Here is a 144,179-nt window from a genome sequence, read left to right as displayed (position 1 = left end):
TCGTTGAACCTAACTTACCACAATTTAACGTACACTCTGATGATGATGTGGATAATTTTCCCATAAATACAACACCAATCAAACTTCCTGCACATATGTATGGGGTTGACTATGATGCAATGTACGGGCCTAAATTTTTGGATCTCCCTAATGTTTGTAACTATGGATTTCAGTCAACAGTCAATGATGGTGACTTATATATTGGCTATGACAATTAAGAGTTACAATATTCGTAACTCAGTTAACTCCAGAGTTGATCGATCTACCACGGAGAAATATGTTTGCTAATGTGTCCAACGTGATAACAGATGTAAGTGGATGGTTCATGTATCAAAGAGAAAGAGGAATAATAACTTAGGGGAATTAACAATATACAATGGTCCTCATATGTGTTGTGCAAGAGGTATAAACCAGGACCATCCCAACTTGGACTCGAATATTTTTTGCCAATTATCATGCCCATTGTGAAGAAAAGCTCTCATATAGTTGTTACAGTGTTGATTTCTGCTATACAATCACAATATGGGTACAATGTCTCCTATAAAAAAACCTTGGATGACAAAAAAAATGCCATTGTCAAACTTCATGGCGAATGGGATTCCTCTTACAATGAGCTGCCCAGTTGGTTTTAAGTTATGCAAAGACTAAATCCCAGGACAATTATTGAGTTCGAAACTCAACATCATTACGTGAATGATCGAGTGGTTCACGATCGTTGCCAATTCTACAGTGTTTTTTAGACTTACCCTCAATGTATTAATGCAGTGAAGTACTGTAAACCAGTTTTCCAAATTGATGGTTGTAACATCCCGAAAGCCGGGTCAGTGACTAAAATGTAAATTTTGGGAAATTTAGTGCTCAATTTTGAAATAAGTTAAAAGTGTTGGGATTTAAGTAAAGAATTTTGATGATGGATTGAATAGCATAGATGGATAATTAAAGGGGTAATTTAGTCTTTTCAGATTAAAGGATATTTTGTATTTTTCCTTTAAATACAGGTGATATACGTGGGTTTTGGGAGAGTTCTGGAAGCCTTCTTCTTGCTCTTTTCTTCTTCTTCTCGTAGCCCAGCTTAAAGGTAAGTTTGATTTTTAACTGTTAATTTCTGGAATTTATAAGTTGGTTTTGAATCTTTGGGGGTTATATAAGCTTAAGGAAAGCTTGTATAAAATTAAAACATCAAGAATGGAGAATTAGAAAGGGATTTCTATTAAGAGAGTAGAAATGAAGTTTTGATATAGAAAGGTTTTTGAAATTCTAAGGATGAATTTGACTTGTCATCAATCTAATTAAGAAGTATAAGGTGTTAGAATTGGAATTAGAACATATTTAAAATTTGGTATGATTTTTGAATCTCGTATGGAAGATAGAATTTTGAGGTTTAAGATGAAATAAATGAATATAGATTGGTTTAAGTATGTGTACTAGAGTTAAGGATGAAAAGGGGATGATATATGAAGTGTTTGAGAGGAAATGAAGAAATTTTCGGGTTGAAAATATGATTTCTGGGCAAGGGGAATCGGTACCCATTCAAGGGGAACCGATACCCCTTCAAACGAACAAGAATTTCCAGTATGTCATGGGGGAACCGATACCCCCATAGGGGGGGAACCGATTCCCCCTAAAGGAAAATTGGGAATATGGGTTTAATAAGTTCGTTTAAGTTGCTAGTATCCAATTAGAAGGTGTAGGTATCTAATGATGGTCTCGAAATGTACATTTATGTAGATTCTACGCATAAAGCAATTCCGGAACGTTTAGCAAGTAAGATCGATCAAGGGAAAGATAAGAGATTGGATTTGGCTAGTGAGGCCAGGTGAGTGCATATTAGTTAGTTTATGGTGCTAAATGGAAACAAGACTTGCGACAAGTCTATTTCCTATGTTAGAATGCATGAATATATGATTATACGTATATGAATGACATGAATTGTATGTATGCATGAATATATGTTTTGACATGCTTTTGAATGTAATGTTATGAGAAGTATGTGCTACATAAGGTATATATATATATACATATGTGAAACTGAACTATGTGACTGCATGAGAAAGATATGAGCCATATGACATGATATAGGTGAACATGAGAAAGCAAAGTATGAGATATAAACTATGTGATCATAGTAAAATATAATTATATTTTTTTCATGATAAGTGAAATAAACTGGATAATATTGATCTATAGGATGAAGTGAAAATAGTACACCAACTAGGGGATTTGAACATAAATGATAAGATGAACGTATAAGATAAGCTAGATGGGAAAGAGTCATAGGTTTAAATAAAACTATAACACATGGGTTGAATGATAGAAATTTGTGAAGTTATATGAGAAGATTATAAGAGCTATAAGAAATTGAATTAAGTAACAGATTAGATTATATATAGAAATAATAGAAGTGAGATATGTTTATAAGTCTGCCCTAGATGAATACGAAATATAAGAGTGCTATATGATTTATATTAGGATAATCTTGAGGATATATATATATATAGATAGATATGAAATGAAATGAAATGAGTTATATGAATACCCAATTATGTGATGAAATGGTGAATTACCTGAACATGTGAATATATATGTTTAAGAGAAGGCATACGATTAAGATATAAGCAATGTGACTATAAGTATATGTGCTTTAAGTGATATGACTTATAAGTATTTCTATTATAATGTTACATGATATGTTATGTATGTTAAAGGAATTATGTGATGGTATAAGAATTGATAGGAAATATATATGTGAAAACAAGTATATGATACGAGACAAAACTTATGACTATAAGCTACGTGAAAGTGTTCTAGGTGTTTCGATATATTATATGAAATATATGATCTTATGTGAACAATATATGATAAGTATGTTTATAGGAATAAAGGTGATTGGGTGAGAAATGATAGAAATTATATGAAAACATGACATATGTGACATGTGAATTATATGGAAATGATCTACGGGTAAGTGAACTACGTGACTATGTGATCATATGAAAAGAAGCTATGTGATACGTGATATGTGAAAGTGAATTACAAGTTTATGTGTATATTTGAAATGAAAGAAATGATAACGCCCATGTTATGTGTCATGAGAGCTAGGGGTATAGTTGGCATGCCAAGAGTCGAGGGTTTATTCGGTTCTTTAGGACATATGTATATCCTTTGGAACCTGTGTGAAGTCTTGAAAGACACATACTTGATCCATAGTATATGTATATGATTCTTAAGGAATTCTACGTGGTCCTTATGGACATCATTCTACGGGCACTACGGTGCAATTCTACGGGCACTTCGGTGCAATTCTACGGGGCACTTCGGTGCATTTATACGAGCTGTGGTGACAGCATAGTGCACAACCTCTATAGACTCACATATCGATAGTTCTCACATATATACATGGGCTAATCCAGAGATATGAACAAATATAAGTTAGTGGTATGATAAATGCTATAGAAATTATATGATGTTGTGTGTATAGTGTTTGATTGAAAAAGTATGTGATTATATGATAACATGTGAATGATGAATTATGTGTATGTATGAATTTACTGCGATTAATCTGATATGATTCTATACGATATGAAAAATGCCTGGAATTGCTATAACATGATAGAACAGAACATGCATGTATCAATATATATGTTTTAAAGTGCATTATAAGTGGTTATGCCTCACTAAGTCTTCGACTTAGCGTGTGATTGTTTCACACGTAGGTTTCGAGAAGAGTAAGGAGTGATGCGGAGCAAGACAGGTCAGTTTTCCTTACCAAAAGATCAGATCAGAAATATTTGACAAAGTATGTTTTTGGTTATGTATAAAGTGTTGGCATGTAATAAGTCATTAAGTACGAGCACTCTGATAAAGTCTGTATTTTGTTTTAAATAAAGTTTTAAATTTCCCGGGATTTTTCTTAAGAGTCAAGGTTTGAAAAGTCAATGTGACACTTCGGACTCGTATCCGGGTCGGATACGGGTTGGGGGTGTTACAATGGTAATTTCTTGTATGGGAAATACAAGAAAGTTTTATTATTGGCTGTGGTCCAAGATGGTAACCACAATATTCTTCCTGTTGCGTTTGCCCTCGTTGAATGAGAAGACACTGAGTCTTGGACTTTTTTTTCTCAAAAATTTACATCTACATGTTGTCATAAGGGAACACATATGCATCATTTCAGACCGAGGAGCCGAGATCAAAGCAGCAATGGACTCTTTGGGTCCAATGTGGAAACCCCCACATGTTCAACATCATTATTGTGTCTGTCATATTGATGTAAACTATTATTGAAAATACAAGAAGAATGATGAACGTCAGTTAGTCGTATGCATAGGTATGTTACTTTTTTTCCATTTTTTCAATCATTTTCATATTACTTATTTATACTTTATATTAACTATTACATATACATTATGGCTTAGGTTACGAACTCTTACCTCAAAGGTTTGAGTTTTTGCTACAAGAATTGTTTGGAAAAAATAAGAAGGGGTACGAGTACTTTATGGACATCAACAAAGAAATGTGGACAAATGCTTATGACGGGGGGTATCACTATGGTCATATGATAACCAACTTGGTTGAAGCAATCAATTCAACCTTAAAGGGGCACATCATTTACCAGTCACGGCGTTGGTCAAAACAACTTTTTTTTTTGGGTCAACTATTTGTAAAGCTCAGGGGACAAGCTCTTACTTGGCATCAAATCAGAGTTAATCTGCGAGAGAGGTGGTGTGATTGTGGTTTCTTTCAAGAACTCAAATATCTATGTTTTCATGTCATAGCAGCTTGCTCACATTCTCATTTGGACTACAAAAGTTATGTTGATCCCGTATACCAACTTTCACAAGTATTCAATGTATATGAATTTGAGTTTCCCCCATAGGTAACGAAAAAGACCCAGATGAGATTTAAACTTGGCTTACAATTGTACCAGATCTGTTTCTATTGAGGGACTCAGGTCGTCCAAAATCCACTCGAATTCATTGTGATATGGATATTCGGGAGAGGTCGACAGAACAAAAAAGATGTGGGCGTTGTAAAAACATCGGCCATAATAGGAAAAAATGTCTAGATCTTTTATTATCACTTAACCGTTAACCCTTACTTATGTAATTGCATTTTTTATTTCGATGTATGTCTTTATTTCTAATATTTCAATGTAATTGCATTTTCTATAATTTCTCAATGTATGTTTATTTTCTATCTAAATTTCCCACTTACCTCTTACTTCAAATTATTAACATTTTCATTTTAATCGAACCTTACCCTAAACCACTTTAACTTACACAACCTTAACAAACCCTTGACCTACAAAATCCTTCACCACTTTTACCTTAACGAATCATATACCACTTTAACCTAAAATCACTCCTCCCTAAATACAAAATTAAAAAAATACCTTTGACCATTCTTAAATCATAACCGAAATCCTTTACATAATAAATTACCAACTTGTAATAACCCTAAACCTAAACCCTGATTCAAAATCAGGTGAAAGGTGCACCCCTGAAACACTCTTTCCACCGTGGCACCACATCAATTGGATGGAGCTTCCCCTAAAATGTGCCTTACGTCCACATCAGCAAATCCCGTTAAAGCGCACTTCCGGGAATGCACCTTATTTCTACATCAATCTAATGGATGTTACTTTAGGAAATATTAAAAAATGATATTATATCAGGAATATTAAAAAAATAAGGTGATATTTAGATCGAATAGCCTAATAGGCGTGAGGGTGTGGGATCAGAATATGATGATTGAATTGTAAGAGAAGACTTGAAGTGCCAGAAGTTAATCAGAAAAATCATTATAGTATTACACATGTCCCACTTGTAGATAACCGAGTGGGAACATGAGCTTATTTGGTGAATTCAACAAGAAAGATAGAAGCATGACACGTGATAGGCGTGAGGGTATGGGATCAGAATATGATGATTGAATGGTAAGAGAAGAAGACGTGAAGTGCCAGAAGTTGATCAGAAAAATCATTATAGGATTAAAAACATTAAGGAACCCTAGGAAAATGGATCGAAGAAGAAGAAATAGATGCCAAAAAAGACCGATGGGGACAACAATGCAGCGAGTCACGGAGACAATCCCCACAGTCATCAATTATTTCTAGGGTAAATTATGTATTTAGTCATCTAATTATTACTTTGATTCTGTTTTGATCATTCAATTATTATTCTTTCTAAAATTATGCATGACGTTAAATTTTGTTCCCTCACCTTTAAAACATTAACGTTATGTTCATAGTTTGTCGAATGCTCGGACCTGTGTTTATAGTATGATTTTGGTCTTACGTTCAATAAAGAGATGGTTTTTGTTTTGGTGTTGAATGATGATCGGACATTGAAAAGGATGATTTTAATGGCGTTGCTTTGCCGATTGATTCATCATGGATCGTTCTGTATCTGATTGATTCCATTACTTCCGATGAGGGTATGCTGGGATTATTGTTACGTGGGTGATAAAGGCAACATGTCTTTCTTTCAAGAGATTTTGGTAGTGGAGATTTAGTTTCTCTTATATAGTTTTGTCGTATTTTTCAACGAGTGTTATTCAGTTTCTTTTTGGGTCCTTCATTATGTACTCTGGGTTTGACCAACTTATTGGTTGTATTAGCCTTTTAATCTTCATATAAATATTTGTTGAGCGAAGAAATTAACAGTAATATTAACGTGTCAATACCATTTTATTTTTAGATAGAGGAGCGATTTTATTATAATAATATTTTAATTGAATGATTTGATTATAACTTTTTAAAATCAAATTATTATTTATAATCTAATTAATAATTGAGTGATATGATATTAAAGTAGTGAAAATAATTATTATTCTTTTAATTTATAATTGAGTGATTTGATAATAAAACGAAAAGAGGTTTTAGGATCTAGATGGAAGAAAAAGGATTTTTGTGCATTGTCAATAAATAATAAATCACCTCGTACTATTAAAAAATGGGTAAAATACATAAATGTTCAATCGATTATAGAGTACTATTTTGTTAAGTTCTTCAACTATTAAAAGTTATAAAATGGTCTTCTGACTATAGAATATTACTTTGTTAAATCCATTAACTATTAAAGTAACAAAATAATCGTCCGACTATTTGTTATGTTACAAAATAATTGTTTGAGATTCTGGGACCAGATTTTATCATATCATGGTCAGCAAGTTAACGTTCAACTCAGAATACCGTCAATTTTTTTAATAGAAAAAGACGAGTTTGGAACATGAGAATAGTCGGGTGATCATTTTGTAACTTTTAATAATTGAAGGACTCAATAAAACAACACTCTCTAATCAGATGATAATTTTGTAACTTTTAATAATAATAAAAAGTTATATTCAAAATTTTGAATGCATAGTTGGACGGTTAAAAGTATTAAATACTTAACATTAATGATTGTTATTTTTCATAAATAAATCATCAATATTTATAAAAATAATAAGAAGAATCAAAGTGATATTATTACAAGAAAAAAATAATGATGACCTATGCTCAAAATAATAATGTGGTGAAGCTTACAGTTGAGGTGTTTATTTATGTAACATTACAACCCTACCTAAGTTAGATTTTGAAACATTGTAAGCCCCACTAACACATAACTATGTTCACTTCTTTTATGATAAAATCAAATGATGAAAAGGCAATTTATATATATACATATCATTCTCTTATATAAAATTAAAATCTTTGAGAGACTTTGATCTCATAAAGTTAATTGGTACTAAGTTAATAGAAAGATATTAAAACAAAACAAAAATATGTTTAAATTTACATGGTTTTTGTATAGAGATGATTATTTTTTTTTAGAATTAGACAGGTTTTCATCTAATCAGTCTTGACTCGGTCAAATTGATTTTTAATTTTAAAAATTTTAGGTTTAAATCGGATCAAATTAAATTTTTTTAGGTAAAAAGATCTTACTCAACCTAATATAATATTATAATTATCTTTTATATATTTAAAGATAATTGTAATAATATCATTTTTAGGGTAAAGAATGCAAATGACCCCCCGACTATAGGGTATTGTTTTATTAAGTCCATTGACTATTAAAAGTTATAAATGGTCCTTCGACTATAGAGTATTGCTTTGTTGAGTCATTCGACTGTTAAAAGTTACAAAATGGTTAGCTGATTATTCTTTACATTCCAAACTCATCATTTTTCATTAAAAATGAATGATATTCTGAGTTGGACGTTAACTTGCTGACCGTGATATGATAAAATTTGATCCCAAAATCTCAAACGACTATCATATCTCAATAATCATGTTAACGTCCAACTTAAACAATGACCAATTTTTAACGGAAAAGAACGAGTCTAGAACATAATGAATAGTCGAGTGATCATTTTGTAACTTTTAATAGTCGAGAGACTCAACAAAGCAACACTCCATAGTTAAAGGATCATTTTATAATTTTTAATAGTTGAGTGACTTAATAAAATAATATCCTATAATTAGGGGACCATTTGCATTCTTTACCCCTTTTTATTTTATTTTTTCAATTAGATCTTTATTTTTTCTAATAAAAATCAATTATATATATTAGTCGGGTCAAATGCGAGTTTTAAACTAAAATATCGGGTCAAATTTCGAGTTGGATGAAATCCTCTTAAACTCAAGTCCAATTAGATGCGCGGGAAAAACTTCTATTTTTAAGTCGAGTTTAAATAATCAAAAATCTAATATGATCCTACCCGTCTCCAGTTTTGCAAGCATGATTGCAGATGATGAGAGCTAAAAGAAAAGAGCCTGGGACACATGCATGCAAATTGCAAGCCCCAGTAAGGAAGTCTGCACGTTCCTTCCTAAACATAATGATTGAGCATTCTACCCATAATTTCTTATCTCATTATCATAATCATAAACCTCCATTATCATCATCATCATTATCATTTCTTATGTCCCATTTATCTTCCTGGGATGTTGTTTGATGCTGAAAAAGTTTGGGACAACATTATACCCTAAAAATCCTGCATTTGTAGTGAGAGAATGATTATCATCATGCATTGACTCGCAATAATCGCAATGATTTATCCTTTTATTGCTTAATCAAATCCTTGTTTGATTTCTTTTCTTCCATTTTTTCCCAAAGTTTGACAACTAAAATCTCATAGATAGTTCATTATTGTTCCCTCATGCTTTCCTAATAAAGTGATTTATAATGTAAAAACAAATCTCTTAACTTTTTATTATGGGTAAACTACACGTTCAATATCTAAATTATCAGTTTTGGTCTGTTTTAATACCTAAACTTTCAAATTTTAAAAACCATACCTAAAGTTTAGTTTTTGTTTCATTTTAGTACCCCATTCAAAATTTAATGTTAAGTTCTGATTTTTTTTAAAGTTTAGGTACTAAAATTAGGGATGGCAAACGGGTGGGTCGGGTGCGGATACCCCCTCCCCCATCCCCATACCCACTTAATATTTTTCAATCTACCACCCGCCCACCACCCATGATGGGTAAAAAAAATTAAATCCACACCCGCCCATGCGGGTACATTCTCAAATCCATCCCCACACCCGCCGAGTCGAGCTCGAGTATTGCTGAGCTCGACTCAAACTCGAAAACTTTAAAAGTAGGCTCGACTCTAAAAAACTCGCGAGCTAAAAATTATCAAGCTCAACTCGAACTTGAAATATAGTATTGAATCTCAAACTCGAAAAAACTCGAACTCAAAAAAAATTATGGAGCTCAATTGAAGTTCGAGACTCGAGCTCGATTGAAGCTCGATTTTGAGCTTGATTCAAGATTAAACTCACCCACTACCACAAATTATGACGTAGGCTCTCCTACAGAGGAAGACCTTAGGTGAGCGCCCCTCCCAAGTGCAATAGAGGTCGCTTACCTAGGCCATGAACCTTGATGATTGTCAATTGACCCCGTCCAAGTAAGTATGTTGAAAGGAGGTAGCTGTCTTTTATTTATAATGCCAAATAAGTGGTCACTCATGTATTTCCCCAATGTGGGATATTGCTCCAGGAAAAGAACTATAAGTCTAGCATTTGGTGGAAAGCTGAATCTCTAAAGATCACATTATAAAGATCAACTTACCATTGTAAGTTGCAAGAAAAAATAGTCACATTATAAGTCTATGACAAAGAAGCAGAAACAAAAAACTCCAAATCCGTTAACAAAACCATCATAGACTAACCTAATGGTGGAATGTTGAGAAACTTGGTGGGTAATATATTCCCATATGTTGTTGTAATGCAGAGTTCAAGCTACAAATCTCTTAAATCGGACAAGAAGGTCTCCTATATAAAGTAGAAAAAATACTTCTCATAAGCAGGTTAGGAAAGTTATTGACTTTTATATAGTACTATATCTCATAAAGTAGAAATACTTCTAGCCTAAGTTCAAGATTATTAGAACAATATGGCAGTAAAATCAAGTTAATTTTGAAGATGGAGTAATAGAGTGCCGTTCGAATTGAAACTTGTACTATTTGTAAAGATGAAAACTGAAGTGGGTACTGTCTTTTAGGTTTGGCAGAGAATCTTAACAACCTCGTAAACTAAATGAAATTCGGTAAGCTGGTAATGTGAACTACATACACAATCAAACCCATCAAGATGACTGCTAAATTGCCCTCTTTGTAGACGACAAATGCAAGCTCTATCATCAAACCGATAAAACGAATATTAAATTCATATAACTTAAATTAACACAAATGCATAAACGTATCTCTAATATTTAGTTAAATTACAAGTTATATCTTATAAAATATTAAGATTTATAAATTAGTCTCTAAAATTACACCTAAATTCATAATGGTCCAAAATTTAATGAATATTTAGCTGGGCGGGCGGATGCGGGTCTCAAACCCATTACCCGCCCACTACCCGTGACGGGTACCACTTTCTAAATCCACACCCGCCCACTACCCACTAAAATTATACCCATCCCTACCCCAATTGGAGCGGGTGCAGTGCGAAATCCATGAAATTGTACCCGTTTGCCATCCCTAACTAAAATGGACCAAAATTAATAATTTAGGTACTAAATGCGTTAAATTTTTAACGGCGGGATACTAAAATGGAACAAAAACTAAGCGTTAGGTATGATTTTTTTAAATGAAAATTTAGGTACTAAAACGAACCAAAACTGATAGTTTTGGCACTAAATAAGTATTTTACCCTTTAATTAAATAGTTATTTTGATTCTTATTCTTTTTAGAGTATTTCATCTCTTAAATTTGATTGTATGGCAAAAAATCTCTACTTTAGAGTGTTAAGCGTTTATTGACTAAAGATTTTCATCTATTGAAGGGTCTTTTCACCCAAAATGAAATGGTAGAAGCTAAAAATGTTTAAAGAAAATAGAGACCAAAGTGATTATTTAATTAAACATTAATAATATTTTAGGAAAAAATGATAAGAGGTCCTTGTACTTTATAAAAAACAATATGAACCTTGTATCATTTTTCTCTTAATGTGACCCTCCAACTCAAAAAATAAACTCAATATGGTCATTTGACCAATGTTTTTCGTCACTGACCATTACAGTACTAACTTGGTAGTTCATTGTACTATCATGACGATTCATGGTGCTGACTTGGTAGTCCACTGTAGTTGATAACGTGACGGATGACATGATAGATGAGCTAAATTGGTAACTCAAACATGACATATGAACTATCATGTCAGTATCATAGACCACCACTTCAACACCTAAATTGCTACGCCAACACCATAACGGTTAATGACGAAAAAACGTTGGTCAAAGGGCAACATTGGGTTTGTTTTTTTGAGTTGGAGGGCCATATTGAGAGAGAAAAATACGAGGGCTATATTGTTTTTTTTCAAAAGTACATAGACCTCTAATATGTTTTTACCTATTTTTTAATTTTATGCCTAAAAAAGATCAATATTTTCCTAAATCTCGTACACTATTTTTGTTTTTGTTTTTCTTTTGATGATATGATAAGAGGTATTCTAGATTTTTCTGAGATCCAATCCTTCCTTATTGCAATTTTTAAACATTTACTTTTTCATCGTTAGATCATGGATGCTTTATTTATTATGTTCATCTTCATTAGCGTCGATATGTTCTTTAATTATCATCATCAATGGCTGAAATAATCTTTCTTGATCTTTCGTGACCAAAAAAGCAAAATTATCCTCTGTTTAAATTCCCAGCAATATATATGAATACATATATTCAATTTTAAGATCTTGTACTAGAAATGAAATTAAAAATTTTGTTTGGGATTACATCACATTTGATACATATACTTAAAACGTTAAATTACGCGTTTAGTATCTAAATTATCAATTTTGGTTTATTTTAGTACCTAAACTTTCAAATTTTTTTAAAATCATACCTAAAGTTTAGTTTTTATTTCATTTTAGTATTAGTTGTTAAAAACTTTAGTTTTTGTTTCATTTTAGTACCCTGTACAAAATTTGACGTTAAGGTTTAAAAAATAGGTACTAAAACGGACCAAAACTAATAGTTTAGGTACTAGTCACGTTAAGTTTTTAACGACAGGTACTAAAATGAAATGAAAACTAAATGTTAGGAATAGTTTTGAAAATTTTGAAAGTTTAGATACTAAAACGGACCAAAATGATAATTTAAATACTAAATGTGTAGTTTACCTTACTTAAGAAAATCTCCGATGTGATACTTATATTTTGATAGAACATATAATATGATATATTGTACTTTTAAAATATCCAATATGATACTTATATATATATATATATATATATATTGAATAGTTTGAAGTGATTATAAGGTAACATTTGCACACACTCTGAAGACACAACTGTTCGAACCTATAATTTTAAGGAAGAACAATACTCCCTTTAACCATTGAGGTCACTCAATGAGTTCACCTATATATTTTTTAAAATGTCTAATATAATACCTAAAATATCATTTCATGTACATGAACTATTATTTCGTGCATTATTATAGCGCATGGGTTAACATAATTAGTAAGTGTCTAATCCATCAATAAAAATGAATGATACAATAATCATATACACAATGATAAACAATGATAGTTCAAGCACCATATATTTTTTAAGTATACGTATTATATTAGACATTTTAGAAGTGTTGTACCCCGTTAAATATTTTGCTAATGTAATATACCATATTAGTCATTTTAGAAGTATATGAATCATATTAGACATTTTATCAAAGTATATGTATCAAATATGGAATTATCCTTTTTTTTTATTTTAGACATAAGATAACATTAATCATTTAAACATCCAACATGAAATCAAATCAAAAGAAGCACCTCTTTGATTTGGAAAACATTATTATCTTTAACGTTTGAAGAAATTATTATGCCAATATATATATATATATGGGATGACTTCAATTTTAATTTTTTTTCCCTAAACAATTATACTTTTCAATGCTTAAATAATTGCTAAACTAATAATTTATAGGTATTTTCATTTTTAAGTTTTTCTCTAATTATTTTTACTCAAAAATATCAATACCATATATATATGGATAGGTTTCACATTTATACTACGTAAAACTAATAAGTTTTATGCTAATTTATAACTATTAGATTAAAATAAATAAATGATTTAGATTTAATTAAAATTTATAATTCATAAATATTTTTTTAATTCACAATAAAATAATTTTTTTATCTCACTTCCAAACCCCAAAACCTAAAATCCCAAACATCAAAAACCCAAATCCCAAATCCCCTAATCATAAACTCTAAAACTCAAACCCCAAGAACTTAAAATCCTAAACCTTATAACTTAAACTCCAACCTTAAAAAGAAAAAATATTATTTTATCATGAGTTAAAAAATATTTATGAGTTATAAATTTTAATTAAATCTAAACTATTTATTTATTTAAATCGAATTACTATTAATTAATGTAAAATTTATCAGTTTTACATAGTATAAGTAGATCCTAACCATGTACGTATATATATAGATATATAGGTATACATTCGAGAGAAAAAGTTCATAATGAGAAGAACTTGTTCGACCTGTTGCTCGATTCACAACACTTCCAATCAGTAACGTCTCGCTTGAGGGATTAACATTTCCAATGGAGAATCCATAATGAGAAGAGCTCATCCGACAGGGAGAGAAAGTTCTAATGAGAAGAACTTGTTCGACCTAATTCTAGATTCACAACACTTCGAATCAGCAATGCCACACTTGAGGGATTAACATTTCCAATGGAGAGTTACTAATGAGAAGAACTCATCCAGCAGAGGGAGAATAAGTTCATAATGAGATGAACTTGTTCGACCTATCGCTAGATTCACAACACTTCGAATTAGTGACGCCTCACTTGAGGGATCAACATTTTTAATAAAAAGATCACGATAAGAACTCGCGACTTGAAGAGAAAAGATTGAGTAAAAAATGGCGCTATATTATCTTTGCTTCATTCCCGTTTCACAGTAATGAGCAAAGAAGGGCAACAGTGAGCACCATTTTATTTTACAATCAGACCCAAAACCTAACCGGGCCTAAAACCTAGCCAAGCCCAAACCATTTAAAACCCAAACCCCTTTTACCAATATAACCTAAACCCAAAATAAAACCTCAAAACCCAATCGGGCCTAACCAGACCTATAACCCGACTTGGGGCCCAACTAAGACCCTACCCGAGTCTAACTAGCTGCCCAACCCCCAATCAATACGCACCTTCCTTCCCCCTACCAGGGGCCACCCATCTCTTTCCCAATGACCAAAAAGCTCCCCATGCAAGTCGGCAGCACCAAGCCCCATGCCCCTGAAGAAACAAGAAAAAATAAACAAAAATAACAATGATTATAATTTCTGTAAAAATGAGTATAAGACCCATGAATTAAACATTGTAAATATCCCTCCAAAAAAGACTGCAACCGGTTCTTTCAAAGCAATAAACTGCATTCAAGGTTTTTTCTTTTTCTTTAATTTCGAAATAGTTGTTTTTTTTGTTCTTGCTTTGTTAGTTTCGAAAGACAATAGTAAGAAAAAGATTCTTTTTTTCAGTTTTCGAATAAAACCATCACCTTCTGTTTCGTAATATATATATATATATATACAATGATATTCTAAAAAAACATTTGCATGTTTCGAATAAAAAATAAAATAGAGTCTTTTAATCGAATATAACCTAACCACAATGAACCCATTTTGCAGTAAAAATACGAAAAATAAAAGAAAAGGATAAAAGTAGACATACCTGGGACGAAGAGGAGCCGCCGGAGTTTGAGGAGTTGAAGAATTTCGACCGATTTCGGGTAGATTATGGACGTTTTCGATGGTTTTAAGCCTTAAAATAGGCCTTAGGAGGTTAGATCTAGGTTCAATGAGATTTTCGATTTATTTTAGGTTTTCTGACCGCCGTGGACGATGGTCGGCGATAGCTGGAGAAGGCTCAAGGTGGTTGGCTTACTGTCGGCCAGGGGAATGGGAGAGCGTTTTGGATTTTTTTTTTTTGTTTTTTAGAGTTTCGGCTGAAATAAATAAAAATAACAAAAAGTTGGTATATATAGGTTAAACTAAGGGTATAATCACGTTTAGGCCCATGAACTTTGCACTTGTTTTTGTAGTTTGGTCCCTGTAGGGACCAAAACTATTATTTTGCCTTTTCTGTGCATGCTTTGTTTTTTGGGTTATTTTTGTTTTGGTCCCTATTATTTTAGCGTGCTTTTGCATTCTGATCCTGTAGGGTTTAAAACTATAATTTTCCCTTTTTCTTGCCTATTTTTATATATTTTGGTAAAATTGTTGTTTGGTCCCTTTAAGTTAACTGTGTTTTTGCATTTTATTCATGTGTAGTGACCTTTTAATTTTTTTAAAATTTGTGTGGAATGATTCTGTAATTTTTCCTTTATAATTTAACATATTAATATTAGGCTTAAATAAATTGTATAATTATATTTAGGTCCTTTAATTTCCACATGTTTTGTATTTTATCCCCTAATCTGTTTATTTTTATTTTATTTCGATTTAGTCTTGAAATTTCAACATGTTTTAATTTAGCCCCATTATATGTTTAATTTATTCCCCTTTAGTTTAGTAATTTAATATTCCTGCAATTAGGTCATTATATGTATGTTTATTTTATGTTGTGTTTTTTTTCTGTTTTTATTATTTATTATTTTAAGTAGGTTTATTAATTGTTTTGATATATCATAGTTTAAATCATTAGATTTAGTTTTTAGATTTAGTTAACTTTCAAAATCTAACTTAGAAATTAGGATGACACTCTAGTTTAATTAGGGAGCAATTCGAGTCGAGTTTTCGCATAACATACCCGATTACTCGAATCGCTTGCTCGACTTTTAAATTTTATTAATAATTAATATTTTCTAAAAGAAACCTTAGTTTAATTCCCTTTTAATAGGTTAATTTGGATAATATTTAGAATTTTGGTTATTAATTAGTCCTCAGCTTTAGAAATTATCGATTTAGGTCTTTAAGCTTTTAAATCTTTTAAAAATCGATATTTTTAGATCTTGACCTTTTTAGTTCACAAACTTCAATTAGAGGTTTAATATTAACATAATTAAGTAGGTTAAATAGAGCCTTCACTTTTAGATAGATTTCAATATAGTTCCCTTAATTTATTGAATAATCTGAGTTGACCCTCGCGTAAATGCTCAAGGGACCACCTCGGTTATTCGATAGGGTTAATAATAGAACCTAGACTTTTAGGTTTGTGCCTTTAGGTCCTTTAATTTTCATAATTTGACACCTTAAGCTAGAAAAATCCTTAATTTACTCTTAGTTTAATTAGGATAAATAGAATTTGTTTGATTGCATTTTATTTTTAACTCTAAGGCAATGTTCACTTATTAGGGAATTAATAGTCTATCTCCCGCAAGTATGCTCAGGGGGTGACTACTGGTGATTCCTAAAATAAGTCGACATCATATTCAAAACAACATCATGATTTTCTAAAAACGATGCATTATTCGGTTATCGAGCACAATAGCTGATCTCCTGCGTTTATGCTAAGGGGTGAATGCTATCGGCTTTAATAAATAAATACCCTTTTCAACTTTGCATCCGTAATGATTTTTAAATTAACGTTCGAACTCAAAATTTTTTATTTTAAATATAGGGTAATCAACTAAATACCAATTTTTGGGCGCTTGAGGGAATGCTAATCCTTCCCTACACGTAACTGACTCTCGAACCCGATTTTTGGATTTTCGTAGACCTTAAAACTCAGTATTTTGATAAAAGTAAAATGCATTTGTGCCTTTAGGTCCTTTAATTTTCATAATTTGACACCTTAAGCTAGAAAAATCCTTAATTTACTCTTAGTTTAATTAGGATAAATAGAATTTGTTTGATTGCATTTTATTTTTAACCCTAAGGCAATGTTCACTTATTAGGGAATTAATAGTACATCTCCCGCAAGTATGCTCAGGGGATGACTACTGGTGATTCCTGAAATAAGTCGACATCCTTTTCAAAACAACATCATGATTTTTTAAAAACGATGCATTATTCGGTTATCGAGCACAATAACTGATCTCCTGCGTTTATGCTAAGGGATGAATGCTATCGGCTTTAATAAACGAATACCCTTTTCAACTTTGTATCCGTAATGATTTTTAAATTAACGTTCGAACTCAAAATTTTCGATTTTAAATATAGGGTAATCAACTAAGTACCAATTTTTGGGCGCTTGTGGGGATGTTAATCCTTCCCTACGCGTAACTAACTCTCGAACCCGATTTTTGGATTTTCGCAGACCTTAAAACTCAGTATTTTGATAAAAGTAAAATGTTTTATTAAAATCACCTAATTTTTATAGTGTCTTAATCGCACCTTAAATTATTTATGGCGACTCCTCACATTTCAAAACTCTTTTCAAAAGAGAAACCTTCAAATTGATATCGATCTTTCTCCGTCCGAGTGAAAAATAGTGTTCACAGTAATGTTGCCAGAAGTCGTTGGGTACAAAATAGGAATAGGACGATAACGATCCCACGTCAAAGTCCTCTTTCTGGTCTAAACATTCCTGAAACTTGTCCTTTATTCCGTACACAATACGTGACAGTTGAAATAAATTTCATGATTAGATTAATAAAAGCAGAATCAAAACCCTTCTGACACATAACATCGTACATAAAACTCCGCTCCACTCTACTATAGGCATTTTTTAATGTCAAATTTAATGGCAACCCCTTTATTAAGACTTTTTGTTGAGCCTTTTAAGTAATTGAAGAGTTCATGTGCAACAAAAAAATTATCGGAAATTAAACGACCGAACACAAAAGCACATTGGTTCTCGGAAACACATAATGGAATAACAAGTTTAAGATGGTTCACAATTGTTTTGGACATCACTTTGTAGATAACCGTACATAAATTGATCGGTCGGAAAATTTTTATTAAAACTAAATTATCAATTTTGGGGATTAACACGATAATAGTCCTATTGACTTCCTCAAAACGAATTGAACCGTTAAGTAAGTTCAAAGATAAAGAAAGCACATCATCACACAAAAATTCCAAAAGAAACGACAGAAACTACTAGGAAACCCATCAATATCGGGGGCTTTTTTAGGGTTGACTTGAAGAAAGGTTGCGTGGACCTCCTATGTTGAATATTTTTTGCAAAGATCCACATTGATAGTCGAGGTGATACACTTCTCAATGGCATTTAGGATCACGAGTCATCATTAAGGGATTGGGCTCAGTTTTTTTTTCTTCATTTATTTGGAGGGTAAATTACATCGTTCTTCGTTGAATTTTACTTTTTCTAATTTGATCACTGAACTTTATAGATTGAATCATTTTATTTAGACATTTGTTATATCTCTAACGTTGTGATAACATGCCAATTTTTTATTATTATTTAATATAAAGTAATTGAGCATGAATCAAGTGGCCTCCGTGGTAAAGGAATTGTTGTTATTGATGAGGACCCGATTTCGAGCACTATAGATGCCAAGAGTGTGAGCGTTTAATGTCGAAAGGTTGAGAGTTATCTTTGAACAAATATTGTATTGTACTTACCTCATATTAATCAAAAATATAAAATAATCGAAAATATAAATGGTAAATTACATCGTTCCCCACTAAACTTTACTCTCTCTCATATTTTACTCACTCAACTATAAAATAAAAATAGAAGGTGATCAGATGCCACCGTCGACCGGTGGTCGTTTGGTCTTAAATTTCATAGGTCGTGTCACACCCCTATATTTGTTTAAAATTTAATTGATTAATTTTGGGGACTTTTAAGTTTTCAAAGTTAATAGGATAGTTTTTGAAGTCCCTAGAAGTTCAAGGACTCACCTTTGAATTTGACAATTGTTGGTCTGCAGAGAAGAAAAAGGGAATATGTGAAATTTGCAACCATGAGGCTTATAGCTGCCCATTCTGCTACCATCTAAGCTAAAGCACTATTGGATTTAAAATATTAAAATCAACTTTTTATTTTGGTTTTGGATCAGATCTTTATCCCAAAAACTCCTCAATCAGATTCGAAACAAAACCCTAAAATTTCGTTTAAATTGTTGTTGTTCCATTTGGTCCTCCACCACCATCCGACGGTTATGATGTGCACAGTCCTTATCAATATGATCATCGTCATCGTCCGACCAAAACCTCAATCCCCCCTCATCAAGAATCATTGCTAAATATCGTTAATTGACATTCGAACTTTCGTCGGAGAAAAATCGTCATAGCTACGTTTTGAATTTTTCGATCGATCACGGTGACCTTAGGCATCACCTCCACCACATTCGTGCTCCCCTAAAACCTGAGATCAATACCCTGCCCTCGAATTTTCATCATCATCCATCGTTCGCAAGGAGCAGTGAGGTGGTCATTCAAAATCTTTTCCTTCACGGTCGCATCCTATCATTTTTCATCGTGAAATAACCTCAATTTTAGATTCGTCGACCTTCGATCTACAAATCTGGAAAGTTTGATAGTTGTCCGACCACCGTGGCAGTAGCACGCGCCCCACGTGCCGCCACCTGCGAATGGGCTTTGTCTGCTGCTTGGTGGAGTTTCAGAACTGGTCCAGACCGTGTGAGCCGCGTGAGCCGAACCACTTGAGTAATTTAAGCTAAATCGTGAATAGAGCCGAGCCGAGCCGCGAGCTGTTGATTGGTCATTAACCATTGACCAACGTGGATCGATCGTTGATTTTTTTGTAACACTTATCATAATGTTTTTCAACATCTTGAGTCTATTTTTGGGGGTCGTTTCACTAAATTTCAGACATGATAAGCTATTTTCAGTGTTTTATCTCCCCCATTCAATTCGTTTTTCTGATTAAATTATGTTTTTGGCGTATTTTCTTTTCCATATGTATCTGAGATATTTTGGGACGTCAAATTTAAGTTCAAAGACGATTGAATGAAGTTTAAATAATCAATTGACAAAGCTCAAAAATTGAGGTAATACAATGCTACTTTTTGCATGCTTTACAGAACATGTTGGTAATGATTAATGCATGAATGAACATGATTGGTGCATTAGGTATAGTTAATTGTTCTTAAATTTGTACTAAATATGGTAAAGGAATATTAAATTGGTTAAGACTCGATTGAATTGTAAAATAAAAATGGAAGACCGATAAGAAATAAATCCAATGTTAATGAATAATCAACAAAGGAATTAGCCTTAGGATCTTCAAATTATGAATATTACCATTAAAAAGTTTATGTCGGAAATACTCAAATAGAAAAATTATGAAATTACCCTTGTGAGATAAAAATGATCAGAATTGACCCTAAAAGTAGAAATAATCCTAGAAAAAAAGCCATCATTGATATGTTAAACTATTGATTCACCTGTTAAATACTCGATCTATTCAGAAAAATCCTAATGACCAATTTTTAATCTCTGAGATGACAAAGGACTTAGAGTTTCCGATTCCAGAATAAACACTCAATGACTAAATTACTGGAAATGATACATACGACTCAATCAAAAAATGGCTGAAATACCCTTGAGCTTTGAAATGACCAAAATGCCCTTAAACCCTAAGAAGGTAGAAATACCTTGAATTCCAATTTGATCAAAGTAACCTAGAGTATTGAAATGACTTGAATATCCTCATAAATCGAAACAAGTGAATGCCTCTGATAGACTCTGAGAATACCGATGAACCTGAACGTGGTATCATTCCTAAATGTTAGGAAACACTAATTGAAATTGTTGGACTTTTTTTTTGACACTGTTGCAATACTAGAATAAAATAAATATCACATGAATACATGTATGTCTCTTCGAGACTTGTTCAGTGATGATTTGTGAGGGTGATCAGTTCTGCTATAATAAGCAATTGATACTATGGAATGAGCATCAGTAAGACATCTTTGTCCAAATATTTGGTAAATATTGCATTGTTGAGATTTGTTAGTTTGACTAAATTGAAGGACTGGTTAGTCGTTAGAAGTATGGAATATTGTAAACCAACATTTTACCTTTATTGGAATAATTTACCAAATTTTCTTCGGAAATCAGAATAACTAAAATGCCCATACTAACCTAAATGATGGAGTCACTCTTGATATATTTGAATCTTAAATGACCATGATGTATCAAACTATAAATGTTTGATTACATCTGTTAGCAATTGGACCCTTTTAATAGGGACCTCATTCCTAAAATACGATCAATTTATGTAATTTTCATGTTTTTCATTCTTGATAATTACCAAGAAACTCTGAAAAATATATGAATCTTATAGTGTGTTCCGTATGTTCTATATGATTATTTTATGTGATTTGAAATATGATTTGTTATTTGGTTGATTTACGAATATTTTAATTGATCGATACTCTGATTTATTGATTATATGTTTTATTAAAGAATATAAATATGCATGAGTTATGGATCATGAAACTATTGTTTACTATATGAACTATTTTACTGGGATACTATATGGGTATGATTTTTGAGTATGGAGGTTCAGCTCTGACCAAGCTGGTAATTTCTTGCAGACCTAAGGTAAGGTATCCCCTAAGGTTGGCTCTTATGCTCAATGGGCCTAAGGTAAGTCCTTATGGATACTATTTTGGGGAACTACATATCGGTGTTTGAGTGGAGGGTATCACAGTGATTTTAAAAATATGTTTTATTGAAATAAACTACTACTATTTTTAAACTATGATTATATTTATTCTGGTTTCGTGGGAACACACTAGACATCCTATGTCGATCTCCTGAATCTGTCTCTCTGAATGTTTCATCTGGATTGTAGGTTTCTCATCTATTACATGAAGAATTATTTAAATAAATCTCAGCTCATCACGTAAACCTGTAGATGCCTGAATCAATGAGGAAATTTATTGTTTTGCCATATCTACTTGTCCTTTGGCATCATCCTGTAGTTTTGTATTACTGAGTTTTCCTAAAGCTCACTTTGTTACTCACCATTTCAGGTTAAAGAATCGATCTTGTGTAGTTGTCGACATCAGTAATAGGGGTTCTTTTGGCATCACTTATAGAATACGATACATGTGTAATTACGGGGCATGTAAGACAAATTTATTTTTATAGTAAGTCTAAACTTGTGTTTATTTATAAATTGTATTATGGTTTTTAAATGGCTTAAACAAAATTTTGTTTTCCCAATTTTTTACTGTAGGTCCCTCTGTTGGTCCTAATGTGACACATTGGTGTAGGTTTGAAAGGATGTCGCTTTAGTATAGGTTTAGTTTTTCAAAATGACGTTGTTTTGATGCTCGTGTCATGTCATAACACTGTTAAAAAGTAAATGGTAGAGTGAGGAAAATGATTAAATTTGTAAAGTTCAGTGAGTAAATTAGAAAATTAAAAGTATGGTAAGTAAAATAGGAGAGAGAGTAAAGTTTAATGAGGAACAATATAATTTACCTTTTATTTTGAAGGTGATTTTTAAAAATAAAACCCTTTTTATATTATTCTTTTCCTTCCATTAATTGTCTTTATTATTAAATTTTTAAAAGTAATTTTTTTTTAAATTTTGACCATTTTATTTTAAATATTTGAGTTGATTATATTATATTCTTTAAACTATGATACTCTTTCTAAATTAGTTTTTAAATTTTTAAATATTTCATTTTTATCCATAAACTATGAATACATTCTACATTTTCCCTCAAACTTTTGAATATTTTAGTTTCATCCCAAAACTATATTCTTCATTTTAATTTGGTCCCCAAACTTTTTCAACGTTTCAATTTCATCCCAAATTTTATGTATATGCTAATCACATTCCATGTTAAGAAATCATTAGGTCAACCTATATTATTATATGTTTGGGGGGAAAATAAAGTTTAGGTTAAACTATGGTTAGAACTAATCATATATTTGGATGAATTTGGGGATAAAATTGAAAGATTTAAAAGTTTGGGGACCAACATAAAATGTGAATCATAGTTTGAGGATGAAATTAGAATTCTCAAAAGTTTAAAGGTTAATTTAAAATGAGTATTAGAGTTTAAGGATGAAATTAGAATCTTTAAAAAGTTTAGGGACCAATATAGATAAGGACCATTGTTTGGGGATATGATGTAATTAACTCTAAATATTTTAAATAATTAAATTTTATAAAATATATATTTATTTTTTTCATATTTTTATCTATAATAATTTTTAAATAATAATGAGTTGAAGTTTAAAAAGTGTGACAAAAAATCAATTGTAGACAAATTTAATAGAACAAAAGTAGTATTTAGAATATTCATTTTAAAAACTAAAGAAAGAAATGAATTTAAGTTGCTTCAATGGTAAAAAGAAAAATTATTTTCTCTTGAGGTTGAGTTTTGATCAATTACATCTAGGTAGGAATAGGTGTAAAATTTTATGTTAGGGGTTTAAATTATAAAATTTTAAGATAGACAAACTTATAAATTTTAGGGAACGAAAATATATTTTTAATAAAAATACAAAAAAAAAATATAAAATTGTATAAAAATTTAAACTTTTTAAAGATGACTACCCCACTCGCCTCACCTAAATCTATCCCTACCTACCTAGGAATGACAACGGGTCAGGTTCGGGGCGGGTTTTGCTCGCCCCGTCCCCGAACCCAAAATGAATCCCCGCCCTCGACCTGATCCCCGACGGGTTTTTTATCGGAGCGCCTCGTCGGGGATTTTTTTTGCCCCGTCCCCGAATCCGACCCGAAATATTATACCCAAACCCGAACCCAAAAATATTTTATATATAATTAATATAAAAATATAAAATATTATATATATATATATATAATCGGGGCGGGGATACCTTGCCCCTAACCCGACCCAAAAAAATCCCCGAACCCAAATCCGACCCGATATCATTCAACCCGACCCGACCCGAACTTGACCGGATTTCGGGTTTCCCCGTCGGGTTCGGGTCATACTGTTATCCCTACACCTACCGAATGTGTGTCCATTGTAAATAAGTTAAATTTATGTAGATGCTACCTAATCACCTTAAATTATTAAAAGAAACCAAATAAACAAGTAAGGAATCATTATAGGAAAAACGTGGGTTTGACTTTAATATGTTATTAAACTCTTAAAAATCAAAGATATCTATCATGTAGTTTGTTATAATAATACTTTTATTCTAAAAAAAATATATATTTACCAATTTTGTTCTATTTTAAAATTAATCAACATAACATTTAATCATTTTGTCTTGATCTAGAGTTTTTGCCTTATTTTCTCTCTGCTGTTTATGGTCAGTATCTTAGGTTTTTGCCTTGTGTGGTGAACTGAGACACAGTGAAGGATTTTGCCCAATCCGAATTCAAAAAAATAATCAGGAGTTAAAACCTCGATGGGATGCATCTCTAAAGGCAGTGCCAAGACGAAGATCGACGCCATCAAATCCATGGCTAAGAGAAGATAGTCAAAATTATGGCTGGAACACAAACAAAAATAACAAATCAGGGGAAACACAAACTATAACGAGACAGAACTATAGCATCGGGGGTGCAGGTGTGACAGTCAACAATCAGGAAACAACAACAACGCAAGAGTGGATCAACCCAATGGAAAAACAGATTGCTTTCAATACAAGGAGGACTGCTACATATGAATACGATGTAAATATGGCTGGCATTGAAGAAGAAGTACAAATGAAACAGATGGAAAACTCTATACGACAAAGACACTCTCATTCAACAAACCAAACAGCAGAGGGTGAAGATTCAACAAACAAAATAGAACAGATATCGGTAGGCCTGAGGAACCAGGCCAGCCGGACGCAGTGAAAATGTTAAGTTGGAACGTCCGAGGACAAGGTAATCCTCGGGCGGTCAGACGTCTCTGGAATATGTTGAAAGACATCAACCCAACTGTAGTTTTCTTTATCAAAACAAAACTACAGAGTTCACGAATGAGTTCTATTCGACGTTCTTGGGGTTTTGCCAATGGTAATGAAGTTGATGCGTAGGGAAGCAGCGGAGGCCTATGTCTTGCATGGCGTAGTCAATGTGATGTTACACATCAATCTTTCTCAAGATCACACATAGATGTGACAATTACTGATACAGAAGAAGGATGTTCTTGGAGGTGCACAGGCTTTTATGGTGCACCTGAAGTAAACGGCAGAGCTGAATCAGGGAACCTATTGCGACAACTAAATTACGAGCCGAATGTGCAAAGACAAGTAATTGGGGATTTCAGTGAAATACTATTTTCTTTTGAAAAACAAGGGGGCTGGATAGATGTGAAAGACAAATGGAAGATTTTCGCAATGCACTGTTTGATTGTGAACTAACAGATGTAGGCCATGAAGGAGTGTGGTATACATGGGAACGGGGCAGAAGGGCAGAGAATAATATCCGTGAACGCTTAGATAGAGGAATTGCCGACACAAAATGGGGAGATCTATATCCCCGCTACAAGCTAACGCACCTACTACATTCATTATCTGATCATTGTCCGCTGCTAATGGATACAGAAGGTGTGAATAACGACAAACGATATTGGCACTTCAATTTCGAAGCAGCCTGGTTACTAGAAGAATCATGTGCACAAGAAGTTGAAAGACTTTGGAAAATTCCAGGAGAGTCGGTGCTGATGAAATTAGACAATGTAAGAAAGGGATTGAAAAAATGGTTCAAAGATCTGTGTCGCCAGAAAAAGATATCCATAGAAGATCTAAAGAAAAAACTTGAAGAATTGGTCAAACTTAAAACCATCAGACGAGAATTTGGGGGAAATTGTTGATGTCAAACTACAAATAAACTTGGAGGCTGATAAATTGAAACTCTACTGGGAGCAGGCATAATAACGGGGATAACAACACATCCTTTTTCCAATGATTTACCTCTAAAAGAAGACGACAAAACTTTGAACACTCAGACGATGATATTCTCGAAGGAATTGTGCTGAGCATATTGTAGACATCTGTTTTTGTCTGGATTTACAAAAACATTTTATCATATAATTATTTATTTATTTATTATTATTATTATTATCATTAATAATATTTTTTTCTTTTTTTTTCTTTTCATGCCCCATGAACAACAACCCCACTATTCCACTAAACCACTACCCACAATATGAACCCACCTAAAACTTCCACTACAAAATTTGGAATATCCAAAGCAGAAGTATGACAAATTAAAAGTAAACCCCAGGTCACATTTGTTCAAGGGGGAAAAAGCCACTGATTCATCTCTCTCCTCTATTCCTCAGAAATCTCTGAACTTTTGAACAACATTTCCCATTATCTTTTCTTTTGACTTCCAAACAGGATTTCTGGGTTTTCTTCTCTCTCCATACATTTGCAAGCTCTCAATCAGGTCTCCATTGCGTGACCCGCAATACATGAAGCATAGAAGACCAAAATACGGTTTAGGCGATTCGCATATATGATGGGGTGTTTTACAGTGTTGAGAAGTAGGAAGAAAAAGACTGAGCATTCGGTTTTTGTAAATCCCGTTGCTCACAGGGAGCATACGCCTACTGCACCGCCCGAGCCTCGAGTTCGTACCCTTTCACTGCAGTCGGCACCCCTAGGATGAACTAGAGATCTTCGAACCTACTCGATGAAGCCTTGGGGCTAGACCAGGCCATCGATCAATGGCCTCTAAGGGGTCGAGTAGTGGCTATAGAAGACTGAGTCGAGACCAGTGGCTCATTCGTTTTTCATCATCTACATAAACGCTCTCTTTCTCCAAATTCCTTAAATGTTTCCATCCTCATCGCTTTTGCTTAGCCTTTCTCTCATTACGATCGTGTTCGTCGAAAGCTAGGATGCAACTTGGTATCACAAAGGGATAATGGTAGATTCTTTTTCTTTGACATGTTTAAGTTGCAGTGTACAGGTTTTTGTTGTCAAGTTTCAAGAGTTCATGACAGCATCAGTATTGTTATTAATTTCACTTTTTTCCACCAACATCCAATTTGGAGATGAAGGAATAACTCCGGGAGGAAACAAAAGAGAGCAAGGAAGGAGAAGGATAGTGTTTGAACCACTTCATTTACTATTCATTCGTTCTTCACTTCTTTCCCCTTTGATCTCATCAATTTTTGGCATTTGGCGATCGAGTTTGTGGTCACTTTGGCAGAAGCAAGGGAGCGAGCTCCTGGAATGATGAGAAAGTTGTCGTAATTTATTAGTAGACTATTTGCAATACTAATGAGAATGTTGTTGGATATTGAGGATGATGTGGCATGGTACACTGCAGAAATTGAAGACGAGAATGCTGGAGAAATAAGCAATTACAGTGTTGGGCAGGAGTGTTTGGATCGTTCGGTAATTTCTTTGGGTGGTAACACAATTGTTCCTGTTGCATCAGAGCAGTTGCCTGCTTATTTGGCTGCACCTGAGTAGCAAAAACACCATGCTCCAAAATACCATTCGTTGGCGAAAACAGTTCGACATCGATGAACTGGTGGAACAAGTTTCGGGTGATGACTTAAAGTGGTAATCGTGCATGGTTTCGACAAACAAGGACACACATTGTGCTGCTGCTTCACATGATCCCAAGACATTCAAATCCAAGTATGTGCTTTACTTTAGCCCTACTTTTTCTATTATTGTTACATTATATATTGTGGTATAAAACTAAAATTTACGTTATCATCGCCCTTGAATTTTGTAACTCTGGGTCGTATTAATGGGATGAGAGGTGGTGTTTTGTTATTCTCGATTCCATTTCAAGTTTCAACTTAATAATTGTCTCTTTTAAATATGAATTAAAATTTATAAAGGTTGATTCTGTGTAAACGAGGGATGCTTGTTGTATTCGCATATTTAAAGTCTTCAATAAATGTTTTAGTTGCATTAATCTTGTGGGCAACTGTTCTTACTGATGTTTTGCCCAGAAATGTTACATTTCCTTGAAAATGAATTGTTTATTATCCTTTAGCTACCTAATATTTAGATTTAATCAAGGGTAAATAATTTGAATCGATTTTTTAATTTAAATTTAATTTTTCGCAATTAAAGACAACCGACAAATTAATTGGTACCGAAAGGGCGGTTCAATGGTGCTAATCATTCCTTGATCGTAATCGACTCCCGAACCGACACATTTCTGGTAAAACGCATATCAGGTAAAATGGTGTCCGATCCACCTACATGTTTTAAAATGATCGGTGACGACTCTAACCCAATCATTTAATTCAAGTCGAAGCCCAATTCCAGGCCCCAACCCGAAAGACGGTCGCGACAACTTGGCGACTTCGCTGGCAGGTAAGTGAGTCAGGCCGAAATTAATTTTTGGTTATCTTTTTTAGTGAAAATTACAAGTTTAAATTTTAATTTATTTATTTGATTCCAATTATTTATCTTTGATTATTTTTTTTCAAATAAATAGTTGTACTGACGTTTTCTTTCAATGGTTTTAGCCTACTAAGATTTTTTCATCTAAGGCTTTATACCCGAGCTCCGAACCCTTTTAAGTGAGGGTGAAAGCGACGTCTTCATGAGAATTTATTCTCCGTACAAGCCTATCAAGTAACTTTCGGGATTCATATACCTTATGTCTTCGTGTGAATTTATTCACCGTACGGGCATAAGGGAATATATCCCCTAGAGTTTAACTTAGTCCACATGAGCTTGTAATGAGCTTAGGACTAAGGGTCTGGCAAGCCCAAGGAGGCACTAGCAAGGAGAACTCGACCTTTTCTTTAGAACCTAAACTGGAAGACTACAGGGAATTAGAGCCCACCCCAAAACCTCATTGCAAATGCTAGGCTGCTTTGTTTTTATTTCTTGCTTTATTTTCTGTTCAAAGCATGTGAACTTGAAATGTATGCAGTTAGGGCTAGTTCAAAATTAACATGTGGGATAGAGATCATGCCCGGGTAGGAATCATAAGCATGTGGGGTATAACTTTTCATTTTCATCATTTTTTTATTATCTTTATCTCACTAACTTTTTCCTTTAATTTTTGTTCTTTTACATTTTTTATCATTTTCATCATTCAAAAGAGGTGTTGATACACCAAAAACGTGTTCGTTAAATGTAAATAATTTGCATTAATGGACAAAGGGGTTATAATACAAGAGGTGAAAAACACAAAAGTTCGGTTCAGAAGAGTTCAGGATTTACACTGTGCACACCAAAAGTCGACTTTTTGAGCTGGCAAAGGTTGCAGGGGCAAGACGATAAAAGGTTATTGACCAGGAGAGCTCCTTCAAAGACAACCAGCCACTATTGATAAATTCAAGAAGCAAACTTCGGATAGTTCCTATCGATAGAGGACTCCAATGGCACTTTCGTTAGGAACAGACTCAATAAAGAGTGAAAGCCAGAGATGTAGTCCTTCGAGACCTTTTTTGGGGCAAGCAGCTCGTCACTTGCCCAATTTAACCAAAGGAGCCGGATCGGTTCGACAGGATATTCAACCGGTGGTAGAAAAAGACAAAAGACGAATCAACTTGTCAGGGGCTGTTCGGGATCTATACCATCAAAATGTTTTTTGTCTCTTAAGACGTAACACTTTTGTCCCCAATAAGGATTATTTATAATAACAAACACATTTTTGGATCAATGCCTCAAACATTGCATGCATTATGCATTTAAACATATTTTGCATTTTGTTATTTTCATTTCTTTACATTTACATTAACTAACAAGAGTTGGTCACACCTCATCCACATAACACTCGTTCAAACATAAAAGAGCGGGAATTTTACGATGAAAGCAAGGACACTCCCAAAGCAGAAATTTGTTCATTTGAGAGTACATCAAAAGGAGCCCCGACAAGTGAAACGGTTGAAAAATGGCGAACAAGTGCAGATGAAGGCTCTAATCCTCGACATTCTGGAAATAGTGGGGCATCTTAATGAGGCTTTATTCCATTTTGCAGCGTCTTGTTTAAACTTGTTTTTTTAACCTTCTCATATTTCTTTTTGTCACTTGTTTTTGAACTTTGCCATATTTCTTTTTATGAGGACATTTCAATGAATTTGTGCTGAGCGTTGAATTAAATTTACAACTTGCAATTATTTGAATATCAGCTGAATTAAAAAACTCTGTAAATTAATCAGAGTTACAGATCTTTGACAAAGTAACACGATTAAAAGCTGATAAAACCAAGGACTTGGACCTTACCCAGAATATACACTCAAACACCGTACCTTGCTCTTGCAATTAACCAATATAACCTTTTCCTTTCATAAGGTGCAGACAACATGAGGCATCCTTTTGCATATGGCATTACTATGCTTTTTATTTAAGACGTTCAGTGACGATAATGATCTTCACAGATGGAATAGTCAAGTAATCAAATCTAGTTTAGGTCAGTTGTTTGGAAGTTGAACTCTAAAGATGAGATTCCTTGACTTTCAAAAATAGCTAGACTATAACAGGTTCTTCTTGACAATCTTAAGAAACTAAAACCGTAAAGCTGAGCTATTCCACTGAGGCAATTGGTTATAGAGGAAACTTGAAAGCCCTGGCCTTATGAATAGATTATATTCAAACCATGACATTGTTCGAACACTTGGCAATTCAGTGTTTGCTCCACTGCTATTGTTCGGCCGAAGACTTTGTGATGAGATGAACCCTTCAGTTAACGTGATAAAAGTGATTATAATGTTAAGTTGTCCCTCTAAAGCAATTGGTTAAACACTCCAGCTTTATAGATTCAGTTAGCCAGATAACGGCAAATTAAATCAAATTTATCTAAGCGAGAAATTTTCGGTAATGATGGACTAAGGGAGTTAAGAAACACCTGTTATAGTCAATTTCACACGAGCACTCAAGAGTTTCATTTTTAGACCGATATTTCTACACTACCTTTGTTAGATGAGCTTACAAAACTTGAACAAATGGAAGATTTTATAGAACTGAAATAGAAGGTCTAGTAATTGATTATGCTAATTGTGTCATTTTGTTCGCATCCGATTAAAATGTCAAACCAAGAAATAGGGGCATGTTGCAATATTCAAAAGGAACGAGAAAGAAACAACATTTTGGTGGCCAAAACCTTGGAAAATAGGAAGCCAACTAGAAACCAACTCAACAATTTTGGACATTTGTCAAAGAGCTATAACTCTGAAAGCGATAAAGAGCTATTGATTCTTTTGATATTCTTTGAACTCATGTTTATGATTTGATTTGATTACGAGCCTGGATTAAGGGGAAACGTTTTAAAAAATTCTTATATTTTTATATATATTTTCTTCCCTTCTAAAATAAGAGAAATGAGAAAAAAAAATCAAACAGGACTGTCTCAAATGTGAAAAGTCTTCGAAGCTATTGAGACTCATTTTGCCTCCATTAAAGAAAGAACAAACAATGCTCTTAAAAACAATCAGTTATAGAGACCAGATAAAACTTGTGACATCGCCAACATCCTGAAAGGAAAATGGGGCATGATCGATTCCAATTATCAAGATCGACAGGCAAAGCACAAGACACCGTCCAAGATTAATTCATGTTGCATGCATCTTAGACACACTTAAGAGCATCATATTGATCATTTTAGCATGCATAATTTTTTGCAACTTTTTGAGTCAAGTTTCAACTTCAAAACGAAAGATACTCGATTCAAAATCACATTCAAAAGTTGATGGTGGTTGCTCGACCTCATAGCAAAGGGGCGACTGTCTGACGACAAAACAACTTTTCCAGTCTTGTTCAGAGTCAATTTTAACTTCACATCGAAGGATATTGAACTTATAGCGACACAATTTGTTTGAAACTTGATTTCAGCTCCATGACGGAGGATATCCAACTTAAAACCAACTTTCTCGAGATTGGATTTCAACTTCACGACAAAGGATATCTAACTCAAAGCAATATACAATACTTGGATTTCAACTTCACGACAAAGGATATCCAATTCAAAGCTCAACTTCACGACGAAGGGGCTTTCCAATTTCATTTAGAGCCAATTTCAACTTCACGGCGAAGGATATTAGACTTGAAACAATACAAGCTTGGATTTTAACTTCATGACGAATGATATTCAAGTCAAGGCTCAACTTCACAATGAAGGGGCCATCCACAGTTTCAACTTCATGATGAAGGGAATCGTGCACACCAGTAACATTCATTGGATTTCAACTTCACGACGAAGGATATCCAATTCAAGGCTCAACTTCACAACGAAGGGGCCATCAACAGTTTTAACTTCATGGCGAAGGGAATCGTGCCCACAAACAGCAATGCCATCCACGGTTTCAACACGACAAAGGGAAACGTGCTCACCAGCAATATTCATTGGATTTCAACTTCACGATGAAGGATATCCAATTCAAGGCTCAACTTCACAACGAATGGGCCATCCACGGTTTCAACTTCACGACGAAGGGAATCGTGCTCACCAGCAATATTCATTGGATTTCAACTTCATGACGAAGGATATCCAATTCATGGCTCAACTTCACAAGGAATGGGTCATCCACGGTTTCAATTTCACGATGAAGGGAATCGTGCTCACCAGCAACATTCATTGGATTTAGCAATGCCATCTACGATTTCAACTTCACGAAGAAGGATATCGTGTTCATTTGCAGCATAACTCAAGGCTAGAATGGTTATCTGCCCACCAAAGACATTCGAGTTCGACTACGCTCAGCTCCAAGGAACATCATTTGCAACATAGCTCAAGGCAAGAAGGGCTATTCGCCAACAAAAGACCTTCGAGTTTGACTATGCTCAGCTCCAATGCACAATATTTGCAGCATAACTCAAGGCTAGAAGGGTTATCTGCACACAAAAGACCTTCGAGTTCGACTACGCTCAGCTCCAAGGCACATCATTTGCAACATAGCTCAAGGCAAGAAGGGTTATTTTCTAATAAAAGACCTTCGAGTTCAACTACGCTCAGCTTCAAGGCACATCATTTACAGCATAACTCAAGGCTATAAGGGTTATCTATCAACAAAGACCTTCAAGTCGACTCCGCTCAGCTCAAAGGCACCATCATTTGCAACATAGCTCAAGGAAAGAAGGGCTATCTGCCAAAGACCTTCGAGTTCGAATCCACTCAACTCAAAGGCATCATCATTTGCAGCATAGCTCAAGGCAAGAAGGGCTATCTGCCAAAGACCTTCGAGTTTGATTCCATTCAGCTCGAGGGCGTATCAACTGTGTTGCATCAGCAAGGAACTACTTTCCGGTCAAATTTTCACACCCAGGTCTTTAAATCGAGAAGAAGACCAAGGTCGACCAAGATTGGCAACAAAGACTCACTTTCCAATTCACCTACGATTTTGACTTCATGGAGAAGGATATCGTACCCAATGGATTGACTTAGTGTCACAACAAACACTATCAAGTCTCAAATCAAAGAGAACCAGACAAAAATTTGTTGTCTTTTTCATCTTTTCCCTATTCTTGTTAACACAAAAATGTGCAAAGAGGGGTAGTTGTAGACACCCGTTTTTGTCCGGGTCTACAAAAACATTTTATCATATAATTATTTATTTATTTATTATTATTATTATTGTTAATAAAATTTTTTCCTTTTTTTCTTTAAAGGCCCCGTGAACAACAAACCTCACTATTCCACTAAACCACTACCCCACAATATACGCCCACCTAAAACTTCCAATACATAACTTGGAATATCCAAAGCAGAAGTAGGACAAATTATAAGTAAACCCCAGGTCACATTTGTTCAAAAGGAAAAAGCCATTGATTCATCTCTCTCCTCTATTCCTCAGAAATCTCTGAACTTTTGAACATTATTTTCCTTTATCTTTTCTTTTGACTTCCAAACAGGATTTCTGGGTTTTCTTTTCTCTTCATACATTTGCAAGCTCTTAATCAGGTCTCCATTGCGCGACCCGCATTACATGAAGCATAGAAGACCAAAATACGGTTTAGGCGATTCGCATATATGATGGGGTTTTTACAGTGTTCAGAAGTATGAAGGAAAAGACTAAGCATTCGGTTTTTGTAAAGCCTGTTGCTCACAGGGAGCATGCGCCTATTGCACCGCCCGAGCCTCGAGTTCATACCCTTTTACTGCAGTCAGCACCCCTAGGATGAACCAGAGATCTTCAAACCTACTCGATGAAGCCTTGGGGCTAGACCAGGCCATCGATCAATGATCTCTAAGGGATCGAGTACTAGCTATAGAAGACCAAGTCGAGACCAGTGGCTCATTCGTTTTTCACTATCTCTTTCTCCAAATTCCTTAAATGTTTCCATCCTCATCGCTTTCGCTCAACCTTTCTCTCATTACGATCGTGTTCGTCGAAAGCTAGGATGCAACTTGGTATCACAAAGGGATAATGGTAGATTATTTTTCTTCGACATTTTTAAGTTGCAGTGTACAGGTTTTTGTTGTCAAGTTTCAAGAGTTCATGACAACATCAATATTGTTATTAATTTCACTTCTTTGCACCAACATCCAATTTGGAGATGAAGGAATAACTCTGGGAGAAAACAAAAGAAAGCAAGGAAGGAGAAAGATAGTGTTTGATCCACTTCACTTACTATTCATTCGTTCTTCACTTCTTTCCCCTTTGATGTCATCAATTTTATGCTTCTATTTTGTTTTTTGTTTTGTTTTTTGCCATTTTTGGATGATTGGGTTTGGTTGAGGAAGGCACTTAGCATTTGGCGATCGAGTTCATGGTCACTTTGGCAGAAGCAAGGGAGCGAGCTCCAAGAATGATGAGAAAGTTACCGCAATTTATTAGTAGACTATTTGCAATACTAATGAGAATGCTATTGGATATTGAGGATGATGCGGCATGGTACACTGCAGAAACTGAAGACGAGAATGCTGGAGAAACAAGTAATTACAGTGTTGGGCAGGAGTGTTTGGATCGTTGGGTATTTTCTTTGGGTGGTAACACGATTGTTCCTGTTGCATCAGAGCAGTTGCCTGCTTATTTGGCTGCACCTGAGTAGCAAAAACACCATGCTCCAAAATACCATTCGTTGGCGAAAACAGTTTGACATCGATGAACTGGTGGAACAAGTTTCGGGTGATGACTTAAAGTGGTAATCGTGCATGGTTTCGACAAACAAGGACACACATTGTGCTGCTGCTTCACATGATCCCAAGACATTCAAATCCAAGTATGTGCTTTACTTTAGCCCTACTTTTTCTATTATTGTTACATTATATATTGTGGTATAAAACTAAAATTTACGTTATCATCGCCCTTGAATTTTGTAACTCTGGGTCGTATTAATGGGATGAGAAGTGGTGTTTTGTTATTCTCGATTCCATTTCAAGTTTCAACTTAATAATTGTCTCTTTTAAATATGAATTAAAATTTATAAAGGTTGATTCTGTGTAAACGAGGGATGCTTGTTGTATTCGCATATTTAAAGTCTTCAATTAATGTTTTAGTTGCATTAATCTTGTGGGCAACTGTTCTTACTGATGTTTTGCCCAGAAATGTTACATTTCATTGAAAATGAATTGTTTATTATCCTTTAGCTACCTAATATTTAGATTTAATCAAGGGTAAATAATTTGAATCGATTTTTTAATTTAAATTTAATTTTTCGCAATTAAAGACAACCGACAAATTAATTGGTACCGAAAGGGCGGTTCAATGGTGCTAATCATTCCTTGATCGTAATCGACTCCCGAACCGACACATTTCTGGTAAAACGCAGATCAGGTAAAATGGTGTCCGATCCACCTACATGTTTTAAAATGATCGGTGACGACTCTAACCCAATCATTTAATCCAAGTCGAAGCCCAATTCCAGGCCCCAACCCGAAAGTCTTTCAAGATCAATTTCAAACCTTATTAAATGTGTAAAATTGTGTTTTATACTTAAAATATTCTTGAAACAATTTTCACAGAGTATTTTGAACCAAAATCAAGCCTAAAATCAATTTTCAAAGTGATGCACCGATGCACCAATCCATGCATCGATGCACCAATTAATTTTTCAAACATCGAATGCATTTTATGCATCGATGCACATACTATGCATCGGTGCACTCTTAGTGCACCGATGCACTGATAGTCCAACCGTCAAAATATTTAAATTTTACACTGATGCACCAATGCACCTAAGGTATGCATCGATGCACTGACGCTCCCAACTGCTTTAATTAATTGTTTTCACACTTAAACGGCTCTATTGACTCCACTAATCATCCCCAACGTTCACAATCATTTGAAGGTGTATTTAAACAAGCTTAGAAGCAATTGATTAAAAACAAGAAACAACAATCAATAAGAATCAAGAGAGAATCAAAGAGAAAGTATCAAACCTCAAGTTTAAGCATTTCAAGCCTATTTTTTATTCAATATTCACTTTGCTTTCAAGAACACTACTTGTACTCAATTGTATTCATTTTTTAGTGTTCTTTTCTTTATTCTAGAATTGTGCAAACAATCTACCTTCTGAGGATTTCCTTATAAGTTTGAAAATTTGTAATATTCTCTTTGAGAAAGAGTGTTCTTAAGAATTGGTGTATATTCTTGAGGGAGTTGTAAGGTTATCTCTTTGGCCTCAAAAGAAAGAACAAATTAGTGAATTTGTTGAAAAATCCTTAGTGTGGATAACTAAGGTAGTGGACGTAGACTTTGGTTGAAAAAGCCGAACCACTCTAAATCGCCGTGCAAATCTTTTCAAATTTCTTCAAAAGCTTCCACCAAAATTTTAATTGTCAATTCAACCCCTCTTGGCCGATTCCATCGATCGATTAACTCAATAATTGGTATCAGAGCCTCACTCATTTGAAGGTTTAATCGCATCTTGAGTCGATTCGGGAAGAGTTACATCGATTGTCAAGTTATCAATGGCCTCTACTTCAAATGTCGACTCCGGTCTCGATTCGATGCCCGTCAACAAGCCTCATTTCTTCAATGGAGCTAACTATGCTTATTGTAAGAATAGGATGATGTATTTCATTCAAGCAAGTGACATGGGAGCATGGAATGTTGTAGAAGACGGATATATCAAGCCTCTCACTCATCCAAGATTGTGGAGTGAAAGAGAGACAAGAATGTTCCAGCTCAACTCCAAAGCAATCCATATCATATTTTGTGCTCTTGGACCAGATGAATATGGAAGAGTTTCATCTTGTACAACCGCCAAAGAAATATGGGATAAACTACAAGTCACTCATGAAGGCACCGACGAGGTAAAAGAATCTAAAATTAGTCTTCTAACACATAGCTATGAAAATTTCAAGATGAAACCAAATGAAGATATCAAAGCTATGACGGATAGATTCTCAACGATTGTCAATGGTCTCAAATCATATGGAGAGATCATTCCAAACGAAAAGCTTGTGAGGAAGTTAGTTTATCCACTTCTAAAATCATGGCAATCCAAGAATACTGCAATCATCGAGGCTAAGAACCTAAAGTCCTTAACTCTTGAAGAGTTAATCAGTTCCCACCTCACTCATGAAATGATGCTTGAAGATGAGGTGGACCTCGATAAGATTGACGAGACACCAAAGGAGAAGAGTAGAAGAAGAAAAACATTGGAGTTGCTCTCAAATCCACAAAAGATGAGAGAGTGATTCGGATGAAGATGACGATAACGAGGAAATGGCATTGTTTTCCAAACGGTTCAGAAAAATGATGGGACCTTACCGAGGAAGAAAATTCAAACGAAATGAAGGCCTCAAAAATGAACCAAAAGATATCATTTGCTATGAATGCAAAAAGTCGAGGCATGTCAAATATGATTGCCCACAATTGAAAAGAAAGGGTCAATCAAAAAATAAGCACAAGGCTCATGTGGCTACATGGAGAGATGAAAAGGAACATGAAGTAGCAAACTTGTGCTTGATGGCATTCGGGGAAGATTCTAAGGTAACCTCTAACTCATCTGAATTTGATGATTTATCTTATGATGAGCTATTAGAGGAATATAATGGGTTGGCTTCGGATTATGAGAAATTGTTTTTAAAATATAAAAATGATGTTTCAAAATTGAAAAATGAAAATAAACTCATATCCAAAACCAACAACGATCTTGAAAGTAAAATCAAAGATTTGCAAATCAAACTAGAATAGTTTGAAAAGAAAATTTTAGATTTGCAAAATCTACTTTCAAAGGTCAATGATGATCATCAAAAGAAAATTGATGATCTTAAAACTTCTTTTGATAAAGTTGGAACAAAACGTTTTGAAAATGGAGAAAATTCAAAATCCAACTTTGTTAGAAAAAGTTTTAAAAACTACAATCATAGAGGTCCCTGAAGAATCTCTAATGGAAAAATCGTTAGAAGTATATGGGTTCCTAAAGGACATATTACTACTAAAGATAAAGATATCCTACATAAATGGATACCTAAGGGGACTAGGATTTTGAAAACTAATGAATATGGACCCAAAAGAATTTGGGTACCAAAAATTAGAAATTAATCTATGTTTGTAGGAAAAGGAGCATTGCTACAAGGCACGGGAATCAAATTCAAACTCATGGTACCTTGATAGTGGATGCTCAAGACACATGACCGGGAACAAAAGCCGGTTCATAGAACTTAACGCCAAAAATGGAGGAGAAGCGACTTTTGGTGATAATTCAAAAAGTCACATCGAAGGTATATGTACTATAGGTAATACCTCTTCCATACAAATTAAAAATGTTTTATATGTGAATGGATTAAAGTATAATCTCTTAAGTATTAGTCAATTATGTGATAAAGGATTCAATGTCATGTTTGAAACTAATGGTTGTAAAGTTATTGACATTGCATCTAATCGAATTATGCTTGTTGGTCATAGAATAGGAAACATATACATGGTGCATTTAGACTCTATTGATATGACTAATTTATGCCTAGTTGCTAAGGATGAGCATGATAGTTGGTTATGGCATAGGAGACTAGGACATGCTAGTATGAGTGTTTTGCAACGGCTAATTCAAGGAAATTTAGTTCGAGGGTTGCCTAAGCTTAAATTTGATAATGATAAAATCCGTGATGCTTGTGCTAAAGGAAAACAAAAGCGAATTTCTTTTAAATCCATTAATGATGTATCAACTATTGGAGTATTACAATTGATCCATATAGATCTTTTTGGGCCAACTAAGACTACTAGTTTGGGTGGAAAACAATATGCATTTGTCTTGGTAGATGCCTATTCTAGATATACTTGGGTTCTATTCTTAATTACTAAAGATGAAGCATTAGAAAAATTCATCACATTTTCAAAAGTAATCCAAAACGAAAAAGGTTACTCTATAACTAGTGTTAGGAGTGATCATGGAACTGAATTTGAAAATCTTGGATTTACTGATTTTTGTAATTCTAATGATATTAGTCATAATTTTTCAGCACCTAGAACCCCTCAACAAAATGGAGTTGTTGAGAGGAAAAATCGAACTTTAGAAGAAATGGCTAGAAGCATGCTCTATGAAAATAATTTGCCAAAATATTTTTGGGTGGAAGCCACAAATACCGCTTGTTATGTTGTAAATCGAGTAATGATTAGGCCAATCTTAAAGAAAACTCCATATGAAAGTTTCAAAAATAAAAAGCCTAACATTAGCTATTTTCATCCTTTTGGATGTAAATGTTTTGTTTTAAACAACAGAAAAGACAATCTTGGCAAATTTGATGCTAAAAGTGATGAAGGAATTTTTATGGGTTATTCCTTAAATTCTAAAGCTTATCGAGTATTTAATAAAAGAACTTTAGTTATAGAAGAGTCTATACATGTTTTTTTCGATGATAATCCCCTTCCGAGGAATGATTCTTGTTTGAATGATGATATAGGTATTATAAATATAAATGATGGTGAACATGACGTTGGAGAACCGTCATCAAAGGAAGAAACGAAATATGAGGAAACTCAAGATCCTCTTGAGAATCCAACCATTGAAGAAAGGGAAGTATCTTACCCAAGAGAGTATAACTATATCAAGGATGGTGAGATTATAGGTGATCCATCAAAAGGGGTAACAACTCGATATTCCATTAGAAATATTTGTAATTATGTTGTATTTATCTTATGCATAGAGCCTAAGAATATTAAAGAATCATTAAAAGATGAACATTGGATTATGGCTATGCAAGAAGAGTTAAATCAATTTGAGAGAAGTAAAGTATGGACATTAGTTGAAAGGCCTAGTAATAAATCTACTATAGGTACTAGATGGGTGTTTAGGAATAAGCTTCATGAAAGTGGTAATATAGTGAGAAATAAGGCTAGACTTGTTGCTCAAGGCTACACTCAAGAAGAGGGCATAGATTATGATGAAACATACGCTCCCGTAGCTAGGATGGAAGCAATTAGAATGTTATTAGCATTTGCATGTTTTCATGAATTTAAATTATATCAAATGGATGTTAAAAGTGCATTTTAAATGGTTTTATAAAGGAAGAAGTGTATGTGGAACAACCTCCAGGTTTTAAAGATTTAAAATTTCCAAATCATGTTCTTAAATTGACAAAAGCACTTTATGGTTTAAAACAAGCTCCTAGAGCTTGGTATGAAAGATTGTCAAATTTTTAATTGAAAAAGGTTTTTCAAAGGGGAAGGTTGACATTACATTGTTTTTAAAGCATAAAGGTAAAGATTTATTAGTAGTTCAAATTTATGTTGATGATATAATATTTGGTTCTACTAATGATGTTCTTTGCCAAGAATTTTCTAAGCTAATGCAAAGTGAATTCAAGATGAGCATGATGGGGGAGCTCTCATTTTTCTTGGGACTCCAAATCAAGCAAAGAAAAGATGACATCTTCATCAATCAAGCTAAGTACGTTAAAGATATGCTCAAGAAGTTTGGACTGGAAAATGGGAAGCCACATAACACTCCAATGTGCTCATCGACAAAGCTTGACATAGATGAAGGAGGTAAATGTGTGGATGTTAAATTATATAGGTCAATGATTGGTTCTTTGCTTTATCTAACTGCAAGTAGACCGGACATTATGTTTAGTGTTTGCTTATGCGCTAGATTTCAATCATGCCCTAAGGAATCACATTTACTAGTTGTTAAGAGGATCTTTAGATACCTTAAGGACACAACTAGTTTAGGACTTTGGTATCCTAGAGACTCTAGCTTTAGCTTGCATGCCTTCTCTGATGTGGATTATGGAGGATACAAATTAGATAGGAAAAGCACCTCTGGTACTTGCTTATTCCTTGGAAATATGATGATTTATTGGTTTTCAAAGAAACAAAATTGTGTCGCATTATCTACCACTGATGCGGAATATATTTCAGCTGGTAGTTGTTGTGCACAAGTTTTATGGATGAAACAACAACTTTTTGATTATGGAATTAAAGTAGGTACCATTCCTATCAAGTGTGACAATACTAGTGCTATTTGTCTCACTAAAAATCACATCCAACACTCTAGAACTAAGCATATTGAAATTAGACATCACTTTTGTAACACCCCCAACCCGTACCCGACCCGAATACGAGTCCGAGGTGTCACATTGACTTTTCAAACTTTGACTCATGACAAAACTCGAGAAAATTTAAAACTTTCATTAAAGTCACAGCGGTTTGTTTAACTCAATCAATCAGTACATGCCAACTATATTCAATATACATAATACATCTAATTCAAAACATCTTTTCTGATCTGATCTTCAGTAAGAAGTAACTGACTGGTCTTGCACCTCTTCACTTTTCTTCTAGATTTCCGGAACCTACGTGTGAAACACTCACACGCTAAGTCGATGACTTAGTAAGGCATAAAAACATATAACCACTACTAATGCATTCATAATCTATACTTATTATATCATACAAAATCATACATTCTGTCATACAACCACTATCCACTTGTATACACACATCATTCACATATTCTTATAACAGGTTTCATAGCACAAAACATGTAAATCATATGTAAGGTATTTATTATTATCTCTTTATTAGTCTTATTTTCGTTCTTTATCTTTTTGTCATATGTTCTTGCATCAATTCCTCTTAACCAAGCTATATACACATTATCATATCACATATATCACTTCACACCATAAAGATTACAAACCAATCACATACTATCATGCAAGGTTCTTTTATATTATTTCCTTTATTAGCCCATGTACACATGTGAGAACCATAGATATGTGAGTCTATAGAGGTTGTGAACTAATCCTGTCACCATAGCTCGTATAATTGCACCAAAGTGACACGTAGAATTGCACCGGAGTGCCGCGTAGAATTGCACCGTAGTGCCATATAATAATGTCCATAAGGACCATATATCATTTCTTAAGAATTATATACATATACTAGGGATCAAGTGTGTGTCTCACAAGACTTCACACATGTTCCAAAGAATATATATATATCCCAAAGCTCTCAAGACACATAACATGGGCATTAATATTTATGTTAACATACATTCACATTCACATGTACACATAGTCTCATAGTTCTTTCACATAGCTCATTGTCATATAAATCACACATATACATATAGAGACATGATTCACTTACGCGTAGAACATTTTCATATGATTCACATATCACAAAGCCTATCACATATAATTGTATTCCTTTCCATATAATCACATAATAATATAATATTTCATATGACATATACTTTCTCTTTCATATATCTCATGTCAGGTATCATATCTTGTAATCATGTAATCATGTTACTTATCATCACATAACTTCTACTCATACGGTTCAACATCATTAAACTTAGTTCACTTTTTCAAATTATCATACATTTATATAACCTTATATGTCCTATCAATAACCTATAAACTTACTCATATACTTATATATACTCTTTAATATAATTTGCATAACAATGCTCTATAATTGTATCATATAATGAGTTTACCTAAATCTTCCTTTATAAAGTTTATACTACAAGTTCAAATAGTCTCATTCTATCCTATACATAGTTTCTACTTATCATATCTCACTTCTCCTTTCACTCACATAAATCATCTATATACTAGTTTTATCTATTTATTTAATTCAATTTCCCATGACTTCTATAATACTCTTAACCTTTCTCATGTAATAACTTTATACCATAATATGACTTATACTTGGTTATCTTATATCCATATATATGTCAATGATTCATTAACTTGTAGCTTATTTCACATATTCATTTCAGTCCTTATGTCTTTATCATACAACTTATTTCATGTTATTCTATTATTACTTAATAGGTTTACACAAAATATAATATATATAAAGCATATCAATATCTTTAGTCATGCATACATACAATAATGTATACATATAATCACATATAATCATAACAAACACATAATCATGTTCATGACTTCATGCATTTACTCTAGGAAATGGACTCATCGCAAGTCTTATTTCCATTAAACACTACATGTTACTAGTATGCACTCTGGCCTCACTAGTCAATACAAATCTCTTATCTTTCCCTTTATCGATCTTACTTGACAATGATTCCGGAACTCGTTCAGGATCGAATCTACATAATTATACATTTTCAAGACAATTATTAGATACCTACATCTTGTAATTCGATACTAACAACTTAAACGAACTTAATAAACCAATATTATTTCTCCTTTAGGGGGAATCGGTTCCCTCCTGGGGGTATCGGTTCCCCCATGACATTCTGTAAATTCTGGTTCGTTTGAGGGGGTATCGGTTCCCCTTGAATGGGTACGATTACCCTAGCCCAGAAATCACATGTCTTTCATATGCATACTTAAACTAATTAATTTCATTCATTACCTCTTTAACTTAAAAAATTCACTCCTCCACATATCATTCAAGAATCATACCAAATTTTCTATATGTTCTAAATCCAATTCTATCACTCCAAATCTCTTAATTTAACCATGACAAGTCAAATTCAACTTCACAATATAATAACTCCCTCTATTTCAAAAATTCACTTAAAAACTCTTCATATTTAATCCTCATAACTCATCTTTTGGAGTTTCAACATGCTTAATCTCTAATAATGTTTCTTATCACCCAAGAATCAAAACTAAGTTTAAAACTCAAGAATTAACCAGTTGAAATTAAACTTACCTTTGCCATGGAGCTTACGGGAAGAGAAGAAGAAGAAGAAGGTTGAACCAAAGTCTCCAGACTTTTCTATTTTTCATCCCTTTCCACGTGCCATCTCCTATATAAAGGAGAAATAAAAATATTCTTATAGAATTACCATTATACCTTCAAACTTTCCAAAAATTACCATTTAATCTAACACTAAATTTTTCTAAACTTTCCAAAAATTACCATTTAATCTAACACTAAAATTTTTCTATTTAAATCCTTGAACTTTTAACTTGTTTCGAAATCGAGCATATAGTTTCAAAATTTGCAATTTAGTCACTGACCCTGATTTGGGATGTTACAAATCTCCCCTCTTTTTACGAAAATTCGTCCTCGAATTTTCACTGGATACCTTTATAATCATGCCTTCTAATATTTTCATGTTGCTTCCCTTTCTTAATCTTTCCTTTATTAGTCACTGACCCTGATTGGGATGTTACAAATCTCCCCTCTTTTACGAAAATTCGTCCTCGAATTTTCACTGGATACCTTTATAATATCATGCCTTCTAATTTTCATGTTGCTTCCCTTTCTTAATCTTTCCTTTACCGCTAGCAAACTTCCAATTTCCCCAAACTCAAATCTTCATATACATCCACATCTTATAAGTCTATATAATATTATTCATTATATAGACAGTAACCCCAAATCCTTAATACTCACTATTATGGATCAATTGATCTTTTTCATCATTCTCTATGTGCTTTGCACATAAATCAAGCTTTTGCTCATTTCTTAATCCTTGTATGTATTACTATACACACATCTTTTCATATAACCCTTACGTATTTGTCAAAGAATAAATCACCCATTCTCGTTCTTTTAATAATTGAAAATTGTATCATTCAATATCAAACTTATAACTTATATCTCAAAATACCTCTTGTCACTGGATCTTTTAAACTCCATCTTTGTCTTTTCCATCCCTTTTATTCTTTCATTCCATCAAAATCAAAATCTCCTTATAACATAGATCACATATTTTCTTCAGGCTCTCATACTCTTTTCATATCGTTTATATTTATCCCTGATTACTGATCTTCATCGCATCTTCATAACTTTGATAATCCGCTTTACTTATACAGAACCTCATTCTTTACCATCTCTTGTACTTGTATTTTCTTCCTCAAAGCTCCTTTTTAAACATAAAAATACTTATTTCCTTGCCTACATTATATCTATATGATCAAATCCATATCCAAATCCACATCATACTTGATTAACTTAACTTTATCTTTTCTTCAAATCTTATAACTATATTATCCATACTATTACAATTAATCAATAACAATGCTTCAATTTAGGGCATATGCCCTAATCAAACTACTCATATTCATCTTCTCAGTTGAAATCCAACCAGTGCAATTTACTTACTTATCAAATCCACATTTATTCTCATACACCATACAATTTTTGTTGTTTCAACACAACATTCTAATTCATTTATCTTATAAATTGATCACTGATGTTCTCATTCTTAAACTTTCCTTATCAATCCTTATCTTTACTCAAACATATGAATCCTCACATTCTTCACTATATTTGTAACAACCCCCAACCCGTATCCAACCCGGATACGAGTCCGAAGTGTCACAATAACTTTTCAAACATTTATTTGTATAAAATAGTGAGTAATTTAAAAACTTTTATAACATTTAACTTATTCAAAACATGTACAAAACTATTCAGAGCTTATACAATATTTCTTTGATTACATGCCAACTAGAACTTTATACAAAAATACATACATATCCCTCTCTTCTGATCTGACATTCGGTAAGGAGAACTGACCTGTCTTGTTCCTCTTTACTTCTCTTTTCGCTTTCCAAACCTACGTGTGAAACAATCACACGCTAAGTCGATGACTTAGTGAGGCATATAAAACATATAACATAAAGCATACATAAACATATACCATCATTATCGTAATCTCTATCATTATCATTAAGAAACACACATAACATCATATGGTTCATGTAACACATTTCAAACCACTTACCTTTGATAATCATTTATAAACTCATCGTATACATATCACATTCAGTATGTTTGTTTAATCTCTTTATTAGCCCATGTACACTAGTGAGAACTTAAGGTATGTGAGTACATTGAGGTTGTGCACACATATGCTATCACCACAGCTCGATCAATGTCCCGAAGGACCTATCCAGAGGTCACAAGGAACCTCGATAACTATCCAGAGGTCATAAAGATCCTCGGCAACTGTCCATAGGTCCCGAAGAACCTAGGTATACTGTCCATATATTCCTAAGAACATAGGTATACTATCCATATGTCCCGAAAGACATAGGTAATTCTGTCCATATGTTCCGTAGAACATAGGTAAACCCTCGACTCTTGGCATGCCAACTATACCACTAGCTCTCATATTACATAACATGGGCATTATCATTATGAATACATTTCTCATCACTTGTTCTTTCTCCTCTGTCACATACCACATGTATGTGTAACCATGTATTTCATATCATATATCTTATAATAGATTCTTATATCATCATTTGTTTCCTTCCTACTTATTCACAATCACACTAACATGTAATGCAAGCAAGATGTATTAATACATACATGTAATCACATAACTTATATCATATCATTTCTCTTATAAACACATATCTCTTCTTTTCTGTCACGTATCACATACACGTGTAATCATTGATCTTATAATCCCATGTTCCTTCTCTTTTTTCACATACCCTATGTATGTGTAAACATATATCTCATAAACATATATTTATGAATCTCATATCGTATCACATTCACATAAACATGTAATCCACTTTCACATATCACTTAACATATTTTCTAATATGATCACATAACTCATATTATCTATCTCATGTCATATTCTTATGTATCTACTTAATTCAGTTTCACATAGCTTGTCACATAGGCATGTATTCTCATATATTATAATTTCATATAGTTCAATATCATATATCACATATACATGTAATCAAGTACTCATACACACATAAGCATCATATCATTCACAAATCAAATAACATTTTAGGAGTCACTTCTTACCATAGTAACTCCATCACTGGCTCATCACAAGCCAATGTTTATTCGATAACATAAGTACAATTAAATTGCACTCACCTTAGCTTTGCTTTGATTCGATTTTAATCCTTCAATTGTTTCTGAATGGGATCACGTTCTATATCTACATAACATTCATAGATCTATATCAGTATTATAACTAATATACTCTATGGTTCACTCTTAGACTAAGAAAAATGCCAATTTCATCTTTCATTGAAAGTATGCATCGATGCACTACTGATGCATCGGTGCATAAAATGCATTCGATGTTGTATTATTATTAGGATGCATCGATGCATGCCTTATGCATCGATGCCCTAATTGCATTCGATGTTTCTATTTTAAAAGAGTGCATCGATGCACTACCTGTGCATCGATACACCTTCAAACAAATTTATGGGTTTTAACCTTGATGCATCGATGCACTATGAATGTGCATCGATGCACTCTGCCCAGAACCTCTTTTTGAACCCGAAAATCATCAACTCTTCACTCAAATGCTTCATATTTCATCCCCTTTCATAATCCTAACTTTCATATACATGTTTAAACTCATTTATAATCATTTATCCCATCTTTAACCTTAATATCCTCTCCTCTTTAGGAACTTCAAGAATCATACCCTATTTTCCACATATTTCAAATCCAATTCTAACACTTAATACTTCTCAATTTAGCTGATGACAAGTCAAATTTAGTTCCCAATTCAACTTATCATCTCTTTTCCAAAGATTCACTTAAAAACTCATTTTCTTTAATCTTTCATAACTCCTTTATATTTTTGATTTTAAGATAACTTAAGCTTTCCTTAAGCTTAGTTATCCTCTAATGATCAAAACCCAACCTTTAATTCAACAAATAATCAAGAAATCAGAAACTCACCTTTGCTTAGCTTCCATGGGGAGGAGAAAGAAGAAATGAAGAAGAAGATGAAAATGTTTTCATCTTCCACGTTTTCATCTCTTATAAAAGGGATAAAATATCTTTAATGTCAAATGACCATTTTACCCTTTAATTCCTTTAATAATTACTGACAACTTTTAGGAAATATTTTCAAACAAATCACTAAACTAATCCATTCTTTTACTTTAGTCACCAAATTATGAAACTTTACAATTTGGTCACTAACCCATAGTTTGGGATGTTACAAATCTCCCCTCCTTTTAAGAAAATTCGTCCTCAAATTTTCATTGTACATATCAACAAAAACATATATTTTCATTCATGTTCATATACTTTTTTCCTATCTTACTTATACTTATCCCTAATTATCAATCTTCATCACATCTTAATAACTTTGATAAGCAACTTCACTTATACAGAACCTCATTCTTTACCATCTTTTGTACTTGGTATTATTATTATTATTATTATTTTCTTCCTCAAAACTCCCTTTTGAACCTGTAAATACTTTTCTCATTGACTTCATCATATCTATATGCTCCAAATACCTAACCATATTTCAAATCCATGTCATACTTGATTAATTCACTTTATCTTTTCTTCCAATCTTATTACTCTATCACCTTTACTCTTACAGCTAGTCAATAACAACTGTTCAATCTAGGGCACACGCCCTACTCAATTAATTATATATATTAATTTTTTTACCATATTTTAATTCCACCGCATAGTAACTAAATTACTTTATCTAACTTTTCCACTTTGAAATAGTAGAGATCCTCTAACATTATCCGATTGCACATTAAATTTTTGAACACAATCCTCAACTTTTAATCTAGGTTACGACCCTTATCAACTTGATCCTATACATTCTTTTTCCATTGAAATTTCCCTTAACTATATCTTATGCGCACATAGTATTATTCAACTGTTCCAAAATCAAACATTGTAACTTTCTTTGTCTTATAAATTGTTCACCGACATACTCATTCTCACACTTTTCTATTACTCTTTATATTCTCTTGAACATTCAAATCATTATCTCCTTCACTACATCACATTACATAATTAAAATATACATTGTATTCGAATCCATTTCATATTTGGCTATCAACCTGACAATATCTTAATTCCAATACATTTCCATCACATAATTTTGTAAGCCATTTCTAACTCTTTCCATTTATAATGCAAATCACTTATCATATTCACACTCTTGCTTATATACAATACTATTTACACATCTACTATTCCTTTTTACGTATCACCTCTTCAATAAATCTTTCGTATTATCATAAACTTCACTTAATTACTTTAATTCTTTCATCACCTTTTTCCTTATGCTTCTACATTCCTTTCATATCATTTATACTTTTCCTTCTTTATCTTTTTAACTTCTCAATCAATCCTTAGTTTCCGTCAATCATACAAATCCTTTAACTTAATACATTTACTATCACACTACTTTATTATTTAACTTATTTCTTTCAATCAAAACATAAACCTTCATCAAACTATCCTTATATTTATTCTTCCCCGTCAAAAATTCATTCACTATTTTCATCACTTATCAAACCTTCATTCTCATTTGTCCATAATAAAATTCCTTTGGTTCAAATTCAACCATTCTATTTACCTTTGTCTTATACATAACTAAACCATATCATGTCTTCATACTCCCCATGCTCTTTTTAATCACATATATTTATCATTAACTCTCACTTCTTATCACATTTTCATGACTTTGGTAGTCAACTTACTTGCACAAAACCTTATTCTTTATCATTCTTATATTATGTTTTCTCCACTTGTTTCCAATCACCTGATTTCAATACTCATCTATTCCTTTAAATAATTTTCCTGCTTCAATTTTTTATAACTTCTAACAGAGCTTTTAACCCAATTCACAAAGGTTGTCTTTAATCCTGACTTATTATCAATTAACTCCTTGTTTAATCTTTCAGGATCAAACCCTACTTCTTGAGTCTGTTGGACTCTCATCTGATTTAATTCCCTGGCGGATAATATAACTAATTCATATCTGGTTTAAAGTTGAAAACCAGAATCTCTAGCTTTCTGTGACGGTGCTTAACTCTATGAAGCACTAATTTTCTTAATCATTGGAGATTTATGTTCTTCAATCCTTCCATAACAATGGAACATTTCTCAAATTCACCCTTGAACTCGGGTGTTCTCAACTCTTTCCGATACATTCATTCTATGAATTATAGAAGTATAAAATTAAAACACATCATAATATCATTTAACATCATAAAACATTTTCTAATCTTGTACATGCACGCCCTGAGGTTTTTCGCTCTTCTCCCTGCCTGGCCAGGGCAGGTGAATGCTATTACCTTCAGTCTATTGCCTTGTGTTTCACTTTGGAAACTCTCATATTTTCACGTGCTCATATCATTTCTTCTATCACATATCACGTGTGCATATGCTCATCCAATTCATATTATATAACATATGTCAATTGCATATGTTCACATATCATCCATCATATCATATAAACATATATATAAATTTCATAAATCATTCTCTAGTATTCACATATCTTATTTAACATAACAATTTAACTCTATTAACAAGACAGCACACTCCTTACCCTATCAGATCAGAAATTTTCACTCTATATTGGCATGTACACATTTTAAAAACTCATTTGACTTCGGTTTAAGCCTAGAATCGGCTAAAACATAGCTCTGATACCATTAAATATAACAACCCCTAACCCGTATCCGACCCGGATACGAGTCCGAAGTGTCACAATAACTTTTCAAACATTTATTCGTATAAAATAGTGAGTAATTTAAAAACTTTTATAACATTTAACTTATTCAAAACATGTACAAAACTATTCAGAGCTTATACAATATATTCTTTTGATTACATGCCAACTAGAACTTTATATACAAAAATACATATTATTCACCTCTCTTCTGATCTGACATTCGGTAAGGAGAACTGACCTATCTTGTTCCTCTTTACTTCTCTTTTCGCTTTCCAAACCTACGTGTGAAACAATCACACGCTAAGTCGATGACTTAGTGAGGCATATAAAACATATAACATAAAGCATACATAAACATATACCATCATTATCGTAATCTCTATCATTATCATAGGTCATAAAGATCCTCGGCAACTGTCCATAGGTCCCGAAAAACCTAGGTATACTGTCATATATTCCTTAGAACATAGGTATACTATCCATATGTCCCGAAAGACATAGGTAATTCTGTCCATATGTTCCGTAAAACATAGGTAAACCCTCGACTCTTGGCATGCCAACTATACCGCTAGCTCTCATATTACATAACATTGGCATTATCATTATGAATACATTTCTCATCACTTGTTCTTTCTCTTCTGTCACATACTACATGTATGTGTAACCATGTATTTCATATCATATATCTTATAATAGATTCTTATATCATCATTTGTTTCATTCCTACTTATTCACAATCACACTAACATGCAATGCAAGCAAGATGTATTAATACATACATGTAATCACATAACTATATCATATCATTTCTTTATAAACACATATCTCTTTTCTGTCACGTATCACATATACGTGTAATCATTGATCTTATAATCCATGTTCCTTCTCTTTTGTCACATACCCTATGTATGTGTAAACTATCTCATAAACATATATTTATGAATCTCATATCGTATCACATTCACAAAAACATGTAATCCACTTTCACATATCACTTAACATATTTCTAATACACAAAAACATGTAATCCACTTTCACATATCACTTAACATATTTCTAATATGATCACATAACTCATATTATCATCTCATGTCATATCTCATGTATCTACTTAATTCAGTTTCACATAGCTTGTCACATAGGCATGTATTCATATATTATAATTTCATATAGTTCATATCAATATCACATATACATGTAATCAAGTACTCATACACACATAAGCATCATATCATTCACAAATCAAATAACATTTAGGAGTCACTTCTTACCATAGTAACTCTATCACTGGCTCATCACAAGCCAAGTTTATTCGATAACATAAGTACAATTAAATTGCACTCACCTTAGCTTGCTTTGATTCGATTTTAATCCTTCAATTGTTTCTGAATGGATCATGTCTATATCTACATAATCATTCATAGATCTATATCAGTATTATAACTAATATACTCTAATGGTTCACTCCTTAGACTAAGAAAAATGCCAATTTCATCTTTCATTGAAAGTATGCATCGATGCACTACTGATGCATCGGTGCATAAAATGCATTCGATGTTGTATTATTATTGGGATGCATCGATGCATGCCTTATGCATCGATGCCCTAATTGCATTCGATGTTTCTATTTTAAAAGAGTGCATCGATGCACTACCTGTGCATCGATACACCTTCAAACAAATTTATGGGTTTTAACCTTGATGCATCGATGCACTATGAATGTGCATCGATGCACTCTGCCCAGAACCTCTTTTTGAACCCGAAAATCATCAACTCTTCACTCAAATGCTTCATATTTCATCCCCTTTCATAATCCTAACTTTCATATACATGTTTAAACTCATTTATAATCATTTATCCCATCTTTAACCTTAATATCCTCTCCTCTTTAGGAACTTCAAGAATCATACCCTATTTTCCACATATTTCAAATCCAATTCTAACACTTAATACTTCTTAATTTAGCTGATGACAAGTCAAATTTAGTTCCCAATTCAACTTATCATCGTTTTTCCAAAGATTCACTTAAAAACCCATTTTCTTTAATCTTTCATAACTCCTTTATCTTTTGATTTTAAGATAACTTAAGCTTTCCTTAAGCTTAGTTATCATCTAATGATCAAAACCCAACCTTTAATTCAACAAATAATCAAGAAATCAGAAACTTACCTTTGCTTAGCTTCCACGGGAGAGGAAGAAGAAATGAAGAAGAAGATGAAATGTTTTCATCTTCCACGTTTTCATCTCTTATAAAAGGGATAAAATATCTTTAATGTCAAATGACCATTTTACCCTTTAATTCCTTTAATAATTACTAACAACTTTTAGGAAATATTTTCAAACAAATCACTGAACTAATCCATTCTTTTACTTTAGTCACCAAATTCTGAACCTTTACAATTTGGTCACTAACCCATAGTTTGGGATGTTACAATATCACATTATTATGATCAAAATATACAACTGTATCCAGATCCACTTCATATTTGGTTATCTTATCCTGACAATATCTCAAAATCTTATAATTACAATACATTTTCCATCACCTCATCTAGTTAGCCAACGCTAACTCTTTCCATCTAGAATGCAAGCCCTTATAATAGCCACACTCTTGCTTATACACGGTACTATCTCTTTGTTTCAACCTTATAAGCTCTGACTCTATATGTCTTATACGCTTGTCACTGATGCACTTATTCTTGAATTCTCCTAACTAATAACCACATCCATGAATCTTCTATCATTCTTATGTTAACATCTGTTCACTATACTTCAACTTCTCCACACAGTAACTAAACTACTTCATCTAACTTCTTCACTTCAAAACAGTGGAAACTCTTTAGCATTCTTATGGTGACACTTGTTCACCATATTCTAATTCTATCTTATCCACGAAATAACAAAACTACTTCATATCGTGTTTCTGATTCAAAACAATGAAAACTTTCTATCATTATTCAGATATGATTTCAGCTTTCTGAAATCAACTTTTGATCTTACTAGGCATTTCCTAAGGTGTCCGCTCTTCATCCTGTCTGGCCAGGGCAGATGAATAGCTATAACAAACAGGAATATCAGCTTTCCCTTTATTTTGGAATTATCACGATCAGATTTCTACTATATTAAATTAATCTTATTCTATTAGCAAGACAACACACTCCTTAGACTATCAGATAAGAAATTTTCACTCTATGTTGGCATGTACACATCTTTAAAACTCATTTGACTTCGGTTTAAGCCTAGAATCGGCTAAACCTTAGCTCTGATACCATTAAATATAACACCTCCAACCCGTACCCGACCTGGATACGAGTCCGAGGTGTCACATTGACTTTTCAAACTTTGACTCATGACAAAACTCGAGAAAATTTAAAACTTTCATTAAAGTCACAGCGGTTTGTTTAACTCAATCAATTTTTCTATTTTTCACCCCCTTTCTACGTGCCATCTCCTATATAAAGGAGAAATAAAAATATTTCTTATGGAATTACCATTATACCCTTCAAACTTTCCAAAAATTACCATTTAATCTAACACTGAAATTTTTCTATTTAAATCCTTGAACTTTTAACTTGTTTTGAAACCGAGCGTATAGTTTTCAAAATTTGCAATTTAGTCACTGACCTTGATTTAGGATGTTACAACATTATAGACCATGTCGCTAAGGAAGATGTAGTTATAGAATTTGTTAATACTTTGCACCAATTAGCAGATATCTTTACAAAACCTTTAGACAAAGAAAGAATTTGGACACTTAGGAGAGAATTAGGTTTAAGTGACCTGTCTTCACTTAGTGTTTAAAATAAATTTAGCACTTTTAAGTATAAATGAAAAATGTTTATAATAATAATTTTTGGTTGCATTCTTTGCTATTAGTTAGAGGGAGTTTATGTTGCTTGATGAAAATTAATTTTATGTTCAAATGAAATTTAAAGATTAATTTGATTGATTGAACATGATTAATTTTCATTATATGAGTTTCCAATACCACTAGAGCTAATTAATTTTGCATTTTAAGTGTTTGAAACAGATTTTTGACATTTTTGTGCTTCATGCATTGATGCACTTAACAGACCATCGATGCATCCCTTTGAATGTGCATCGATTCATCATGTTGATGCACCAATGCACGCCTTGAATGTGCATCGATGCACGGGGTCATGCATCGATGCATCAGTTGGGTTTTGGGTTTAAAAGACTTATTTTCTCATTTGTTTCAAACCTTAAAATTATATCCTCATCAGCCGTACGCCCCTCTCACTCTCTAAATCCTCCTTTTGCTCAAAATCAACATAATTTTGTCAGAATCTTCGAGCTTTTCAACTCATAATTCTGCTTTAATCATCAAATCGTGTAAAACAACATCACATTCCTCTCAAATCCGAAATTTTCAAGGTAATATTTCAAAAACTTCTATTTTATTGATTTTTGATCTTAGGACTAGTTTTAATTAGTTCTAGGATGAACATTATATCGGGCATTGAATGTTTGATGATTACAAACTAGTTTTTCCAACTAATTTCATCAAAAACTAACAAATTTTCAAATATTTTTCTGAATTTTTCGAAATAAAAAAAATTATTATATCGAAAATCTGAATTTAATTTTTAAATTTGATATTTTTGATTTAATTATGTTATTTTCATGAAAACTATACATATTATGATTATTTTCAAATAGTTTTCAAAGCCTTGCCCATTAGGATTTGATTTAGCGAACCTTGAATTATTGATGACTCAATTGAGTTTTGGGATTGATTAAATTGCATACATGTGTTTCAAATTGTAGGTTGTATTCCTTTTTCTGATTCCTAAACCATGTCTAATCCCAAATGCCCTAGGACTTCGTCGAGTCGTTCTCATTCAAACCAATCTCCTAATCCCATTCCTCCTCCACCTTCATCTCTATTAGGATCTTGTTTTAACATGCATGAGCGTCGTAGAGACGAATTGTACTCTAGGTACAGAAATTCTTTTCAAACTTATATAATTCGGGAAGAGCGTATTCCTTCTCTTCAAGCTATGATAGATATTAACTTTGAATACATTCCGATTCTTAAAGCTTGGAAGTTTGATAAAATGTTTCAGCTCAAACCTATCGTTTATCAACAGTTAGTCCGCATTTTCTATTCCAATGCAGTATGTATTCAAAACGAAACTCAATGTGGGACTATAGCCATTAGATCATATATTTTAGGCCAATATATTATTATTGACCCCACGATTATAGCTTCACATTTTGGATTAGATGATGATGGGTTATATAATGAGAATGAAACTGTAGATTATCCCTATGTTCCAAATGCTAGTGTTAGTACTCTACGATCTCATCACGATCATTTTCTGTATCTGATGATCTCTTGGTGGTTTAGACCATCTGGAGGTATGTACTCCACTCTTCGTATTAGAGATTTGTGGTGGATGCACTGTCTCAAGAATAAGATCAAAATCAATCTACCCCATATTATCTTCAGTCAACTAGTTGATGTCATAAACATTGTTACTTCAAAACATGTCAAAACATTAGTTTATGGATGTCTTCTTAGTAACCTCTTTATCAAACTTGGTCTAGACGTCTCTCTCGACAATCCTATCCTACTTCAAAACCAAATCAATCTTACTTCCTTGAAGAAAGCGGATTGGAAACAAGACGAGGAAACCGATCTTTGGGTATTTTGACCCGATAAGCAAACCCCGGTAGCTAACTCTTCACGAGCTGCTCCTAGCTCTTCTCGCGCTCCTCCTCCTCCTTTGACACTGACTGCTGACGATGATCATGAGTTTCAACAACTTATGCAAGATATCGACGATCACGTTCCAATCGATGAGCCTACACCGGAACCAGCTCCACAAGAGGATCAAATGCCTCCATATTTTCGTTTATTTTTGGAGACATTTGATCTACGGTATGCTTCTATCGAATCTCACTTGGCTGCTACTCACGAAGCAATAAATCAACGCTTAGACTCTTTGGAAGCTCGACAGATGGAATTTCAAAGGGATATGCTTGCACGCATGGATGCCCTCTCTTTTGAGATGCAAACTCGATTTCCTCCTCCGTCTCCCGATCCCTCTATGGACAAGTAGACCTTGTTTTGTTTTGGATCATCTTTGAACTTTTATTGTTAAAACATTTTGAATACTTTGGGGATTATTATTTTTATTTGGATTGTTTGAATTTTTTTGAAGATATAATTTGGATGCTTTGTGGTTTTTAAACTTGATATATATATTTGGTTTGATCTTTATTATTTTGAGCTTAATGATTATTAATTTTTGCATCATATTAGTTCATTTTGACCAATTATGCCATTTCACATTTAATTATGAATATTGATTATGAAACTAATGACTAACGTTTCTCTTGATTGTGATCTTAGCAGCTTAAGCTATATTACTAATCAATTGGCTAAATGTTTTTCACAACCTTGTTTAAATTTTCGAGTCTTTTTGATTTAACAAAAAGGGGGATAAATGTTAAGTGTTACAATGTTTTAAAAGGGGAGAAGTGTTATAGTAAGGGGGAGTAGTAATTTCAAAATTGATTTCAAAAATTATCTTCAAAACGAATTAGAAAGAATTATGGTGAGATTTTGGTGGCAGAAAACAAAGAAGAAAAGGGGAATCCATTGGTGTACTTGGGGACAATTGAACAAATTGAAAGAAGATGGGGCATGATGTTGAAAACATTTTGATGTTTCGATATAACAAATTAAATTAAATGAATTTTAAGATTTCACAAATGATTTTCTAAGTATATTCGATTTAATTACTCGAATATCAAATTATTACTCCAAGTCTTTCAAGATCAATTTCAAACCTTACTAAGTGTGTAAAATTGTGTTTTATACTTAAAATATTCTTGAAATAATTTTCACAAAGTATTTTGAACCAAAACCAAGCCTAAAATCAATTTTTCAAAGTGATGCACCGATGCACCAATCCATGTATCGATGCACCAATTAATTTTTCAAACATCGAATGCATTTTATGCATCGATGCACTCAGTGCATTTTATGCATCGATGCACTCAGTGCATTTGATGCATTGATGCACTCAGGCTTTTTCAAAACATCGAATGCATTTTATGCATTGATGCACTCTTAGTGCACCGATGCACTGAGAGTCCAACGGTCAAAATATTTGAATTTTACACTGATGCACCGATGCACCTAGGGTATGCATCGATGCACTGACGCTCCCAACTGCTTTAATTAATTGTTTTCACACTTAAACGACTCTATTGACTCCACTAATCATCCCCAATGTTCAGAATCATTTGAAGGTGTATTTAAATAAGCTTAGAAGCAATTGATTAAAACCAAGAAACAACAATCAATCAGAATCAAGAGAGAATCAAAGAGAAAGCATCAAACCTCAAGTTTGAGCATTTCAAGCCTATTTTTCATTCAATATTCACTTTGCTTTCAATAACACTACTTGTACTCAATTGTATTCATTTTTTAGTGTTCTTTTCTTTGTTCTAGAATTGTGCAAACAATCTACCTTATGAGGATTTCCTTGTAAGTTTGCAAATTTGTAATATTCTCGTTGAGAAAGAGTATTCTCAAGAATTGAGGTATATTCTCGAGGGAGTTGTAAGGTTATCTCTTTGGCCTCAAAAGAAAGAACAAATTAGTGAATTTGTTGGAAAATCCTTAGTGTGGATAACTAAGGTAGTGGACGTAGACTTTGGTTGAGAAAGTCGAACCACTCTAAATCGCCGTGCAAATCATTTCAAATTTCTTCAAAAGCTTCCACCAAAATTTTAATTGCCAATTCACTCCCCTCTTGACCGATTCTATCGATCGATTAACTCAACACATGAGCTTTAGAGATTAGCAGGGTCCTACGAGCAAAATATTACCTGACAACAGATTTTTTGGGCAAAAAATTAGGAATGTCACTGTCTTATATATGGAGAAGCATATGGAGTGCATGAGGATTGTTAAAAACGGGCTTACGGTGGAAAGTGGGTAATGGTAAATCCATATCGGCTACCGGGGCCATCGCCAAAACAGATAAATTCACCAAAAATTGATGGGATAGACAGAGTATTAGATTTAATAAATCAGGAGACATGCGAATGGAAAGCTGAGTTAATTGCGGAAACTTTCTTGGAAGAAGAAGCAAAAGCTATAAGGATGGTTCCAATCTCAAAGATCGACCGAAGGGACGAAGTAGTCTGGAGTGGAGAACACAATGGCATATAATACAATACGAAAAGCGGATATAGATTATTACAGGAAAATAATACGAGGTCTGAGGAAGATATAGCTTTTTACAGAAGACTATAGACAAGCAACAGTCGATGAAAAATCAAAATTCAGGCTAGGAAATTGTGCAATAATTTTACCCCCACAAAACAGAATCTATACCAAAGGCGTATAATTAACGAACCACACTGTTCTTTGTGTCCAAATGAGATTGAATCGGGAACCCATATTATTAGAGATTGCTCCCGAGACCTCAAATAATTTCAACAATTCCTTTAGCACTAAGGTTGTTTGGTTTGCACCTATTAGATCCATTTATTCGTAACGTTAAGTTAGAGATATCGAGTCGTGTCTGACCGTATTTAGTCACGACTGGATTTGGTGATATAACAAAATATGAAGGGAATTGTAACATTGAACTCAACCTTATTTCTGCTAAACCCTAAACTTGGTGTCCTTAACTTATAACATTCCTTAGAATTTTCCATTTCATCCATAAGCTTCTTCTTAGCTTTAATAATATTTGATCTTAATTTCAAGCATCCAATCTCTAAATGAACATCATTACCAATCATATACAAATTCAAACTAAATGTTAGAATCTTACTAATACAGGGTTTAAGGTTTTCCTCTAATTCAAAGGGTATCAAAGAGAAGTACAATTAGAGCTACTAGAGTATTGCTACCCAATAATTAACATGAGCTAGATATTGGGCTAGCAAACAATGTAATTAAAGAATAACAAACACAATAATCGATGAAAAATCATGAAACACGTAGAGGTCTCCTTAATTTTTTTACTATTTTATTTTTTCTATTTGGGAATTAACATATAACTCAAAGTATTTACCATATATTAAAAAAATGTTAACTTAATTATTCCACTGTGATTCATAGTATATAACCTTTCTTTTAATCTTTATTCATACATGTTATTCCTCCTTGCAAATAATTTTGCGGCAATTGAAGTCTCTGGAACAATATGAGTCCTTTTAATGAATTTTTATGTCGACCACAAAATTCAAATCCTATACATCACAACCAATCATTCTCTTTTGATAAGATTCTTGGTATGACTACTGACAATCTCGCTTAATCTATGTAAATTAAATTTATTATCAAACAATCATATCCATATAACTTGCTAACCTAAGTGGTTATCATGATCCTAGGTCTAATATTAACACCAATGTTAACTATAAACCCCTTAACCAAAACTAAGGGGATTCAAAACCTGAATCCCATTCATTATCTTTATCTTCATCATCTTTACTTCTCCCTTTTAAACTAGAGAACTAAAATTGTTAGTAATAACACTATAAACGATCGAAAGTGACTCTTTATCTAAATCAGAAGAGGTAAAATGTTACCGACATAACACATTATTTCATCAATATAATACACGTGAAATGTCAATTTAGATGATATCTTTTTCTATACAAACTCTTACGATTGTTGGATTGGATGTTAGGTTAAAGGGCATGTGTCTTTTATTTTCTCGATTTTCACTTGTTGACAATGTGTAATATCTAGACTATCAATTTTGGCCCTTTTTAATACTTAAACTTTTAATTTTTTCAAAATCATATATAATATTTATTTTTTATTTCATTTTAGTTTAATGAGTGATTTGCACATGGCATATTTTTTATGGGTAAATTGCATCATTTATCACTAAACTATCTTTTCTTTCCTATTTTGGTCACTAAAGTTTATTTTTTTTCAATTTAATTACTTAAATTTCAAAATACTCTTGATTCAATCACTCTAATTTTCAAATTTAATTTTTATTATATATTAATAAAATAGTAATTAAAAAAAATGTCATGTCACAAAAATTATTAAGAAAATAAATTAGAGTGATTAAAATAACAATTTTATGATTAAAAAAGGAACAATTTGAAGGTTGAGTAGTTAAATTGAAAACTCTTAAACTTTAGTATTAAAATATGAGTGAGAAAATATTTGAGTGATAAATGATATAATTTACCCACAGTTTTAACTACAAGTACATTAGATATAGTTTTGAAAGAGTTGAAAGTTTTGATATTAAAACGAATCAAAAATAATAATTTAGTTACTAAATATGTAATTTACTCTATACAAATTAATTTTAAAAGTGTAAGGCGAAGGGGCCAAAGGAAAGCCCCTTCTTAAACCTTTACCTTCAACTTTCTCTCAGTCGGACTTCTCCTAAACGCCGCTCCCTTTATAACATATCGCCGCCGCCTCCGTCTCATAGCTGACCGGCAACATGGCTCAAATCATGGAGGTCTCTTTATCTTCCTGTTCTGAAATTTTCATTCTTCGAAACACTTTTTGGTTCATAAATTTTTCTTAACTGTTTTAATGTTAGTTTCTTTTCCAATATAAGAGATTAGCAAGTTTTTTTTATATGAAGTTTTCTAAGTTGATCTTTTTGTAATGAATTTTTATAGGGAGCTACGGATTCAGTGGATGCGATAAGGTCCAAATTCATGTTAACGGAAGAGGTTCGGAAACACAGCGTTTTGAAAGTCACCAACGCCAATTTGCTCGACTTCATGGACCGCCCTATGCCCGCTGGATTATACGATCCCGTTTTAGGCCCCCTTGAGGACCGAACTCCGTATGTTCTTTTAACTTTTCCTCAAGAGAGAATTTCTCTGTGTAATTCGGTGAACATGTTGATTGCATTCTATATAGACCGTTTTGCTTCCAGAAACAACAGAATGCAACTTCATCAACGGTAGATTGAAGGATTTGTTTTGTTTTGTTTTGATGTTTATTTTTTATTTTATTGCAGTTGTAAAAGCTGTGGTCTCTTGAAATTAAATTGCCCGGGACACTGTGGTCACATTGATTTGGTGTCTCCAATTTATAATCCTTTACTTTTCAATTTTCTTCATACAATCATCCAAAGGACTTGTTTCTTCTGCTATCATTTTAGGGCAGACAGGACTGAGGTAAATTATTTATTAATGTTCTTGTCTTCTTGGATTCTTTTGTTTACTTCTCTAATATATATTTTGTTTTGGGTTTAAATTAATTTAAGGTTGAGAGATGTGTTTCTCAATTGAAACTCATTGGAAATGATGATATTGTTGGTGCCAAAAGGTTGGATTCAGACTCAAAAGATGCATCATCGTATCCAGAGAATAGTGAACGGAGCCAAGATTTAGGTTCTAGACTGCATGATTCCAAGGTTGTAAAGGCAAAAGATTGGACGTCTCTTCAGCTTACAGAGGCAATGTTGGTTTTAAATAATTTTCTGAAAGTGAGGTTCAAAAAATGCAAGAACTGTGATGCGAAGAATCCTGCTATTTCGAAGCCCACTTTTGGTTGGTTTCACACGGTATATCTCTTATTTTCCTTTTCCTTTTCCTTTTATCTCTTCTCTGGAAAAAATAAAGTTAAATTTCCCACTATACAAATTAGTAAATATTGAACCGATTGCCGAAATAATTTTGCTTCAGTATTAGTACATATGTACCACTTTGGGTTTACTTTCTTTTATACAATATAGTTGGTCATATATGTATATTTATGTAGCATATTTCCAAGTTTCCTAGTAAAATATATATTATATTTATAGAAAGATACCTCTACGTATATACATGCATGTTCATATATCAATTTTAAAATTACAAATATTTAACATGACAAAATTTAAAATCAAATAAATAAAAATAGAATATGAGAATTTTGTAAACAGTTTTAGTTATTTTCAACAATCTAATTTAATGAACATATTTGATTTTTAAACGAAATTGTGAAAAAAATAATTAAAAATGATCATGACAAAGAAAAGTTAAAACAGTAAAACGTGTGAAAAATAAAATAAAATCTTGTACTGATGGTTACTAGCCAATATAGGCTGGTATGATCAGAACTAACCATTTTGACAACCCAACAGTGTGATAATAGTATTATTTTGGTTTATCTCAATAGTACTACTAGTTTTATAAACATATTGATCGTAGCTCAAGGGTATATGTGTGTGCAGAAGATGTATGTGGTTAATTATGTTTTTCTCTTCTGTTCTAGTTTCCTTGATTTGTCAAAGCATAACTTTAAATATTCCATTCGGGCTTTGGGGTTTTCGGTTATTTTCTTTCATTTGGACGAAAATGCAAAGCGATCCCATGATGGTTTCGTTTCATTTGTGTAATTGAGATAGTTGCTGTAGTCTTCTTTTCCAACTTAGAGAACTTCTGGGCATTATTGGTTCAATTCTTAAATGTCCTTGTTTCTAACTTCAGAGTGGTATGTCGGGTAGTCTAATGAGGGAAAACGTTATCAGAGGGTGCAAAATGGCAGATGCTTTTTCTGCTGAAGCTGGATCTGAGATAGAAGATGGAAATGATGCATCTGGCTCTGAAGATGGTGTTGAGATAACAAAAATGAAGACTTCTGAAACTGGAAAAGCTAGTAAAAATCAGGATAAAGTACCTCTTGAGTTCATGAAGCAGAAGAATTTGTTTTCGGGACCGCTTTTGCCATCAGAGGTATGATTCTTATTTATGGAAAATTTTCTTGCAGTGTTTTTGTACTTGATTTCATGAGTAAATTATTCATTTTAGAATTCTTAATCTGCCGCAGGTTATAAAAGTTATAAAACTTTTATGGGAAAATGAGATTGAACTTTGCTCGTTGATCAATGATATCCAGCAGCAAGGGTTTGGAGATAAAGTGGGTTATTCTATGTTCTTTTTGGAGACCGTTCTTGTACCTCCTATTAAGTTTCGTGCTCCAACTAAGGGAGGTGATTCTGTAAGTATCTATATTTGATGGAATTTCCTTATTTCTTTTCAAGGGGGAGGGAGGTTTGATAAAGCTTGGTTAGCTCATTCATCCCTATTACATGTTGATAGGGGGATAGGGTGACTGATGGCTGGCTTTTGTTAAATTATACTAGTGCACATAGAAGAACAAGGTATGGAGAATTGGGATGGGTTGTTGGACATGCTCAAGATTTGAAATGGGATTTTTTTATAATCTTTCATTTCCTTTCTTTTATTTCTTTTAGCTATCCAAACAACCTTTCTATTCCTTTAATAACTTTAATCAAAACATAGCCTAGTATTCTGAGAGGCTCTTATAGATGCCATTTTTTAACTTTCAGTTAGCTTTGATTGTTGAATATTTGAAATTTATTTTTTGGAATTTGGATTACCTAGCTTTCTTTACAATTTTCTGTTTCTTTGCTATTGCTGTTGCATCACATGGAGTAGGTTTATCCTTTCAGGAATGAAAATCTGCTAACATCGTTTTCAATTCCCCCCTGCAGGTGATGGAGTATCCTCAAACTGTTTTACTAAGTAAGGTGTTGCAGGCTAATATATCACTAGGAAATGCATATAACAACAATTTGCAGAGTTCAAAAGTTATAATTAGACTATGGATGGATCTGCAGCAATCAGTAAATTTGTTGTTTGATAGCAAAACTGCAATGAGTAAGTACAGTTTCTTCCTATGTCTCACGGTGCACTTTTTTTTAGGTGAGAAGATCTATATAAACTGCTAGTTGCTTGAACTTTATTTGCAAAGTGTATTGAACCTATAGTAGTTGATGCTGTACTGGTACCAGTCATAGTGGCTGGTATGTATCTTTTTTTTTAAGAAAAGGAAACTGTGTTAACATTGTAACATTTCGGATATTGTATCTGGCTGTATCAGTTTTACCGGTCCATACCATACTTGCTTGTACCAGTTTGTATTGGCCTATGCTGGTACATACTGATTTGTATTGTCGGTATAAGATTTTTATTTATTTGTTTTTCAATATTTTTACTTATTTGATTCTTTTAACCAATTTCGTGTACGTTTCGAGTTGTTATAATTTTTATTTTCATTCAAAAAGATATATTTAATAATTTAGACATTGAATCTAATTAATAATAAATATTATAGTTTTCTAATATTTATATACTTATTTTATTTATTTATCATTTAACTATTTCGATATCAAAGATTTTTATATTTGAAAATTTGTATTTGTATATAAAAATATATATATATATATATTTTGATAAAATAAGGCCTCATTAAAAACCCCCTTCTTATCCTACATGTTACAAACATAACATGAAGGACAATGGAAGGAGGAAAAGAGTGCCTCTAACTTTTATTAATTAGAACAATAATACACCTCCACTACTCAACAACTAACAACTTCTTACAAAACAGAAAACCATAAATCTAAAAACAAAACACACCCTGAAACTCCTAAAAAGGAACTACCAAGGCATAACACCTTAACCATTACACAAAACGTAAGTTCAGCCTATACCAACTTTAGCTAATACATCCGCTTCCCAATTTGCTGCTCTCGAGATGAGCCTTGTGATGATACCCTTCCTCTCCACAGTAGAAGCTATATCCCTTACCAAGGAATGAAACAAAGTAGTACTAAGGTTCAGATTATTAATCCATTTCAGAGCATTAGAAGAATCCTATTCCAAAATGATCCTCTGATTTGAATAGAGATCAGCTTCAACTTCCTCAATAAGAATCAACCCTCTCTTGATCGCCAAAAGCTCAGCGAGTAAGGGAGGACCTCCCCCTACCTTCTCTGAAAAAGATCCAAGCACCATCCCTCTGCCATCTCTAGTCAAGCCACCTATTCCACCCTTATCCAACCTTTGACCATTGCACCATCAACATTAACTTTTAAGAACCCTATCGGAGGACTCCACCTAGAAGAAGGAAGATACCTCTTATTCAGATTGACATGTTGATCAGCTAGTTTTAAATCCCCAATCAAAGAATCAAAATGAAAATGAACATGCTTAACTGATGTTTCAAACCAAGAAACAGTTCTGAAACGTGAAATGAAGAACAACAGCGCTGGATCAACCTTCCCATTCTGGAAAATCACCTCATTCCTACATTTCCAAATAGACCACAACACTGCTCTTGAAATAAACTTCCATATATTGGATCGCGGCACTAAGTCATCCCAGGCAATTAGGAAGTCCATCACCGAACCAGGAACCACAAAGAAAACATTCCAAAACTTTAAAAACTTAGCCCACAAAACCCATACCACTTCACAGTGAAGTAACAAATGAGAGACCGACTCATTGTACTTCCTGCACAAAGGGCAGACAGAGTCTTCAACCCCAGAAACTCCTCTCTTCAGCAATTCCTCTTTCACCGCAACTCTATGATGAGCAAGTTGCCAAACAAAGGATTCCACACGTGGTGGAGCTACTCCCTTCCAAACATACCGTTCCCAATTACTTTCTAATTGATCAATACCCTCTCTATCAAAATAGGTTTTCATGCATGATTTTGTTGTAAAACAGCCCTCTCCATTTCCCAACCAAATCCAACAATCTTCCTCTACTAGAGACAAAGAAGAGCTATTCAACAGAGAGATAATTAGCAGCCACTGCTCAACCTCCCAATCCACCAAATTCCTTCTCATTTGAATATCCCAAACCCAACCCGAATCATTGTGCAATCTGAATTCTGCTACCTTACCCTCTTTGTTATTCGAAAGAGCAAATAACCTTGGAAACCTATCTTTTAGAGGAGCCGAACCCAACCAAACATCATGCCAAAACTGAACAGTTTCTCCATTTCCAGCCCTAACACACAAATTTCTCCTAAAACAGTCCCCAAATGCATCACTTGAAAAGAAGTTCTTAACAATTCCTCTCCAAATCCAAGAACTACGAGCTGTCCAAGTATTCCGGATCATCAAAGAATTAGGATCCATATTGTAAACACAACACACAACTGATTTCCACCAAGAATTTTTCTCTCTAGCAAATTTCCACACCCATTTCCCCATAAGAGCCCTGTTTAAAAGCAGCAGATTCGGAATCTCTAAACCCCCCAACTTCTTTGGCTTACACACCAAATCCCACTTGATCCAATGAATGTTCTTTTTATCTGATGATCCCCCCATAGAAACGATGCCATGATAGAGTTTAGTTTGTTGAGAACACTAATAGGGATCCGAAAAATAGAAAGATAGTGGATTGGAATAGAGCACAACACCGATTTGACCAAGACAGTTATATTTTTATGTAGTTTAAATGTATGTTTGTGCATAAAAAATGTTGGAAAATTTGGAAATGAGCTATTTATATATATGAAAAGTATTTTAGAAATTCAGAAAACCCATACAGTGTGCCAAAATGCATTCGCTGCTAATACCAAAAGAAAAAGGTTATGCCCACCGTTATGGTGCTGCCTAATTTGATTGACCATAGTGTTGGCTGGTGAGACTTTTGAGGTTGCTTTGAGCTGAAGTTTACTCTACAGGGGCATAAAGTGTACATTTAACATGTTAGGAAGTGAAATTCTGGTTTTATTTTTGCACTAGGTGAGCTATAGAGAGCATGGCATTCTTGTTGGACATAGTGTAGACCTGGCAATTTGTGCATGAGTCGTGTGTGTATTTTGCTGTATCATAATCATTTTTAAGGTACTCTATATTTTTGTAAGTTTTGATATGTTATCAATATTGAGAAATTGGTGTATCAGTTTCTTTTTGGCTATGGTGTAATCATATGTTGTCTGATATCGCGCGGGGTCTAAATGTAGGCTGGTGTATCAGTTTTGTTCATATGGGAAAAGGGTTTGTTGAAAGCTAATTTAGATTGTGAATTGGTATATATCCCTAGCTGTATGCTGCAAGTGAAGACACATGACTGCACTGTCCTTTTGCTTCCGTTTCTTTCATGTTGTACATCCATGGAAGAGGATGACTGAGGAGGTTTTGCTTGCATCTGAATTATATGTGCAATACACGGCATGCACATGTGGCCTTTTGCTTTAGACTAATTATACTGCTGTTAGATTGAGATCTTTTATATGTAGTTAGAATATATTTCACTTAAGTGGTGAACTCTCTATTCTTTACGGCAGGTCAGAGGAGAGATGCGAGCTCAGGAATATGCCAATTGCTGGAGAAGAAGGAAGGCATGTTCCGTCAGAAAATGATGGGGAAAAGAGTTAATTTTGCATGCCGATCTGTTATATCCCCTGACCCTTATCTAGCGGTTAACGAGATCGGTATTCCTCCGTATTTTGCTTTAAGGTTAACATATCCTGAGGTAAAATCACTGTACCATTTTAGTCCATCTTGTGGATTATTGTATTTTTAGGGTTTCTCTTAGAATTATAAATGTGGAGTTTAATGTGTGCAATTTAGATTATTAGCTTCCCTTTTTTATTTATTTTGCTTGGTCTTGAATCTTGAGATTGGCTCACGCTTGCCTAACAAAGATACTATAATTTTTTGTGTGTTAATCTTACAGTGGCTGCTTTTGCTTGTAGCCGTTTACAACCTTTTGTTTAATATGAGCCTTCACACCTTTATTTGATAGGAAAAAATTTGCAATCATAGGATAAGCTAGAAAATTTTGGTTTCCATTATTGTAGAGGCAACTGTTATGTGAAGATAATGTGAGTCCATAGCAATAAGGCTTAATTAGGACATGAAACCAAGTTATTGAGCTTGTATGTCAGTTTTATGTGGAAAATGTTCATGGGTGCTAACTCTGCATATGAAGATATACATGTTTTTTTGGACTGACAATAGGATTAACACCAGGTTAACTCAGTTTGATCTATGGAAGTTGCTGTAAATGAAAAAAATAATTATTTACTTCGAAACACTTTAAGACTTGTTAAGTTCTGGTCAAACCCTTTTGTCGATGCATTGTTGATAGACAAGTGAAATACTTCTCTCTCTCTCTCTCATATATACTGATGATAGATGCTTGTTATCCTTTTCTAAACACATATAAAGAAGTCCTAAGGGTGGAGATTGTTTTCAAACCTTGATACTCTCTGGGCTAGAGTGATTTTAAACTTTAAATTACCTTTTCTACCATTTAAAATGCACAGTTGAATTATGCGTAGAATTTCCTATTAGTAGTCATGTTACCAAATTAAAATATTGGTAAGTTTATTTAGACAATGATGCTTAGTTGCAGATGTTTATGACATTTCTCTGTACTGATTTTCAGTTTTTGGAAGTAAATCCTCTTGGAAGTGCACTTGAAAACCATTGCATTCGGATTTTTATTATTGCTTTTTTTCCCACTTTAACTGTTAATGTGTTTGCAGAGAGTGACTCCTTGGAATATTGTGAAGTTGAGGGAAGCAATAGTAAATGGATCTGAAGTTCATCCTGGGGCTACGCATTATATTGATAAGTTATCCACCCAAAGACTGCCACCTAAGAGAAAAGCACGTATTTCCATATCTAGAAAATTACCATCGTCAAGAGGAGCTATTTCCCAACCTGGAAAGAATTTTGACTATGAATTAGAGGGAAAAATTGTTCTCCGGCACTTACAAGATGGAGATGTTGTGCTAGTTAACCGACAGGTACATGGACCTTATCAATTACTTCTAGTGCTGATCCATTCAAGTTGTCAGCTCTCTTAAAAATATGGAAATTTGCTTGGTGCGGTGAAAAATGCAGGGAACTGGAATCCTTTGCATTTTTTATGTTCATCTCTGAATATATGAGAAAATAATATGCAAAATGGTAATTGTAATTGTAGGAATTATAGAAATATATAATTATGTAAATATCCTTTAATTAAGGGATTTTGTAAATATTCTACAATCCCTTATTTTAAGGAATCATATCTCCTAGGATTAGTATTTTTCATTTCTTAGAGTTTCCTACTTTAGAGAGATGATTTGTATATAAATATGTAATCTGTCCTATTGAAAAAAATAAGAAATTAAAGAGAATTACTCTGATTTCTACATGGTATCAGCTTAGGTTACGGTTTCTTTCCAACCTAGACGATGTCCACAACTTCTTCTCCTACTCCGGATATCACTTCAAATCTAGAAATTGTTTTTGGTTCTGCTGCTCAATCAGAAGTTAATCTGGTCATGAAAGAACCAGAAGGTAAACCTCATGCTACAGTTTTTTTCTCCTCCCACTCATCCCCTAATTGGATCCTCGATTCTGGTGCTACGGATCATATGACTGGTAATAAGGATTTGTTTTGCAATTTTTTTCCAAACTTTGGTAAAGCTGTCTAAACGGCTGATGGTTCTTTGTGCAAAATAGAAGGACATGGCATTGTTATTCTTAATGACCAGATTGTACTTAAAAATGTCCTTTTCGTACCAAATCTGGCTTGCAATCTCGTTTCCGTTAGTAAACTTTCCACCGACTTGCACTGCTCTGCAATTTTTAATGATATTAATTGTATTTTGCAGGCACTGAACTCGAAGAAGATGATTGGTAAGGCCAGCTTATAGAATGGTCTCTACATTCTTCCTGCCTCTACTAAAACTGAAATCTCGAAATCTTTCACCGCTTTAGAAAAAGTTGATAATGTTATGTTATGGCACTATCGTTTAGGTCATCCTAGTTTTCACTATCTTGCAAAAGTTTTTCCTGCTTTATTCATTCATAAAAGGTCAAATTCTTTTTCTTGCAAAGTTTGCTCTCTTGCCAAACATACTAAATCAACTTATTCTCCTTCTACATATAAGCCTTCTCACCCTTTTGCTTTGATCCACAGTGATATTTGGGGTCCTTCTCGGGTGAAGAATTTCAGCCACATCAAGTATCTCCTTCTATTGTTCATTCTCAAACTTTAGAATTGTCACCAATTTTGTCCTTACCTACAGATTTGTCACCTGTAACTACTCCCATTGATCCACCGGTAGTACCTATCACTACTTCACCCATACCCACTTTAAATACCCTTCCTGAAAATACACCTACTCCCATTCAAAATATTCCACAAACAACCCCAATCAAACAGCTCCGTTTCTATACAAGGAAAAGAAAACATATTCCTGAGGTTGTTTTGCAATCTGATGCTTGTCGAGAATTGGATTTGGGTCCAGCTGCCGAAATAGAAGAAGAAATCAGTAAGTTCACTTCCCCTACTCTAGATGACTTCCCTATTGCTATTAGAAAAGGGGTTAGACAGTGCACTAAGCATCTTATTGAAAAATTTGCTGGTTATAATTCATTGATGCCGTCTTTTCAAGCATTTACAACAAACTTGGATAAAGAACAGGTTCCCACAAGCATAGCTGAAGCTCTAAAGGATTCAAAATGGAGAATGACTGTTGAAGAAGAAATTTGTGCACTGGAGAAAAATGCTACTTGGATTGTTACGGACTTTCCTCAAGGAAAAAAGGTTGTTTGACTGTAAATGGATCTTTACTGTAAAGTATAACTCAAATGGTAGCATCCAACGATACAAAGCGAGTCTAGTGGCCAGAGGCTTTACACAAACATATGTGATAGATTTCACAGAAACTTTTGCACCTGTGGCGAAGCTGAATATTGTTCGAGTACTCCTAAGTTTGGCTGTAAATTGCGATTGGAAATTACACCAAATTGATGTAAAAAACGCTTTTCTTAATGGCAAATTAGAAGAAGAAGTATATATGAAGTTGCCACCTGGCTTAAAGTCTGTTGAAAGAAGTAACAAGGTGTGCAAGCTCAACAAGTCTCTATACGGGTTAAAACAATCACCCAGAGCTTGGTTCGAGAGGTTCACTAAAGTCATCCTAAAAAACGGCTACAAGCAATCCCTCGCCGATCACACTCTTTTCATCAAGGTAACTTCTACAAATAAGAAAGTTATCCTTATTGTGTACGTGGACGACATAATTCTTACCGGAGATGATGAAGAAGAGATTTGCAATTTGAAGTTGTTAAATAAGGAATTCGAAACCAAAGACTTGGGAAAGCTAAGGTATTTCCTAGGAATGGAGGTAGCAAGGTCAAAAGGACTTGTGATCAACCAAAGAAAATATGTACTTGATTTACTCAAAGAAACTGGTTTTCTTGGTTGTAAGCCGAATGATACACCAATGGAGGTAAGCTTGAAATTTAACAAAGAAGATGGGTCCTTACTAGACAAAGAGAAATTTCAAAGATTAGTTGGGAAACTAATTTATTTATCCTTGACAAGGCCAAATATAGCATTTCCTGTAAATGTGATAAGTCAACACATGACTAATTCTACTGAAGAGCATATGGCAGCGGCAAATAGAATTCTCAAGTACTTGAAGAAAACTCCAAGACACGGTTTAATGTTTAAGAAGACACAAGACAAAACTGTTAAGATCTTTACAGATTCTAGTTGGGCCGGAGACCTTACTGAAAGGAGATCCACTAGTGGCTACTGCACCTTTGTTTGGGAAACCTTACAAGGAGAAGTAAGAAACAATATGTCGTTTCAAGAAGTAGTGTTGAAGCTGAATTCAGAACACTAGCGTTGGGAATATGCGAAGGAATTTGGCTACTTAAACTACTGAAAGAACTTGTCACTAATCAAGAGGATTACTTTGAAGTTTTGTGTGATAATCAATCTGCTATTCAAATTGCCAAGAACCCAGTTCAACATGATCGGACAAAGCATGTTGAGATTGATAGGCATTTTATTGCTGATCAAGTTAACAAAAAGACAACCACACTTTCATACATTCCTTCAGAAGAACAAGTTGCAGACATTCTTACTAAGGCTTTGCCAAAGCCCGTTTTCAATAAATTCCTATTCAAGCTGGGATTATACAATGTGTATTCTCCAGCTTGAGGGGGAGTGTAGGAATTATAGAAATATATGATTATGTAAATATCTTTTAATTAAGGGATTCTGTAAATATTCTACAATCTCTTATTTTAAGGGATCATATCTCCTAGGATTAATATTTTTCCTTTCTTAGAGTTTCCTACTTTAGAGAGATGATTCGTATATAAATATGTAATCTGTCCTATTGAAAAGAATAAGAAATTACAAAGAATTACTCTGATTTCTACAGTAATTCCCGTTTTTTTTTATACCAAATCATCATCATCAACATTAAACAACACCATATATTAATGAAAATCCATTAATACCATGTACAACTCTTTTTTTGATAGGAATAGGAGGTTTCATTAAAAACCTCCCTCTTGGTTGGCTCTTGTGAAAGAGGCAACTAGCGGAAAAAGGAAAAGAGTATCTCATTATATTAATAAACCATGATTACATAAGGTTACAACTTACTAAATAAACTGTCCGAAATATAATACAAACCATAAAGCTCAAACATCAACCAATACCCTCTTTAGCTAGCTTATCAGCCTCCCAATTGCATGACCTAGGAATCCATCTAACAATAATACCCCTAGCAGAAACTAAGGCCCCAATTTCCCCAACTAAAGTATTCAAAAAAGTAAGGGCATAAAATGGCATCAAAATCCAGTCAACTGCTGTTTTACAATCTGTCTCAAGGATTAGTCTTCCCTTCAAAGCCCATTCAGAAGAAATGAATAAATCAATCCCTTGTTTAATAGCTTTCAGCTCAGCTAACATAGGAGAACCAGGTCCCACCGCAAAAGAAAAGGTATTTAAAGTAGAACATTCCGAATCTTTCAAGACTCCTCCAATACCTCCCTGCAGCCCATCACCTCTTATCGCTCCAACATTGAATTTAAAGAAATCCGAAGGAGGCAGAGACCAGTAAAGAACCTTCTTCTTATTGTAGGATTTTGTAGGCAAATTGTCTGCAAGCGATGGATCCCCTATTAGTAGGTCAACCTGAATATTAACATGAGGAAATTTCGCTAAAAACCATTTAGCCAACCTAAACCTGGAAATGAAGAATAGGGATGAATTATCTAATGTCCAGTTTTCAAAAACCACTGCATTCCTAGCTTTCCAAATAGATCATAGAACAACACCTGGAATGAACTTCCAAATATTAGAACACTCCCGTAGATAAGACCAAGAGCAAAGAAAGGAAAGAGGATCTTGGGGCATGACCGAAGAGATATCCCAAAACCTTAAAAATCTATACCACAACTCCTCTGTAATCGAGCATGAAAAAAACAAATGATGAATTGATTCCTCATATTTGTGGCAAAGAGGGCACAAAACATCTTCAAGATTGATCCATTTTTTCTTCAATTCCACTCTAACCGCCAATTTCTGATGAGTAAACTGCCATAGAAATGTTTCCACTCGAGGAGGAGTTAATCCGGACCACACCCATTTCTTCCACTGAAAATGACCTCCAGTTCTGCTTGAGATAGTCATTCTATAAGATTTTACCGAGAACAAACCATCCCCTTTCCCCAACCACCCTAGAAAATCATCCACTGATTCATTCGGTGCTATGTTGTCAATCAAAAGCATTAAGGAAAGCCACTGATCCAATTCCCAGTCACAAAGATTTCTCTTTAGCTGAATGTTCCAAACCCAACCATTAGCTACAAATCCACCAAATTTAGCCAATTTTCCCTTTTTGTTAGTCGACAGAGCAAAGATTCTAGGAAATTGAATCTTAAGAGTAGATCCATTAACCCAATTATTATTCCAAAAATCAATTGACCTACCATTCCCCACTTGTATCTTCGAATTAGATCTCAAGCAATCCCCAATCTCGTCCTTTTTCTCATAGTTACTCTGAATACCTCTCCAAACCCATGAATCTTGAAGAGAAACAGCCTTGCCTATAGACAGAGACTCCATACTGACATTATGCATACAACAAATCAGTTTTTTCCATTGAGTCTTTGTCATTTGCATACTTCCAAACCCATTTCCCTAGCAAAACTCTATTAATCACTCAAGTCCAATACTCCTAAGCCTCCTTCTTTCAATGGTTGACATACCGTACTCCAATTCACCCAATGAACCCTCTTCTTGTCAGATTCTTCACCCCAAAGAAATCTTGCCAATACTGAGTTAATTTTCTGATTGACCTTAAACGGAATTTTGAAAATAGAGAGGTAAAAAATAGGTAAGGAGGATAACACCGATTTTATCAACACCAATCTTCCAGCCAACGATAAAGAAGCAGCTTTCCAACCTGCTAATCTGATGAAAACTTTTTGTAAAACTGGTTCCCACAATAACTCTGAATTTTTCTTTGTTCCTATCGGAAGACCTAGATAAGTCATAGGAAAAGATCCCACCCCACAACCTGCTTCCAGTGCTAAATCTTTCAATCTGTCCTCTGCCACGTTAACACCAAACAATTTACTCTTGGATAGATTAAGATAAAGCCCTAAAATTAAACTGAATACCCTCAATACTCTCTTTAAATTCAGAATTTGGGTTGAGGAATCTCTGCAAAATAAGATTAAGTCGTCTGCAAACTGAAGATGAGTCAACTTAGAAAGATTCTCTTCAATACCAATATTGAATCCTTCAAAAAGACCAAGGGCATCAGCCTTATTCAACATTAAGTTCAATAGCTTACCAACAATATTAAACAGAAGAGGAGATAGACTACAACCTTGTCTCAGCCCTTTGTCCATCTGAAATTCTTGAGTAGGGGAACCATTAATTAGAACTGAAATTGAAGCAGAAGAAATACAATAATCCATCCAAGAAATCCATTTGTCTTCAAAACCCATTATCTTCAATAACCTCAAAATAATTGGCCATTCCACTGAGTCAAAGGCTCTGCGAAAATCTACTTTAAAAACAACTCCTTTCCTTCCTTTTTTCCTCCAGCAATCTATAGATTCATTTGCCATAAAAGCACAATCAATGAGCTGCCTACCCGGAATAAAGGCGAACTGCAATGGGCTGATCAAAACTTTAATAACAGAAACCAATCTCCTCGATAAGATTCTAGAGATAATTTTGTACAAACTTCCAACAAGACTAATTGGTCTGTAATCTTCAATAACTTCAGGGTTAAGTTTTTTAGGAATCAAAGTAATGAAAGCATGGTTGACCCCATGCTCCGAACTCATTCCTCTGTGAAAGTCATCCACAAACTTCATTAAATGATCCTTCAAAACAGGCCAGAATTTTTTAAAGAAACCCATCGTGAAGCCGTCTGGACCCGGGGCTTTGGAGCTGTCCGAGTGAAACACTGCTTCCCTAACTTCCTGTTATGAAAACCATACCTCAAGTCCATTTTTCTGCTCCTCTGATAATGTCATGAAATTGAGATTAATGTCCTCTACCTCTCGCGTATTTTTAGAGCTGTAGTTCTCCTTAAAATACTAAGTCAAATTTTTTCAGCTTCTCCGGATCTGAAATTTCTTCATCAGCCACTCTCAGGGCCAAAATTGAATTCATTCTATTTCTATTCAATGCTGTTAAATGGAAAAACTTTGTATTCCTATCCCCATCCTTGATCCACTTCATTCTTGATCTTTGTAACCAAATACTCTCTTCCCTCCTATGCAACTTCCACAATTCATTCTTGGACAGAATCAACAAATCCCTTTCTTGAATGGAAATCCCTCCTTGCAATTTAAATTCTAGACCATTAATCAAGTTTTCTAGTTGAGAAATTTTTTAGAAATCCCCTTTTGAGTCGAAAAAGTCCTATCCCTGATCTTCTGCTTTGTTCCTCGAAGTAAAGAAAATAGACCCCATCGTCCATTCGCCTTCTTCACCGTAGACAATGAATTTTCAACCAACTCAACAAACCCGTCTTCCTCTAACAAATAATTGTATAATCGAAAAGGTTTTGGTCCCCAATTGTTGCATTCTTCTACTAACACCACAGGATTATGATCCGAAAGGGATTTTGGGAACATTTTTTGGATCATATTAGGAAATTGATTTAGGAATGAACCACTGATAATAAACCGATCAAGCCTTACCCAAGTAGGAGACTCTCTGTTGTTGCACCAAGTATATCTTCCTCCAACTAATGGTAAATCCATAAGATTAAAATGTTGAACGAAGGATCTAAACAAATCCATAGAATGCCAGTTTTGAGCTACACCACATTTCTCCTCTGTATCCAAAATAAGCGTTAAAATCCCCTCCTATGCAGACTGACAGATTTAAACATTGCACAAAATACATTAGCTCCCTAAAGAATTCCTCTTTATCCGCTTCTACTGGTGGACCATATACATTTATTAAAACACAATCAAAATTATACAGCTTGAACTTTCCTGATAATGCTATGAATCTGCTATGTTTATGATCAGCATTGACCACAAAAACATTCTAATTCCACAAACTTATCAGACCTCCTGCAGAACCCTCAGCTGGAAGAAAGATATGACCTATCAATAGATTATCTCCTAACCTCCTCCATAAACTGCTCTTACAAACATTCAGTTTTGACTCCTGTAAGAATAGGATAAACGGCTTCTCTCTAGTAACGAGTCTGGCCACTGCTCTTATTTTTTCTCTTCTCCCAAGACCTCTAATATTCCATGTGATTAATTTTAACTTACATAAAATTGACAATCATAAACTCCACATCAAACCAAAGAAACCATCAAGGTCATTGAGAAGACCCCTTCAATTCCATCCTAAAAATCTCCTCCTCTAATAATTGCTGCCCCCCTTTAAAGGTGATCCCCAACATTTCACAGACCTCCCTAGTAGCAGCAGCTTCAATCCTAGCTTTAACAGAAGATTGGGAAGACTGAGATACCTCCCTGACTTGCTCCACTGACTCCCTAACCTTACTTCTAAGAACCTTTCTATAGACTCTATCATAGAAGTTGATAGACACTTCAGTATCCGAGCAAACACTTCCCGATCGACGAGGTGCAATTCTCAAATTTCGCTTATTAGTAAGACTTTTAGACCGAGGAATACACTGATCCTGCTGATAAATAGGAACTAGATGACTTTCCTTTGCTTTAAACTGATCATCTTTCTTGTGGCATGAAGTACCTCCCTCTTGAATCTCATTATTTCTATTCTTTACACTCGAACTTGAGAAGTTTTCCTCATTAGAGTTACATAAATTATCATTCATAACCTTCTCCATCTGCTTACCACCTTCCAATTTATCAACTGTACATTTAAACCCCTCTACTTAATTATCAATCTGCAAACTAATAATGTGGTCCCCCTCCAGGCTTTTTGAACCAATATAGTTATGTTTTCTTATTACATCTCCCTGTTCACATGGAGTCACTTCCCTCTCCCCCTGAAAATTGACTTTCACCCCCCTATACTCCCCTCATCAGCAACACTCAAGTGAATTGCAGAACTGACATTGAGCTGTAAAACAAACTTGTCCCCAACCTATTTAAAATTAAAGGAAGGCCCACTGGGAACCCGTTTCTTAATTCGAAATAATGCAGCCTCATTTTCCTCAGATTGCACTGAGTCTACCGGATCAATTGTATCTCTCAATCCCAAGCCCACGTGATTGTCATTCTGACTTGTCTTCTTTTCCAAGAAACCTGACATCCCACAATCAGAATTATCTACTGTTGACTTACTCGAATGGACATGTCCCCCACTGACTCCATTCATTCCACTGTTTTGCCCACAATTCAGCCAAGAAATGACTTTAAGCCTAGCATCCTCTGCGGACTCATCCCTGTCTTCAGCCAGAGTAGGATGTCTGCCAGATCCCTCCTCAGACACGACATTAGCACTGTTCCTTTTTTTTGAAAATTTCTCCATATTCTTCCTCCCCGCTTCTTCCTCTGGTTTAATCAAAACGGATCCCAGTGTGATCGTAACATTGAACGATCTATCATACGAACCAATCGTCACTTTATCAGGAACATCATAAGGACTTTCCACCCTGAGCAAAAATTTCGTCGTCGAGAGGTCCGATCTGCTCTCTGAATCTTTGTTAAAACATAGAAACTGACCCCACTTCCTTGTAAGCTTTCTTAAGAATGCCTCATTCCAACACAGTAAAGGCAATCCAAATAACTCAATCTGGCAAAGTGCCGAAGGAACTCCATCCTTGTTCAAAACTGGGGCTAACCAATCAAAGCATAAGAACAACTTTTCCTTTTTATTCATCCATACCTATGAGGCCTCCTCCACCGAGTTGAAAGTAATTATGCATGCATTCCATGCATAACCCCATCTAACAACCTGAACTTCCATGCCTTCTAACTCCAGAGCGTCCTTCACCGAGTCATGTTCAAAAGAAGACTTCATTATCCCTGATAATGAACGTTTAACCCATTCCGAATTATCTTATGGAATATGCATGTCCCAAACATTTCTCACAGTTGGTACATTCTGCTTGTTACCCGACAAGTTTGCCCCTGATACTGTTTTTCTTCTCAAATCATAATCAGAGTTCACCACATCCTTATACGATCTGTCATCACTCAAGCTTCTCAACGACACAGCTTTCCTCCCCGATCCTGATGCATCCTTAATCCCAGACCTGATCTCCAACATTCTCTTCCCCTCCACAGCTTCCCTTCTCTTAACCTTTTGATACTTAGCGATCCCTACTGAGACTCTTCTTCCATCAAGCCACTTCCCATTCATGAATCGGATTGCCTTATTTCTACTTTCCTCACGAGCATATTGGACGAAAGCAAAAGTAGAAGATTTATAATTTGGTTTTTCTAAAAAACGAGGGATGAAAATCCTCAAGATCTGACCATAAGGACTAAAATAATTCCTTAACACCATTGACGCCAAGTCCAAGTCTTCATCAGAATCAATTACAGTAATTCCCGTTTTAAATAAAGACTTTCACCTGTTGTGGGAAAGTTTTGGTGCAGTAGACTAAATACAACTTTATCTGGTTTACTACAAGAGAATAGGCTGTTTGGCCTCTCATGTAGTCCATCTTATTTTGTCCAAGCACTTTCTGTTCCTATTCTTCATTTTGTTATCTCACTCCTAATGTGCATCTGGTTATAGGATAACATAAAATTTCTGGCAAGCATTTAGATATTAGCTTTTAAAATATTTATTTTGCTTCGAAGGTTCTTAATCCCATTCCACATTTCTTGTTTTGTAGACTTGTTTGTGGTCACTGTCTTTTTATTTTTGGTCAATACTGTCTATTACTCATAATTTACTGGCAGTAGGTGCACACATTGATGCATGTTTTGGGACAGTGGTGCTGTTGTATTTGAGTGTTGTACTCTGTAAAGAAATGAAATGAGACCTTTTATGTTGTGTAAGGTAATGTAGATCTTCATGAGCCAATTGATTGTGGTATTTAATTATTTCATAGCATACTAGTTGTATTCTATCTTGTTAAACATCTTATTTATCTCTTTTGTGGTTTTATGTTTTAGTGTAATTTGCTCAAGAAAAAGATATATCAATGTTCTCTAAAATTGCAAAGTATTTGCATTTTATTGAATGAAGGATTGCACTTTTCTTCGAGGTTTTCTACATAGCATGAATCACGTCTAATTATATACATATTTTTTTGCATTGTTGTTCCTTGAGGTTGTGTTTGATTCAAACTTTTTTCTTGCAGCCTACGCTTCACAAGCCGAGTATAATGGCACATGTAGTTCGTGTGTTGAAGGGGGAGAAGACAATTCGTATGCATTATGCAAATTGCAGGTTGGTATTGTATGAATTATGAATGATACACGCATGTTTAAGTAAATACTATAAGAGATGATAGCACACACATGCAGTACTCTATGTACACGAGGGGTGTGTGGACTCGCACCCAGTATGCATGACCTATGTGGCTCACTCAAATGTGTTTGAGGTGTCTTTTTTGTTTGGCACAAAGGTGCTACGCCACGCTCCGGCACTCCTTAACATGGAGTACATCTACATGTACATTACATTCATGTAATTTGTTAGTAGTTAATGTTTTTCTAGTAAGACTAATGAATCATTTTTTCTTCTGATTTCAGTACGTACAACGCTGATTTTGATGGTGATGAAATTAATGTACATTTCCCACAAGATGAAATTTCTCGTGCTGAAGCATATAACCTCGATAATGCAAATAACCAGTATGTCAGGCCCTCGAATGGCGAACCACTTAGAGCCTTAATTCAGGTTTTGGATGCATATAGTGATTTTGCTTGATGATGACTTTTTTTGCTCCACTTCTTGATATGTAGTTGTTACCTCTCTTTATGTTCTTATTTATTTATTTATTTATTTATTTTTTAAAATTTAGGATCATATTGTAAGTGCTGTTCTTCTCACGAAGAGGGATACTTTCTTAAGCCGTGATGAGTTTAATCAGATTTTGTATAGCTGTGGTGTTTCTGGTTTAACCCAAATTTCCCACTCTGCGAAACCCGGTCAGAAAGTATTAATATCAAGTTCTGAAGAAGGGATGATGGACATTCTACCTGCAATATTGAAACCAAAACCTTTGTGGACAGGGAAACAGGTTGGTAAACAGGCTAGGAAGCTTTTTATCTGTAACACACCCATGTTTATTTTTCTGTGCATGGAACTAAAATTGTGGCAAAATATTGCTGGAAGTTGGCGGATGTAAATTAGGGATATATAGCTGCATTTTCTTGAGTTAAAGTTGAGAAATGAGTTAATATGTATAAATATATTACCCTTGGTATATGTTCCCTTACGTTTTAATCCATGCTCTTTTTTGGTATCAAGAAAATCTTACATTTGGCTACATATTACTGATTGGTTTTTTTAGAAAAGATTTCTCTCTCTTTACCTTTTCCTCTTTTCTTTTGACTATATTTATCTATTTTTCTAGGTCATAACTGCTGTGCTAAATCATATTACCAGTGGTCGCCCACCATTTACAGTGGAAAAAGCTGGGAAAACCCCACATGATTTTTTTAAGAACAGATCAAATGATAAACCAAACAATGGTGGAGCAAGCAAAGATGCTGGAAAAATGTCAAAAAAAGAACCTGATGAAGAAAAGATATTGATTTTCAAAAATCACTTGGTTCGTGGTGTGATTGATAAGGTTCAGTTTGCTGATTTTGGTCTAGTTCATACAGTTCAGGAGCTATATGGCTCAAACACTGCAGGCTTTCTGTTGTCAGTATTCAGTCGTCTCTTTACAGTTTTCTTGCAGGTAAGCTTGCTTTAATCTCTATGAGTGTGTTTGGATGAAGGATTTCAAGCAGGATATTTATTTCATCAAGATATTTAATACCCCCACAATGATTTTTATTGGTTGGGTAAAGTTAATGGTGAATTTCAAAAGTTACAATGAATTTAAGAGTGGATTTTGGTATCCCAAATCCTATAAAGTGGTGATTTTTTAAACTTCCCCCTAATTTTATTTTATTTAATGCATCTGGTCCCACTATAGAATTAAAAAAAAAACTTCAAAATACTATTTTATTTAATTCTAACAAATATTTTTATGTTTTATATTATTAAAATTATTTGTATATTTTTGCAAATTTAATGATATACATATTGCATATCTTTTATATTATTTATTGTTAATATCATTACTTTTCTTTTATAATTATTTTTTAAACATAAATATTCTAATAGCCTAGTTTACTAAGACAATTATTTGGCCAAACAAAATAATTATAAATTCGAGCATTTTTTTTATAGGAATAGGAGGCCTCATTAAAAACCTCCCTCATAGTTGCCTCTTGTGATGAGGCAACTAGCGGAAGGAGGAAAATAGTACCTCAATATATTAATAAACCAAACTTACATAAGATTATAGTTTACAAAATAATCACCCGAAATAAAAGACATAACATAACCACTATAACACTAAAGACATTTAACCAATCCCCTCCTTAGCTAACTTGTTTGCCTCCCAATTACAAGTCCTAGGAAGCAGCTTAACCATTTTGTCCTTAGCAGAAACTAAATCCCCAACCAAAGAACTGAAAAACGAAGGGGCAGCAAAAGGCCTCAAAATCCAATCCACTGTTATTTTACAATCACTCTCTAAAATAAGTCTTCCCTTCAACACCCATTCAGAAGAAAGAAATAAATCAATGCCTTCTTTAATAGCTTTCAACTCAGCAAACAAAGGAGGACCTGGTCCCACAGCATTAGAAAATGTGATCAAGGTAGAGCCATTCGAATCTTTCAACAATCCTCCAATTTCACCCTGCAAACCATCACCTCTAACCGTCCCATCCACATTGAATTTATAAAATTCAGGTGGAGGTGGAAACCAACACTGATCCTTCTTCTTTTTAGGAGATTTAACTGCAATCCTGTCTGTAAGCAGTGAATCCCCTATTAATAAATCAACCTAGATATTAGCCTTAGGAAATTTAGCTAAAAACCATTTGGCTAGCCTAAATCTGCAAATGAATAGTAGTGTAGAACTGTCAAAATTCCAGTTTTCGAACACCACTAAATTCCTAGCCTTCCATAACGACCACAGAACAACTCCCGGGATAAAATTCTAGATAGAAGAAGAAGCCCTTATAAAAGACCAAGAGCAAAGTAAAGACAGGGGATTTTGGGCAAAACTGTAGATAACTCTCATAACCTGATGAACCTATTCCATAGCCCCCAAGCAACAGGACATAATATAAAGAGATGTTGAATTGTTTCTTCCTCATGACATAAAGGACAGAATAAATCTTCCAGGGGAACACCTCTTTTCTTCAGCTCCACTCTAACAGCTAGTTTTTGGTGAGATAATTGCCATAGAAATGTTTCAATTCTTGGAGGAGCCAATCCAGACCGTACCCATTTATTCCACTGAAAATTCCCTCCAGAACTACGAGTAAGTGTTGATCTACAGGTCTTAAAACCATCTCCATTCCCTAACCATGTCAGGAAATCATCAACTGAATCAATCAAGACAATATTATCAATCATGCCATTAGAGAAATCCATTGATCCAATTCTCAGTCGCATAAATTCCTCCTTAATCGAATATTCCAAACCCAACAACTGTTTTCATAACAACCAAAATCCGCAACTCTTCCCCATTTATTAGTCGATAAAGCATAAATCCTAGGGAATTGTTCTTTTAAAGTAGAATTATTAACCCAAACGTCATTCCAGAATGCAATTGATCCATCATTCCCCACTTGGATCTTCGAGTTAGACCTCAAACACTCCCCTATATCATCCTTTTTCTCGTAATTGTTCAAAATTCCTCTCCATATCCAAGAATCATGAGGATTAGCAGCCTTATTAATTGATAGAGATATATTACTGATATTATGCTTGCAACAGATCATCTTCTTCCACTGAGAGTCTTTCTCATTTGCAAACTTCCAAACCCATTTCCCAAGTAACACTCTATTAACCATAGTCAAATCCAGGACTCCCAAGCCACCATCCTCGTAAAGTTGACACACCGTTTTCCAATTTACCCGATGAATCCGTTTCTTCATAGGACCAACCCCTCAAAGGAATTTAGCCATCAAAGAATTCAACTTATGATTTATCTTTGACGGAATTTTGAAAATAGAGGAAAAAAATCGGCAAGGATGACAATACTAACTTCATCAACACCAATCTCCCTGCCATTGATAATGATGACGCTTTCCAGCCAGCTGATTTGATGTTGAACTTCTGAATTACTGGTTCCCACAACAGTTCTGAATTTTTGTTTGTACCAATCGATAAACCAAGGTATGTCATAGGAAAAGCCCTACACCACAGCCTGCAACATAAGCCCATTCCTTTAGAATATCCTCATCCAAATTAACACCAAACAACTCACTCTTGGATAAATTAAGATGGAGCCCTGACATTAAACTGAAAACCATCAAGACTCTCCTAATATTAAGAATCTGAGTAGGAGAATCCCTGTAGAATAATATTAAATCATCTGCGAACTGCAAGTGAGTCAAATGGAACATATTATCATCCCAACCAACATTGAACCCTTCAAACAGACCACAATCGACAGCCTTAGTCAACATTAAATTCAGTAGTTCCCCAACTATATTAAACAGGAGAGGAGACAAATTGCATCCTTGTCTCAACCCTTTGCCCATCTTAAATTCCTTAGTTGGAGAACCATTCACTAGAACAGAGATAGAGGTAGATGAAATGCAAAAATCAATCCATGAAATCCATCTATCTCCAAATCCCATAATTTTCAATAATCTCAACAGAATCGACCATTCTACCGAATCATATGCTATTTGAAAATCAACCTTGAAAACAACACCTTTCCTCCCCTTTTTTCTCCAAAAATCAATAGCTTCATTGGCTAAAAAAGCATAGTCAAGCAACTGCCTTCCAGGAATAAAGGCGAACTATGAAGGACTTATTATATCTTTAATAACTAAAATAAGCCTGCTGGATAGGACTTTGGAAATTATTTTATACAGGCTGCCAACTAGGCTTATCAGTCTATAGTCTTCGATACCTTCAGGATTTATGATCTTGGGGATCAAAGTTATAAATGCATGACTGACCCCATTGTGAAAATCATCAATAAATTTAAATATCTCCAAAAATTTAAAATTCCTCATCGAAATGCACCCTACAATTCAATGCTTAATATTGCAGCATATGGAATTTGTTGTTCAAACTTGCTTGATATAACATGGATGATGCAGATGCATGGTTTCACATGTGGAGTAGATGACCTTTTGATAATGAATGATAAAGACATTGAAAGGAAAAAGCAACTTGAAGAATGTGAAAAGAAAGTAACAGAGGCACATTATGAGTTATGTGGTGTCAAGGTGGATACTGATATAGGTATGTTTAGATTTTGAATGCTTCTTAATGTATCCCGTTTTTGTTGTAGGTTAATGTCTAGTTTGTCCTATTTATATAAAAGTTCAAATTTTGCTTTCATTCGAGGTTAACTTTACTGAATATTGCTTTCATGTGTTTATAATATTTTTTTTGATAGGAATAGGAGGTCTCATTAAAAACCTCCCTCATAGTTGCCTCTTGAGAAGAGACAACTAGCGGAAGGAGGAAAAGAGTACCTCAATATATTAATAAACCAGAATTACATACAACTATAATTTACAACATCAACCGAAATAAAATACCAAACATAACCACTAACACTAAGGACATTTAACATATCCCCTCCTTAGCTAACTTGTCTGCCTCCCAATTACAAGCCCTAGGAATCAGCCTAACCATAATATCTCTACCAGAAATTACATCCCCAATTTCCCGAACCAAAGAACTGAAGACTGAAGGAGCCTCAGAAGGCCTGAAAATCTAATCCACTGCAGTTTTACAATCACTTTCGAGAATAAGTCTTCCCTTCAACGCCCAATCCGAATGTAGAAATAGATCAATTCCTTCTTTAATGGCTTTCAACTCAACAAACAGAGGAGGACCAGGTCCGACAGGCTTAGAGAAATAGATCACGGTAGAGCCATTCGAATCTCTCAACAGACCTCCAATTCCACCCTGCAAACCATCACTTCTAATAGCCCCGTCTACATTGAATTTATAAAAATCAGGTGGAGGTGGATACCAGCACAAATCCTTCTTCTTCTTGTGAAAATTGACTGCTAAACCATTTGCAAGCCTTGGATCTCCTATTAATAAATCTACCTGGATGTTAGCTTTAGGAAATTTAGCTAGGAATCATTTGGCCAACCTGAATCTGCAAGTGAAGAACAATGTAGAGCTCTCAAAATTCCATTTTTCAAACGCCACTAAGTTCCTAGCCTTCCAAATCGACCATATAACAACAGTCGGGATGAAATTCCAAATAGAAGAAGAAGCCTTCAAAACAGACCAAGAACTAAATAGAGACGGGGGATCTTTGGGCAGAACAATATTAACCTCCCATAAATTGATGAACAAATTCCATAACTCCCAAGCAACAGGACAAAACATAAATAAATGGTGAATTGTTTCTTCCTCCTTTTGGCATAAAGGACATAATAACTCTTCCAAAGGAACACCTCTTTTCTTCAATTCCACTCTAACAGCTAATTTTTGGTGAGATAATTGCTATAAAAATGTTTCAACTTTTGGGGGAGCCAATCTAGACCAAACCTATTTCTTCCACTGAAAATTTCCTCCAGAGCTACGAATAAGAGCTGATCTACAAGCCTTAACTGAGAACAAACCATCTCCACTCCCTGACCAAGTTAGAAAATCATCAACAGCATCAGTCAAAACAATATTATCAATCAAAGTCATTAGAGATATCCATTGATCCAATTCCCAATCGCATAAATTCCTCCTCAGACAAATATTCCAACTCCAACAATTATTATCATAGCAGTCAAAGTCCACAACTTTCCCCGTTTTGTTAATCGATAAAGCATAAATCCTAGGAAATTGTTCTTTTAAGGTGAAATTATTAGCCCAAATGTCATTCCAGAATTCGATTGATCTACCATTCCCCACTTGGATCTTGGAATTAGACCTCAAACAATTCCCAATATCGTCTTTTTTCTCATAATTATTCATAATTCCTCTCCATATCCATGAATCTTGCGGGTTAGCAGCCTTATTAATTGAAAGAGACAAATTACTAATATTGTGCTTGCAGCAGATCATCTTCTTCCACTGAGAATGTTTATCATTTGCAAACTTCCAAACCCGCTTCCCCAAAAGCACTCTATTCGCCATCGACAAATCCAGGACACCCAAACCACCCTCGTACGGTTGACACACAATTTTCCAATTCACCCAATGAATCCGCTTCTTCAAGGGATCGTCCCCCCAAAGGAATTTAGCCATCAGAGAATTCAGCTTTTGGTTAATCTTTAGAGGGATTTTGAAAATAGAGAGGAAGAAAATTGGCAAGGACGACAAAACAGACTTCACTAACACTAATCTCCCTACCATCGATAATGATTTTGCTTTCCAGCCCTCTAATTTGCTATTGAACTTCTGCAGAACTGGTTCCCACAACAGATCCGAATTTCTATAAGTACCTATCGGTAAACCAAGGTATGTCATAGGAAGAGCCCCCACACCACAACCTGCGATCGTAGCCCATTCCTTTATAACCTCCTTATCCATATTAACTCCAAATAACTTGCTCTTAGATAAATTAAGTTGGAGGCCTGACATTAAACCAAAGACCCTCAACACTCTCCTAATATTCATAATTTGGGCAGAAGAGTCCCTACAGAAAAGTATTAAGTCATCTGCGAATTGTAGATGCGTCAAATGAAACTTATTTTCCGCCCTACCAACACCCTTCAAACAGAGCACAATCAGCAACCTTAATCAACATTAGATTCAGTAATTCCCCAACAATATTGAACATCATAGGAGACAAACTGCAGCCTTGTCTCAACCCTTTCCCCATCTTGAATTCATTAGTCGGAGAACCATTGACAAGAACAAAAATTGAAGCAGAGGAGATGCACAAATCAATCCAAGAAATCCACCTATCTCCAAAACCCATAATTCTCAGAAGTCTCAACAAGATCGGCCATTCCACCGAATCATAAGCCCTTCGAAAGTCCACCTTGAAAACAACACATTTCCTCTCTTTTTTCCTCCAATCATCAATAACTTCATTAGCCAAAAAGGCATAGTCCTGTAGTTGCCTTTCGGGAATGAAGGCGAACTGAGACGGACTAACCAGAACATTAATAATAGCCGCAAGCCATCTAGCTAGGACTTTGGAAATTATTTATACAGACTGCCAACTAAGCTTATCGGTCTGTAATCTTCTATACCTTTAGGATTTTTGATCTTTGGAATCAACGTTAGGAATGAATGATTGACTCCATGCTCCCAGTTCCTTCCATTATAAAAGTCTTCGACAAATTTCATAATATATGGCTTCAGAGATGGCTAAAATTTCTTAAAAAAACCCATGGTGAAACCGTCTGGCCTCGGTGCTTTGGCACTATCCGAGTGGAAAACTGCCTCCCACACTTCCTGTTCTGAGAATCTAACTTCAAGAAGCTTCTTTTGATCATCTGTCAATTTAGCAAAATTCAAATCGATTTTGTCCACCTCTAGGGTTGTTACCGAGTTAAAATTGTCCTTGAAATAATCAAAAACAAAGCCTCTCAACTAATCCGGGTCTGAAACAACATCCTCAGCTACCTTCAATGAAGAAATAGTGTTAAACCTATTCCTATTTAAAGCACACATGTGAAAAAACTGTGTTTCTATCCCCCTTAATACTCCATTTCACTCTTGACCTCTGTAACCAAATGCTCTCCTCCTTCCTATGCAAATTCCACAGCTCTTTCCTCGAAACAACCAGCAAGTCCCATTCTTGAAAAGAAGTCCCCTCTTCCTGTAGCTTCAATTCCATACCATTAATTCTGGCTTCTAATTCAGAAATATCATCGGAAAATCCCCTGTGATTATTCCTTGGCCAATTCCTAATAGCCTGCTTACTTCCTCTAAGCAGTGAAAACAGACCCCTACCACCAATACCCTTCCTTAGATTTGATAATGAAGATTCCACCACCCTAGCAAACCCATCTTCCTCAAGCATGTAATTATAGAACCGAAACGGCTTAGGACCCCAATTATTGCATTCTTCTACCAACAAAACTGGATTGTGATCCGAAAGGGATTTAGGAAGCATTTTTTGGATCACATTTGGGAACTGATTTCAAAATGAGCCACTAATCAAAAATCTATCCAGCCTTACCCATGTAGGTGCCTCTCTATTATTGCACCATGTAAATCGCCCCCTACTAGCGGTAGATCCATCAGATTTGATGACTGAATAAAAAGACCTAAGCAGATCCATAGAGTGCCAATTCTGAGTAAACCCACATTTCTCCTCAGGGTCTAGATAAGCATTAAAGTCCCCTCAAGCAGACCGGCAAGTTGATGTTTTGAACAGCACACAAAAAATCCCTAAAAAATTCCTCTTTATCAGCCTCTACTGATGGACCATACACATTGATAATGACACATTCAAAATTGCTCATCTTGAACTTCCCTGATAATACCATAAATCTACTACTGTTAATCTGTGCACTAACCTCAAAGTAGTTCTCATTCCATAAACATATTAGACCTCCTGCCGAACCATCAGCTGGAAAAAAACAATTACCTCTGATCAGGCTTTCTTGTTAATCCACTTCGACAAACATTCAGTTTTGATTCCTGAAGTAATAAAATATCCGGCTTTTCTCTAAGAACCAACCTCGACACTGCCCTGATTTTTTCAGACTTCCCAAGCCCCCTAATATTCCATGTAATCATTTTCAGTTTTGACATTTGGTTTAATAACATTCAACACCATATTCAATCCACAAGGTACAATCAGGAGGCCTTTCCAGTCCCCAACATCTCCATCTTGAAAATCTCTTCCTCTACAATTTGATTCCCCCCTTTAAAAGAAATTCCCAGCATGTCATAAACTTCCCTAGTATATTCCGCTTCCTGCCTGGCTTGAACAAAGTCTTGAGATGGCTGAGACACCTCCCTAGCGTGTTCCACTGACTCCCTGTCCATGCTAGTAGTCACCCTCTTATATATTCTATCATGAAATCTTACTTCCACATCACCCTCCGAACATACGCTACCCGAATGACAGGGAATAATTTTGAACCTTCTCCTGTTCATTAAATTTTTTGACCGAGGAAAGCCCTGACCAGAATTTTTTTGTAGAATCCAAACTGCTCTCCTTATCTAAGAATCTGTCATCCACCTCATGGTCACCAGATACACTATTCCTATGAAAGTCCATCTGTCTATGAGAATTTAGCACAATATCCTCAAGTATACTCCGCTGTTCGATAGCCTGCTCTACAATCAATTCGACGCCCTGCTCAACTTGTACCAATTCCTTCTCCCCCCCTGAAATTATAATCACTTGCCTAGGATTATCAACTTCTACAGGGACCAAAGGATTGACTGAACTGTTATTGGGTTGAAAAATGAGTTTATCTCCAATCCTTTTTACATTATATGCAGGCCCAGAAGGACAGATTTTCATTGTAGAGTTTAAGGAAGCCTCATTAACATCAGATTGGGTTTTTTCAACGGGAGAAATACTTTCTCTCAGACCTAGCCCCACGTGACCTCCCACTTGGAAAGACCTATCTTCCACAGATACTGACAGCCTACCATTGGACTTTTCTGCATTTGACTTTCTTGAAAATATCCTGACCCTCAGTAACTCCATTCATACCACTATTATGGCCATTATTCAGCCAAGAAATAACTTTATGCGAAGAAATCTCTGCAAAATCTTCTCCTTCAACTGCTCTTTCTGGAACACACTCCTCCTCTGACTCGGATAGGACATAATCACTGTTCACCTTGTTTGAAAATTTCTCTTCCATCTTCCTCCCCAGTTCCTTCGGCTGGATCAACACAGACCCCATGAGAATCTTAACTTTGAAAGATCTACCATAAGAACCTATAGTAACCATTTCTGGAACATCGAAGGGACTCTCCACCCTTAACAAAACCTTCGCAGACGAAAGGTCATATCTCATCTTTGATTCTTCCTTAAAACAAATGAACCTTCCTCAATCCCCAGTAAGCTTTTCCAAGAAAGCCTCATTCCAACACAGTAAAGGCAAACCACACAGTTCTATTTGGCACAAAGCCAAAGGAACTCCATTCTCATTTACTGCTGGAGCTAACCAATCGAAACACAAGGACAACTCTTCCTTCTTGTTCTCCCAAGCATAAGAAAATTCATCAACAGAATCGAAAGTGATGATACAAGCCTTCCAAGCATAACCCCATCTCGACACCTGGTTTAATCATATCTTCTTTTGTTGGTTTAAGCAAATGATATTTGGGTCAGTTGGTGTAGCATTTTGGTGCTACATGGTAGCTTACAACAAGGAATTATTGAAAAAAGATCTCGCTCGACTTATTTAGGGGTTATTCTGAATGTTCGAATTATAATTTTTTTTTGGTTGTAAATTTTTATATATTTACATTAAAGAACCTTTAAGAAATACTCTGCTGGTTCCTTAAATTTTTTGTTAATATAATAGATTTTCTATATATGGTATACAATGTATTGTATGTTCTGAAGCCTGCAAGTGCCTGTTCAACTTCCCTCTTCTTTTCTGAAATTTGAAATCATTCGTGTGATGCCATTGTGGGTAAAGTATTAGAGAGATAATCCATTGGTGAAACACCAATGCAAGCTAAACAATTTAGAAGTTCTCTGAACAAAGACCTAGAGTAGGATCAAGAAACGTTCTTTTCCATGAATACAAAAGCAAACCAGGCACTTGCTCCTGACTACGAACATTTTGCAATTTGATCATTTCCAGATGAACAATAAATTTGAAAGAGTTGATCAAAGATACTAATGTGAGCACAAACTTTAGTGTGTAAGGTAGAGTCCAAGCCAGTATCTTGATACGATTAGAGATTTCTAGTAAAGGCATCACAACAACTAAATCATCTGTACTAGAGTTAGATGGGTATCTGGAAAATTTGTTTACTCTTTGAGCTGGTTGTTAACGTTGATTGAAAGTGACGCGGGGAAAGGGAAAGATTAGTATGAATATCAACAGATATTAATTGGAAACAATTATTTTAGAGGAGAGAAATCTGCTTCCTTATGAGATGGGTAAAGTGAAAGTGAAACAAGGAGAATAATGGTAAAATCTTTGCACCATTTGATTTTTTTTCTTTTTCTCATTTATGACTGAAATCTTTCTAATGCATGGAAGGTTATAAAAGTTTGTGCAGTCCTTTTATGTTTCTCTGATAGAATAATGGTTCATTGTCTTTAATTTTCTTCATATAATAGTGAATCACGTTCAGGGAGTTGCAGCCTTTTTAACAACAGTTATAATTTGTGTGATTGATCCCTTTCATCTTTCTTGACTTCTTCATATGTCAGCAGTTGCATATGCATGCTAGTTTCTATTAATATTGTAACAAATATGTAATGTGCTATGTTTCAGCTCCAATGGAATTGCAATTGAAAATTGAGAAAATGATACGTAGAGATGGAGAGGCTGCACTCACAGCCTTGGATAAAAAGATGATTAGTGTGCTTAACAAGAACTCAAGCCAAGGTGTTCTTACTGATCTGTTGTCTGAAGGTTTAGTAAAACCTATGGGAAAGAACTGTATTTCTCTAATGACTACAACTGGGGCTAAAGGTAGCAAGGTAATTTTCTGCTTTTTCCATAATACTGGCTTTATCATGGTTTTTATTTGGTATCACTGACTTTGCCATGGTTGTTGTAGCACAATATGATATTCTATGCACATGCATGTGTTCAGTAAGTGGCAGAGCTTCCATAGGAATCATTCACTGGCATCTGTCACCAAGATTGTAATTTATTTTTTACTAGTTCTATGAATCCTGTACGTACTTTAGTTGTTTGAGTGCAGGCCTGCATTCATAAGTGCATGTGGTTTTAACTTTATACTTATTTTCTATAAAATTATAAAGGCTTTAATTGTACATACATTTATGAATTTTATAAATGCCGCTGTCGAAACGATTTTTTCTTAAAAGTGAAAAAAGGTGAGATTTAAAAAAAAACCACATTAATTATTAATTATCTCTTTTTAATTTAAAAACAAATGTGATTTAAAAGACCTCTTGTTTCGAAAATTTTGAATTTCCTTTACGATTGAAAAATACGGTTCGAAGAGTCGTCACCAATCTTTGATTAGGGTGTGATTGGGCACCCAAAAATGTTTTGTCATTTTAAATAAAAAATTAATTTTAATTAAAACAACAACTTGAGGTTTGCGTTACCAAAATTCGAGTTCGGGAGTCGGTTACGTGTGGGGAAGGATTAGCACCCCCACAACGCCCTAAATCGATACCTAGTCGATTAATTAACGTCTTTGCAATGAACTTTACAAATTCGAATTTATTTTGATTTTTGATCCCATAAAATAAAAATGTAAATTTAAAACATTCAAAAACACTCAAACAAATTAAATTAAAATTACCAAGTCATTTTAGAAAGATAAAGAATGTTCGATTATTTACAAATATCGAGACCAGATCTTAAAGATATAACAACCTTTTCTCGATATATTTAAATAAGCGAACATTTCTTTTTCTCTCGTTCCCAAATTTTAGGTGACGAATCAATTTTTTTGATTTCATTTTCGGGATACACTTTTAATTTAAAATCGTCAAAACGGCCCTCTAATCAATTAAGACAGGCCACTCAAGACAATTTTAAATTAAAAGGGTATTACCCTTAGTCCGATTATATAATAGGTCGAGTTATGCACGTGAGGGTATCATACAAGTTGTGCAGAAAATAATGTCATGTAATCTTGGAAGTGAGACAATTGCATACTCAAACGTACATAAACATGCAAATATGCAAGAACAAATATTACAGCTAGTTTGAAAAATCCCTATACATATCTCAGAAATTATAAATGAGTTAGCAATAAATCTACATAATTTTATACTAATTAAAATAATAAAAAGATTTGAAAAAGGGAGAAAATGCATTATATACGAACTACCATAATAAAATAATTAAATAAAGTTTTAAAAAAGGTCTAGTACGTATATACATGTAACTATACATTAAAAATTATGCACAAGATATATGCTAATATACTAATGCACATATATATATATATATATATATATGTATACACTAATGCACGTATAAAAACAGCCTAATATGTATGCTAGTACACTGATGGATTAAAATACAATTTAACCCAACTTCAAATACTGTAACCAGAATAAACCCCAAACATGTATAGGATTAAAATGGAAATAATTCAAAATAGCAAACCAAATATATAAACAACACAAAAATTAATTAGACTACAACCAGGGACTAAAGTAAAACACGCGTAAAATATGAAGATAAAATTAAAAGTTCAGGAAACATGGATTTTGAGGACTAAAATGAACTAAATCGGAAACATGCGTGGCTACCTAGAAAATAAACTCAATCTCATAAAAATGAAATACACTGTACCCCAATTAAACTATGTCGTTTCATAAAAAAAACTAAATATTAAATTAAGCTCTAACCTAATAACTAAACCCCCACCTCTGCTAACTTTAACCCCCAGTGCCGTTTACCTCTTTCTCTCCTCTCTACTTCTCTTCTATTCGACAGAACAGCTGCCATGGCTACCTTCACCGCTCTCTAATGACCACAAAAATTCTACAAACCCAAACACTCCTAATCGAGGAATTATAAGAGCGTTACCTTTGACTGTTGAAGACGTTCCCTCCTTTCCACGAAAGCACGAAAGCTGTTACTGCAAAGACAGGTGAGGTTTCCTCCGGATTCTTCTTTTCTGTTTGAATCTCCTTTTAAATTCTTATCTTTTTATTCGGAGCTTTGCTATTACTGTTTGGGATTGTTTATTTTCGTTGACGATTTCTATTGGGATAATAGGTTTTTTATTTTTTCATTTTGAATGGATGTAAAAACGAAAGAAACATGCTTATGGAAGCATTGGGAAAAAAAACTTAAGATTTCAAATTCTAGCCTTGTATATTCCGTGTAAAAATGAGAACGATTACACTATTTTTTTGTTACAATGAATCCCCTCAAAAATGCAATGCCCCTCTGTTCTGTGCTCTTGTCTTTTTTTTTTTTTTTGGTTAATCCCTGGTAGCCCCCCCTCTTGATGGTGATAACTCCCCTCTTTTATTTTTTGCATGTAACCCCTTTAAACTGACCATTTTCAGTTTTTTTTTTAATTCCCCCAATCATGCTCCTCTTTGTTAACTGCCTTTTCACCCTTGTTAACTCCTTCTAACCATTTTTGTTTTCCAGGCTTCAAGTAGGCTGGTTTGCTCTGCTGAGGAACATTGGACTTGAATTGGGCCTTTAACGGATTTGGGGTCGGGTTTAGCGATCTAACCCCGGACAAAAACGAGCATCTACAGCTGCCCCTCTTTGCTCGTTGTCGTGTAACGAGAATAGAGCAAAGATCAAAAGATGATTGAGTTTGTCCGGTCTTGAGAACTTCAAAAGATTAAAGCACTCTACTGTTACTTCGGGATAAATGAAATTTGAAAAATCTTCGAATGATGTGTCCGCTCCCTCTTGTTCAGGGATTAAGGAACTTGAACAATCTTCTAAAAACGAGTTCGCTCCCTATTTCTTCAGGAAGTAGAACTCGAACAATCTTCTGCTTACGAGTTCGCTCCCTCTTGCTTCAGGGAGTAGAACTCGAACAATCTTCTGCCTACGGGTTCGCTCCCTCTTGCTTCAGGGAGTAGAACTCGAACAATCTTCTGGTGTAATTCTGCTTCACTATTCTTCCATGAAGGCTCAACTTCGAAGGTTAATCCTGAAAATCAAACGTTTTCACCTATTAATGTATGCTTACAGATTTGAAAAACATTATACTCGAAAAATTTAAAATTTAAAAGAATATTTGATAATTCATTTCTCTTGCGGGAGCTTGTCTCGCAACAGCTAGATATGAGAATCTTCTTAGACTCGGCTGCCATCTGAACCTCTATCTTCCTAAGACCTTGAATTGGTTAATGACTCCTCGTGTGCATTTCCTTTTAATCAATTGATTCATTTCTTTGTACTCGAGAACCTTCGCTTTCCTCCCACATCTGATGATCTAATGGTTTGCTCCAACACTATTCCGAGAAGGCTTAAAATGGCCCGGAGGACTTATCATCTCACTCGAAAGACTTACAAATGACCCGAAGGATTTAATCATCATGCTCAAAAGACTTACTGATGGCACTTACTGACGTATTTGCTTCACTACTCTTCCGTGAAGGCTTAAAAATTACCCGAAGGATTTAATTATCATGCTCGAAAGACTTACTGATGGGTTTGCTTCACTACTCACCCGAAGGATTTAATTATCATGCTCGAAAGACTTACTGATGAATTTGCTTCACTACTCTTCCGTGAAGGCTTACAAGTTACCCAAAGGATTTAATCATCATGCTCGAAAGACTTACTGATGGCCCGAAGGACTTATAAATTGTGAAATTTTGAAAATCGCATTCTTTGTTTTCAAAAGTTTCATCTTCTCAAAACATCGTTTTTTCATTTTCAAATTCATGTGAAAACATCCTACCCGAAGGTTTTACAGATGGCCCGAAGGACTCATCATCTTGCTCTAAAGGCTTACAGATGACCCGAAGGATTTAAGCATCATGCTCGAAAGACTTACTGATGGCCCGAAGGACTTATAAATTGTGAAATTTTGAAAATCGCATTCTTCGTTTTCAAAAATTCCATCTTCTTAAAACATCATTTTTTATTTTCAAATTCTTTTGAAAACATCTTACCCGAAGGTCTTATGGATGGTTTGCTTCACTGCTCTTCGGTAAAGGCTTAAGATTGACTTGCTCCAATCTCATGTGTGCAAGTCTTTCCAATCGATCGATTCCCTTCTTTATACACAAAAATCTTTGTTTTTCTTCTATATCTGATGGTCATCACTTCAGAGTAATACTTCTTCTGTGGATTAGACCTCTCAATTCTTCAGGGTATGCCTCTCTAAATGTAACTCCTTGCGTTTGAGGTTGGAAATTTTCCCTTCAAACTTGTCGGGCTTTTGACATCATGAATCTTCTCTTTTCACGGGAAGATCTGTCAAAATCATGTATTTATGCATGAAACACTAATGCAATTAAATGTATCAGTGTAATGCATTTTCTTTTATGCATATGATGTTCTCATGAATGCATAAATGTTGAATCAATTTTCACTTGGCTCCAGAGTGGTGAGCTTGATCTTCTTCTATTTGATCATTCTTTCAAGGGTCTACTTCATATGCTCGTGTAGCAACTCACGGTTTCCAACTTGCATCTTTGACAAGCCCTCTGATCTTCTTCTTGTCGTCTTTGTTTTCTTTCTTTATTTCGGAGAAAGTGTTTTCTCTCTCAACATCTTGCTATAGTAAGAAATACGATTGTGTTGCCCCATTTCCGTCCTTGGCTCAATTATACTTTCAGAGTTGTTCTTCCAGGACTCTGCCATTGATCAATGCTCAGTTGATTTGCTTTACAAGGTAAGCTCTGCTCAAATTCACGGTCTGCCCCTAACACTTCAAGTTGTGAGGCTCATTCTCAATATCTGCTTGATCTGAATCTTGTCATCCCAACATGATATGGGTTTCTGGTCATGCCCCAATGTGGGTACTCTTGGATCTCTTGTGCCCAACATATCATAACTTGAATGTTCTCATTCTCGTGTCACTACATAGTAGTGTTGTCAAGTAGTTTGAAGGCGTCTCTTCACATTGTCATAAACACTTAAGTGCCTAATTTTTCTAACAAAATGTCTTGCATTTTATACAAGTTGTAATATGTGCCCCTTCTGATAATGAGATCATCTTCTTCTTGATGGGTAATTGACAACGTCACAAGGAAATTTTATAAGTTTCATTCTTCATTCATTCTGTTCTCTTGGACCATCTACTTCAAGATCGTGGAATACTTCATGTTCTGGCATTGCTTATTCCTTTTCTCCAATAGAGGCATAATGAGTCTCACAAGCTTCAAGGACCTTTCACACTTGAAACTGTCATGTTTGAAATGTTTTTCCCTTTTCTCTTATTATAGGGATCAAAGAATGAAAGAATTTTATAAAATATTGCCCCTTAATTCAGGCTCACAATCAAATCAAATCATAAACATGAGTTCAAAAATATCAAAAGAATCAATAACTATTTAATTTTTCAGAGTTATAACTCTTTGACAAGTGTCAAAATTGATGGGTTGGCTTTAGTTGGTTTCCTATTTTTAAGGTTTCAGCCAACAAAACTTATATTTCTTTCTCGGTCTTCGTGAACATCACAACATGCCCCTTCTTCTGGCTTGGTATTTTAATCGGATACGGACAAAATGACGCAACTTGCATAATCAATTACTAGACTTTATAGAACACTTCTATTTCAGTTCTCTGAAATCTTCCATTTGTTCAAACCTCGTAAACTCCTCTAACAAAGGCAGTGCAGAAATATCAATCTAAAAATGAAATTCCTGAGTGCTCGTGTGAAGTTAACTATAACAGGTTTTCCTTAACTCCCTTAGTCAATCTTTATCGAAACTCCTTATTTAGAAAAAACTTGATTTAATTTGCCATTGTCGGCTAGCTGAAATCAGCTTTATTGTAATTTGCCTCTATCGGGCTAGCTGAAGGGTTCGTTCTCACAAAGTCTTTGACTTGACAATCACAGTGGAGCATACACCAAATTGCCAGGTACCCGATCAAGGTCATGGTTTGAATATAATCTATTCATAAAGCCAGGGCTTTCAAGTTTCCTCTATAACCAATTGCTTTAGCGGAATAGCTCAGCTTTATTGTAATATCATCACCTTTATTAGGCTAGCTAAATTATGTCCATAAAGCCGGGGCGTTTAACCAATTGCTCTAGAGGGACAACTCAAGCTTTATTGTATACATATAATATTATAATTTGGGTATACGGGTCCAATTTCTTAAGCTTGTCAAGAAGAACCTGTTATAGTCTAGGTGTTGTTGAAAGTTAGAAAATCTCATCGTTAGAGTTTAATTTCCAAGCAACTGACCTAAACCAGATTCACCTACTCGACTATTCCATATGTAAGGATCATAATCATCATTGAACGTCATCAACAGAAGTGTAATCTAGTCGGTTTTGTAACATCATACACAAAAGATACCCATGTTGTTCGCTCCTATACATACCTGAATACCAAACCTATTGTTCATCTCCTTATGATGGAAGAAGGCTATATCGGTCCCTGCAATAAAAGGGTATGATGTTCGATTGTATCTTCTGGAGATAAGGTCAAGGTCCTTGTTTTATCAGGTTTCAACCTTGTCATCTTGTCAAAGATTTATAACTCTAATCATTTAAAGAGTTTTTAATTCAGTTGATATTCAAAGAATATCAAGTTGCAAATTTGATTCAATGCTCACCATCCTTAAAGTAACATGAATTTATTTAAACATCATTACCAAATAAACTGAGAAATGATGAAAAACAAGTTCAAACATGATGTTGCAAATGGAATAAAGCTTCATAATGAATGAAATGATCTCTTCCTATCTAGGAGGCCTCATTACCCATCTAATGTCGTGGCACTTAACTCAAAAAGATGTTACATATTGCTCTTTGATGCCCCACTCGAGCTCGTCATCCACTGTTCCACCAATTCCTGTTAATGTCCCATTTGCACAAGCATCTCTATCTCCTTTAACAACGGCCTACAGTTCCCGTAGAATGTCCCAATGCCCCCAAGTGGAAATCACAGACACTATCTTGATCATAGCTATGAGCAGAAGGGTCTGGTTGCACTTTCACTGGCCTCGGTGTGAGGTATTGACCTTCAATCAAATGGGGATATAGATCTGAGATAGGAGTTTGGAACACTTTCAAAGCATTTTTTGATCTTGGAACTTTCTTTGGAAATCTCAAGTAACCCGCTACCCATTTTCTTTTACGGCTTTGAGAGCTCTTGACGTAACATTCATTCACCTCATCAGTTTGTTCTTGAAGTTATTCGTCGACTTTCCCAACATTAACTCAAAGAAAGGAGCTGGAAAAGAATCGTGAAACATATATGATATTTCTTCTTCTAACAAAGGAGGTTGAACTTGTGCTGCCACTCCTCTCCATCTTAGGGCATATTCTTTAAAGCTCTCAGTAGCTTTCATTCTTATCCTTTGAAGGTCATGACGTTGTGGGGCTAAGCCTTTAACATATTGATATTATCCCAGAAAAGCATCAGCTAGGTTGACCCATGTCTTGATCTGTTCTTTGTTCAAACGGTTATACCATACTATAGCTGGCCCAGCAAGACTATCATGGAAGTAATGAATTAACATATTGTCATTATTTAGGTACCCTTCCATCTTTCTACAAAACATCTTTAGATGAATTATGGGACAACTAGTGCCATCATATTTCTCAAAATTAGGCACCCTAAATTCATGTGGGATGACCAAATCAGGGACCAAACTAAGTTCTCTAGCTTCTAACTCCTTGTGAGGGGCATTAACAGTCTTCATATCTTCAATGGCATCATTCAACCACCTGAATTTATCTTCAAATTGTTCAAAATTGATGAGGCTCGTCCCTAGGTCTGAGTTAGACGCTCCAGGGCAAATTATCACTCTTGATGTACCAGTCTGATGAGATTGATTTCCTTTATCCTCTATTTTCTCTTTACTAGCAGCCTGTGGTACCAGCACCTGGATCATTTGATTCGATACGCCTTGAAAAGAACCCGATGCTTGATTCCCTGTATCTTGTTGTGACCCGACTAACTTCTCTTGCAACTGATCTTGTGATCCCTTATGAGATTGCTCCATTGTTTCCATTTGCTTGTTCATGATGATGAGGAAGTAGTATGAATGAATGATCTTGTTATTACTGTCACATAACCTTCCATAAATTATTTATGTGTTTTATAATTAATGCATGTAAAATGCTTAAATAATACATGTAATGCAAATGCCAGATGCAAATACAAAAGGTGTCATTCCAGAGTGACCATCTTAAAACAACTTTCATTGAACACAAAGGTTTCGGTTCATCAAACAAACTTTACATATAACGGACAACTTTCACTCCGAACTTTTCTATCTCCTTCAAAAGCCAATTTAATTTCCACTCATGCTCGGGGGTTGAGTTGTCAATCTGCTTAATTCTCTTGCAAAGCCAGCTAAATCAACCCATTTCTGAGCCACATTGCTTGCTTGGGTCATAACTTCTTTCATGACTTTGTCCCTTTCTCTATCTTGAGTGCTGATTCTCGGAGCTGTAGACACTGTTGTTGAATCTTCCTTGTAAGAAAGTCATTGTGGTTATTAAGCTCTTGCATAAGATCACTATAATCATCCACAATCTTTATCAATTTCTTGTTCTTGGCTCTAACGGCTTCTAGCTCAGCGTCATTCTCCCTCTTATGGCGCTGATATGAGATTTCCATATTAGCAATGGATCTGTTCAACGTCTGAATTTCGGCTTGATATTTTCCCAAATTATCAACAACTATATTGCGTCTTATTTCTGCAATATGTAAATCATGAGAAAACTTCTCGGCTCGACCCTCGTGTACCTTACAATTCCTTCTCCACTGTTCAGCGTCATTCCTCAGTTTAGCGACTCCTGTTATCCACTCATCTAGTACATTTCCCATACCAGCAAATTTAAAAGCCTGATTGATCCTTTGAAAATCATCTCGCATGGCTTCCATCTCTCTGCTCAATTTATCATTTTCACTTCTTAAATGACGAATCAGAGCTTCGTATTTTGGCAAACAATTTCCTTCCTGGATTTCCTTACTGATACCCTTACCTTTGGTCACTGTTGGTTCAAACTCAACAGGATAATCTGTTTTCAAACTGGGTTGTCCTTTCAATTTAAACTCCAATACTCCATGATCTAGAAGAAGTTGGACTCGACGTTTGAAGGTAGAACAATTCTCAATAGAATGTCCTTGAACTCCAGCATGATATTCACAACGAACGTTGACGTCATACCAACTTGGATATGGAGGTTGCAAAGGTTTTACATAATGCGGTGCCACTTCTCGGGCTTCTAACAGTTCATCATACAATTCCTTATATGATATTGGGATGGAATCACAATGAGAGCCACCTCTCAACTTGGGTTGAATTGGAGTTTCCATTTTTATTTCCCTTGATGTTGGAAGTAAACTATCAAACACCAACGAGTTCTGATTGCATGGCTTCTTTTCATCCTTCTGAACTTCTATAGTTGCCACTATTTCCTTGGCATTTCCAAAAAACTTGTTGATACGAATAATGATTGTGCGTGGTTTCTCATTTTGGCTAGAATCAGCAAGTTCTAAAGTAGTCCCTTGCGTATCTGACACCTCGAGATTGTTTTCATTGAGTTCTTTCTTTTCTTTGGTAGAAGTCTCTCTTATTTTGGATAAAATATCTATTCTATCCATCATCTTGGACATTTGCTCTTTTATCTCTCTTATCTCATTGTGTTCTTCATCAGACATATGATCTTTATGTGCGCAACTCTCTATTATTTTCGAAGCTTTCTCAGGATGCCATTTCTCGACTATGTTATAGTCTGTTTGATCACGAAACCCCTTGTTCGTCATGAAAACCTTTTACTATGATGAACACTCACAAATCAACACCTTTTGAATATGTCATGATCATGTAATTCGGACAAAGAGGAAAAAAAAAACAAAAAAAAAAACAAAAAAAACAACATAGAAACAAGTTAGTACAAATGAGATAACAAGATGACAACAAGCAACAATAGCAAAATAAATAAATTAATGCTAATAAGAATGCAAATGCAAATGCAAATCCACAAGGTGTTAATTCCAAAGTGAACCATAGAACAACCTTCATTTAGACAACAAGAATTCAGTACACCATGTAGTCAAAATATAAATGTGATTCTTCATTTCTTCATTTCCTTGAGCCGTACTCTTCATGGAATCTAATATTGCACCTAAAGTTGTCGGCGTACTTTATCACCTTTGATGATAGCTCCTTAAATTGAATCTTGAGGTCTCTATTTTTACTTTCAATACGAAGTAGTCTCATGTCTTTGTGAAGGGTCTTCTTGTCTTTGGTGTAACTATATCTATCTTCTGAGGGTATCTTGGCCTTCACTCTTTTAAAGGAAGTCTTCAATCAGCTTCAGATTTCTTCATTCATCGGATGTCCTTCTTCATGGATCATCTGAATATCTTTAAACCTCCTGATTTTGACTTCATGGTTAAGAATTTTTTGTTTCAGTATGACCAGCCTTCTTATTAGTCAATCACTTGCGAATTAACACCTTGTGATGACATGAAGATGCGAATGCAATAAAATCAAAATAAATAGACATAGAAAAAAATGGGTTAGCACACATAATATCAACACAAGATAATAAATATCATAATCATTAAATAAAACCTACCCTTACATGTTGGCTACCCAATCATGTTTTAGTAGATCCTACCCAACAAGATATCTACCCCCATGTAAGTTCGGGCTCTATGTTCACTATATGCTGGGTTCGATTCTAAAGTAATAGGTTCTCGAATTGTCCTTGTCGGTGCCCCCTTGGCTACCGAACCCTCAATCCTAGCCCATCACAGGCTTTAGGGGATCGAGTTCAATTTCGAGGGAACACACCTCCTTATGTCCATGCGGAGGTGATTACCATCACGAGAACCATAAGGCGTGAGCTCCAGGAGCGATCCACTATCCCTGCGGAGGTGAAAACCACACGAGGGCATAGTCTCTCACCCTACTTAAATAGGACAGAGCGGGGTTTTAGCTCATGTTATGATAATGCAGCTGTGCAGTGTGTGAGGAAAAGCGAAAAAACAAACAATAAAAACACTCAAAATTTCCTAAATTCACACAATTAATCTGAAATCATTAACAAACAAATTAGTACAACTATTTAATTGTCAATCAAATTAAATTAAAGAAATCAAAATACAAACAAAATTATTAAAAACCAAACAAGGGATCAAAAACAAATTAAAACGAATTTGTAATTTTCAATTGCAAAGACAATTAATTAATTGACTATCGGCCTGACTCTCTAAAAAAAGTCCCCAGCAGAGTCGCCAAGCTGTCGAAACGATTTTTTCTTAAAAGTGAAAAAAGGTGAGATTTTAAAAAAACCACATTAATTATTAATTATCTTTTTAATTAAAAACAAAGTGATTTAAAAGACCTCTTGTTTCGAAAATTTTGAATTTCCTTTACGATTGAAAAATACGGTTCGAAGAGTCGCCACCAATCTTTGATTAGGGTGTGATTGGGCACCCAAAAATGCTTTGTCATTTTAAATAAAAATTAATTTTAATTAAAACAACAACTTGAGGTCTGCGTTACCAAAATTCGAGTTCGGGAGTCGGTTACGTGTGGGGAAGGATTAGCACCCCCACAACGCCCTAAATCGGTACCTAGTCGATTAATTAACGTCTTTGCAATGAACTTTACAAATTCAAATTTATTTTGATTTTTGATCCCATAAAATAAAAATGTAAATTTAAAACATTCAAAAACACTCAAACAAATTAAATTAAAATTACCAAGTCATTTTAGAAAGATAAAGAATGTTCGATTATTTACAAATATCGAGACCAGATCTTAAAGATATAACAACCTTTTCTCGATATATTTAAATAAGCGAACATTTCTTTTCTCTCGTTCCCAATTTTAGGTGACGAATCAATTTTTTTGATTTCATTTTCGAGATACACTTTTAATTTAAAATCGTCAAAACGGCCCTCTAATCAGTTAAGACAGGCCACTCAAGACAATTTTAAATTAAAAGGGTATTACCCTTAGTCCGATATATAATAGGTCGAGTTATGCACGTGAGGGTATCATAAGTTGTGAGAAAATAATGTCATGTAATCTTGGAAGTGAGACAATGCATACTCAAACGTACATAAACATGCAAATATGCAAGAACAAATATTACAGCTAGTTTGAAAAATCCCTATACATATCTCAGAAAAAATGAGTTAGCAATAAATCTACATAATTTATACTAATAAAATAATAAAAAGATTGAAAAAGGGAGAAAATGCATTATATACGAACTACCATAATAAAATAATTAAATAAAGTTTTAAAAAAGGTCTAGTACGTATATACATGTAACTATACATTAAAAATTATGCACAAGATATATGCTAATATACTAATGCACATATATATATAATCTATATATATATATATATATATATATGTATACACTAATGCACGTATAAAAACAGCCTAATATGTATGCTAGTACACTGATGGATTAAATACAATTTAACCCAACTTCAAATACTGTAACCAGAATAAACCCCAAACATGTATAGGATTAAATGGAAATAATTCAAAATAGCAAACCAATATAAACAAAAAAAATTAATTAGACTACAAACAGGGACTAAAGTAAAACGCTGTAAAATATGAAGATAAAATTAAAAGTTCAGGAAACATGGATTTTGAGGACTAAAATGAACTAAATCGGAAACATGCGTGGCTACCTAGAAAATAAACTCAATCTCATAAAAATGAAATACACTGTACCCCAATTAAACTATGTCGTTTCATAAAAAAAACTAAATATTAAATTAAGCTCTAACCTATAACTAAACCCCCACCTCTGCTAACTTTAACCCCCAGTGCCGTTTACCTCTTTCTCTCCTCTACTTCTCTTCTATTCGACAGAACAGCTGCCATGGCTACCTTCACGCTCTCTAATGACCACAAAATTCTACAAACCCAAACACTCCTAATCGAGGAATTATAAGAGCGTTACCTTTGACTGTTGAAGACGTTCCCTCCTTCCCACGAAAGCACGAAAGCTGTTACTGCAAAGACAGGTGAGGTTTCTCCGGATTCTCTTTTCTGTTTGAATTCCTTTAAATTCTTATCTTTTTATTCGGAGCTTTGCTATTACTGTTTGGGATTGTTTATTTTCGTTGACGATTTCTATTGGGATAATAGGTTTTTTATTTTTTCATTTTGAATGGATGTAAAAACGAAAGAAACATGCTTATGGAAGCATTGGGAAAAAAAAACTTAAGATTTCAAATTCTAGCCTTGTATATTCCGTGTAAAAATGAGAACGATTACACTATTTTTTTGTTACAATGAATCCCCTCAAAAATGCAATGCCCCTCTGTTCTGTGCTCTTGTCTTTTTTTTTTTTTTTGGTTAATCCCTGGTAGCCCCCCCTCTTGATGGTGATAACTCCCCTCTTTTATTTTCTGCATGTAACCCCTTTAAACTGACCATTTTCAGTTTTTTTTTTTAATTCCCCCAATCATGCTCCTCTTTGTTAACTGCCTTTTCACCCTTGTTAACTCCTTCTAACCATTTTGTTTCCAGCTTCAAGTAGGCTGGTTTGCTCTGCTGAGGAACATTGGACTTGAATTGGGCCTTTAACGGATTTGGGGTCGGGTTTAGCGATCTAACCCCGGACAAAAACGAGCATCTACAGCCACATTTGGATCCTAGGACCTTCATATTGTTTCCGGCTTTTAATTATGTTTTTCGGTTGTGAAGACTTTAGAATTTCTGGCTGATGTTAAAGTTTTTGGTGATTATATAGGAATTCATTATGGATAAGGTGTCCAAAGATAATTGTTGTAAAGCAAACGAAGTGTAACCTCATTCTATTGTCAAAACAGGACAGCAAAGAGAACTTGTTGGTTGACTGACTATTTGCATTATGCTCCAAACAGGTTAATTTTCAGCAAATTTCATCTTTCCTTGGCCAACAAGAATTAGAAGGGAAGCGAGTACCGCGGATGGTTTCTGGTAAAACGTTGCCCTGTTTCCATTCGTGGGATTGGGCAGCTAGAGCTGGTGGTTTCATCAGTGATCGTTTCCTTAGTGGTCTTCGGCCGCAAGAATATTATTTCCATTGTATGGCTGGGCGTGAAGGGTAATCTAAACTTATTCTTCAATGTATCTTTGTTTCTTTTAGTGGGATTAATGCTTTCTCTTTTCTTTAAACTAATATTGAAATTTTACTAAAAAAGTTAATTTGTGCTTGTTATGATGATATGTTTCATGTGAAGTGAAGGTGGCACAGGAATATATTTATCTTATGTCATTAGAAGTCTTACCTTGGTTGGAAACTGGCTTTTAATAATTTTGGCAAGTTCTTTATTGACCTAGTGTAACATCTATTTAAGAGACCAATTTGGAGTAAATAAACAAACTTCTACAGGATTTAAAATTCTCTTTAGCATGTTTAAGGTCTGAAATTCCGTTCCACAGGTTCCACTATCAATCTCTAAATACACAATCGTTACAATTTGGTACAATTGCTACATGGTTGAAGTTCATTTTCATAAAGTTCGGAATTTTCAATTATGCTTCATGTATGAGGATCTTCTGTTTTATTATAGAGGTTTTCTTCCTGTTATTGTGCATAACTTTTTATCTTCTATTTTACAGTCTAGTTGATACAGCTGTCAAAACATCTCGCAGTGGGTACCTTCAGAGATGCCTCATAAAGAATCTGGAGTGTTTGAAAATACGTTATGATCATACTGTTCGTGATGCTGACGGCTCAATTGTTCAATTTAACTATGGTGAAGATGGTATTGATGTCCATCAGACCAGCTTCGTTGAAAAGTTCGAAGCACTGGCATTAGTGAGAACTACTTCCTGATTTTTGTGTCCGAAGTGAACTCTAATTAAAACTAGTTTCTTAGTGTCTTTCACTCTCCTTGTTCTCAGAATCGTGATGTGATGTCAGAAAAGCTTAGTTATCAGCTTGGTGAACCTGATGATTCTGGAAAAGTATTGCCTGATGGTCTTAGAGACAAAGCTGTGCAGTTTATAAAGAACAATCGGTACATGAAGATAAAGACCAAAAACTTCTTAAAGCTATTTAATCTTAAATTTCTTTCTAGTCTTGCCCAGCCAGGAGAACCTGTTGGTGTGCTTGCTGCTCAATCGGTTGGAGAACCTTCAACACAGATGACGTAAGATTTTTTTTTTCTTTTTTTTTACTTTCAGGAAACAAAAGTGAATTGCTTTATTTGATATAGTGTAGTATAAATGACTATTATCAGTATGATAGTCAAGTGATGGCCGTGGCACTAGTGCTTGTGTTTCTGAAGTTGTTTCTGATTGATAAGATGACACTAATATGGGAAAATTTGCACCTGAGCTGATGCATGCTTGCCATCATCGCTATTTCCATAAATTTTAGGGTAAATTACATGTTTAGTACCTAAACTATCAGTTTTGGTCCGTTTTAGTACCTAAACTTTCAATTTTTTCAAACTAAACCTTTTTGTTTCATTTAGTACTCCCGTTCAAAATTTAACGTTAAGTTTTGAATTTCTTTTTTGAAAATTTAGTTATTAAAACTGACCAAAACTAATAGTGTGGGTACTCAAACGCGTTAAGTTTTTAATGGCGGGGAACTAAAATGAAACAAAAACTAAATGTTAGATATGGTTTTGAAAAAATTGAAAGTTTAGGTACTAAATGGACCAAAATAGATAGTTTATGTACTAAATGCGTAGTTCATGTTCTTCCTTAAGCAATTAAGTTTGTTCCTCTTAGAGTCCTTTGTTTAATAACACGATTTTTCTGAAGCAAACTTCTTTATATTCTTGCATGCTACGTTTTTTTGAATTTTTCCATGGCGTGAGGATATGTGCATCGAACAAGAGTTTACTTTTGTTTTTAAGGTTTAGCATGCATTATATGCTATTTGTGTATTTTCCTTCTTTTTTTTGTCTATTTCATTTGGATATTCTGTTCTTAGGCTGAATACCTTCCATCTTGCTGGGCGAGGTGAAATGAATGTTACACTGGGTATTCCACGTTTACAAGAAATCTTAATGACTGCTTCAGTTGATATCAAGACTCCAGTAATGACATGCCCTTTGCATAAGGGGAAAACAAAGTAAGTTTCCTGGCACTTGCAATTTAAGTCTCTCTTGATCATTTTTATAAATTGCTAGCAAGTTGAGCCTGCCTTGATCAATATTTATGAAGATTCCTGGGCTACTTATGAACCTACTAGGACCAGGATGCATAAGATGACTAAGACTGAGCTTCTTTTTTTTTTTGATAGGAATGTGAGGCCTCATTAAAAATCCCTCTCATGATTAACAGACCACCAAAACGGTGTTCCATAATCAGCGGAAGGGGGAAAAGAGTGCCACGATTTATTAATAAAGCATACTCGTACAACATACTTTACAGAAAACTCCTTACACACCAACAAAACAAACTGACTCTCAACACAAACAAATAAGAACCAAAACACAGACTGAAATCATCCAATCCCTTGTTTAGCCAAGGAATCTGCCTCCCAATTGCAACTTCTAGAAATGTGCCTAACAATAATCTCCCTAGCCGAAATTAAGGAAACAATCTTCCCAACCAAAGAACTAAAGAAAGGAGGAGCCGAAGTTGACAACCTAATCTAGTCCACAGCTACTCTACAATCCCTCTCATGATTACTCTCATGATTAACAGACCACCTAAACGGTGTTCCATAATCAACGGAAGGGGAAAAAGAGTGCCACGATTTATTAATAAAGCATACTCGTACAACATACTTTACAGAAAACTCCTTACACACCAACAACACAAACTGACTCCCAACACAAACAAATAAGAACCAAAACACAGACTGAAATCATCCAATCCCTTGTTTAGCCAAGGAATCTGCCTCCCAATTGCAACTTCTAGAAATGTGCCTAACAATAATCTCCCTAGCCGAAATTAAGGAAACAATCTTCCCAACCAAAGAACTAAAGAAAGGAGCTGAAGTCGACAACCTAATCCAGTCCACAGCTACTCTACAATCACTCTCAATGATCAGTCTTCCCTCCTTAGCCCAAGCTGATGCGAGAAAAAAATCAATGCCTTTTTCTATTGCTTTCAATTCTGCCAAAGGGGGAAGGAAAGGGCCAACACTAATCGAAAAAGACCCTAAGACATTACAGGTAGAGTCCTTCAAAATACCTCCAATTCCACCCACTCGCCCATCACCATTGACCGCCCCATCAACATTAAACTTAAAAAAATGAATTGGAGGAGGAAGCCAACTCTGAACAGTTTTCCTCTTAACAGCAGGACAAGGTAGCTTATCTGCAATAGTAGGATCCCCAATTAGAGAGTCGACTTGAACATTGGCATTCGGGAACTTAGCTAGATACCATTTAGCCAATCTAAATCTTGAAATGAAGAAAAGAGATGAACTGTCCAGCTTCATCTTGTCAAAAACCACCGAATTCCTAGTCTTCCAAATTTACCAGAAAACGACACCTGGGATAAATTTCTAGATTAAAGACTTCGCCCTTAAATCAGACCAAGAACTCAATAGAGCCGCCGGATCTTTAGGTAGAACTGAAGAAATATCCCAAAGTCTGAAAAAACTATTCCATAAGCTCCCTGCGACCGAACAAGAAAGAAATAGATTTTGGACTATTCTTCCTGAATCAAACATAACGGACATAATAATACCTCCAAAGCAACACCCCTTCTCTTCAACTCCGATCTGACTGCCAATTTTTGGTGAGTAACCTGCCACAAAAAAGTTTCAACTCTGGGAGGAGCGAGACTAAACCAAACCTCCTTACTCCAATCAAAAGAACCGCCAGACTTAAGGGAAAGAGTCGACCTACAGGACTTTGACCGAGAACAGACCATCACCCTTCCCCAACCACTTAAGGAATTCGTCCACTGAGTCGGACAATATGATGTTATCGAGCAGCGACATAAGTTGAATCCACTGATCTAACTCCTAATCACATAAGTTACGCCTAGATTGAATATTCCATACCCAACCATTGTTCACAAAACAACCAAACTCCGACACCTTCCCCCACTTGTTATTTGAAAGTGCAAAAATCCTTGGAAATTGATTCTTTAAAGTGTCATCGTTAACCCAAATATCATTCCAGAAAGAAACAGACTTACCATTACCAACTTGAATCTTGGCATGAGCTCTCAACCCTTCCCCCACTTCATCATTTTTCATGAAATTGTTCACAATACCTTTCCAAATCCACGAGTCCATAGGAGAAACTACTCTATCAATTGAGAGGGACAGATTACTTACATTATGCTTACTACAGATCAGTTTTTTCCATTGAGTATCTTTTTCGTTCCCAAACTTCCAGACCCATTTACCAAGCAGCGCTTTGTTTAAAAAATTCAAGTCCACAACTCCCAAACCTCCCTCTTCCAGAGGTTGACAAACATTTTTCCAGCTCAACCAGTGAATACGATTGTTTGAAATACTCTCCCCCCAGAGAAATCTGGCCATTAAAGTCTGAATCTTCTTATTCACATTAAACGGCATTTTGAACAAAGATAGGAAAAAAATCGGGAGCGAAGACAGAACTGACTTCAGCAACACCACTCTCCCTGCCATTGACAATGCCGAAGCTTTCCAACCTGAAAATTTCGAATGAAATTTATGGATGACCGGATCCCAAATAGCTTCGGAATTACTCTTAGCACCTAACGGAAGGCCTAGGTACACCGAGGGAAAAGAACCTACAACACAACCAGCCTTAGCAGCCCATTCGTTTATGATGACATGATCCAGATTAATACCATATAGATGGCTTTTTGAAAGATTTAGATGTAACCCCGTCATTATACTGAAGATCCTCAAAACTCTCCTAATATTTAATATTTGAGTAACTGAATCTCGACAAAACAGGATAAGGTCATCGGCAAACTGAAGGTGTGTTAAAATGAAGGGATCTGAACTCCCAATCAAAAACCCTTGAAAGAGACCCAAATTAGAAGCTTTGATCAACATAAGGTTCAGGAGTTCTCCAACAATATTAAACAAAAGAGGGGATAAATTGCATCCCTGTCGAAGTCCTTTAACGATGGAAAATTCCTCTGTTGGAGAGCTGTTCAACAAAACCGAGATTGAAGCCGAAGAAAGGCATAACTCTATCCATGAAACCCATCGCTCGCCAAATCCCTTGACTCTCAGTAATCTTAGAAGAATCGGCCATTCAATAGAATCATAAACCCCTTTCAACCCTTGTTTTCTCCAGAAGTGAATGCCTTCATTCGCAAGAAAGGCACAGTCTAGCAACTGTCTCCCCGGTATAAAAGCAAACTGTGAAGGGCTAACAATATCCTTAATGACTGAAACAAGTCTCTTTGATAAAACTTTAGAGATTATTTTATAAAGACTACCCACAAGACTTATGGGTCTGAAATCTTCAATGCAAGCCGGATTACTCTTCTTTGGGATCAAAGTGATGAAAGAATGGTTTAACCCCATGATCCCATCTCTTTCCCCCAAAGAAGTCATCCACGAACTTCATAATTTTCACCTTTAAAGTAGGCCAGAATTTCTTGAAGAATCCCATTGAGAAACCATCCGGCCCAGGTGATCTGAAGATCCTAATAGCTCAAGTGAATCCTAGATTAGACATGATGGGTTGTTGCTGACGTCTATCCTTATAAACCATAAATTACCTAGAAAACTGGATGCAAAAACCAAATTCAAGTTGAACTACTAAGCTGTATTTAGGTACAAGGATTAAGGAAACAAAAGATTAGATTTATCCTTCTGTCTCTTGTGTAATAATAAGAGTAAGATAGGAGAAATATTTTATATGCTATGTTTTGTTCATACAACACCAACCGTTTGATAGGCTGATTTTCTTTTAAGATCATATCTTTAAAGTGCAATCTTTAGGGTTAAAGTTGAAAACCTGTAATATTATAAAACCTATCATGAGTCGTGTGTCACGAACTCTATGAAATTAACTCTAAAACTAAGTTACGAAATATATTTGTGAATATAATTTCTAGTAAGACTCCAAGAAAGTATTTGGGACTGAAAGTTCACTTGCAAACAAAACCGTACAAGTCGACCCACTCATTTAGCATATTAATGTTCTGATTAGGTATTCACATCACAATCCTCTTCTCGGTGATACCAATATGAAATAGGATAGTTGTCCATCATCCTGTAAATCAAATTCATCCTTAATGAATTTGACTAGAGGAAATTGTTGAAAAGAAATACTCCCTGATTACTTTTTGAAAGTCAATTTTTTATACTTTGACCATAATTATTTAAAATATTTATATTTTATGAAATATATATTTAAAAACTTCTTGATTGAAGGATTTTAAAATATATTTTTCACATTTTATCAATAGTAAAAATTTTAAATAATAAGTCAGTTAATAAGTTGACAAAAAAATCAGTAAGTGACAATTTTAATTGGACCGAGGGAGTATATATTTTGATCAAGCTAAAATCGTATATATATATACACACACACACGTATACATTATTTTTTTTAGATGTGTTATTGACATTTTTAAATGTGAAGCATATTGGTAACCTACTTCCATATCCTTTATAGCTGACTTCCAAGTCCAAAACTTTGAGCAAAAGGCAATTTGACATTCACCTTCAGCTCTTGGCTGGACTAAGACATTAACTTTTATTAAATTAGTTAATTGGAATGAAGTTTGGGTCCAAATACAAGTTCTCTGAAACTCAAGTTGTAATGAAAATAAAAGCACAAATCAATGCCCCTATTCCTTTTCCTTCTTTTCCACCATTTCCTTCACAACTGCATCTTCTCGTTCCCTTCACAATTGCTGCGACTAAGGAGAAAGAACTCCGGGGGTTTTTTTATTAAATTAGTTAATTGGAATGAAGTTTGGGTCCAAATACAAGTTCTCTGAAACTCAAGTTGTAATGAAATAAAGCAAAATCAATGCCCCTATTCCTTTTCCTTCTTTTCCACCATTTCCTTCACAACTGCATCTTCTCGTTCCCTTCACAATTGCTGCGACTAAGGAGAAAGAACTCCGGGGGTTTTGACAGTATGTGTATATCTTCAATTCCCAAAATATATTGTTTCTAAATGAGGGATTGGAGATTGTACCTTTCTCCCTCCTTCCCCTTACACGAATCCAATTTTTTTCTTTTTTATTGTAGTATTTTATGGTAAGTCTGTCAGGTGCTCTTTCTGCACCGGCTGCTAAGTTTCGCAACTTTGGAGTAATAACTACTTAAATGTATTTTGCATGTACAGGGACAATGCCTTGTGTCTTGCCGATAAGATGAAGAAAATCACAGTAGCTGATATGTTAGAGAGTATGGGAGTATCTGTCACACCATTTGCTCTTGACAGTGGTGATGTTTGTAGTATCTATAAACTCAAAATGAGGCTTGGCAAACCCGATCGATATTTTAAGAACAATGATATAAAAATGAGTGATTGTCAGCACATCTTAGGGGTAGTGTTTTTGAGGGAGTTAGAGGATGCCATAGAGAACCATCTGGCTTTGCTGTCCAGAATTTGTGGCATAAAAATTTTGTGCCAGATTCACGACCGAATGCTTCAAATGAGACTGATGAAGACGTTCCTGAAAGCACTCGTGGGACTGAGAACGATGATACTGATGATGAGGAAAGAGCTGAGGATCTTGGTCTGGATGCACAAAAACAGAAACAACAAGTGACAGATGAGATGGATTATGAAGATGGTTCCGATGAGGAACAAAATGAAGGGCCAACTTTGGCTGGGTTGGAAAGTGAAATCGATATGTCCGAGGATGATAATGGAACTATTGAAAATGATGCGAATGGATCAGATAATGAAAAGGATGAGATTCCTGATGATTTGTTAAATGCAGAAAACAGATCAAAGGAGGAAAAGACCAAATCAGAACCCAAAAGAAGAAAGTTTGTTAAGAAGGAGACCGACAGGGCAATATTTAGCGAGACGAAAGGATTGCACTTTGAGGTCCATTTCAAGTTTGTAAATGAACCTCATATTTTACTGGCTCAGGTACTTCTCTTTTTCCTAGTCATTCATCGCAGCATTGTTTCATGCGTATATAATTGTGTTAAGACCACAACCCCCTGCCCCTTAGTTTTCTTTTTATGAAATAAATCGAAATTTTAACCTCTTCTAGAAAATATACTGATTCTGGTTAAATATTATCTTCTCGTGCATTCTATTTTCTATCCTTTCACGAATTTACCTCTGGATAGATGTTAAGTTCACGTTTAAATTCGAAAACGAGATAGTTTCTGAGAGTACCATTGCTTATGAAAAGTTTTATATTAGTTTAATTAATGCACACTTTTGGGTCTTCTGGTATAATTTTCTGCAGATAGCTGAGAAAACTGCAAAGAAGGTTTACATCCAGAGGATCGGAAAGATCGACCAATGTCAAGTGACAGACTGTAGCGAGAATCAAGTGTTTTACTACGGTGAAGATCCGAAACGGAGGAAGAGTATGTCCGACAAGGGAAACATACCAGCTCTTCACACAGCCGGAGTTGATTTCGGTGCTCTTTGGAAGATGGAAGATCACCTTGATGTTAGGTATTTATATTCCAATAACATCCATGCAATGCTCAATACAGATGGAGTGGAAGCTGCCAGAGAAACCATAATCAGCGAGATCAGTAACGTTTTCACATCTTACGGGATAGCCGTGAATATCCGCCACCTCACGCTTATCGCTGATTTTATGACCCATTCCGGAAGGTATCGACCTATGAGCCGACTCGGTGGTATAGCGGAATCTATATCACCTTTCAGCAAGATGACTTTTGAGACGGCCTCGAGATTTATCGTCGAGGCAGCAAGACACGGGCTGATGGACAACTTGGAGACACCATCCTCCAGAATATGCACTACCTGTGAAAATGGGCACTGGATCCTTTGGTTTGATGCAGAAAGTGGACATCTGATGTATTTTATTGATTCATTCACTGATTCCTATCCCGACTCAGTGAGCTGTTTATTACACTTGTGAGTGTAAGAGGATTTTGTTACGTACCAAAAATTAAATTTCTGGTTACTAGAGACCTAAATTTTGAAGAAACGAATCAATTATTTATAAATTTTATTTTTTTGATTTATTTTTAATAATGGGTAAATTATAAATTTCATCATTGGACTTTATTTTCTCTTCTATTTTCCTCACTGAATTTAATATATTAGGTTTTATGGTTATTGAATTTTACTCTCTAGCTTCGAAACCATAGACACTAGTATCTTCCTTCATGGCTCTGACTTCTCTTTCTAGCTGTTTCCATTTCTCTTCTAGCGGATTGTTTTGGTCCTTCTTGGCTTCTTCATTAAGGTCCAGAACTTGATGATATTGATGTTCTTCCTGATATGAACTAGATCCAGATTGTACGTCAACAAAAGCACCGCCTGGATTAATGTGCACCTTCCCGACATGAACAGGGGTCACTTGAATGTTCTGAGATTGTTCTGGGGTGAACCCTGGAGGATAAAGTGGGTCTTCAGTTACAGCTCCTGGTACAGGACTTTTCCCATGTTCCGGATTTCTTCATTCCAAAATACTCGCAAACTTGGAAAACATCTCCTTTTGCGCATTTAGCATGTCTTCTTGCATTTTCTTGATATTATCTTGTAACTCCAATTGAGCCTTCTCAATTTGGGCAAGTTTGTCCTCCATAACTTTCTTTCTGGTTCTGTAGGTATGCTTAGGATTTTCCAGTATTACTCTGTCACAGAGTCATTTTGTTATCTATGATATTTATTAATGAATATGAAATATATGATTATGAATGAATAAAATGCGATGCAAAAATTTAAATGTATTAAAAATGCATATGCAAAATGCAGGGTGTTGATCCTGGAACGACTCCTTAGAACAATTCTTTATATTAGAACGACGTTCAATTATAAAGTTGAAACATATCACAAATAAATCTGCACCATCTCTCCTATTTGCTATACATGTGCTAGCAACTTCACGATTTTCTGGTTTTCTTCAGCCTCGGGATCCAGTTCTTCAGTCACATCAACAGCTTCCTCAGATAAAATGACCAAATATTGAGCTATTCTCTGCGCGTGTCCTAGGTAACAAGCAATAAGGTCCTCTCTTTGCTTAACTCTCGCCTGAGCTCGCTCCCATCGAAAACGCCACTGTATATCCCCTCATAAGGAACTATCGATAGCTCACTTGCTTGCCTTTAAAAATCTTGAACCATGGCTTCAAGCTTACTCACTTGTTTTTTAAATTCTCAACTTCCCCACGGCTTGAGCTACCTTCCATGTTTCTGTATTGTCGTAATGTAGTCTCTAAACTTGAAATCCTCCCCTTTAACTTCTCATTCTGAGCTTGACTCTCTTGTAACTGCTGCTCTAAATGCTCTCAAGAATCCTTTTCCTTCGATAAAATCTTAACTTGGTGTCTGCTTTGCTTGAGCTCTTCTTGACTCTCTCCAGCTACTCTTTTGATGCTCGCCACCTCTTGCCTCAATTCGACAGACTTACTCGAGCTAGAACCTGCCTGAGCTTTTAGCATTCGCTGATAAGTTGACCGAAGATCGTCAAAATCTAGCCGAAGTTGCTTATCTACTTTTTTAATTCGATCTGCTCCACTCTTCTGAATGTCAATCTCCAATCCCTTTTGATACACTTCATCTTCTAGCTTCTGTAAAGTCATTCTCCATTGTCTCCGTTCTGCTTCGAAATTGCGCTTAGCTAACTCTAATAGAGACGACACCACTCTCAACTGTTCCTCCACCGGCTGAATATTTTCAGGATTCACTATCGGGATATTGTCATTTACTCGACCACTTCTCCACTGCTCGTACTCTTGAGATAACTCGAGATCATAAGTGAACAGATTCACACGACGAGTTTGCTTCCAGGCCTCAGCAACCCCTTTAACTTTACCCTTATACTGATCTCCTTTAAATGCAAAATCTGACCCTACCAAGTCCCATGTGGCTGGAATGAACTGCCTTGACCCATATTGTCTGGAAACTAGTAGTGGTGCATACCAACCAGAACCCCATATACCTGGTAAAGGAACCCAATCTCACTCTCCACATCAGTAAAGTATAGCCGAAAAGACATTCCACGAAGCTCGCCACAAAATATCACCATCTCTTATATCCTTGAAGATGACCATCCATTTTTCTTCGGTGAAGCCCCCATGCCATTCGTTAGAAAGAAAATCCTTCAAAGGCAAAAACCCCTCTAGAAACACTCATCCTGGTGCCCTTTCAACATGTTTGAAATGACTCAGAATCTACACTAGCAGCAAAGGCGCACATCCTATAAAGCGTCTTTCTCCTTCGCTCTTACATGAACTCAAAGACCGAAACGTCTCAGCTAGAATGGCTGGAACAGGATCCACGCGCTTGTCTAATCTTTCAAACAGGTCAACGACTGATACGTCTACATATCCTAGCACCTTTGGAAAAATAACGAGCCCATAAATCCCTAAAGCAAACAAGTCAAGCTTCTTTCTCTTATCAGGGTGATAAGCAATTACTTCTTTCAGAGCAGCCCAAGAGATGCACTCACTGTCTCCCTTCTTCTTAATGTTTCTGACTACCCAATCTTCACTCATTCCGGTCATCAGTAGTAATTTCTTCTTAAACGAAGGAGTGACTGACAGCTTGGTATATATTATATCTATCTGGGACCTCGGACAACGGACCAAAGCTTGATACTCCTCTATTGTTGGTGTTAGATCCACTCTACCAAATATGAAACAGATATAAGCCAGATTCTAAAACTGCGCTAATGCTCTAAACAGATTTCGGTCAATAGGAATATCCAAGAGATAAGAAATATCGCCATACAACTGATAAAATCTCTCCTTATCGGCTGCTTCCCATCTTCTCCATATCTCTTAGCTCACTCAGATCATTCTGACGTACGTTGATGTGAGTGTAACCAAATAACTCCGACACATATCCAGGCATCACGCTGTCACCATTAGTCAATTGAGACTGTTCCGACCACCTCAGAACATCCGCATTATCCTCAACCTCTTTCTAAACAGTTCGTTCCATATTACTGGCCTTCTATATAGACATCGATCCCAAATCAACACCATGTAATGGACATTGCAATGCAAAACAGAAAAGAAATAAAGCAAAGACAACAAAAGATCAGTTAGTAAACATAAAGCAATTAAGTCGGGATAATAATTTGTTAAAGAATCCTACCCACATGTTGGCTACCCAATCATGCTTTATCAGATCCTACCCAACATGATATCTACCCCCATGCTTTGTTATTCACAAAAAGAATTCCTAACCACATGATATCTAATTCGTATGCTTGTTCGAGAAAAATAAACCTAACCGCATGATATCTAGTTTGCAAGCTTTTATTCAAAAAACGAAAATAAATGACTCAAAAAAAAAGCTTTTCCTTGTGTACTCTCCTCACGGGATTCTTAAGGTTCGGGTTTGGTTCAACCTAAGTTCAGGCTCTATGTTCACTATAGTAAACATAAAGCAATTAAGTCGGGGATAATTTGTTAAAGAATCCTACCCACATGTTGGCTACCCAATCATGCTTTATCAGATCCTACCCAACATGATATCTACCCCCATGCTTTGTTATTCACAAAAAGAATTCCTAACCACATGATATCTAATTCGTATGCTTGTTCGAGAAAATAAACCTAACCGCATGATATCTAGTTTGCAAGCTTTTATTCAAAAAACGAAAATAAATGACTCAAAAAAAAAGCTTTTCCTTGTGTACTCTCCTCACGGGATTCTTAAGGTTCGGGTTTGGTTCAACCTAAGTTCAGGCTCTATGTTCACTATATATGCCGGGTTCAGTTCTAAAGTAATAGGTTCTCGAATTGTCCTTGTCGGTGCCCCCTTGGGCTGCCAAACCCTCAATCCTGGCCCATCACAAGCTTTAGGGGATCGAGTTCAATTTCGAGGGAACACACCTCCTTATGTCCATGCGAAGATGATTACCATCACGAGGACCATAAGGCGTGAGCTCTAGGAGCGATCCACTATCCCATGCGGAGGTGAAAACCACACGAGGGCATAGTCTCTCACTCCTACTTAATTTGGACGGAGCAGGGATTTAGCTCATGTCATGAAAATTCAACTGTGCAGTATGTGAGGAAAAGCGAAAAAACACAATAAAAACACTCAAAATTTCCTAAATTCACACAATTAATCTGAAACCATTAGCAAACAAATAAGTACAACTATTTAATTGTTAATCAAATTAAATTAAAAAAATCAAAATACAAACAAAACTTATTAAAAACCAAACAAGGGATCAAAAACCAAATTAAAACGAAATTGTAATTTTCAATTGCAAAGATAATTAATTAATCGACTATCGGCCTGACTCTCTAAAAAAAAGTCCCCAGTAGAGTCGCCAAGCTATCGAAACGATTTTTCCTTAAAGGTGAGATTTTGAAAACCACATTAATTTTTAATTTACCTCTTTCAATTGATTTAATTTTAAAACAAATGCGATTTAAAAACCTTTCGTTTCGAAAAAATTTTGGATTTCCTTTACGATCGAAAAAATACAGTTCAAAAAGTCGCCACCAATCTTTGATTAGGGTGTGATTGGGCACCAAAAAATGTTTGTTATTTTAAATAAAATTTAATTTTAATTAAAACAACAAATTAAGGTATGCGTTACCAAAATCCGAGTTCGGGAGTCGGTTACGTGCAGGGAAGGATTAGAACCCCCACAACACCCTAAAATGGTACCTAGTCGATTAATTAATGTCTTTGCAATGAACTTTACAAATTCTAATTTAATTTGATTTTTGATCCCATAAAACAAAGATGTAAATTTAAAAACATTCAAAAGCACTCAAATAAATTAAATTAAAATTACCAAGTCGTTTTAGAAAGATAAAGAATGTTCGATTATTTACAAATATCGAGACTAGATCTTAAAAGCTATAACAACCTTTTCTCGATAAATTTAAAATAACCGAACATTTTCTTTTCTTTCGTTCCCAAATTTTAGGTGACAAATTGATTTTTTTAGTTTCACTTTCGGGATACACTTTTAATTTAAAATAATCAAAGCGACCCTCTAATCAGTTAAGACAGGCCACTCAAGACAATTTTAAATTAAAAGGGTAATACCCTTAGTCCAATTATGTAATAGGTCGAGTTATGCACGTGAGGCTATCATGCAAATTATGCAAAAAGTGGATGTCATACCAAAATTAATTAAACTAAATTAAAAATATCATTCAATATGACATACAAAAAAAATATACATTTAAAATTAAAATTATAAACAATGCATATTAACGTATAACGTACAAATATGACTCAAATATAAAAACAAAAACATAACATGCTAAACTAAAAATTTAAAGAGTATATATATATATATAAATGTAATGACTAAATTTAACTAAATGTAAAATTCGACATACAAATTAAAACTAAAGTAAGGATCTCAATGAAACATGCGCATAAATGAGTGATCTATACCCAAATAATCTAACAAAATTATACTAAAACTAAAATGAAAATAACTAAATTAGGACAAAAACAAAAGGTTAATTCGAAAAACAGTCCTAAAGGTGACTAAAATGTAAAAGTTTCTTAAACATGGGGAATTGGAAACTAATTTACTCTTTGGCTTCTATGACTAAACAAACCTCACGCAGAAAGCCCAAACCATTTAATATAAATCCAAAACAAATTAAACCTAAACTAAATTAAACATGAACAAATTAAACCTCACGCGTTAAACATGTGCACAGTGCTTAACTCCCATCTTCCTCTCCATTCTTCTCTTTCTCGACCGCACACAGAGCCACTTAACGAAAGACCAACTTTTCCGACCAGCGCCAAACATATGAAAATCTAAACAACCCCTAAAGCACTTAAGCCATCCATTCTCTTCTCCTAAATCCCTCTCGACCGAGGCTTCTATTTGCCGTAAATCGGCGCCGCTCAACCCTTGAACCTAACCACCGTTCAACCATCGGGTACCCCAAACTAATCTAACTCCTTGGTTTTCTCTACATACCCTAAACCCGAGACTAAAAGCTCGCTAAATCGACCTCTAGAAGATAAAAAAAACAGTCCCTATGCCTCTCAAAACCAAACCATCATTGTTCACCTCTAGACATTTTGACCCGCACTTCGCCGGCACTAATGACGAGCAGTTAACCTAGATACGAACCTAACCTGACCCTAAACTTATTCTAAACCTAATCCTAAACTTGTTCTAAATTTAACCTTCGACCGTTTCTCATCTCTCTCTACTCTTCTTCTTCGGCCAAAACCACCCTCATAGCTTCCATCTCCGCCGACCATAAGACTCAAACAACCAAGGTAACAAAATCCCATCACTCTCCTTATTCATTTTCTTTATTTTGTTTCGAAATTTTTTGGTTTTCCTAGAACTAATATCAACCCTTTTTATTAGACGATGTAACCCCTAACCAAGATGAAATTGAGTTTCTGAGACTTTAACTGTCTTCACAACCTAGGCAAATCTCTAATTTCTCCCTATTTTCTATTTTAGTTTCGAAAGAAAGAAAAAAAAAAGAAAACAAAATAAATGCTAGAAAGATTTAAGAACGAAAATAAAAACAAAACCTTTTGCAAATGCCTTCTCTTTTAACGTGTATCACTTGATTTTGCCTCAGTTGTTGGGTTGTTAATGGAAACGATGTATTGCCTTCATTTTCTGTTATTGATGAACCCCTCTCATTTTTTGTTTTTCTTCACTTTTGCTTCAAAAATAAATACACGCACACACCTAACACATAATAGGAGTCGAAAAGAATCTGAGGAACACCTTAAAATTAGTTTTCATTGCTTTCGAATAAGATCGCGGAAAATCCCTGTTACACTAATTGATTCTTGAATACAGGGGAGAAAAAATCCCTCTACCCACACTATTCTCTTTTTGTTTCTTCTATTGTGTTCAAAAACAAATAAAAAATTTCTATTCCCCCCTAATGGTCTCTCCGTTCCCAATTAATTCCCCTTGTTGTCTCTCTTTCTTTCCTTTTTCCTCCTTTCCCGTTTCTGGTGGTTAATTGCCAATAAAACCGACCCTCCCTTTACAGTTTCTTTATCTCTACTCATGATCATGGAGCCTGATTCTTTGGGTAACTCCTGATAACTTGCTGGTTATCATACGTGGCTGAGAAGGACCTTTTCTTTCCGTGTGTTGCAGGTACATCCATGCGTGCAAATTTGGATCATTGGATCACCATTTGATGGGCATACAATCATATAATATGTAAAAAAACATTAAATTTAATAATAATATAATATATATTTCAAAATTTCAAAACTGACACCATACTATATTTTATTATCTTTCTAAAATACTATATATACCATATTTTATTATCTATTTGTCATGCTATATTATTATATAATTATCAACAAATAAAATAAAATAACCTAACATAAGCAAAGCAAAATTAAATTATAAAATAATAGCAAAAATCTTCAGACGAAAACATGTGTCTTCATTGGCCACCAACCAATATGAAATTTCTAATAAGTTGGCCACCAACCAAGATGAAATTTCCAACTTGCCAACTTAATTTCAAGCCAAATCTAACAAATCTCCACCTTGGCTTGAAATTACCAAGCCTACTCAACTTCTTCAACTCCCCAAATTTGTAGTGCCTTTAATTGCACTCACAAGTTCCACACACCCGAAGGTGTTCATACTTTCAAGATTTTAATCAAGTTCAAACAATGATTGAACTTGATTACTGTTACCACCTTGGTCATCATATATGCAGGATTTTCTGATGTCGCAATTTTCTGAAGTATAATCTTTCCTTCTTCAAAGATCTCCCACACAAAGTGATACCTCACGTCGATATGCTTAGTCCTTGAATGGTAGACTTGATTTTTCGCTAAGTGAATAGCGCTCTGACTGTCACAATAGAGACTAATGTGACTTTGAACAACTCCCAAGTCGTCCATCAACCCGTTAAGCCAAATTGCTTCCTTTACAGCTTCTGAAACTGCCATATATTCTGCCTCTGTAGTAGACAAGGCCACCGTAGATTACAATGTAGACTTCCAACTTACTGAGGCTTTAGCAAGAGTAAACAAATACCCAGTATTTGATCGACGCTTATCCAAATCACCAGCATAATCAGAATCAACATATCCAACCACACACTGACCAATTGCTTCATCCTATTCAAAAACTAAACCAACATCCACGGTTTGTTGGAGATACCGTAGAATCCATTTCACAGCTTGCCAATGTCCTTCTCCAGGATCTTGCATGTACCCCTGCTCACAACTCCAACTGCTTGTGAAATGTCAGGACGCGTACACACCATTGCATACATCAAGCTCCTAACTACATTAGCATATGGAACTTTTGCCATATACTCTCGTTCTTCGTTAGTTTTAGGAGATAAATGAAAACTAAGTTTCAAATGAGAAGTCAGTGGGATACTTACATGTTTGGTATTTTCATTCATGCTAAAACATTGTAATACCTTTCTCAGATACTGTTTCTATGTTAAACAAAGCTTCCCTCTCTGTCTATCTCTGCTTATCTTCATACCAAGAATCTTCTTGGCCTCACCTAGATCTTTCATCTCAAACTCTTGATTCAATTGAGCCTTTAATTTGTCTATATCCTTTTGACTCTTCGAAGCGATCAACAGATCGTTAACGTATAAGAGAAGATAAATGAAAGATCCATCTTTGAGCTTTTGTAAATACACACAATGATCATATTTGCTTCTAATTTACTTTTGCCTCATTATAAAGCTATCAAATCGCTTGTACCACTGCCTCGGAGATTGCTTCAACCCATATAGCGATTTTTTCAGCTTACAAACTCATTTTTCACAACCACCATCTTTATATCCTTCTGACTGAGTCATATAGATCTCCTATTCTAAATCACCGTGCAAGAAAACCGTCTTTACATCAAGTTGAGCTAGCTCCAAATTCAACTGTGCTACCAAGGCCAACAATATTCTAATGGAGGAATGCTTCACAACAGGGGAAAATACTTCATTGTAGTCGATTCCCTCCTTTTGAGCGTAGCCTTTAGCTACCAACCGTGCCTTAAAGCGAACATCTTTCTTGCTATGAGATCCATATTTCTTTGTAAATACCCACTTGCATCCAATTGCTCTTTTACCTTTCGGTAATTGAGTCAGTTTCCAAGTGTTATTCTTTTGGAGATATTGCATTTCTTCATCCATGACACTTTTCCACTTATCACTTTCCAAGCTTTGTATTGCTTCTTGGTAAGTGATAGGGATATCATCATCAACAACTGGAAGAGCATAGGCCACCATATCAACAAATCGAGCAGGTCTACGAATTTCTCTCCTTGGCCTTGTAACTGCAAGCGGTTCTGGTGTCTCTAATGGTTCTTGGGTTTAAACTTCTTCATCTTCTGATTCTTCTATTAGAGTTGAAGAATCAGTTGCATCAACTTCTGGGATCATCGCCTGCTGAAACTCCACCTGTTTTGGAGTATGCTCCACCTACTGCAGAGTACTACTTGTCTGGACAGCTTCATTTGTTACCTTTTTTACTAGGGCAGATTCATCAAAGGTAACATCTCTACTAAAAATTATCTTCTTGGTGTCTAAACACCAAAGGCGAAATCCCTTCACTCTATGGGTGATTCCCATAAAGAGAGTCTTCTTTTCTCTCGGATCAAGCTTGGATTCCTTCACATGATAATAGGCAGTGGATCCAAATACATGTAAAGAATCATAATCAGTATCAGGTTTTCCAGACCATACCTCCAATGGTGTTTTTCCTCCTATCGCTGATGACGACAGACGATTGATGAGATGGCCAGCATATGTCACAGTCTCAGCCCAAAATGCCTTGCCTAACCCAGAATTAGATAACATACATCGAACTTTCTCCAATAATTTTCGATTTATACGCTTTGTCACCCCATTCTGTTGTGGTGTATTTTTAATAGTGAAGTGTCGAACAATACCATACTCATGGCAAACATCAAAGAATGGGTCACTTTTATATTCCCCTCCATTGTCCGTCATAAGACGTTTGATCTTTCTACCAGTCTGGTTCTCAATCATATTTTTCCATTTCAGGAAAATTTGAAGCACTTCATCTTTAGATTTCATCAGATACACCCAAACTCTTTTGGAAAAGTCATCTAAAAAAGTTACAAAATAATGGTTTCCTCCCAAAGACGATGTCTTTGAAGGACCCCATACATCTGAGTGAATATAATTCACAATACCTTTTGTATTATGTATAGTGGTGCCAAATTTCCCTCTCTTCTGCTTTCCCAGAACACAATGCTCGTAAAAGTTCAATTTGCAAGCTTTTGCACCTTTCAACAATCCTTTCTTTGCCAGAATTTACAAGGATTTCTCTCCAGCATCTCCCAACCGCATATGCCACAACTGGGTTGCGTCCAAATTATCACCTCCGGAAGCTGCTGCAACTGCTCCAACAATTGTACTACCTTGATAGTAATACAAATTATTTTTCCTGATGCCCTTCATCATCACAAGTGCGGCATATGTGACTTTTAAAACTCCATCTCTCATAGTGACTACTGAGCATTTGGATTCCAATGCTCCCAACAAGATGAGATTTTCCTTCAAACTGGGCACGTATCGGACATCCGTCAGAACTCTGGTTGATCCATCTTGATTCTTCAATCGAATTGAACTTATCCCAACAGTTTTACAGGCATTGTCATTACCCAAATAAACAACTCCTACATTTAGTTCTACTAAATCGAAGAACCACTCCCGATTAGGGGACATATGATAGGTGCAACCCAAATCTAATATCCATTCATCTGAATGGAATGTTGTTGATGAAGCAACCAATGATATGTCAGAGTCATTTGCATCATGCTTGATAACTCCGTAAAAAGACTACTTTTAAGGTCTTTTTGACTTAAGTTATTGTTTGTTTAAGGGTACATATAGGTCATTTTAGATGTATGTAGCTGCATCTAATTGCATTTGTGGTGGTTGTGTTATTTTATTTTATTAAGGTGCTATATGAGGAGGAAGGTGTGGTTTTTAGTAATGTGCAGGAAACAACAAGCAAAATAGACGAGCTGGGAAGTAATGCCGCGACATCACACGTTGCTGAAGCAGATTGAAATGCCTTGGTATTTCTGGCGCAAAAAACGACAAAAATATACAGCTGTATGTGGACAGCTGGCTCTGCACGTGAAATGATGGCTGTAACAGCCTGTTAGGGGACCACTGCCACCTGGAGGATAAGGTTCATGCACAACATGTGATTCTAGGGGTATGAGGGGTATTTTGCACCCAACAATATCCCAACAACCTCATCATTACCCCTAGATATTTTTATTATATATTACACCTCACAAGAAAGAGAGTATGTGGAAGAAAGGAGACGCATATTGTAGCAGAAAAATTAGATTTTTATTTTCCCTTTTCCTTTATTCTTCCTTGGGTTTTCCTCCATTGATAAAGCTTCAAGGAGTGGCGAGCTAGGCACCGAGAGGAGCTAGCGAGCTAAGGCGGTTCGTGGTGGCCGAGAAGACCTCTGGTGGCGGGCGTCGAAGGCTCTTTCTCACTTCCCTTTGCTGTTCTTTTGTTTATTTTATTTGTGGGTTGTTGGAACGAATATTTTGTGGATTTTTCTATGGATATTTCGAACCCCACCATGAACTAACTTATTTGGTGGTGGTTGATTTAATGGTTGTTTAAACTTTATTTTTAATGGTATATTTAAGTTTACTTTGGTTCTTTATTTCCTTTGCTTATGAATGCTTCACCATCTAGGCTTGTAAGAGGCATGGAAATGTCCATTTCTTAGATGAAAGCTAGGTGTTCGGAAGAATCCTAAGCTAAAAATACTTGTAAGTATTCGGAAGAAATGCAAGACAAGATCCTCATAAGCAATGGGTTATAGTATTTTCAAGGGGCTTTGAACTGGCCTAGGAATATTATAACCTAATCCCTTAGATCTCGAAAGAGACTAGGATAGGATTTCAACGACTAAAAAGGGTGTCTTTATCAATGAGGTAGGTTGTCCAATATCGTTGAGTGAGAGCAGATGCCTTGGCATCCTATTTTGTTAGGTTCATGTGAGAACATTTTAGGAAAGCCCTGTCGAGTAAGTAAATATCATATAGCTTAAATATGCCTGAGAGATAAGTTTAGCATTCTTAGGTCAATCCCTACCATTCATTCCATTGAAAGCTTGTCACGTGAGGATAATCTTCTTTTTATTTTATTTATCTTTTATTTATTAATTTTACCATTTTTCATTGCCTTGACATTTCATCATTTCCAACATTGAATATATGTTCTTGCCACTACATTTCCATTTGCTACACCATCACACCATCAATCCACATTCACCAGCATACACATATCCATTGCCGTGACATTTGTATATATCAAGACTAACTATACTTAGATAGAATAGAGCATAAACTTTACTCAATATCCTTCCAATCCCTGTGGAGACGATACTCACTCATCACTTTATTACTTGAGCGATTGTGTATACTTGTACATTATTTGCGTATATTTTATAGTACTCACAACACGCGAATAAGTTTTTGGTGCCGTTGCCGGGGATTAGCAATTGGCGATGTTGAGTTTAGTTGTTGCACCATTTTATTTATTTTCTTTGTACATAGTTACATGTTTTTGTGTTTACCTTTTTCAGGTGTTACGTTGTCACATGACACGTAAAAGACCCAAAGAACCATTATTTCATATAGAAACTGAGGCTCATGTTGTTCAAAATCAAGTGAAGGATCTTGCAGTTCTAAATGCCACGACAATTCCAAATACTGGGAATACTGCTCGACCACAAACTATTATAGATTACTTAGCTCCTGCCTTGGATGACCTAAAACCTACTATTATAGCTCCCAAGATTCAGGCAACCCAATTCGAGCTTAAACCAATTATGTTCGACATGTTAGACTTGATTGGAAAGTTTGGTGGTGCTCCTCATGAGGATGCAAGGTAACATGTTTTAGAATTTTTGGAGGTCTGTGACTCCTTTCAACAAGAAGGTGTGCACGAAGATGTGCTGAAATTGAAGTTATTTCCATATTCTTTGAAAGATGATGCCAGGGCATGGCTCAATGGATTACCTTCTGGCTCGATAAGGTCTTGGGCTGAATTGTGCAAAATATTTTTGATACGGCATAATCCACCGAATATGAACAACCATCTTAGGAATGCCATATCATCTTTTCACCAAGCTGATGACGAGTCAATGCATGAGTGTTGGGACCGCTACAAAGAATTGCTTCGCAAATGTACCAACCATGGATTCCACGACTGGACTCAAGTTGTGATGTTCTACAATGGAGCCAATGCACCCACGACGATGATGTTAGATGCCTGGACAAATGGTACTTTACGTGAAAAATCACCTGAAGAGGCTTTTAGCATTCTTGATCGAATTGCTAACCACGATTACCAATTTCCCTCTTCAAGGTTTGAAACTAGAAGGAAGGCATCTGGGACATTCAAGTTGGAAGCTGAAGATTCAGTGTCAACCCAACTCTCTACCATCACCAATATGTTGAAGAATTTGCAAAATTCTAAGGAGGTGAAAGAAGTGAAGGTTGATAGCTTGGTATGTCTGTTATGCCAAGGCAATCACAATGAATGTGAATGCCCGAACAATCAAAAGTCCATCAACTATGTGGGAAGCTTCAATGGATGGAGTCAGCATCCCAATTTCTCATGGGAAAATCAAGGAGCTCGTAATGTCAGTCATCTCGCTCAACAACAATATATAGATGAGCCCCTAGCCTTTCAAACGAATATGCTATGGCATAATCAAGGGACAGCATCTTCACTTAATACAAGTTCTCTAGAGGTCACTATGCAAGACTTTATGGCAACTACAAAGGCTCTATTACAATATCACGATGCATCTATTAAGAGTCAAGAAGAATTATTACAAAGTCAAGGGGCATGGTTGCAAAGTCATAGTTTGTCTTTGAGAGCTTTGGAAATGCAAGTGGATCAAATTGCCACGGCATTACAAGAATACCAACCAGACAGATTACCTAGTGATACTGAAGTCACTAAGGCTAAAGGCAGTGAACAATTTAGTACATTCACCTCAGGGAGTGGCACTTATATCTACAAAGATGCTAAGTTTGGGGGGGAAACACTCGAAGAACCTAGCTAAGAGATTGTGCATGAAGAGTCTCAATTGCAAGAGGACTTACATTCGTTGGAGAACAAAACTGGATGTTCAATGAGTAAACCCGATGATGACAAGCAAAATAATGCCACGGCAAAAGAAAAACCCCCACTAGCAGAAGTTGATGACCAAAGGGAAGCTGCAGAATTATGCCACGACAATTTTGTAGGCACTTGTGAGTACTTGAAGGTCGATGAAGAAGACAAAGATGAGCTTAAGGATATTTCAAAGGAGACGGGTCAGTCTAGCTTACTCATAGCTAGATCAGGTACGAAATCTGAACTTGTGGATTTCATTGAATTTACTCAACCCCAATTAGTTGCCCATTTTTCTAGGCTAGAAATTTTTAAAGCACTAAGGAATAAAATGGAGAAACAAATCCCTGATGAGAAATTATTATTTTCCACGGCATTGTCGTGGTACGCTGACATTGTCAATTTTTCTCGTTAGTGGTGTTTTGCTTCCCTACTTGAATAGCCAGGGCAAGAACAGATTGATGCAGGATGATGACCCCTACTTCTTGAAAGACTTTGCTGCCCAAACAATTAAAAGATGCCACGACAACGGGGAGAGAAAAGAGAGGACTACTGCAAAGGTCCTACAAATCGGGTTCTATCGACTTACACTGAAGGTAGCGCTGTTATATATGTGGAGCATTTTGGTCTATACTGGTGCTCCAATCGAACGCGAAAAAAATGCCATAACAATTCATGATTTTTTTGGAGTTTGCATCCCTTGAACCCTTTTTAATTTATGTTTTAGAAGTTTTATTTTGTCATGAGTGTTTGTTTGTTTATTTTTATTTGTTTTATTTCTTTATTTTTAATTTTAATATTACTTTTTTTAGGACAAATGGTGTTTTGAAGGATGAATATGATGAAATCTCACGAGGGAACTTCACAAGCTGCTGCAAACCAATATGCCACGGCAAAGCTCGATGTAATTGAGGCTTTAACAAGATGCAGTCGTGGCACCTGTTCAAAAGGAAATGCTTCCACATTGGGCTTATAATCTTCTGGTCATTCTGGACAAGATCTGGCCATCATTTGAGGATGCCACGACATTTACAAATGTCACTCAGCAAGACAGTACACCCAAGTCAGAGGATGCTAACCCAGTCAGCATGGACTAGATGACGTCTGAAGTCATCTGTTGGGCGTATAGAGACCTCAACATCTAAGAACACTGAAGGCCCTAGCACACCACCTGCTGAACCCAGTTCTGATCCTGACAAAAGCCCCACATCACTGAGGAAGTGCACCAGACACAATACTACTACTAGCACTACCAGCGTGACTCTACCACCATCTTAGGAAGACAAGGTACCTTGCATTGCATTGCATTGCATCTCATAGCATATAGTCTAGTTTTAACTTAGTTTTTTTAGCATTGAGGACAATGCTTCTCTCAAGTTTGGGGGAGGTAGTGTTCTTTGTAGAACATGTGCATGATAATATTAGCATAATGTTATGTCATGGCATCAGTAAATGGTAGGACAGTTAGATGAAATGTTTTGATGATACCTGATGAAGATAAACTTTTTAGGCTAGAAATTGAATGTAAATGACTATTGAGAATGATAGAACTGACTCTAGGGCTTGATTCTTTGTGAATTATTCTTGCACTTGTATGTTTTCTATACTTAAAGAACTTGGGAAGTTTTTATGAAAGAACTCTGGTTAGCTTTGGCATTAAAATATGATATTATGCTTAAATGATAAATCAATTAAAAAAAACTCCCTTATCTCTGAATTTTTTTTAATCGTGAATAAATGCTTCGGCATAGCTGTAGAGGGACACTCCTCTTTGCCATGGCATTGCCTGGAACTCTCTTTAATAAATGGCAGCCACGCGTATACGAGTGAATGAAAGTAGTCACGGGATGACTCTGCCTGACTAGCTTGGGGGTGGAAGGTATGCTCCCTTTCACCTAGAGTGTGGGATGGTAGGTGTGATGAGCTGACTCTCTTCGTAGCAGCGTAAAAAAAAGAGAAGAAAAAGAAGAAAAAGAAGAAAAAAATGTGTAGTAAGTGAAAAGGGAGTATAAATGTGCTTAATGAATGAGTTAATGTCGTGGCAAAACTAGGGAACTCAATTAGAAATTGCCTAAATCTGTTAAGTATAGATTAGATACAATCAATCACACACAACACCATAAAGGATCTTGACCTAGGGAAAAGTACTTGAATTCTTGATATGTATAGCATGTTGAAGCTAATTATTCTGAGGGTTGAAATTCAATTCTTGTCTTGTTGTCCTACTGTTGAAATTGCTATGACATTTTGATTGTGTTAATTGTTATCCATTGCTTGAGGACAAGCAATAGCTTAAGTTTGGGGGTGTGATAACTCCGTAAAAAGACTACTTTTAAGGTCTTTTTAACTTAAGTTATTGTTTGTTTAAGGGTACATATAGGTCATTTTAGATGTATGTAGCTGCATATAATTGCATTTGTGGTGGTTGTGTTATTTTATTTTATTAAGGTGCTATATGAGGAGGAAGGTGTGGTTTTTAGTAATGTGCAGGAAACAATAAGCAAAATAGGCGAGCTGGGAAGTAATGTCGCGACATCACACGTTGTTGAAGCAGATTGAAATGCCTTGGTATTTCTGGCGCAAAAAACGACAAAAATATACAGCTGTATGTGGACAGCTGGCTCTGCACGTGAAATGATGGCTGTAATAGCCTGTTAGGGGACCACTGCCACCTGGAGGATAAGGTTCATGCACAACATGTGATTCTAGGGGTATGAGGGGTATTTTGCACCCAACAATATCCCAACAACCTCATCATTACCCCTAGATATTTTTATTATATATTACACCTCACAAGAAAGAGAGTGTGTGGAAGAAAGGAGACGCATATTGTAGCAGAAAAATCAGATTTTTATTTTCCCTTTTCCTTTATTCTTCCTTGGGTTTTCCTCCATTGATAAAGCTTCAAGGAGTGGTGAGCTAGGCACCGAGAGGAGCTAGCGAGCTAAGGCGGTTCGTGGTGGCCGAGGAGACCTCTGGTGGCGCGCGTCGAAGGCTCTTTCTCACTTCCCTTTGCTGTTCTTTTGTTTATTTTTATTTGTGGGTTGTTGGAACGAATATTTTATGGATTTTTCTATGGATATTTCGAACCCCACCATGAACTAACTTATTTGGTGGTGGTTGATTTAATGGTTGTTTAAACTTTATTTTTAATGGTATATTTAAGTTTACTTTGGTTCTTTATTTCCTTTGCTTATCAATGCTTCACCATCTAGGCTTGTAAGAGGCATGGAAATATCCATTTCTTAGATGAAGGCTAGGTGTTCGGAAGAATCCTAAGCTAAAAATACTTGTAAGTATTCAGAAGAAACGCAAGACAAGATCGTCATAAGGAATGAGTTATAGTATTTTCAAGGGGCTTTGAACCGGCCTAGGAATATTATAACCTAATCCCTTAGATCTCGGAAGAGACTAGGATAGGATTTCAACGACTAAAAAGGGTGTCTTTATCAATAGGGTAGGTTGTCCAACATCGTTGAGTGAGAGCAGATGCCTTGGCATCCTATTCTGTTAGGTTCCTGTGAGAACATTTTAGGAAAGCCCTGTCGAGTAAGTAAAGATCAAATAGCTTTAATATGCCTGAGAGATAAGTTTAGCATTCTTTGATCTCCCTACCATTCATTCCATTGAAAGCTTGTCACGTGAGGATAATCTTCTTTTTATTTTATTTATCTTTTATTTATTATTTTTACCAATTTTCATTGCCTTGACATTTCATCATTTCCAACATTGAATATATGTTCTTGCCACTGTATTTCCATTTGCTACACCATCACACCATCAATCCACATTCAACAGCATACACATATCTATTGCCGTGACATTTGTATATATCAAGACTAACTATATTTAGATAAAATAGTGCATAAACTTTACTCAATATCCTTCTAATCCCTGTGGAGACGATACTCACTCATCACTTTATTACTTGAGCGATTGTGTATACTTGCACATTATTTGCGTATATTTTATAGTACTCACAACACGCGAACAATGCTCTGCAACACATGCATCTAGAGCAGTTTTTCCTTTCTTCTTCATCTTCGGACAATCTTTCTTCCAATAGTCGTTCTCATGACAAAAGGCACATTCATCTTTTCCTAGTCTGGACTTCGACTTTGATCTCCCTCTCCACTTTGGCTTTTGATTTTTCAAGCGACCTCTTGCCACCATGGCCTCTGCTGCTTCGTACTTGCTCTCCTTTTTGGTTTTCTTCCTAAGCTCATAACTATATAAAATAGCAGTTACATCTTTAAGGGTAACATTATCCTTACCATGAAGTAGTGTTGTCTCAAGGTGCTCAAATTCATCTGGAAGAGATGACAACAACATCATGGACAAATCTTCATATTTGAAGGTTTCATCCATGCCCAAAAAGTCTGTCACTAGCTCATTGAACGCAGTGATGTGTTCATTCATACTGGTGACTGGTTGATAATCAAATCTGAACAATCTTTTCTTCATGTGGAGACGATTCTGAGAGCTTTTCTATAGGAATTTTTCCTCCAATGCTTTCCACATTTTACTTGCAGAAGTCTCGTTCTTGTAGCCATACTTCTGCTCCCTGGAAAGACAAGATCGAATCGTGCTGCACGCCAAACGATTGATTATTCCCCATTATTTCTCCTCCATATATTCGGGCTTTTCTTCCTCAATGGCGATGTCTAGACTTTGTTGGAATAAAGCGCCTAACACCTCGCTTTGCCACATGCCAAAATGACCTGATCCATCGAACAACTCCACCGAGAAATTTGCATTTGACATCATCCTCCTCACCAGTCCGGATGAAGAGCTTGATGTCTCAACTGATCCGTATTTTGGCATTTTAATTCCAACGAACAATATTCAATAACACGAACTGTATCTTTTCAGCAATAGAACCATCAGGATAACCTCAACCGAAGCTCTGATGTCAATTATTGGGGGAAATCGGGTTATTTCCCACACGAATGTAGTTTCAAAATTGACCTAAAAGGTCAAAATCAAAACCACCAAATGTTGCACAGCGGATAAACCTATCAAACTATTGAATATTGAAACACAATGGAAAAAACCGAATAAAAATAATAAAGGAGAGAACACACAAAATTTACGAGGTTCGACGAGAATATCGTCTACTCCTCGGGCACCACACCGGATGATAACTTCACTATCAACAAATATTACAACAAATTGAATTCTTTAGAATTCCCAAAGTGGGAGAAAAAAGAATACAAGATGAATAAAGAACTTGTTTTTGGAATGATTTCTAATGAAATACTTAGGCCTATTTATAGTTGAGTTTGAACTAAACTTATAAAAAACCTAATATTTTAGGGATTAAACATGAAAAATAAGTTGGCCACCTACCAAAGAATTTTCTAATGTGTACAAGTTAACCATCAAAAATGAAATTCTCATGTTCAAAGTTTGGCCACCAACCAAGATGAAATTTCTAAAAAGTTGGCCACCAACCAGATGAAATTTCCAATTTGCCAACTTAATTTCAAGCCAAATCTAACAGCTCTTTCGACCCTTCTTAGAATAACAACAATAAAAAAACAGATGGTTCCGAGATTCAATCCCATTTAAGCAAAGAATGCACGTATCATCAATATTCATACCAAACGACATCAGCCGAATCTTCGTTGGAAGCCTATCAAGCACTGTCATCCAAGTTCGTTGGAGTGCCAAATCAATTTATCCCACGACAACCCTCACACCATGCTCACGAATATTTTCTCAAACATCTGCAATCCAAACAGCAGGACCAAGCAAGGCAGCAGCAGCCTTGTACCTCAGGAGCAGTAAAGAACGCCAAATCCACCCACAATTAGTCGAGCAACTCGCTTGCCAAAAGGAACCACCTTTTAACACATACAAATTAATCCAGGCAATCCAAAGCGACCCATCATTCAAGAGAAGACGTTAAATCAAATAGATCAAACACGCCAATTCCAATACCTAATGTCCTTTAACCTCAAACCACCTTAATTTTTAGGATGACAGATCGTAGTCCAGTTAACCCGAACGCCCTTCACGGGCTTATCCTCTTCCTTCCAAAAGAATCGCATACAAATACAAAGCTGGTTTATTCTGTCCAAAACCGCACAAAGAATGACCACTTGCCTACTCCAAAAAACCCTGGATTCCAAAAATCACTTATCGAATAATTTGAACTCTCGGCATATGAAAGTTGCCTAGCTTTCCAACACTATAACTTCCTGGATATTTTGTCAACAAGAGAGTCACAATCACGAATCGTAAGCGTCTTAGAAATCAGAGGAATACCAAGGTACTTGACCGGCAACACCCCCGCTTAATCCCTTCTGAATAGACTCAAGGAGATCCACCTCCATGCTAGAAGAAAAAATTTCAGATGGATTTAGCTTCAAACCAGGGAACTCGTAAAAACGCGATAGCACCCCCCACACGCCTTTCCCTGAATACAAATCCCCTTTCAAAAACACAGGTCATCCACAAAACAAAGGTTAGTGAGATGAACACTTTTTTCATCAATATAACAATATATTTTAACGCCCTAATTAATTACGAAAATCTAATGTATTAAGTTAAATAAAAAAATTGAAAAGATTTAAAGTATATTGAATAAAATAGAATAGAGTAAAATTGAGTTACCAAATTCATAATTTACCGCTTGATATTAATGTGAGGTTTTATATTCACTAGCCCTTGTTAAGAAGAAATTTTAATTAATTTTTGGGTTGGGTTTGTTCCACTTTTATGTTTAAATCTTTTGTGTTCAAATAAAATAAAGTTTCTTTTGTATTATTCAGTCGATTGAGTCTTCATATAATTACACATACATTTTGTTTATGATGTGATTAAACATGGGTTAACATGATTGGTATTGACTTAATATGATTAAAATGATTAAACACACGTGTGTGTATTGATTCTACAGTGACAATCAGGTCATTCTTATCGGGTTCGGGTGAAGGGATCCTTCAGTAGGTTCTATTGGAAGCATTGTTTCTCTTCTGTGCCAACTGTGAAGTAATATGCTAAGAGGATTTTATTTAATGTAAGGCTGGGCAGTTCAACAGCTAATTAGTACGGCCAAGGGTACACCTTGGCGATAGTTTGGGTTAATCCCACTCAGAATTAATGAACCATAACATCATATGCCTGAAAACATCATTAGACATACATGAACGACGACCATTGCGAGCTCAGAGCGACCAGTGAATATGATGCATGGAGTCGTCATATGGCACCCTGGACTGCTCAAGTTCCGAGTATGGTCTCCGGCTTTGTTGAGACAACTCAAGGCTGCTAGAGAATTGACAGATACTGGGATCCGAGATTCGACCCAAATCTACATGAGGTGGGATCTCATGAGAACTGCAAGCAGTCATTGCTATTGAGACCCCAAGAGGCATTTGAATAAGGGTTCACAATCACACCATGAGGTGTTGCTGGTTGAGCCGCAGAGGACCCTTCGCTTATCATGCCACTTACCCAGAAACTTGAAGCCAGGTGTCTGGAGCCCCATGTTCAATTTGACAGAAGAGAGAGAGCACGGCTTGAGTCACCAAACCCCGTGAAGCACTCTCCCGGAGGAATCGCAGTGCCGGAGAAACTAGTCCCATGCGGTGAGCCTTGCAGGAAAATGTTGTTCGGAGGATTGTTGGAGTCATTTCGCCATGGATGTGGAAATGACGTTCCAGTAGCTGTGTTTCGATGTTGGGGTATGCACTCTGATGAACTACCTGTTGGCCACCCGTCGCAGCCAGAAAGTCTTGGGTACGCTGAGAAATCCAAGACGAAGTTTCCACCTCTACTGCCGTTCTCTGTATCATAGCAGCCACCAAATAAACAAAGTTCAAAAAACAAGCGGTAATCACAATCCAAAACCAATAATAGATGATGAGAGCCCACCATAAGGAGAGGAAAATAATGATCCAGAGGTCAGTTTCCTACGTCGCTTGTTGTGACCTGCGAGTCGTCTACGGCAACTCCGTTTCCCTTTATCGAATTCCGAAAGCTGATGAAATCTGGATAGAGACTACAACAGATGACGATAACGATGATACAACAAGGAAATTCCAAATTTACTTGCACAGAGGAAATCAAACCCGACAAGCAAAAATCAATGCCAAAAACCAAAAATTACACTCAAAGCTCCACATCTGAAGCCCCTACAGAGAGTATAAGCAACACGAGGTAGCTTCTATGAAACTAGTGAGCTATCGGATAGCAGCCGTTACACAGCGGTAAAGGTGCTGTCCGAAACTATCATTGCACAACCATGATACCCGTAATGACCGCAATAGCACCTGTTATTATCATAATCACAGTAAACAATACAACTGAAAAAGCAACCACAACCTGATACCCATAATGACCACAATAACAAACTATTATCGTAATCACGATAAAAACAAAACAACTGAAAAAGCTACCGCAACAGCAATAGTTGCGGTTTAAATCCTGGCCTAAAATAATCGAGACCGAATTCAGTTAAGCTCAATCAACCACCGAATAACCTAATAAATAATAAATAAGAAAAATCACCATCCTAATCCATAAGTACAAAAACAGAAAAACTCAAGACTAATAAATAGCAGAAAGTAACAAGCTCTGTAAAAATAAGGGTAAACACATTTTATATCTAAATTATCAGTTTTAGTCTATTTTAGTATCGAAACTTTTAATGTTTTAAAATCATATATAATGTTTAGTTTTTGTTTTATTTTAGTACCCAATACTTAAGCCTAGTACATAAACTATCAATTTTGATCTGTTTTAATACTTAAAACTTTCAATTTATTTTAAAAAACTTAATGTTAAATCTTGAACAAAATACTAAAATGAAACAAAAACCGATTCGATTAGAAGAAACAATGAAATCAAAACTTAAACCCAATACAACTCAAAACCATCAATCATTGGCACAGATAATTAACAAATTACTTGATAAACTACTAGAAAGGCCAAAAATTAGGAGGAATTTGGAGGGCGGACCTGCTACACTGCTGACAAAATCTTTGGTCAATGCCGGCAACAAGGACTTTAGATGACTTAGAGTGCATACAACAAACCTTATGCCTTGAATAGCAAGCCTTAGCATCGCTTAGATCCACTTTACACCCTTCTACTTGACACCTTAAAGGCTGAGCCCCTTGCACCATTCCACTACCCCTGCCCTTCCTACCCGACCCGGATGAGCTTGAAGACCCTTCACCGGACTTGGTTGTTGTCCCCATGATTGCAGTGGTGGATGCGGCGGCGAAAAAGATCTTTTTTCCGGCGTTGAAGCTGTTGAGTGACTCGGCGGAAGAGTTAGTGGCAGAACATCCTGACTCAGTCAAAGAGCCCGAACCCATCTCCATGAGCTTTCCTATTGTGGGTCATAAAAATAAGCAATGTTTTCAAAACCGGACCAGACATTGAACCGGTGAAGATATTAGTTTACTGGTTCAATCGGGTTCAATCGCGATTGAACCGGATTTTATATAAAATAATATTTTTTTTTAATTTTACATAATATTCAAAGCAATATTAATATATATGTAACACTTTTTTTAAGTTTACAACATTAAAATGTATAAAAATATCACAAGTCATAACATGTATAAATGAAAAACCATAAAATCAAGTGAAACAAAATGATTCAAATCAACTACAACATAATATTTATGGTAAAACATATTAAATAATAAATATAATTATATAACTATAATCAAAAAAATAAAATTGTGACTTAAAAAAATCATAACAAATGATGTTATTTGGTTTAATTGTTTAAAAAAAACAATCACACATGACTAAGAAACATAGAAGAGTATCCCAAAAGTTTAAAGAGTAAAAATATGAGAACAAAACAATCTCAGATGGCTAAGAAACATAGAAGAGCATCCTAACTTACTTCTATAAATAATAGAGGTAATTTGACATTCAAAATCATGGAGCCTTTTGGTGAACACAAAGCGAACTATTCTTTCGCTTCAATTGAGCTCAAATTTTAGGCTTCAATCGAACTTCTAAATTATTTTCTGAGTTCGAGCCTTTTCGATTTCAAGTTTTAATATTATATTTCGAGTTGATAATTTTTAGCTCGTGAGTTTTTGAGTCGAGTTGAGCTTATTTTTAAAGTTTTCGAGTTCGAGTCGAGCTCAGCAATATTCGAATTTGACTCGGCTCGTTGAACAAACGACGTCGTTTGGTTTAATTTTTTTTTAAAGAAAAAAAGTGAACCGGCGGTTCAAATCGGTTTTGCCGGTTTTCAGTCGATTCACCCTGATTTTCCCGATTTTCAGATGATTCTTCCGATTATTTACCGGTTCTGTGCTAATCCGATTTTGGGAGTTAACCGGACCGGACAGGCCACCGGTTTACGGTTCAACCGGTCGAACCGGTCGGTCCGGTCCGGTTTTAATAACATTGAAAATAAGACATAAAGTCTTTGTTTTTTCACCAAAAATATATTTTAGAAAACAATTTCATAAAATAAATTATATTTTTTAAAAAATATTTTTTTAAATATTTACGATGTTTGGAAGATATTATTTAAATCATTTTTCACTAATTGATAATTTTTTTAAAATTATTTATTACAAATAGTAAATATAAATAATATTATTTATCATAAAATTTATTATTATTATTTTTAAAATATTAAAATTATTTATTTATTTTAAAATTTTATTTTTATAATTTTATTAATAAAAATATTAATATTGATATATTTTATTGAAATAAAAATATTATAAATTATATTAATTATTTATTAAAGTAATAGTGTTATATTGTATTTTAAAAATATTAATTAGTATATTTTAAATATCTTTATTAAAATATTATTAGATTATTATATTAATATTATTATTCATTATTAATAATTTAATAATATTATTTCTATGAAATTAATAAATAATATAAATTTTATTAATAATTTATTATATGTCATTAAAATATAATAAAATATCTTATATTATTATAATATAATTAATTATTTTATTATAATATTAAAAATATAATATTATATTATTAGAAATATTAATAAATATATTTTAAATATTTTAATAATTAATATTTTGATTAAAATGATATTAAAATATTTTATTAATATTAAATTCATAGAACAAAATTATTTTGTATATTTATTCTTTGAAGTGAAAAGTTCGAAAAATGACTTAAGGAAAATCAGATTGTAAGTCATTTTTCAGAAAACACAAAGGAAATTCTGTTGACTATAAAAATGTTTTACGTTGACCAACTAGTTTTCCTCCAACCAAACACTGGAAAATGAGGAAAACATTTTACATGAAACAAACGGACCCAAAATATGCTCGAGTCTGATTTACTATAATCGGTGCACTTTCAACAGTTGGATCTGATTTTATTTATCTTTGGTTGAATTTTATGATAAAGTATATAATCTTAAATTATTAATTTTATTTATCTTTTTTGAATTATTAATTTACTAACGCTTTCTGTAAAAAAAAATTACAATTCTAATTACAAATTTTTATTTTAAATTAAGATATTTTTTATTTTAAATAAAATTAGTGAATTCTATAAAATATAGATAAATAATTACCAACTATAAGGTATATTTTATTAAATTCATTAACCAGTAAAAATTATAAAATAATCCTTCGACTATAGAATGTTGTTTTGCTAAATCCCTCGACTATTAAAAGTTACAAAATGATTGTCCAACTATTTATTATGTTCTAAAATCATTTTTTTGTTAAAAAATTGATGATTATATAAGTTGGACGTTAACATAATGATTGAGATATGATAGTCGTTTGATATTTTGGGATCAAATTTTATCATATCACAGTTAACAGGTTGACGTTCAACTAAGAATATCGTAAATTTTTTAATGAAAAAAGACGGGTTTAAAGCATAATGAATAATCATGTGACCATTTTATAACTTTTAATAGTCGGTGAACTTAATAAAATAGTAACCTAAAATTAGAGGACCATGTGTATACTTTACTAAAAAAAATACCCTAACATTTTATTAAATAACCTGTTTTATATTTATATTTTATAAAAAAAGGCATAATTCTAAAGAAATTCCCTCATTTTATTGACTGGCTACTTTTTATATCTATATTTTATAAATATTTTATTTTAAAACAAAATAGTTTTCATTTTAGTAAAATCTATAATTTATTAACGGTTAATATTTTTTGCTCACAAAGTAAATACAATTAGACTAAAATATTGATGTAGTATATCAGGATGTAAATAATTGATAATGTGTCTTTCAAAAAAATTGATAATGAATTGGGCAAATAATATACCTCTTTGAAAGGAAAGTAGAGTATGTCCTTCATTTTTCTTTTCCTATTTTATTTCATCGATTTCATTATGTTTAATTATAAAATAAGTGTTCAAATTATACTATTTTTCTTAAATAAATATTTAAATTTTCTTTTGAATCATTTAGGTACCTAACATTACAAACGTTATTATTTTAGGTGCCGTGACCGTAATTGTCGTTAAATTTCTCTGTTAAGTGATATGTGTCACGTTTTGGTAATTTAAAAAAGAAATTATTTAAAATTTAATATTATATTTAAGGAAAAAAATTGGAACACTTTAAAAAAATCCCATAACTTCGAAAATCCTCATCCCTTGAGTCCATGTCAACCGACATCTGTCACCTTTTGGTGTCGATAAACCTCCACATAGGGATCAATAACCCTATGAAATCGCAACCAATCGTCATGTGTACCCAATGAATCCAACACTGAAAATCATAATCCCACGTGATCTCGACCACAAGTATATGACATATAACTAGAAAAATGACAAAAAATATGTTGGCCGATTAAAGATTTAAGGTTTTTAGGTATTTAACACTCTTTTGTAATTTAAGAGAAATTAAGATTTTTTATAAATATATTTTAAAAAATTATAATTTTCATAATTACTAATACGTGACACATGTTATTTAATAGAAAAATTCAACGTCAATCAGGGCCCGAACCTAAAATGAAAATGTTTCTAACATTAAATACCTGGATGATTTAAAAAAAGCTACGTCATAATGCCATTAGTGAACAAAAACGGCTGAATAATAAAAAAAAAACACTAAATGTATTAAGTTTTATTAATTAATTTATTTTAAATAAATGCGAAAGACATTTGGCATAACTTTCACAGGCAGTGCCAAACAATAATCCCTAATAATTTTTATATCCAAATCCAAGCACATAATTTAAAAGCTTTGAAGCATGTAATCAACCTTACCTAATTGACCAACATATCATGGAGAGGCCACAAATATTGAAGATAATAACTCAAAACAGGGAACCAAAAAACCTGGAAAAAAGAAGAGATTCAACTACACATGGCTAGATCATGGGGATGAGAAAAATTCACAAAACAATACCATTATTTCCCTTTCCATCCAAAAAAAATATTACAATGAGATTAGTAGAGGCATATAATCAGATTGCATTGCCAATCCATAGTGCCGATCCGAATTACAACGGGTGATTATCGGCTGCCTGTTGAACCCACAGGAGGCAAAGGGTTTGAAACTGAAAGAAAGCCATAAACCATTCTTCTATCCTCTAATAATGCAGATTTACCTTCGGGTATCACTCGCCTTGTAAGCAGTACAACTGACGGATATTTCCCGAAGCTGCAATTGTATTACGGGAAAAGAAAAACGAGATTTACGTAAATCAACCATTCACTAAAAGGCTCTCTTAAGATCATAGCATACAGTTCAATCCCAGCATTTACTGATCTCCTAAATTAGGTATGTCCAGCCCTCAATTTCACTTAAAAATTCACAAGGCAAAAAGAGATTGGATAAGGCAAAAATAGTCAGAAATCAAATGCAAAGACTAATGAGAATGTGTGGGAACATACTCAAACCAAGAGGAATTTAACCGTTATTCATCAGGAATTGGTAATCTTCAGTCACAAAAATCTTGAATTCAGTAAGAAAGGACCATGTAATAATGCCAGACAGCATCATATCATGAAAAAGATCAGGACCCTTAATGAAAATCACCACTTATAGAAATAAAAAGAACACAACAAAACGGATAGAAATGATGGATTACCGTATAACCAGTCTTTGAAGTATACATGAAGTGCACATGATAATTCTCTTTTTCGATTTTCTTCAAGAGGAGCTTCTCTCAGTATTTGCTGTATCTCACCTAAAT

General features: G+C 34.9%; 2 protein-coding genes, 1 non-coding gene and 1 pseudogene across 5 annotated transcripts in view; 1 reads left to right on the top strand and 3 right to left on the bottom strand.

The window, feature by feature from the left end:
- Positions 1-9,747: 9,747 nt before the first annotated feature.
- LOC120200381 lies at positions 9,748-9,907 on the bottom strand. Its single transcript, XR_005523532.1, has one exon. It is a non-coding gene; the product is annotated as a U1 spliceosomal RNA (small nuclear RNA).
- A 51,474-nt stretch (positions 9,908-61,381) lies between these two features.
- On the top strand, positions 61,382-115,778 carry LOC120200374 (DNA-directed RNA polymerase I subunit 1-like). The gene is given in 23 exon segments (XM_039201247.1): positions 61,382-61,489; positions 61,656-61,825; positions 62,003-62,162; positions 62,252-62,551; positions 63,459-63,704; positions 63,799-63,969; positions 64,487-64,652; positions 68,080-68,267; positions 69,286-69,549; positions 80,335-80,423; positions 80,729-80,876; positions 81,001-81,219; positions 81,556-81,885; positions 85,325-85,469; positions 92,567-92,775; positions 106,777-106,979; positions 107,498-107,696; positions 107,783-108,030; positions 108,825-108,965; positions 114,106-114,380; positions 114,383-114,864; positions 115,193-115,719; positions 115,721-115,778. Coding segments are annotated over 23 exon segments (4,956 nt in total). The 5' UTR covers positions 61,382-61,471.
- Positions 115,779-137,074: 21,296 nt separating this feature from the next.
- On the bottom strand, positions 137,075-139,365 carry LOC120200373 (annotated as a pseudogene).
- A 3,965-nt stretch (positions 139,366-143,330) lies between these two features.
- The window catches only part of LOC120200372 (TBCC domain-containing protein 1-like), a 12,979-nt gene continuing 12,130 nt past the window's right edge, over positions 143,331-144,179 (bottom strand). Inside the window, exons 8-10 of one of the 3 annotated variants that reach the window (XM_039201245.1) lie at positions 144,075-144,179; positions 143,592-143,644; positions 143,335-143,507 (exon numbers count right to left, since the gene is read on the bottom strand). The exon at positions 144,075-144,179 is cut by the window's right edge and continues 7 nt beyond it. In XM_039201245.1, coding sequence (XP_039057176.1) covers positions 143,601-143,644; positions 144,075-144,179 — 149 coding nt within the window. In that variant the 3' untranslated portion in view covers positions 143,335-143,507; positions 143,592-143,600. Of the gene's footprint in view, positions 143,645-144,074 lie in introns of all 3 variants that reach the window. The other 2 variants (XM_039201246.1, XM_039201244.1) reach the window with 2 other exon arrangements.

The sequence above is a fragment of the Hibiscus syriacus genome, unplaced genomic scaffold (genome assembly GCF_006381635.1).
Source record: "Hibiscus syriacus cultivar Baekdansim isolate YM2019G1 unplaced genomic scaffold, ASM638163v2 tig00005939_pilon, whole genome shotgun sequence".
Classification (NCBI taxonomy): Eukaryota; Viridiplantae; Streptophyta; class Magnoliopsida; order Malvales; family Malvaceae; genus Hibiscus; species Hibiscus syriacus.
The sequence above is the reverse complement of the archived record's forward strand: the minus strand, read 5'-3'. Positions and strand labels throughout refer to the sequence as shown.